Raw genomic sequence first — 144,179 nt, forward strand, 5'->3', positions numbered from 1 at the left:
AAAGCCCAGTGACTACATTCTGAAGCAGAGATTAGAAGGTACTTCACTGCCCTCCAAAGACTAATCACTATGCATAAACTGTCCAAAAAAGCAGGCCTGGTTCCGCAGCTCGAGCATGTAGCCTTTTCACTTAGCCTTTTCTGTGTATGGTTTTATGGGACAGAGACTAGCCTTTCCAAAGGGGACCTGTAATATAATATCTGACTGTAAAACCATTAACAAATACAAGGTTTTTAGAAAACTAAAGTATTAACCACAAATATACCCTTTATTGCATTTGTTCTACTTTGTCATTAATGTATTAGGGTCATGGCTTTAAATTTTCTAATGATCCTTTCAAACTGTATCCAGTTTCTGACTTTTTTAATGAAATACCGAAAATACAGGCACTGTATACTTAGAAAATACAGGCACATCTCTGGTGGTGTTAGAATGATTGAATTAAACTGGGGCTGATTCCTTGATCCAAAAGAAACATAAAAAGCATCTCAAAGAAACCCTGAAGAGCAGCATGACTTTTTATAAATTACTGGGCTTGATAAGATGACTAGTGTTTGGTCCCAGGTTTAAAGCATTGGCTTTACTGTTCAAACTATGTATATTTTAATGGTCAAATCATAGTCAGAGATATGTGGTAAACACTTGAGAAAATTGGGAGATAAAGCAGGATGGAGTACATACATTTTTTTTAAATGTTGAATTCGGCAAGGTATTTATATTAACACATTAATAATTCAGGACCCAATTCTAAAGAGTGTGTGCCCTAGCATCAGTGAAGCACCAGTGCTAGCCCAGTGCTGGCTGGCACTGGGCTAGTGCCAGTGAAGCACTGGACCTCTGCCGCTTGGCGGTCATGTGGACCGCCAGACAGCAGAGAGGTAGGTGGGGGGAGGCAGGGAGGAGGCATTCTGGGGTGGGGGAGGCAGAGGGAGGGTGGGGAGAGGGCAGGGAGGAGATGTGATGGGGCGAGAGGGAGGCGAGGGCGAGAGGGAGGCAGGACTGATGGAGCTTCACTGGATCCTGAGCCTTAGTGTTGGGCTGCCCGCCTGACACAGAGCCTTTCCAGTACAGAGGCTCTTTATTCTGTGCCAACCTTTGGGTCATGGAAGAATCAAGTAGCCCCATTGCAGGCTGCCCAGGGCGTGCTGGGTGCAGTGGCAACCATTTTCGGCACCGCTGCAGCCTCGGCAGCTCAGAATTGGGTTGTCATTCATTTAAAATCCTTTCACCCAAATGTTCCTAAAATATATATTCAACAATATATTCAGGTATTTTGTGCATGTGTGAGAATTAGTAGAGGACTGACAGGGTCAGGCAAGGAAGGATAAAAGGGAACTGCAGAATCATTTTTTGTTGTGGCTGGAGATGAGAACAAAGAGTCAAACTATTTGATACATTCAGGGCTTTTTTTCTAATGGAACGCGGGGGGACGGAGTTCCGGCACGTTTTTGCAAGGGCCCCTCCCCTTTGGAGGCATTCCAGGAGGGGGGGAACAAAATAGAGGCATTCGCTGGGTGGGTGCTGGGGGTGCAGGGTGGGTGGGCGCCTGGCCCCTGCCTGACCGCACAATGACCCCCTCCTGCCCCCATCACCAAGCTCTTGCCTGAGCCCAGCCTGCCTCCCCTCCCCCCACGCTCTGCTTCCCAGCGCAGCTTCCAAGCCGGTGGAGGGTGTGGGGGACATGCGCCAACACCGAGGAGGAGGACGGACAGCCAGCCAGGGAGACAGGCTGCGGCACCCACGGAATGCCCAGGTACTGGCATGGCAGAGGAGGAGGGGAAGGAAGCTGGCTGGTGCAGTCCCCGTGCCAATCTGCAGCACGAGCCTAGGCGTGTCTACTCAGAAGTAAGTCTCATTATGCTCAATGGGGCTTGCTCCTGGGAAAGGGTGCATAGCCTTGCAGCCTGAGAGCCCAAGCATGTCTACTCAGAAGTAAGTTCCATTGTATTCAATGGGGCTTACTCCCAGGAAAGTGTCATAGTCTTGCAGCCTGAGTAGACAGGCAGAGGAAGGGCTCTGAGGTTGCAGTCCTCTCCACACTTTCCTGGGAGGAAGCCCCACTGCCTCTAGTGGGACTGACTTCTGAGTAGACAGGCACAGGATTGGGCCCTTAGGCTGCCATCCTATCCACAGTAAGCCCCATTCAATAAAGTGGACTTCTGAGTTGACATGCATAGGATTGGGCTCTTAGGCTGCAATCCTAGGCACTTTCCTGGGAGTAAGCTCCATTGACTAGAACGAGCCTTACTTCAGAGTAGACATACCTAGGATTGGGCTCTTAATCCTGGCAGAGATATATATCTGCACCTGTTTTCACATGCTAAGGGCAGGTGAAAAGGGATTCTACGTGTGTACAACGTGCTGTCCAGCCTTGCCAGAGATCCTCCTCATCCTTCCCCCACAAGCATGCCTTCAGCCAGCCAGCGTTTGCAGATCCTCTCCAGCAATGCACAGCAGCTGCTCAGGGCAGCAGAGAACATACAATTTCATGCCAAGCGCCTTCCCAAAGACAGAGTATTCTGATACCTAAATTAAACCATATTTAATTGCTTGTTTGCAAACGTAGCTGTTTCTATGTGCACCTAAGGACCCCTCTCGTGTAAGAATTCCTTTTTGGTTCTTACTCCCACAGTTGCTTAGAATAATTTTACTACATGGAACTCATGTAAGCCATTTTTTGGAATCCATTCACTGCTTCCTTTCCTCGAAGTAGTGCCACACTACACGCTACAAGTGCACCTGTACAGTACTTTTCCCCATGTGTAGAAAAAATGGCTAGGAGGAAGGGGATGTGGAGATTGACAGCCCAATCCTATGCATGTCTACTCAGAAGTAAGTTCATCTTTAGGGGAGAAGCACATAAAATTTTTTTTATTTCTCCAATAAAAAATGGTTTAAAAAATAAATAAATAAATAAATAAATAAATAAATAAATAAAAGATTAACAAGTTGTGAGTTCCTGCACCTTTTTATTTACAAAAAAAGCACTGGATACATTCAACAAGTAGTGTGGCATGAGTCTTTTTTTCTTTCTTTAAAAGTAGCCACAGATAGTGTGCCATAAGGACTGAGATCATATAAAGTTTCTCTGGGGAAAGGTATTCCAGCAAACTGGAGACCTGAGAAGGCTCCTCTCAAATATTCCCTTGTCTTGAGAAGGCCTCTGTGATTGCCCACCACCACTACATGTGCAGCACATGGCCCATTGGCATGGATGCAACAGTGCTGCAAAATTGGATAGAAGTGGCCCCATTAACCAAGGACAGTGTGTAAAGAGAATAGAATGGAATTAAGAATAGCATCCTGAACTTCTCCGCGCAGAGGCATTGGACAAGCAACAGGTGGAGGAGAACTAGTTGAAAAAAGAGATGCAGAAGCCTAAGGCATGGAGACAGTCAAGGAGGAAAGTGCTGTATCAGATATACCATCTAGCTTCCTAAGGACTGACACCAGTTTCTTATGAAAAAAGCCAAACTGCTTATTTTCAGTCTAATAATAATTGTGGCCAAGGTCATTCACTGTAGTAACTACAGCAGTTATAAGACTAAGCAGTATTTTCCCAAGCTGCACCTGAAGGCCAAAGGTCTCTCCTCAAATCGTAACTCTGGATTCAGCAAACAGTACAAGTGGGCCTTGGTATCTGTGGGGGGTTCTGTTCTGAAGTCCTTTTTATGCCAGTTCTTCTAGAAAGATTGTCCACTCCAAACATGTCAACCTCTAGCCCAGGGGTGCCCAAGCCCCAGCCCTGGGGCCACTTGTGGCCCTCAAGACCTCTCTATGCGGCTCTTAGGGAGCCCCTAGCCTCCAATGAGCCTCTGGCCCTCTGGAGATTTGTTGGAGCCCACACTGGCCAGATGCAACTGCTCTCAGCGTGAGGGCAACTGTTTGGCCTCTCGAGTGAGCTGTAGGATGAGGGCTCCCTCCACTGCTTGTTGTTTCACGTCTGTGATGCAGTAGCAGCAGCAAAGGAAAGGCCAACCTTGCTTCACAAGGCCTTTTACAGGCCTTGCGCTATTGCAAGACCTTCATTTATTCATATAAGTTCATCTTTAATATATTCATTTATGTAAATTTATTCAAATTTGAAATGTAAATTAATTCAGCCCCCGACATGGTGTCAGAGAGATGATGTGGCCCTCCTGCCAAAAACTTTGGACACCCCTGCTCTAGCCTAAGAGAATCACATCAGGAAAGAGGTTTACACATACACCCTAATTTCTGTTTTATTCTCCCAGGAGGAACTGAGAACTGAGAGAAGGATGCTTGCAGTGCATCAGGGCTTAAATTTTATATGCGTACACAAATGAATATGGTACCTATTTTCCTTTTGACTTAGATTTTTGTGCACAAAATAGTTGGTCAAATGACTGGCAGCATGTCCAAAGAAGAGGGCAGGGGTAGACATGGACTTAGATAAATCCCAGAGTCCCCTTGAGAGCAGCTGAACGGCCAGTCGCATTTTCTCTGAAACGGAGTTGTTGTATAGTAATCTGGTAAGAGAATACAGCCTACTGTTCATTTTTAGATCACTGGAAGCAATCCGAGTCCATCTGTGACTTAGAAATACTGGCACAAGTCCAAGTTGGTCAGAATAATAGAAACAAATTTAGAGCCAGTGGGGCTCACACCAGTGGAATGCTTTGAGAATCAGACTGGAGGTTTTTTAGTCCAAATCGTTTTGTCTGGCTGGAGTTCCTCCCAGGCAAGATAGTGAATGTCTGGCCAGGAATAATCTAAACCCAATAAAGAGGCCTAGTTATAAAGAATGGCAATAGCATTTCACATCTGATTCATCTCTGTCCTGCCCCCAAGTGAACCCAGATGGCTTTTCCAATTTGGTCCTCCTTTCAAAAATACCAAGCACCAGGCATTTGGATCATTGAAGGCCCTCCCTCTGACACCTAGTCCTTGACCTGTAAATAAGGAGCTATTCCCATGCAAACTGAACCTTTGACTTTGTGGCTGTGGAGATTATTGTTGGAGTGTTATGGGGTCATCCCATCAGGGAAAAAGGAAATAATTAAAATGAAGGTGGGAGACCACAGAGGGAAGCCAGAAGCTAAGAATGAATCTCCCTTTCCATAGCTATGCATTTTTCCCTCAAGAGAATTAGCATGTGAGAGGTGAAGCTGTACTCTTTATTTTAAGAGTGTCCCCTTATTTAAATAAAATTTCCTTTTTTACTTTCGGACAATCACCAGTTAATGTAATAGGCTTCACTTTAAAGGAACCAATTCAATAGTTTTCTAGGGAATATGCTCAGCAGTGCCTACTGCATTTATAGTGTTGACACACTTAACAGGTATATAATTAGCAGTTTCCATTATTTAACCTTTATACATTTATTTATTCATTGAAAACCTTCCAGACAGAGAGTGTGTGTATAACATTAAGCTGATACGAAATGCGTATTTAGTATTACTTTTAAATTTTTTTCCTGCCTGTCTATCACAATTCGATATTCAAAGCAAGTAGTTAAGTTCTCAAGGCGTGGTTTTATTGAGATCCACGTTCATTTTTGCAAAATCCCTAAAGAATTAAAGTGCTATAAATGTAGATAATAACACACAAGCTACAAGTGATGTGTAAATCACTGCATACACATGCAGTGAGAAGCTACTGCATAGGCAGCAAAAATTACTCTACATGCAGTGGTAACATGCAATGCTCCTGGGTCTCATTTGAGTTCCCACAATAACAACACCATTCAGGATTCAGCAGTTTCTCAGTGTTCAAAGCACTACAGATACATTATTTCAATAATCCTTACAGTGATGATTCCTATAGCACAGGGTGGTCCAACATATGGCTCAAGGGCCGCAAGTGACCCCCAGGCCCTTTTTGACAGTTGCCAAAAGTCTGGCTGCAGCCCCCCCCCCCACATCCTCCCACTTCAGAAGCTTTTCAGTCTCTTTGCTGTGCCATTCCAGCTTCTCCTTTGGAGAAGAAGCCAGAACGGTTTGGCAGGGAGATTGAAAAACCCTGCCGCACCCACCTCTGCCTCTGCCATCTCCCTTCTGAGCCTGCTGAATCACTTCACAGGCTCAGAACACAGAAGTAATTGGCAGCGATATCATGTTACTACCAATTACTTCCGGGTCGGCCCAGTTGGGGGTCACGCACGGATCATGCACCCCTCCCCAGCTGCCGAAAGTTGGACCGCCCTACTCTAGCATGCTGTGAGAAAACAGCTAGTGCACTGTGAGAAATAAAATTAAACAGATGGATGGGAGATTGGGTTCCTTGGCATCAAAAGCATCCATGTATACTGTAGGGGTGCCCAAACCCCGGCCCTGGGGCCACATGTGGCCCTCGAGGCCTCTCAAAGCAGCACTCAGGGAGCCCCCAGTCTCCAATGAGCCTCTGGAGATTTGTTGGAGCCTGCACTGGCCTGACACAACTGCTCTCAGCATAAGGGTGACTGTTTGACCTCTTGCGTAAGCTGTGGAATGAGGGCTTCCTCCACTGCTTGCTGTTTCACGTCTGTGATGCAGTAGCCGAAGCAAAGGAAAGGCCGGCCTTGCTTTGTGCAAGGCCTTTTATAGGCCTTCAGCTATTGCAAGATCGTCATGCATTCATATAAGTTCATCTTTAATATATTGATTTATGTAAACTTATGTAAATTTATTTAAATTTTAAATGTAAATTAATTCTTTTTTGCCCCCCGACACAGTGTCAGAGAGACAATGTAGCCCTCCTGCCAAAAACTTTGGACACCCCTGATGTATAGAGAAAATTGTCCGTTGCATCCCTGAGTGATGTATTGTTCTGGCCTTGCCACTTTTAGTTCAGCCTCCACCAAGGGTAAACAACTCTGCTGCATCTCAGCACCAGGTATGATTAAGTCAGTCAATCATTCCTGATGCAGAGAGATACTAGAATTACGCACCCTCACGGGATGTTGTCCTTTTTATATCTGTACTAGTCATTGTTCTGTGTTGGCCTCCTTCCAATCAAGAACCATAGACAAATTGCAGATCACACACAACTGTGGGAGTGCAAGAGTGCAGAAGAGTGCAAGAGTGAACTTTCTCCCATTTTGATTTGGAAAAATTGTGCCTCAGCTGTCAGAAGTTAGGAAATAATGTTTTGCAAGAACAATGTTAAGTAGGCCAGCATTACCTTCTCCATTTATGGATGATGGACGAACTGGGGCTGAGAGATCCTGTGTATATCAACTCAGATTTCTGTCCCATAGCATCCAGAGGAGCTTACTCCCTCAGAAGTCTGTTTAGGATTGAGTCAATCTACGTAGTGCATTCATGATAGATGTGAGAACTGACCCAGTGCTCTTGCATGTATCACATTTATATCCTGCTTTCCTCCAAGGATGACTCTGCCCCCCCCCACTTTGTCCTTCAGACAAACTTGGGAGGTAGGTTAAATTGAAATATAATGACTGCCCAAGAGTTTCATGGCAGAGGTGATTTAAAGCCAAGTCTCTCCACTCCCAGTGCACCTATGATACCATTTTGACTTGCCTGGGCTTTTGTGTAGAAATATGTTACTATTTGGTGGAGTCCTGAATGAACATCATAGTGTGGCTTAGGGCTGAATCCTACCCAGCTTTCCAGCACTGATGCAGCCATGCCAATGAGGTGTCCACTATACCCTGCAGCGGCGGCGGGGGGGGGGCAGTCATGGACACCTCCTCAAGGTGAGGGAAAATTTGTTCACTTCCCTTCAGGCTGCATTGTGGCTGCATCCATGCTGGAAAGTTGGATAGGATTGGGCCCTAAGGCTGCTATACTATACCCACTTACCTACGAGTTAGTTCCATTCAACTCAGTGAGGCCTCGTTCTGGGTAACTGTGTGAAAAGCATGTGTGTGATTCTGTATCAGGGCTGTCCCATTCACAAGGCCAACTGCAGCAGTCACCAGGCAGCCCAGTCCTATGTTTCCCTAGTGCTCAGGGCTGCAGCAGTGCCAAAACAGTGACCGCTGCATCCAATGTACCAGGAAAGCAGCACAATGTCTCCTTGGGATAAGGGAACTTATGTTCCCTTACCCCATGTAGCGGCCAGGTGGCCCCAATGGGTCTCCTCAGATCTGCGCCCACTATTGAGCAGGTGCAGAAAGGAGACCCATGCGGGGCTTCCCAGTCCAGGAGGGGGGAGTTAGGATATGGCAGTAGAGCCTGCTGCCATCTCTACCCCCCTTCAAGTTCCATTCCTCCCCTCTCCCGCCCTCCCTCTGCCCAGTTCTGCCCCCTCCCCGCAAAGGCCTGCCACCAGCCATTGGTAGAACTTACTGCCGGGAGTCCTTGCTGCTTGTTCTAGCTGCTCATCCTCTGGTGTCATGGCCTGGAGCCAACTGACACTGGGCCTGGCGCCAGTGGTACACCAGTACTGCTGGCATGGAAGTATCTTACAGCTCTTTTCGCAATAGTTGGACCAGCAGAGCGCCAGTGCTGTGGCCCATAGGATTGGGCCCTCAGGCAGCAGCAGACTGGCCAGAAGGTCTTAGGCTGACCCTGTTTTGTGTTTTACATTCTGGACTGTGGTATCATTACAAAAAAACCAGTCATTTTGCACACTGCAAAAGTGGTGGTGTTGGGCCTGCAAGGCAACTTCAGTATTCAGCTACATGCAGTTTTCTCACAGTGATTCCTTCTTTTCGCTTTGAAGGCAACCCTTTTGTCCAATTGACAGTCAGAAAGAGACACTGAGAGTCGGGAGGATAAAAAGGCTGGGACAAGAACTGACAGCAGCCAAGCCACCATCTAATAAGCCGTGTAGACAGAACCCTCTTTGTTCTCCAAGACCAGTTGTCACAGGCACAAAAGGTGAAAGGCTGGGTAATGATGAACCCAGCTTTGCAGGTCACAGGAAGCAGGAGCGTCCAGCCTTGCTCAGAGGAGCCCAGCTTCTTTCCAGGTAAAGGAGTCGAGTGGTCCTTTCTTTCACCCTTCCTGCCTCGCAATAGCAACAGCGTGCTGGTCCCCATAAGCAGGGTGACCAGACGTTCTCTTTTTCCAGGACATGTCCTCTTTTTTAGCCTCATGTCCTGGAAGAGAACTTCAGTGTCATCCTTTCCCCTGTGAGTGGGCCTCTACAGGCAGCACATAGCCTTCTTGCAATTACAGGTATGCATCGTTTAACAACTGTTTGCTTAATGACGGACCACATATATGACTGTGGTCACAGCACAATAAAGATGCTCTTAATGAGGCCGTCAGGTCTCCCACAGCCTGCCACAGAGTGCGTTTTTGCACAACAGAGAGGCTCTTAATGCAAAGAGGCAATCTATCTCCAGTAGCCTGTGCAGCCTGCTAGTGTCTGCTTACACAGCAGAGGCAACAGACTGGATTGAGTGTTCGCTTAATGACCTAGCCGCATAACACCTGGGCACCCTGCCCGTAAGCGGCGCGCCTTCCTGAACCGGAGTCGGGGCGAGCGCGTCCTACCGACTACCAGCTCTCAGGCCAGCGGGTCTGCGCTGCAGCCAATCACCGGGGACTATGCAAATGAGTTCCTCCGCCTGCCCGCTGCAAGCAAAACAATGAGCTCAGAGGCGCTGGGAGCCGAGGCGGGGGAGGGAGGAAGGCTGCACAGCTCTGCGGTGCGGTCTATTTTCATTTTCGCTTAAGGAGGCGTCCGATGGAGGGTCGCGCCCGCGGGGGCTCCGTGCGCTCCGACTGAGTTCGCAGAGAGCCCTCCGAGCAAGCTGGCGAGGATGAAGTACAAGGTGAGGAAACAAAGTTGCCCTCCGCTTCCCTTCCGAGCGGAAAGGCGCGCGGGGGCCCCTTCGAGCCGCTCCTGGAGCCAGCGGTACGTGGGAGGGGGAGCCCCGACCTGAGCCTGTTGGGCTGAGTTCATTTCCCTTGGCTGTCCCTTCAGTGGGCAGCCAGAAGTTTTCTGCGCCATCTGCAAAGAGCTTCTCCGAGCCTCTGGGGTGCAGAAAAATCCTGCCAGCAGGGGTTGGGGCACCGTTCATCTCCCACCCATTTCTAGGTGGCATCCCCCTAGGTGGCTCCTCCTGCCCTCGCTGAGGGGCAAGATACTTGCACCCACTCCCTGCAAAGACAGCTTCAAGTTGTCCTCCTTCAGTCACCACTTGTAGAGTTGCCTCAGGCTGCAATCCTATCCACCCCTTCCTGGGAGTGAGCACCACTGACTTTAAGGGGACTTACTTCTGAGTACACATGCCTAGGCTTGGGCTCCCAGGCTGCAGTCTTACCTGGGAGTAAGCGCCTTTGACTATCATTCTGAGTATACATGCATAGGATTGGGCTCCCAGGTTGCAATCCTACCCACACTTAGGGGGAGTAAGTGTGGGGGGAGTAAGCCCCACTGACTATAAGGGGACTTACTTCTGAGTAGACAGGCATAGGATTGGGCTGTCATGCAATTCGCTTATGCCAGAGTAATTTTGTTAGCTGCCATTAAGATGACAGCTTGCCACCCTGACCCAAAAGCACAGAGCAAGTCCCTTTTGAAACGTCTGCTGTCTAAGTCAGTGAATTACCTAAAAGTTGGTATGGATTTGTCAAAACCCTGCATGTTTTCATCCTGAAGTGTATATTAATTGGGACAATTTAATCGGTGGTCGGGCAGATGTATGCATTTTCAGTGCATAGCTGAAAGGGGAGGGTGTTCAGGACCCATTAAAAGTGTACACTAATATTTTCAAAAGAAGTTATCACTAGTGTAATCAAGGTCACAGTATCACCTTTCACCTTCAGTGTAACTGTGGAGTAATAGCACCTACAATGAAGATAATCTTTTATTTATTACTTCAAAACCTATAACAACCCAACCAAGATCAGGTCTTCTGGTTAAAAAATACTACAATTGGGTTGTCAAGAGGTGTGGACTTGAATGGACCCAGGATTTAACCTTTAAGTATACACAAATGTATGCAGATGATTTGAAGAGCTTCCCCTCCCCCAAGACCCCAGATAGATATTTCATTGTTCTTAAATAAGGTGGTTTTATAGACTTAATTTTATAGAGGAAGGACTTGAGAATATTGGGTTCAAAGTCTTTCTTAGTCATAATGTACCTTGAGTGACTGTGGTCAGGTGCTATCTTGCAGGCTAATCTACTTCACAGCCTTGTACGGTTGACTGATCTCCTTGTACACCAACATGAACTTCTTGGAGTTAACATTTTATCAAATGAGACAAATTGAAAACTGTAGTCTTTTACAGGGGGTGGGGGGGGGAAGATGGAACTTCTTTTAGGGTAGCTGATGAGTTTTACAGAGATACTGCCCATGGAATCAAATGTGTGCAACTATAGACTTGGACATTTCTCTTACCAAGTTGCTTCTGTTCTGTATTTTATTCTAGTTGTACCAAAATACACTTAATATTGAACATAGTGCTTTAAAAGTACTCTGAGCAAAAAACCTGGATGTATTTGGAAAAAATCACCACCACTGTGATTCTGGATCCCTAGGGTCTAAAAAACTCAGTTTCAAGGAACTCTATAGCGTGTATCAGGAAAGTGCTGAAGCAATCAGTCATAACTGTATGCTGATTAAAAATATCTGTGTAGCATACGGTATTGCCCCTGAGGCATTGGATTAGCAAATACATCTACTGTAATATTGTTGTGCTGGACTCCAAAAGGGAGAGGGAAGGAAAGTTTATTTTCTTGCCAAGGAAAAGGAAACCTGTCAAGGTCAACATGAGACCAGAAGAATTAAGAAAGTTTTTTTTTTTTCCTTTACAAGTTATCTGCAACATTTATAATGCTGTGAGTTCATTTGACCCACAGATGATTTTTGTATTGGACTTTTTGTGCAATATGCAGCTCAATGCTAGTTCCAACCTGTAATTACAGCCTGTGGATGCCAGTGCGAAAACAAATAATAATACAAAATAATAAGACTTCATGCCTAAAGGTCTGTATGTTTCCACTTGTATGATGTACATGTGCCTTGTCAGAATTTCCATAAGCTGTAGGGGAATTTAGATGCAGAAATTAATAATGAGCCAAAACAAAGATTACTTTCAAAGTGAAACAGTTACAGGCTGTTATAGAAAAAAAACTTGAAAGACAGCAAGAACAACCATGAATTTAAGGTGTGTTCACACCAGCTCTTTTCCTGCAGTATATCTTGAGAAAAGGCAGGGCTTCACATTTTTAAGCTGATCTAGTTAGCTGATCTTTCTTTGTGTTTTTCACTAACTCTGCCCTGCCTTGATTCTCTAATATGCATAATTCTCTGGATGTTTGAAGCACAGTAGAAAATCAGACATCAAACTTTCCTCTCTCAAGTTCCAGGCTCAGAAGGGGATGTGGGGTCTGGACTCTGACTTTGCATGATGCTTTGGAGATACCCCAAAAGCGTCCAAAACCAGTCAAGATTCATCCAATCTCTAGGCTCAGTCAGTCTCTGATTTCACATTTGTGCTGAAGTTCTGAGTGCCACTAATCAGATGGAGGGATGCTTGGGGCAGTTATGGTAAGAATGGCCTGGGAGAAAGCTTATGCAATTTGTACTACATCTTGGGCAAAATGACTGATTTCTGGTTCAAGACTTTGTGGAGAGAAAGTGATTTTCTCTTTATGGATATGCTCACTGCTGTTTCCAGTGGCAGACTGCAGTCCTACCTGCTGGCAGATGGTGAGGAAGACCAGCCTGTTGTGTTGCTTCCTGGGATGTATATTCACAAATAATTCTTGTACTGCTTTTTTATAGAGGAGGGACAAAGAGCTAGTTTGTTCTCCCAGAAAGAACTGGGTGGTATGAACACATATTTCAGCTTAGCTAGTGCAGCCTGGTCTCGTTCCATCTCTCTAATCAACCTCAGAAGTGTTGGGGGTTTAACTGTCCTTCAGTTTCTATGACAGGACAGTGTTTTGATTGGATGCTTTTTTATAAATAGCCTGTCATTGCTAGGCCATTAATAGTAAGAACTACACTTTCAAACTCCCTGTTACTGTGACTTACAGTACAGTGCTATATAGTGTACACATTTTCTTGGAAGTAAGCCATACTTATGTAGGACTTTCTCTAAGATAAATGTGCCTCACATTGCAACCTTAGGCCATGATGCTGAACATCCTTACTTGATGAAGCAAGTGCTGCTGAAATAACCATTTCTAAGTCTTGTGTGCTTAAGTCTGGGTGCTAACTTGACAACAGCACACTGATAGTAAATGCTAGAAGCAGGAAACCCGCCAGAGAAGCGGTTGGCCCTCTGGATGGTGAGGGAGGGAAAGGGGAGATAAAAGGAGACTTAGAGATGGCAGAGAAATTAAATGAGTTCTTTGCATCTGTCTTCACGGCAGAAGACCTCGGGCAGATACCGCTGCCCGAACGGCCCCTCCTGACCGAGGAGTTAAGTCAGATACAGGTTAAAAGAGAAGATGTTTCAGACCTCATTGATAAATTAAAGATTAATAAGTCACCGGGCCCGGATGGCATCCACCCAAGAGTTATTAAGGAATTGAAGAATGAAGTTGCAGACCTCTTGACTAAGGTATGCAACTTGTCCCTCAAAACGGCCATGGTGCCAGAAGATTGGAGGATAGCAAATGTCTCGCCTATTTTTAAAAAGGGAAAGAGGGGGGACCCGGGAAACTATAGGCCGGTCAGCCTAACATCCATACCGGGTAAGATGGTGGAATGCCTCATCAAAGATAGGATCTCAAAACACATAGACGAACAGGCCTTGCTGAGGGAGAGTCAGCATGGCTTCTGTAAGGGTAAGTCTTGCCTCAAAAACCTTATAGAATTATTTGAAAAGGTCAACAGGCATGTGGATGCGGGAGAACCCGTGGACATTATATATCTGGACTTTCAGAAGGCGTTTGACATGGTCCCTCACCAAAGACTACTGAAAAATCTCCACAGTCAGGGAATTAGAGGACAGGTCCTCTCATGGATTGAGAGCTGGTTGGAGGCCAGGAAGCAGAGAGTGGGTGTCAATGGGCAATTTTCACAATGGAGAGAAGTGAAAAGCGGTGTGCCCCAAGGATCTGTCCTGGGACTGGTGCTTTTCAACCTCTTCATAAATGACCTGGAGACAGGGTTGAGCAGTGAAGTGGCTAAGTTTGCAGACGACACCAAACTTTTCCGAGTGGTGAAAACCAGAAGTGATTGTGAGGAGCTCCAGAAGGATCTCTCCAGACTGACAGAATGGGCAGCAAAATGGCAGATGCGCTTCAATGTCAGTAAGTGTAAAGTCATGCACATTGGGGCAAAAAATCAACACTTTAGATATAGGCTGATGGGTTCTGAGCTGTCTGTGACATATCAGGAGAGAGATCTTGGGGTGGTGGTGGACAGGTCGATGAAAGTGTCGACCCAATGTGCGGCAGCAGTGAAGAAGGCCAATTCTATGCTTGGGATCATTAGGAAGGGTATTGAGAACAAAATGGCTAGTATTATAATGCCGTTGTACAAATCGATGGTAAGGCCACACCTGGAGTATTGTGTCCAGTTCTGGTCGCCGCATCTCAAAAAAGACATAGTGGAAATGGAAAAGGTGCAAAAGAGAGCGACTAAGCTGATTACGGGGCTGGGGCACCTTCCTTATGAGGAAAGGCTACGGCGTTTGGGCCTCTTCAGCCTAGAAAAGAGACGCCTGAGGGGGGACATGATTGAGACATACAAAATTATGCAGGGGATGGACAGAGTGGATTGGGAGATGCTCTTTACACTCTCACATAATACCAGAACCAGGGGACATCCACTAAAATTGAGTGTTGGGCGGGTTAGGACAGACAAAAGAAAATATTTCTTTACTCAGCATGTGGTCGGTCTGTGGAACTCCTTGCCACAGGATGTGGTGATGGCGTCTAGCCTAGACGCCTTTAAAAGGGGATTGGACAAGTTTCTGGAGGAAAAATCCATTATGGGGTACAAGCCATGATGTGTATGCGCAACCTCCTGATTTTAGAAATGGGTTATGTTAGAATGCCAGATGCAAGGGAGGGCACCAGGATGAGGTCTCTTGTTATCTGGTGTGCTCCCTGGGGCATTTGGTGGGCCGCTGTGAGATACAGGAAGCTGGACTAGATGGGCATATGGCCTGATCCAGTGGGGCTGTTCTTATGTTCTTAAATGGGTGTCTAAGAGGCAGTCATGGTCCATTAGTTTCATAGAATTTATTTCAGGAATTAGGAAATGGGAACACACTAGTCTGGCCTAAATATCCATTGCTTAAACACTAAGCTAAGGCTGTAGTCATATTCAAGTTGGGTATGTGGTATGCTTCCTTGATTGCAAAATAATCATTTTGTGGTTAGGAAGCACCTTGACATTTCAGATTCTTCCTCATTGTCAAGAGCTGATCCTATTTCATATACAGCCTCCATCAGAACACAGAAGCATATGAAATGAATTATTTCAATCAGCAAAAACTTTCCATGTTCTGTAATGCTCTTTCACCTTGTCTAGTTAGAACTAAAACTTTGTTATAGGAGACCATTTTATAACTCTATATGGAGCCAGCTAAACAAAGGAAAAGAGAACCATAAAATCTTCCTACCAGTTCAGTGTGTTTACATTTTCTAGGAAGGCTGAAGTATTTGTTTTAACTGTTTACTCATGGCTAATATTCTTAAGCTGAAGTTCACAAATCATTTGCTCTGGAATAATTCTATTGACTTCAGTCACACTACTCTGAAGTTAATTGTTTGGAATGAACCATTTTTCAAAGCTGATGTAACGTGAGGACCAGCTGTTACAACCTTTCTTAAACCATTTCTGCCCAATGTTGCATATATGCATCAGGGACCAAATGTGTACATCTGTGGGCTGGGCAAAAATGGGTTAAATACATTTAATACAAATGGGTTAGATACCTAGAATACATTATGTATACTCTGTGTTTATGTGTGTGTGTGTGTGTGTGTGTGTGTGTGTTCATACAATTAAATCACCTCCTCTCTGTTCATTACTTATGGCTTTGCTTTGAATGTAAAAGACTCAACCAAGTTCTTACTCTGGCAGGAAGCTCAGGAGGTTGGTTTGGGCCAAGTCACTGCTCTTCAACGCCTAGCTTTTCATTGTAAGCCTATGCATGTCTACTCTGAAGTAAGTTCTGTTGAATTCAGTGGCACTTACTACTTCTTAAGCCTGTGAAGGATTGCAGCTTTAGCCTTTTTCATTAAATTAATTCCTCATAGGAATAGTCAAAGCCATGTTTGAGACACTCATTCCACAAGCAGTGTTCCAGCAGATTTGCCATATTTACATATGCCTTGGATAAATATCCTTATAGTTTGTTGAAAATGTGAAATGCTCATTATTTGGGTAAACAATGTACTGCCTTCCAAATGTAAGCCTTCTAACTGGTTGCTATTAGAAAAAGATGTGGAAGAAGAAATGGTTTGCTTGACCATGAAAGGCCTTTCTTAAAGATTGCACATTACATGGTTTGGCTTGTAATGTGCTACATATTACCTGTTGGCTTGTAAAGTTGGCCATATCAAATTCCTTCAGCAGAGTTATAAATTGCTGTTCATGTGTAAGGTAGATGAAGTATGGGTATGTGAAAGGGATACCAGAGTTGGGGGACGATGACCCATCTTCTACAAGGGATGTTTTAGAAGCCTTTGAGGAAGTTGGGAAGTTCTTAGGGACAGTTTTTTTATGGGTGGATCCAAAACCTTCAAGCACCTGAAACAGTATGTGAAATGCCACCTACTCTTCCATGGTGATATACCTTCTTCTGGATTAGTAGAGAGGACCAGGGCAGAAGTATGGTTGAGAGGAGGGTAGTGAGTACTATAGGTCAGCGTTTCTCAACATTTGTCCTCTGCTGAACCACTTCACATGGTCCATCTTTTCGAAGTACATAAGAACATAAGAACAGCCCCACTGGATCAGGCCATATGCCCATCTAGTCCAGCTTCCTGTATCTCACAGCGGCCCACCAAATGCCCCAGGGAGCACACCAGATAACAAGAGACCTCATTCTGGTGCCCTCCCTTACATCTGACATAGCCATTTCTAAAATCAAGAGGTTGTGCATACACATCTTGGCTTGTACCCCGTAATGGATTTTTCCTCCAGAAACTTGTCCAATCCCCTTTTAAAGGTATCTAGGCCAGACGCCATCATCACATCCTGTGGCAAGGAGTTCCACAGACCAACCACATGCTGAGTATAGGAATATTTTCTTTTGTCTGTCCTAACTCTCCCAACACTCAATTTTAGTGGATGTCCCCTGGTTCTGGTGTTATGTGAGAGTGTAAAGAGCATCACTCTATCCACTCTGTCCATCCCCTGCATAATTTTGTATGTCTCAATCATGTCCCCCCTCAGGCATCTCTTTTCTAGGCTAAAGAGGCCCAAGCGCCGTAGCCTTTCCTCATAAGGAAGGTGCCCCAGCCCAGTAATCATCTTAGTCGCTCTCTTTTGCACCTTTTCCATTTCCACTATGTCTTTTTTGAGATGCGGCGACCAGAACTGGACACAATACTCCAGGTGTGGCCTTACCATAGATTTGTACAACAGCATTATAATATTAGTCGTTTTGTTCTCAATATCTTTTCTAATGATCCCAAGCATAGAATTGGCCTTCTTTACTGCCGCCGCACATTGAGTCAACACTTTCATCGACCTGTCCACCACCCCCCCCAAGATCTCTCTCCTGATATGTCACAGACAGCTTAGAACACATCAGCCTATATGTGAAGTTTTGATTTTTTGCCCAAAGGTGCGTGACTTTACACTTACTGACATTGAAGCGCATCTGCCATTTTGCTGCCCATTCTGTCAGTCTGGAAAGATCCTTCTGGAGCTCCTCACAATCACTTCTGGTTTTCACCACTCGGAAAAGTTTGGTGTCATCCGCAAACTTAGCCACCTCACTGCTCACCCCTGTCTCCAGGTCATTTATGAAGAAGTTGAAAAGCACCAGTCCCAGGACAGATCCTTGGGGCACACCGCTTTTCACTTCTCTCCATTGTGAAAATTGCCCATTGACACCCACTCTCTGTTTCCTGGTCTTCAACCAGTTCTCAATCCATGAGAGGACCTGTCCTCTAATTCCCTGACTGTGGAGATTTTTCAGTAGTCTTTGGTGAGGGACCATGTCAAACGCCTTCTGAAAGTCCAGATATATAATGTCTATGGGTTCTCCCGCATCCACATGCCTGTTGGCCTTTTCAAAGAATTCTATAAGGTTTGTGAGGCAAGACTTACCCTTACAGAAGCCATGCTGATTCTCCCTCAGCAAGGCCTGTTCGTCTATGTGTTTTGAGATCCTATCTTTGATGAGGCATTCCACCATCTTACCCGGTATAGATGTTAGGCTGACTCGCCTATAGTTTCCCGGGTCCCCCCTCTTTCCCTTTTTAAAGATAGGCGTGACATTTGCTATCCTCCAATCTTCTGGCACCGTGGCTGTTTTGAGGGACAAGTTGCATATCTTAGTCAAGAGATCAGCAACTTCATTCTTCAATTCCTTAATAACTCTTGGGTGGATGCCATCAGGGCCCGGTGACTTATTGATCTTTACTTTATCAATGAGGTCTGAAGCATCTTCTCTTTTAACCTCTATCTGACTTAATTCCTTGGTCAGAAGGGGCTGTTTGGGCAGCGGTATCTGCCCGAGGTCTTCTGCCGTGAAGACAGATGCAAAGAACTCATTTAATTTCTCTGCCATCTCTAAGTCTCCTTTTATCTCCCCTTTCCCTCCCTCACCATCCAGAGGGCCAACCGCTTCTCTGGCAGGTTTCCTGCTTCTAATGTATTTGAAGAAGCTTTTATTATTCCCCTTAATGTTGCTGGCCATGCATTCCTCATAGTCTCGCTTGGCCTCCAGTATCACCTTCTTACATTTCTTTTGCCACAGTTTATTCTTTTTATTCTCCTCATTAGGGCAAGACTTCCATTTACGGAAAGAAGCTTCCTTGCCCTTCACAGCCTCTCTAACTTGGCTGGTTAGCCATGCGGGCACCCTCCTGGATTTAGTGGAGCCCTTCTTTCTTTGTGGTATACGCCTCTGCTGGGCCTCTATTACTGTTGTTTTAAGCAGCCTCCATGCACTCTGGAGAGATTGGACTCTTTTTACCTTCCCTTTCAACCTCCTTCTAACCAGCCTCCTCATTTGAGGGAGTATGAGTATAATCACCAGTTACTTTTGGGTTGGAAGGCCAGATGTGATATGATGTGACAAACACTGGTAAGAGGCTCAGGGTAAAGGGGGGGAGGCTTTTTCAAGCACGGAAAGGCATGCTTTGAGCTCTGCGTCTTGAGCACAGCCTCCTTCCACTGTTCGTTGCATCACGTTCCTGGTCTCACTGCTGGGTGGCAGGTGTCCAGGAGTCCCATGAGTATCACCAGACACCACCTCAAGTATCACTGGTTGAGAAACACTGCTCTAGGCGAAACAGTTGCAGTCAGGGCAAGTGCCCCCTGAGGCAGCTACCTCAATTGGCCTTATCAACAGACTAGCCCTATTTTGTAGACATACTGCAAAGCAGCAGCACTATAAGCCTCTGTTCCATTGACCTAGAAGTAAAGTCATTTTCAGGTCTGCAATTACAGGGCTGTTAAGGAACACGTACCATGCCAGAGTTTTGTGAGTGCTCCCACAAGTCATGCCCATGGGGGAAAAGGGTTACATAGGAAAGATTTTATATCGGTTTCTTCTTGCAAGCCTCTCCTATGTTCTGACTTGCCAAAGTCTGATGCGCAGAGGTGTTGGCATATAAATCCTACTCACTCTGTAATTTTTTCTTATGGGAGCGACTTGTGGGTACACTCCCAAGACAGAAAATTGTAACTTGGGAGTATTCTACATTTTGAGATACCATTGTCAGCTGAAAGGGGCATAGTTGGAAGGATCTGGCCAAAGCAGAACAAATTAAGGCACGGCTTGGCCTTGAACTGATACATGTAACAAACTGGATGGGGAGAAATGCTCTGAAATAATTTTCAGTTTAAACAATGTGATTCTAAGGCAAATTTTTTGGGGGGTGCTAGTATCTGCATAGAAAAATGCAGCAATAGGGCAATTCCTTTTGACCTTGGAGAGGTTGGCTGGGTACCGAATTAAGAAAACCACACGTTATTGCACAATCTGAATATTTTCAGATTGTAGGGACGTTTTGACAAGTGCAGTTTGTCAGACAAGGGTGGAAAAGCTTCACCTGTTGAGAGATTTTACTTCTGAGCAGCCCTGAAAGATACTGGAGATCTGCCACTGTGGGCTTAACTTTTCCAGGCTTAGTCAACACGCACACACACAGGTACTACTATACAGATGTGAAATATGTAATACTTGCAGGCTGGAAATGCTGAATACGGCAATTGGCTGCGGAGCCTTCAGAACCATTGTTTTGTGAAATGTCATATTCAGCTTTCCCTCAGATAAGAAAAATGGATGATGGCCATCTATGAAGATGTCATCCAAGAAGACATTTAGCCCAGTATATTTTGGGTGGATGTGGTTCTCTGAGGCCAAAGCCTCCCCCTTCACTCTCAGTTCTGCTACATGAACTTTTTTTAATGATAACCTGGTACCTTCTGCATTTGCAACTGAGTAATGGCCCTCCTGCTTAAGACCTGTATTTTTAGAATTCTTCTTTTTTTTAAAACCTCACTTGAAACATATTTTCTCCATTATTTGCACTTTCAGGTCTAAGCGTAACTGTGGCTTCATGTTTTCTAACTGACAGGTACATAGGTGATGAAGATAAACTTGTGCTACTTGTTGCTTGTACTCAGGGAACTCCAAACATTTTGGCACAAGGGCTGCATCATGTGTCTGACACAATGTTGAGGGCTGGAAAATAAATACATACATACAGGGAGAACCAGTGATTGAATACACTAAGTGGGTGGGGGTGGAAGGCGCAGAGGACAAAATGGACTTGCACAGGAAGAGGGGAATAGATTTTGAAAAAGCATCAAGCAACCTATGATGCAAATCTCAAACATCTTTTGTCTCCGTTTCTGCTCCATTTTAAGTTTAACGAACATTGTATTCCAGGTCTCTTGGCATTGTTTTGTATCTCATTCAGACACTAGAAGTGCTGAATGTGGTATATACCTGGAAGTGCGTCTTTTGAGTTATTTTTAACCCCTGAGAGGATGGGGTACCTTGGGGGCTGGATCAAATCCTCTGGAGGGCTGGGTTTGGTGCCCGGGCCAGGGTTTGGAGACCTCTGCTCGTACTGTCCTGTACAAATGAACCAGCATGTAGGCTGGCTGTGACATATTGGGGCTGAGGGAGTTCTCTGGAAGGAAAGGGCTGTAAGCATTTAACAGTCAGAAACAAAACTGACTAGAGAGGCAGTTCATGTTAAACAGGGCAGGGGTTTTCTGTGTCCGTCACCACTGCAGAAAGTATGTGATACTGATTATCTATTTTTAGGTAATTTGTAGGAAAGGAAGGAACCTAAACCAATTGGTTAGTAATGCCTACCATTTGGGCTGCAGTGGGGCCTTAAATACAAAGTGTGCATGCCAAGGCAAACAAAATAGTGTCACTGGGAAGAATTACTGTATTTCTAACCATAAATACTTGCAAAAAACTGTCTATAACCAAGGCAATGAAAGACCTGAAGCATTTAGCTATGTAAAAGGAAAAAGAATGGCATGTACTTTGCTGACCAGAACTCCACGGTTGTGTTTATTCCTGACATTCCTGGCATTTCCCTATGACTGTCGAGATACAAAGTGTGGTAAATGAGATTTGTAAAACTGCAATAATACTTTTTAAAAGTCCTGCTATCACAAAGCGGTTCTAGCTAGCGACGTTTAGACTTTTCTGGTTGCCTAATATTTAAAGATATCCTGAGTCAAGAGAGGAAAAATAACAAAAGAAGCTCTTGGTCACTGTTTGTAGTAGTCTGTAATAAGTTCGGCACGCTATAGTTCTCCGGTAACAGCATTGCATCCTGATGAAGTGGATGCAAGATGAATGTTCAGCCCATTATGAGGAGTCTGTTTTAGCATGAGTGAACAGAACAAATGCAAACTAAAGAGGATCCCCCCTGCTTTTTAATATCATGATTGATGCCATTATGAGGAAAGCATTTGAGGACAGGAGCGGAGTTCATTATGACGTAAAGAATTTCCTGACCAACTTGATGTTTGCAGATGATAGTGCCATATTTGCCGAGACAGATGCAGACGTCACTGACATCCTTTACCACATTGCCCATATCACCCAATCCTACAGCCCAAGAAGTAATGTGGATAAGACCAAAGTTATGACCACAGATGGATCACAGACCAACATTCACCTTGATGGAGTCCAAATTGAGCAGGTCAAATACCTGGGATTGCTGATACAGGAGAAAAAAGGGGCACCCTCACTGAGGTCTACAGCAGGATTGTCCAGGCAACAGTAGCATTTGCCTTGCCCAAATTGTGCCTCTGGAAGAAGGTCAGTATCTCCATCAAGACCAAAATTTGCCTTTTTTGAACACTGATCCTGCCAATTCTCATGTATGGATTGGAAAAATGGACTCTGCTCAAATCAGACATGAACAAGCTCAAAGTCTTCCAAACGTGATGCTTGAGACAGATCCTGGGTGTCTTTCTTTGTGATCATCATCATCATAACGAGATAATTCAGATAAGGTGTGATCATCAACAATCAGTTGAAGAACAATGCAGAATGAACACCAGTCAGCTGCCACACGAGCTCCTCTGGCGAGAATCCTACTGGAGGATTCAACAGGCAGCACCAAAGAAAACATGGCTGAAACACATTGAAGATCTGAGGAACCAGCAATTGACTGTCGACAAGCCTAGGAATACTGCCAGCTATCGCCAAAAGTGGAAGCATGTCGTGAATGGCACATTAATCCCAGCAGCACCTACAACAATTGGTTACCAGCTAAGGGCTAAAGAAGAAGAAAGATTATAAACTCCTATGAATTTACTTGTATTTTTTGTGTATTATTGAGAGATTTTACCAACTCAGAGAGAACATGAAGCTTATTCTACAGAACAGCTATGATTGATCATATTCACACTATATAAAGAACAATTTTTATTGGATAGAAATCTGCCTAACTTGGTCTGTTATTCTTTTTAAGCCATAGAAATTGCCATCAATATTTTCAAGAATTTAATTATCTATCCCCAGCCTATATCTGCTATAATTTTCAAGTGCGAGAAACTACAGTTAATAAAATTTCAGTTGTGAAACACAGTATGCAGAGGCTGATAAGAGTGAACTTTTTGTCTCCAGGGAAGAGGCCAATTCCTGCTGTTTGAAGTTTGTGTTTTATACCCATTCATTCATTCATTCATTCATTCATACAACCAGGCTGGATTAGCATGCTCCAAAAGTAAAAGAGAACTAAGAATGGATTTAGCCTACATGAATGTAGTCAGCATATTAAGAGACCTTTCTTAAGATGTGCCCCATTGACTGGGAAGTGGAAATTTCAGCGGGAAGCCCTGTGACTCATACAGAGAGACAATAGCCTTTGAGGAATGCTTCAAAATCGTGGGAATAAGTCTAGATTCCCAGTGAATGCTATCTAGCTCACTTGATTTTTTTTTTTAACCATGGAGAATTGGGGACATGTTGCTTAATCCATAGGTTCAAATAAGCCATATATGCAGAAAGAGTTTTAACAGAAAGTAGATTTGTGCCTTCATTCTTTCCCCTGCCTATAAGTTTTCACATAATTGTCTCACTTGACAAGAAGATGCTATGGGGATATTGTTTCCTCTTCTCTGTGTGGAAGTTTAGCACGGTTATGAAATTGTGTGGTGACCCTCTCCATTTCAACTGGTTGCATCAAATTATTATGTTTCACAAAATGAGAACTGGTCTCCCTTGATTATTCAGAGAGTTGGCTGTTTTTGGTGTCTGATAAGACTTTTCTGTAACATTGATTACTACCATGTTGACCATGGTTTACATATTGAAGTTCAGGCCAAACTTATGTGTCAGGACTCAGTCTCAAATTCATTGAGGAAAATACAGTTAAAAGAATAAAAGGGGCTGTTCTTATGTTCTTATGTTCTTATGTAATATAGTTGTTTCAATTCTAGCTAAGATTTATGGTTTTTTCCATTCTGGCTTTACCCAAGGGGTGTCTAGAACATTTTAAATTCTTGACTATATGATGACTTGTGAAGTGCATATTTATGCTCAAAGAAGTCCTGTTGAGTTTATTTCAGTTTACTCCCTAGCAAACGTGCTTAAGGTTGCAGCAATAATGTCTATCAACACTTATGGCTGATTCACTCAGTACTGAATTTTTTTTTCCTCCACGTATGTAATCCTGGCCTTCTGGGGGTATATGAAGCAATGTATGGCGTGAACTTTTCACAGGTTGAGGCATTTCCAAATTTGCTCCTTGTAGTGCCAGCTAATTACTGCTGTACCACTTGTGGCCCCATACAGAATTGCACTATTCCTTCCAAACCACAGAAGTACAGCTTGTTGTAGGGATACGGTATACTAACCCACTTCCTTTTCCAATCCTGTGTCTGTTGTGGCGTCTTTTATCTGGGCAAGAGTGCTACAATGGAACAGTATCGCTAACAGCAGTCCACACCTGTGCTCTCTCTACCGGTGTACCATTATTCTCATTGTTCATGGATTTTTCCCTCATGAATTAAAGCAGTTATTTAACCATGGGGGAAATAGAGATCACAGCAGGTGATTGGTGATGTCTTATGATCCCCCCCCCCCAAAGTGAATGAACAAGGTATGACAATCTTGGACTAAACACACTGCCTGGAAAAGCCCAGAGTCTGCACCCTACCTTGCTGCTACAGACAGGAATACAACCACCACCAGCAAATTAGATAACAAAAGACAAGGATCAAAGAGACAGGTACCAAATGAGTGTCTTTGGGGATAATAGTCCATAACTGAGTGCCACCCTAGAGAAGACCCTATCCCTCATAGCCATCAGAAGGGGGACATCCAGATCAGAATCTCAGTGATAGCCACAGTCTTGTTGGCATCCTTCAGTCTCGGAAGACTATGGTATTGCGCTCTGAATAGTGATCTGGAACAGAGTGTCCTCTCCAGTGCGCGAAGCCTGGGTAAAGTAGATATGGAGGATAGACTGTTACTCATGCAGCAAATCCCCCCCCTCCACGTCGCTGAAATGGTCCAATGGAAAGGCAGAAGCCAGTACGGTTGGTTCCAGCGACATCGCAGGAGTTGCCAGAACGTGACTGTGTTCAGCCATGAACTGCCTCAGGGACTCCAGCTCCGGATTTTGCCTCGAGGTTGTCTCCTGAAGCCTTTTCCATAACTGGATGTAGCCACAAGGCAGTGGAAGTCTGGGATCAGAGTTTTCCTTCTCTCAGATGAGCTGCCTTCCCAGGCTGACAAGTCCCATCTACCCGGTGGCTGTTTAGTCGCCTCTTACGACAAGTACAGCCCCTGGGGGCTGGGGATAAGAATAGGCCCTCAGTTTTGGCTGTAGCCACAGTGAATGGCTGGATTCATAAGGGAGAAGGTGTTTCTCTAGATAGCCTGCTATTGTGTGAGCATTGGTAAGAGGGTTCTTAGCATCTCTTCAACCATATTTGTATTAGTTTCCCCCCATTACTATAGGGTAAGCTTGTGTGAAGTTCATTTTGTACAGAATACCACTTTGGGAAAACATATCTTAAGCCTGGAGGGTTTCAACCCACAAAACAATTCAATGTTGAATTTGCTTTTGTTTCTCTGATCCTCATATTGTTTTTCTAGTCTGCAAGTTTGCCTTGCAGCACCCAGTGTTCAATCTCCTTTCACCAGAAATGTCAGTGATTGCCTGAGGGAATGAAGTTAGGTTTTCCATATGCTTCTGGTTTGGGGTGTGGTAGGGTTTAAATCATAGTGAGATCATACTTGGTTTGCTTTGTTCCCTACCCCGTTACCTCTCTTGTTGGTTGTTTTCCATTACTCAGAATGTACCTGAAGGATGCCTCAATCTTAAAAGAGAGCCCCTTTCACTTTCAGATTTTAAAAACGTAATCCTGAGGAAATGTGTGTAGGGAGACGGCTAACTATATATGGATACAGTTCTGTGAGCTTGTTTGTGGAGTTTCCAAAGGCTAGACTAGTCTGTGCATGGAGGCAGAGAGGGTGTGGTGTGCCCTTCTACAAGGATCTGTAAGGGCACTTCACTACAGCATTGCTAATGTTCCACTGGAAATCTCCATGGAATTCTGGAAATGTGATCAGAGAGCCACAAAAGCCTCATTGCCTGCCCCTTCTGGGTATCTTAACAGGTCCATCTAGAATCCTAGATGGTGTATCTACAATACCATGTGCCTGAGGTTCAGCATCACAGCAAAGGTACATAGAAATCAGTTGTTTAGAAGGTACCAGAAATTCCTCAGATCCTTAGCAAAATCAAGTCCACGTTGGCTGTCTGACACATTAACCCACATAAGGCACAGCATAGTGTGCCAAAAGCAGAGGAAAGGAGCAGACAGCTCCAAACAGCCGATGATGTCTTGGGTAAAAGCAGAGTGTTGTTTATATTATGGCACTTTTCCTCTCCCGCCTTGACATGTGGACCCATTCCCATAGACGAGTGGGATCTCTTAATATGTGGACGGTCAGAGGCGTGGGTGTGGTTAGCGATGCGTGAGGGTCAGGGTATGATGTACTGGTTTTGAAACAACAGTGTGAGAAAACAAAAGAAAACTCCACCCTGAAATCTGTTTTGAGTTTTGAAGTTGTGGTTCACAGGCATTTTAAATGAGTAACAATCCTGTAAGCAAACAAACAAGCCAACATTCCAACCTTTATCCAGACTAGTATAGCTTTTAATGTGTTATTAATTAATGCACAGTTTTCAGACCCGTGATCCTTGTGAGACTTCGTATGGAATGCTAGTAAGGGACTCCACAAAATCTTGGATGTTCATACCCATGAAAGGCTGATTCACACAGATGACTTTCAGAATGATAGCTCTTGAAAAGACATTTGTGCAGGCTGACAAACTGTTCCTGTGAAGTGGCTCCCTGTTCACTTTTCCACCACTCCAATATGACCTCTCTTTTACAGAGTTGTGTTGACATATTTGTTACTGCACATTGGGGAGAGGAGAGATCATAGGAAGCTATCTTATACTGAGTCAGACTCTTGGTCCATCTGGCTCAGTGTCATTGACACTGAATGCTAGTGGCTCTCCAGGGGTTTAGACAGGAATGTTTCTGGGATATGCCAGAGATATGCCAAACCTGGAACATTTTGCATGCAAAGCATGTGCTCTACCACTGTCTCAACCTCTTCCCATGATTATCATTCTTTTCTGGAAAAATGAACCAAATTTGTTCCATTTTCACTTTATTCTGAAATGAATGCTTGCCACAACAATTGGAGGACTCTGAACAAAATGAATGGTAGGTACCATTCACTAAGGGGTAGCTTACTTGCAGCTCAACAGCAGTGCTAGGCTTGCTTTCTTTTTAAACATTTTTTTACACTTTAAACATGTGGCGCTGGGATCAGAGCTCCTTTCCCAGTGGCCACCAATTGTTTTTCCTGCCACAATGTCCTGGACTTTGGGTCAGTGTCACAAAACATGGTGGCTTGCACTGGCAGATGTCAATTATTTTCTGCCACAGTTCTCTGTCTCACACAATGTCCAATACGTTGTAGCTGCAGCAAATTCACAGTTTTCCCCCCACTTCCTAAATGCTTTTCCATGTACACATGCATGCAGGAGGGTAGAAACCGCATGTCATTTTCTTGACTTCTAAAGAGCTAATAAAAAGAAGGAAAGGATAGCAAGACAGAGACTGACGTGGGATAGCAAAGGATATGCCCATGTGAAGCATGGAGCTGTGCCATTAGCAGGAGGGAAATATAACACAGCACCTGTTATTCCAGCAAATGAATATGCTGTGAGGAAATGTATGGGTATTATATCCTTCTCCTATTAAAGGAGATTGACAAAAAGAAGAAGTGTACCTTCAACGTTAAAAATACAGGATATAAGGCAGCAAGATCGCACAACAGTTCCAAAGATGAAGAAAGTATGAAACTGGCTCTAATTCAGTGTTTCTCAACCAGTGGTATGGGTACCACCAGTGCTACTTGAGGTGGTGTCTGGTGGTACTCGCAGGACCCCTGGTCCCCTGCTGCCCGACAGAGAGACCAGGAATGTGACACATGAAACAAAAGAGGCTCAGCTAAGTGGGCAGAGCTCCAAAACATGATTTTCCACGCTTGAAAAAGCCTTCCTGTCCACCCTGAGCCTTTTACTGGTGTTTGTCACATTATATCTGGCCTCCCAACTCAGAAGTAACTAGTTACATCCGATGGTACTTCGAATAGGTGGACCGTGTTAAGTGATACAGTGGAGAACAAACCTTGAGAAACACTGCTCTAATTCATCTCCACATTGACTGCAAAGAAAGCGCATATGTTAAGTAGGAGCCAATGGTCAGCATGCCTTCACAGGATGAGTCCTGAAGTCTGAATCATCTGTGCACCGCATCATCATCTTGAATGGGACTCTGAAACATCTGGAGTCTAATTATTTCGTTGGCTATGTGCCTGCCACACCTTTAAGATTAGACTGACGTTGCCTGGTTAATCTTGGAAATGAATTTCAGACATCATGCCAAGAGAAAAAGTGCAACTGGCAGACTTCTTACTAAAGCAAAGTTAAGTAGATTTTGGGAGGGGGGGTAACAATTCCCAGCAAGAATGTATTCTGCATTTTTTTCTTCTATTGTTTGAGATGAATAACTTCACAATAGGATATTCAGGTCCATAACATATAGTGAAGCAGTGTAGACCGTGTCAGCTCGGGGGAACAGTGACTTGAGATACTTGCTTTTCTCCTACGCAGGCCAAAATTTTTCCACACTCTGTTGCCTCCAGACAGCTTGGCAGTGCTGGTGTACTTTGAGACTGGCAGTCTGTACCCTAGAGATGCACAGGAATGAAGTGGCGGGTTTTCAGGACTCTGTGCCTTCTCATGGTTCCTGCCAAGGCTTGGAAGCCTTCACTTTTTATTTGCATTAAAAACATATCTTTCAGTAGGGTGGGGGAAGGGAAAATGCCATACTTCCAAATCAAGTGCACTACTGGTATTATTTTTGGCAGATGTATTCTGCAAAGGACCTCTCGTTTCAGAAAACCCTTTGACATCTTCTTCTTGTCTCTTTGTTTATTTATATTTATAGAATGTCAGCTAGGAAGAATGACCTTGTGAAGAAATGGCTGTATTTCCACTCAGTATTTGATAGAAATAATGGAGATTTGGCAATACTATACTCTTAGACTGATTATTTGCAAACATCTACACATATTCCTTGTGGCTTTGGATAAATACCATTACGATTATGCCACTTTTTAGAAGCTGCTCATTATCTTCTTTTTGGCCACTGTTTTACTCTATATTTCTATGGCTAAAGTAATTTAGATGACACCTTAACAATATTCTACTGTACATTGGGAAGATCCAGGGTGTTCTCATTGACAAATGACCTTTCCCATTGATGGGGAGTACTGTACTCACATATGCTGAGATAGTTGTCACACAGAGCCAGAATGTGATAATGGTGTGCATCCTTTATAAACACAATCAGAAGAATTCAAAGCCAGTTTGGGGGCTTATAATATTGCTATCTGTATGTTGAGATCTAAACAGTCGTAGTTCTCACAGAGCCTTCTACTTTCAACAGACAGATTTGTTACATGCAGTGCTTCAGTAGCTTTCCTCCTCAAGAGTATAATACAATAGACACTTTATCCCAGGGCTGGGGGATGAGAGAAGTTGAAAGGGGGGGAGGGAAGCTGAAGTTTAAAAAGAACTGACAAAAGCTGCCTGCCAGATCTCAGACTCTAGATGTTCATTGTCAACTGTTCATTGTCACAATACAGCATGACCTTCACTCTGTTTGTCCTCTGAACCTGTTTTACTCCTTGATATTTCTTGGCATTACTTTTAGAACACAGTGCATTTTCACCTTGCTCTTCTCTTTCTCTAGCAAATTTGTTCACACAAGTTAGTAGCCTGTAATGTTTTTTAATTGTTTGCCTGACCATGCATGCCTCTGCTAGTCATTTGTGGTTCACCAAGGACTTGGGGGTTGTATTTAAATACAAACTATATTTTAATGTATAAAAACTTTTCTTTTCCTGCTCACTTGGAGGTGACTTTTGCTTCCGTCACTGATGCTCAGGTGAGTGGCTATTGAAAAGCTTGCTCTCTGGGTTATTTCACACAAATGTTTGTAGCAGATGACTACACATAGAGGCACCTTCCTTGCAGCTGCATGTTTTGTGGAGAAGGCAACCTGTGTATGGATTGCTCATGTAAACTGAATGTTCCCATGTTCTCATAAATTCAGATGGGGCGGGATTGCTTAAATGCACAAGTTCTGTTACCATTAATGTGGGTACCAGCCCTGCATCAGCTAATCTCATGATGGTGATTAGACTTGGACCTTGGAGACTTGGATCGAGATCCTCCTTGGATCAAGATCAGCCACAAATGTGGGTGACCTCTCTGAGTGAAAGTTGACTTGCCTCATAGTATTGTTGTGAGGGGTCAGCAGAGGAAACCGTCTATGGTGCATAGGACATCTTGGAGGAAAAGCAGGATTTTTTTTTTCATGTGTGTGTATATATATCTTTTGCCTGAATGTTCACTGACAAGACATGATTCTGAGGCATATTTCTAATATTATCTTCATTATTGCTCATTGGGGTGGAGTGAAGGACTGATGCTTAAGTGTTGTCTGAGGCCCACTAGTTTGTGGTCAAGGTAAAATTTGACTTTATGGTTTAAGCACAAGATAAACATTCTGTGCCAGAGTATATCAAATTTAAGAAAGTTAGAATGTGTGAAGTGCTGTTGATCTATTTGCATAATTCTGCTTCTGCTCATTATGAAGAGTGCCCCAAAATCCCAATGCTGGGCACTGACTCCACACCCCAAATATATGTAATACTAGTCCCTCATCATAGAGCCCCAACATAGAGTCTCTTGGAGACATCCAAGATCAAAGCACTGGCACCAGCTCGACCTGATCCTCACCAGACGCTCCAGCCTTCCCAGCATCAAGATCACACGCAGTTATCATGGTGCTGCCTGCGACACTGACCACTCCCTGGTGTGCAGCAGAGTGAAACTGCAAACAAAGCGACTGTATCACACGAAAAAGGAAGGAAGACCTCGCATTGATACCAGCAAGACCCGGGATCAGAGAAAAGTGGAGGAATTTGCACAAGCGCTTGAGGAATCTCTTCCAGGCCCGGCCGATGCAAACGCATCCAACAGATGGGAACATTTCAAGAATACCGTTTACAACACCGCCTTGTCCATATTCGGCAAGAAGACCAACAAGGCGGCAGACTGGTTTGAAGCCCACTCTGAGGAGTTGACACCAGTCATTGAGGAAAAGAGGAGAGCTCAAGCAGCATACAAGGCCTGTCCCAGTGAGCACAACCTGCAGGTCCTCCGAACTGCTCGCAGCAAAGTCCAACAGACTGCCAGGAGATGTGCTAACGACTACTGGCTCCAGCTCTGTTCCGAGATACAGATAGCAGCTGACACGGGCAACATCAAGGGGATGTATGATGGTATCAAGCAGGCCCTAGGTCCAACACAGAAGAAAATTGCCCCTCTGAAGTCTGCCACAGGCGAGGTCATCCAGGATCGGGCACAGCAGATGGAACGCTGGGTGCAGCACTACTCTGAGCTATATTCCAGAGAAAATGTAGTCACCGAAGAAGCACTGAACAACATTGAGTGCCTGCCTGTGCTGGAAGAGCTTGACAGTGAACCAACCCTAGAAGAACTTCACGTGGCCCTGGACTCCCTTGCCTTTGGCAAGGCACCTGGAAAAGACAGCATCCCTGCTGAAGTCCTAAAATGCTGCAAAGAAATCATCGTCACTGAGCTGCATGAAATCCTCTGTCTCTGCTGGAGAGAAGGTGGAGTACCTCAAGACATGAGGGATGCAAACATCATCACGCTGTACAAGAACAAAGGTGACAGGGGTGACTGCAACAACTACCGCGGCATCTCTCTCCTTAGCGTTGTAGGAAAGCTGTTTGCCCGAGTTGTACTAAAGAGGCTCCAGGTACTTGCAGAGAGCGTCTATCCAGAATCGCAGTGTGGATTCCGAGCCAACAGGTCCACCACTGATATGGTATTCTCCCTTAGACAACTGCAGGAGAAATGCAGGGAACAACGACAGCCACTCTTTATAGCCTTCATAGATCTCACAAAGGCTTTCGACCTGGTCAGCAGAGACGGCCTCTTCAAGATTCTCCCCAAGATTGGATGTCCACCCAGGCTCCTCAGCATCATCAGATCTTTCCACAAGGACATGAAGGGCACTGTTGTCTTCGATGGCTCCACATCAGACCCTTTTGACATCCGAAGCGGAGTGAAGCAGGGCTGTGTTCTTGCACCAACCTTGTTTGGGATTTTCTTCGCTGTCCTGCTGAAGCAGGCCTTTGGAACTGCAACAGAAGGCATCTATCTCTGGACCAGATCAGACGGAAAGCTCTTCAACCTCTCCAGACTGAGAGCAAAATCCAAAGTCCAGCTGAAATGTCTGCGTGACTTCCTCTTTGCCGACGATGCAGCTGTCACTACCCACTCTGCCAAAGATCTCCAGCAGCTCATGGATCGTTTTAGCAAGGCCTGCCAAGATTTTGGACTGACAATCAGCCTGAAGAAAACACGTCATGGTTCAGGATGTGGACTCACCTCCCTGCATTACAATCTCTGAGCATGAACTGGAGGTTGTCCATGACTTTGTGTACCTTGGCTCAACGATCTCCGACACTCATTCTCTCGATACCGAGCTAAACAAGCGCATCGGTAAAGCAGCTACCACGTTTTCCAGACTCACAAAGAGCGTCTGGTCCAACAAGAAGCTGACGGAACATACCAAGATCCAGGTCTACAGAGCTTGCGTCCTGAGTACACTTCTGTACTGCAGCGAGTCATGGACTCTTCGCTCACAACAGGAGAGGAAACTGAGCGCTTTCCACATGCGCTGCCTCCGACGCATCCTCGGCATCACCTGGCAGGACAAAGTTCCAAACAACACAGTCCTGGAACGTGCTGGAATCCCTAGCATGTATTCACTGCTGAAACAGAGACGTCTGCGTTGGCTTGGTCATGTCGTGAGAATGGATGATGGCCGGATCCCAAAGGATCTCCTCTATGGAGAACTCGTGCAAGGAAAGCGCCCTACAGGTAGACCACAGCTGCGATACAAGGACATCTGCAAGAGGGATCTGAAGGCCTTAGGGATGGACCTCAACAAGTGGGAAACCCTGGCCTCTGAGCGGCCCGCTTGGAGGCAGGCTGTGCAGCATGGCCTTTCCCAGTTTGAAGAGACACTTTGCCAACAGTCTGAGGCTAAGAGGCAAAGAAGGAAGGCCCATAGCCAGGGAGACAGACCAGGGACAGACTGCACTTGCTCCCGGTGTGGAAGGGATTGTCACTCCCGGATTGGCCTTTTCAGCCACACTAGACGCTGTGCCAGAACCACCTTTCAGAGCGCGATACCATAGTCTTTCGAGACTGAAGGTTGCCAATACATGTAGTCCCTCATCTAGCTTTAAAGGTTTCCCCAGACATTGCCTGCATCTGCAGCCATAAGGTCTATAGCTTTGATTCTAAGTGAAAGCTGAGATGGTCAGGATAATGAATGCTGTGCACATTGCTCTGCATTTCCTGTACTTGCACAAATTTGGGGAATGTATATGCTCATAAAACATACTCTTAACCACCACATTATACCAGTTTTCAAACTGAATTATGTTTTGCAGTTTACAGTGGCACCATGCGCACTTTCTTGTAGCAAAAGGCATACAGAAGTGGGAATTGAACAGTATTAAAAAAATGGACAATCTTTTCCACTGATTTAATAATAACAATAATCACCACCATCATCATCTTGTCAAATTACAATCACTTGTGGAAACTTTTGCTTGAGATGCTTACATCATTCATTTTGTTTTACGTTCTCCTCCCTCTCCACCCTTCTCCTTTTTCCTGTTACTGTCTAAATATTACTGTGCGTGTGTGTGAGAGTGACCTGTTTTGTCATTTGCAGGAGCTCATAATGGAAATGAACAGGCGTTTCCCCTTTGCTTGGAGAAGGTGATAGTTTCCTTGGTAGCGATAATGGTAAACTCTAAGTGTGCGTAGGTGGCAGTAAGTGGGGTAGGGGAAGTTAATCATTCTGTTATATGACTCAGTGTACACAAGTGTACGTGCCTGGGAACATTTTTTTTCTTTTTTTCCTAAGTTGTGGCAAGTGATTTTGGGAAAGAATGGATTAAGTCATTTTATTATTATTATAGCCTGGTAGAGATCAAGACAATGAGATGTGATGCAGGTGCAGTCTATCTTTAAAGAAGCCATTGTACTTGATATCATGTTGCATCAGCCATAATTTCTCTGTTTGCTTCAAGGCTGTGTGCCCCTACCACTGTCTAGTTACCTTCCTCATTCTTCCTGTTTACTTTATTTGTCAGAATGGATACTCTCAGCAGCTTCACCCTGGCTCTAACTGGCCTCCTCTGCCTTTGTAATTTTAAAGCTATTGGCTGACATTCCTCCTGAAAGTGCCTTTCATTTCTTTTGCTCTGAATCTGAAAACAACCCACTATTAAAAGTATCTTGTTATCACCTTTGTGGCATAGTGCCCAAATGACTCTGACGTTTCTTGGACAATTATTTTTCTAAGCAGAGTGAAATTTGCACAGTATTTGGCTTGGAAATTGTAGCATATATGTAAAAATACACAGGATTCCAGGAACTGAAATCTGGAGGAGTTCAACAGAGAACAAAGCAGTGTTGAAGAATTAGGCCAGTTAGTGATAATTGCCATCAGAGCCAAGGAAATGACAGAGGGAAAATGATGTGCTATAAGTACACATTTTGTACGCGTATATTCATTCTGAGCTTCTTTGAAGGCTATGAAGAGTGGCTGTCGTTGTTCCCTGCATTTCTCCTGCAGTTGTCTAAGGGAGAATACCATATCAGTGGTGGACCTGTTGGCTCAGAATCCGCACTGCACAGGGAGACAGACCAGGGACAGACTGCACTTGCTCCCAGTGTGGAAGGGATTGTCACTCCCAAATTGGCCTTTTCAGCCACACTAGACGCTGTTCCAGAACCACCATTCAGAGCGCGATACCATAGTCTTTCAAGACTGAAGGTTGCCAACAACTCTGAGCTTCATTAATGTTCATGTAAAAAATGGTTCTGAGCCTTATGGTTGTGATCGAAAAGGCATGGTAAACCAGAGCATAAAGGTAGGATGCATCTGAGTCCTGCAACCAAGACTGGGTTCTCTCTACCTAAGTAATGGGAGAAAGGGAAGCTCTTCTTGATTTATTTTTACTCGCCTTTGTGTTTCTTGTTAGTAGCACCTAAAATTATTGCTGACATTTTTGTCACTTTAATTTTTCTGCTGCTGGATTCAGTTCATTTGTTCCAATTAAATGTTGGAAACCTGAATGGTTCTGCTTGATCACTCAAACTGTCTTTCTGTCTGTTGTCTACGCAGCTGCAAAATAAGGATCTGGCACATTGGGCTGGAGAAGGTCAGAGGTGGTCAGTCTTGGTACTTACAGGTTATATCACTTCCCCATAAAACTGAGGCTACAGAAACTGGTGTGTTCTACCCATATCTAGCCCAAGGACAAGTGAACAAAGTTCTCAAAAGAAGGAATACATTGGCTTAACAGTGGGTTAAAGTGTTAAGTAGAATTGATAGCTTAATTTCTGTTTTCTTTCTAAGACCATTTTTATGTACTGGATGTAAATTTGGTTCGTGGACCAAATCAAGGAGATACTCTAGCAGCAGAAAATTGGCTGTTTCTTATCAACAGTCCAATTCAGGGGGATAATATAAATGATCTGAAATCTCGGAGCTGTTTTGTTGTTGATTCTTGAATTAAATGAGTTAACAAGTTGGAAAATCTTGAAAGAGCTGGGGAAGGAAAATCTTTTGCCTTCTACCCCTTAAATTTTATAACAAAGGGGTTGTGGTGCAATGAGAGAAAATATGTTTTGCAAAAATGAACCTCTAGAGTGATCCATAAAAATTTCAGATGGTCACACTGGTCCACAAGAAAAAAATTCCAAAGCCAGGTTCTCATAGCTCATTGCTCTGAAAAGTACACTGAATCAACACGTTTAATTTACTAATCTTTCTGTATTGATTGTTTTTCACATTTTTATGCCACCCTTCCTCCTTGGAACTCTGGGTGGTGTACATGGTTCCTCTCCTCCTTTTGACATCACAGCAACCCTGTGAAGTAGGTGAGGCTGAGAGATGGTGACTGGCCCAAGGTCGCCCAGGAAAACTTCATGACTGAGTGGGAATTTGAACCTGAATCTTCCAGGTCTAAGTCCGATTCCCAAAAGTGAGGCTGTGTTAAGATGGTTTGAGCTGGTAGGGGGAAAAGACATGGAAATTTTGTAATGTGCTATTGGTGTTTTACTTGAAAAATCAATTGCCATGGTTGTAGCTCACATGTGAAATAAACTGCCAGTTTTTGAAAGACTCAGCAGAAGCCACAGACTAACTTGCTTATGTTTCTATGTGCTGCGTATGTGTATTTCAGCACTTCAAATGCATTTTCCCTCCTAATTTTTGATAGCTTGCAATTCATCTCTAATTATCTGTGCTGTGAATGCCTTTGGTTGCCAGTGTGCTTTGTTGTAATCACCTGAGCCAAGAAATGAAGTGTTCCGGGCCTTTGTGAAGGCTTCCAAGAATGACAGCCTATACAGCTTGTCTGCTTTCCCCTGAACGCCTAGTTTGGCCGACAACCTTAGTACTGAATGTGCCAGACAGCCATGTATACAGAAAAGAGAAAGAAGCAAAGCATGTTTTGTCTGAGAATGGAGACAGCATATTTTTAGAGAAGTATGGGTAGACTTGCCTTACCATTTTATAAGGAGACTGAAAGCCAGAGTGTTCCGTCATGGATGCAAGTCTGGCCTGGTGCTTGCATTACTTTGGGAACATGGAGTTTGCAGCAGTGCTGCTTCTTCCCACTCTGTCTGGTAATATGAGGAGCCTGGGACAACATGGAAAAAATCCATGCTGAGTCCCTCCTTATGTCAGGGCCCACTCATTTCCCTTAGGGTTGACGCTGGCATGGAGAAGAGCCACCATGTGGAGGCCTCCTGTCTGGTCCAGGCCTCTCTTGTTACCATGGTGGCGCAGGAACAAGTAATGTTGCAGTGTCTCCTTTGCTACCAGGATAAAGTGATGACTGAGCCTTAAAGTCACTCTTAAGAGGCAAAGATCTAAAAAACCAAACTCAGATGAATTCTCACTGAGCAGTGAGGGTACATTATACGGCTTATCTTCTCTGTTATTTGTGTTTAAAATGGTGGGGGGCACTGATCCTACTTCTTAATGAGAGATGAATGTATTTCAGTCTAAAAACCTTTTCAGACTTTAGTTTAAGCTGCTTAATGTTTGCCTGTGAAAGTTGCAAAGACCCTTGTTCCCTAGGAGAAATGGCACCACTAATTTTTTTCTCCTCAAGGCAGGAGTGTCAGGCTGTGTGAGGTAGTTGATTTGGACAGCAGATCCAAAGGACATTTTATTTTTCTAGCTCCAGTCCAAAGGTGTACACATGCTCTTCAACTTACAGATGCCTGAGTTACAGATGACTACACAGGAGCTTTCACACACGCACAGTCTGTCCTCTACTGGTGCTTCCATGCAGGAGTGATAATGCTGGACCTGCAAGAACTAGCTGTTCTGACTTAGGTTGGTTTCAAGTTACAAACATATCTCTGAAACCTAACAACTCCATAAGTAGGAAACTTACAGCCCAATCCAGTGGGCTTCAGCCAGCAACGGAACACGCATTCCACTGCTGGAGACTGCTGGAAAGCAGTTGTAAAGTGCCTACTGGTGGCGCATTGCGTAGCGCACTGCCAGGAGGCTGGCAGGAAGGCTGCAACCTTTCAACCTTCATTGCCAGCTCTTCTGCTGAAGCAGGTAAGACATCAGGAGAGGTGGGAGGGGTGGGGGAGGACAGGTCAGGGGTGTGAAGGGGGTGAAACAACATGGGAGGGGACAGAGTGGAGAGGAGAGGGGGGGATCTGGCAGTGGTGGCACACGCTGGATCCTATCCCCCATTTTTGCTGACCCCAGCCCCTTTCTCTCCTTGGACTTGCACTAGCAAAATCACTAGCACACAGATTCTGAGGAGACCCATTGCGGGTCAGGTGACTTATACAGGGGTAAGGGGATTTAAATCTTTCCCTGCAGAAGCTTCCGGATTTCTTCCTCCCCCCAGTGGATACAGTGTGTCCATTTTACAGTGTTTGCACCAGCAGAGGGAAGGGAAGGACAGAATTGGGCTCTTAGTATGTTGGGATAGATAGTGCCATTTTGACTCTCCCTCAGGTGCAAAATGTAGTTTATTTTATCCTTGTTTGTGTAATGGTGCTTCTCCCTCCCTCACTCTCTGTTCATATTCTTTTAAAAGAATCAAGGACTAACTGAATTGAATATATGCTTAGATTTCTCTTCTCTCTGTTTGCTCTACAGAATCTTATGGCAAGAGCCCTCTATGATAATGTCCCAGAGTGTGCAGAGGAGTTGGCCTTCCGCAAAGGTGACATTTTAACAGTGATAGAACAGAATACAGAAGGACTGGAAGGATGGTGGCTCTGCTCTTTGCATGGACGACAAGGCATTGTCCCTGGCAACCGTGTGAAACTTCTGGTAGGCCCTGTTCAAGAGAGTCACTCTAACCAAGATATGCCACATTCAGGATCCGTTCATCAACCCTTGAACCAACAAAAGATCTACCAAGTACCGAGTGCACATGCTTCTCCTCGGGACCCAGTCTACCAAGTGCCACCGTCTTATGTGAATCAGGCAATCTACCAGGTACCTACTGGCCATGGACTTCAGGGTCAAGATATTTACCAAGTGCCTCCATCTGGGCAAAAAACTCTTGGTGGAACTGATAGCTCCCCAATAAATAACAAGGTGGGTACAATTTACATTGAGGTATCTGTTTCCAAACAATTCTCCTGTACTGCACAACAATGGAATAGAGGAAGTAACTGAACTTGGAAGTCTAAATAGTCCACAAGAAACTGATAAAATTTCAGTATGTCCATTTCTTCTAATCATAAATTATCTGTCTGATATATGAATCTATTCTAATGAAAAAATCCTGTTTGGTTATTGACTTTGAGACTAAAAGAAGTGAAAAACCATTGGGGATTATTCTGCAAGACTATTTGTCCTCCGTCTGCAGAGCACAATGGAACTAACTAATGGCTCAACTCCCTGCCTTTATGCACACAAATCAAAATGAGTTCTAGTACCTGAACCAACATCTGATCAATTTAGAATTTGTTCTTATTGACAAATAACCCTTAATGGCCCCAGTAAACCATATTATGCGATATGCATTCCCATCCATGTTAAGGTGCAAGAAGAATCCAATCATCTTTAAATGTATTTTGAGTAAGGATTACACAGATAAGCACTGATTGGTTGCTAGTGTGGCTTCAGACTTTAATTGGTTTAATGAGTAAATTGATCAACTAAATCAGGGGACTCCAAACCTTTTGGCACAAGGGCTGCATTGTGTATCTGACACAATGTTGAGGGCTGGAAAATAAATAAATAATAAATACACAGAGAACGGGTGATTGAATACACTAAGTGAATGGGGGTGGGAGGAGGAGAGGAGCAGAGGACAAAATTGACTTGCACAGGAAGAAGGGAATGGGTTTTGGAAAAGCATCAAGCAACCTGTGACGCAAATCTCAAAGTTTTTTGTCTCAGTTTCTGCTCCATTTTAAGTTTAATGAACATTATATTCCAGGTCTCTCGGCATCATTATGTATCTCATTCAGCCACTAGAGGTGCTGAGTGCAGTATATACCCGGAAGTGTGTCTTTTGAGTTATTTTTAGCCCTGAGAGGTTAGGGAACCTGGATAAAATCCTGTGGAGAGCCGGATTTGGCCCTGTTTGGAGACCCCTGAACTAAATGTTTGTGATGGATCCTGGTAGTGATGTGGCATGTGCTGGTCTTCTGTGCAGTAGCAGTGGCCTGATCCTTGTGTATAGGGATCTTAGATCTCTAGTTTCATACTATTTGTTAGGCAGTGTGCATTTATACCATACCATGCTAGTGTCAACAATATATGAAGTTACCATTTTGTTAAAAGCCTTGACTAGAACGTCATTTTTAAAGAGTGATTCAAGATGTAACAGCAGTGCCCTGCCAGAAAGAACAGGAAGTACAGATAATTCTGATTAAAAAGGTGACTCAAATATAAAACCTAGACTCTCAGTTAATAAAGTGACGACACTTGGCATTCCCCTACAGTCTTACATGCCCATCGCATGAGTCAGGGCAATGGCTTCTTGAAAGTTAGAGGAAGAGCTGCTCTGTACAAATCCTTAGCCTTTCACTTGATATGGGGCAGCTGGAAGGCAAGGCTATCAGTAAATCTCCAGAATATTTAGAGCTTGTTGCTGAACCCTTGCAAATGTGTCTCAGTGACGTACAGCAGACAGGGATACTCAAGCAGGAAGTACATGTCTGGAAGGTGCCATGGTTTAACTTTTCATTACAGTTGATGTTGGCTGAAATTCTGTTTCCTGTTTAGACAAAGTCCATGATCTCTCCAGCTTGTCCTTGATTCATGCCCTCTTCACTTCAAAGTAGTTGGAACCAGCAGATTTTGAGGACCCCTCTTTCACATTCAGGTTCCTTAGGAACAGTTTTCTGGTATTCTGACTGCTGTTTAGGGTTTCCATTCTTTGTGGTAATGAGCAGGTTTTCTCTGTTCGGTCTGTGGAAGAGGTGGGTTTTGTATTGCAGTTTGAACACAGAAAAATAGGTGGTGTCATATAGATGTTCTATGTTGAAGTTCCAGATGGGAAGGACAGCAAAGGTTTTTATTCTGCTTTTCGGGGGCACAGACCTTTTTCATACAGAGTTCACTGCAGGCATGGATCCATTCCATTTCCTGAAGGTTCTTTTAACAGTCTATTAGCATAACCTGTGTAAGTATATTGAAGATGATAAACCTTGCTGTGTCTCCAGCGTAGCTAGAGAAAATTCTGAAAACATAGAAAGCCCATCTCAAATTAAATGTAGAGTGTTTTTCCAGCATACCCTGTGTGTTGTGCTGTTTTAGATTTTTTTCAAAGTCCCTCTATGCTTTCATTTTAAAAATCATCCCTAATTAAAAAGGGATTTTTATCTACTCGGGCTTCCCTCCTCATCTAAACAAGGCAGTCTCTCATCTTAAATCCCCTTCCTCAGGAGATCAGTAAAACAATCTTTAAGTATTTAAGGGAGCCTGGTGTTGTGAACAGTTGAGCTCAAGGTTTCTTTCCTTGACGTCTAAAATGATGAATATCTTTCCTTCAACTGGCAACACCTGTCCCCAGCAGATTAAGTGAGCTGCTGCTGTGCCTGCTTTACCTAATACAGGATCCGCTTGCAAGTATTCTGTGTGTCTTGGCAAGGCTTGGGAGTTAAAAATATTCCATCTACTGTGATCTCAAAGAGTCATATTAATAACAGGGGGTCAAAATATCTGCATGGCTGCAGTCAAGCCCTGAAAATGGCTGACTCTTGCTTTCCAGCTAGACCTTACCATGCCTTTAAAGTTTAAGGCAAGTAAGCATTTATTATTGATCTGTTACGTGCAGGATAGATGCTTTTTTGTTGTGGAGAGTATCTTTCTTTCCCAGCACTGGAGGCACAGTACTGTATTTTAGACCTACGAAAATGCAGTATCTGTCCTACCTAGTGCTGGGATTGCCATGTGGAAGTGTGGTCCAACAATTTTTTTCACAGTGAGAATGGGGATGAGGAAGGTAATTAAATTATGTGATCTGCCCCAAGGCCACTCCCTTATACCAGTGATTCCCAAAGTCCTCTTTAGGAGGAGGGAACCACATAAGTATTTGCTGGGGTGGGGGGAGTACAGCAACGCAATCCCCAGGATTGAGCTGCAGCTGGGGACGGGAGGGTTTTTTTTTCACTTACCTCCAGCCAGTGCAGGAGTCCTGGGAGGTCCAGGGAGCCCTCCACAGGTTTCCCCAGGCCTCTGCAAGTATAGCGAAAACTGGAAGTACCTGTTTTTTTTTCTTTTTTCACACTTACAGAGGCTTGGGGAGCTCTGTGGAGGGCTCCCCAGACCCCCCCCCAGGGGATCCTGGGGATTGAATTGCTGTCTTCCCTGATCCCTGGGGATTGATAAGTGCTTCCCTGGCTGGGGGGTCATGACCCACCAGTTTGGGAACCAGTGCCTTATAGCATTTGAAGTCCATGCTTCAACGCACACATTTCTTCCTTTGCATCCCTGTGCCTGCCAGAAAATTTCCAGTGGTCACAACCATATCCAACTTTTCCAATTGCAAACGAGGAAAAAAAACAACAGTTATGAAAACAGGTTAAATTGGCTCTCTTCACTCTGATTGGTGGATGTTTCCTTTCTTCATTTTCAGCAATTCCTTTTGCCGAAACAACTTTTCCCCATACTGATCAACGCTAAAGAGCAGATATCTATGGGGAGGCCAGTTGGTCAATGAGACTTTTTGAAATGGTGCCTGCAAAGTTTGTGCATCAAGCTGTTTGCAGGCAGCCAATTCCCTTAGTGCAAATATGGTTTTTGCTGCCTCACAGTTTCCATTAAATAAGCACTAAACATCATAAAACTGTGCTAACGCAGCAGTTCCTGCTGGTAGACAGGGCAAGGCAGGTCAAAGAGACGTCTCAAGGCAGGTGATTAGAGTGATGCAATGACCGAGGAATGTTAAGGCCACTGCTGTATCAGCTTCTCTTATGGCACCGAAGCACTGCTCTTAAAAGAAATGGTCTCAAATTGACTGAAATAAGTGATGGATTGCTTGAATAATCCTTCTCTGGAATCCCTCCTTGGAAATGGCAGTTTTTGGTCAGGGATGCAAAATGATCCTGAGGGCTGATTGAAGCCATCAGTGTTTCATCCTCCAGCCATGCATGTTAAGTCCTGCTTCTAGGCATGCAATAATGTCCAACTTTTGTAGAGCAGCACCTGAAACACTTAATCATTACACAGATTTTCCTGGAAGAAGCAATGCCTGATGCATTTATGGGTATTTGTCTTAACTGGGTGGTGGTATTATTATTTCAGTGCAGGAATTTAGTGGGCCCCTATAACTTGAAAGAGATGACTTGTTCCAACACAGAATTCTGTTATGCCATCTCTGACCACCTTGGATGCTTCAGCATTGCTGAGTTTGTGGCCCTTCACCAGTTTGCAGTGCCATGCAAATTCTTGCTCTCTCTCCAGCCTTAGGCTGTCCTCTTTATGTTGCAGCTACAACATTGTGTTTGCTGACATTGTGCTGGTCTTGGAGGTGATGTTGAGGTCCCTTAGGCTTATGGTATTGGGTATATTGAGCTTCCATGCTGAAGCCTATGTAATAGGATTTGAGGATTTTGTGGCTACCATGAGCACATCTGTTGTTGGTTTTTGTTTGCCTGACACATGTGGCAGGTAATATAATCTGTTTTATTGCCTCTGGGTTGAAAGAAAAGGATCTTGGTTTGGGGTATACCCAAATCACAGGTAGACAATTGCCCAGAGAAAGTTAGTTTTGTTTTAATCTTTCTTAACCTCTGTGGTAGGCTAGTTGTTGGCCTGCTCCCATCTGATGGATCCGGACAACCAAGGGTGTGGTCACAGAGCTTAGAGTTATATGTACCACATGTTGCTCATTCAGTGTATGTATAGAAGGCTAATAAAAGCTTTCTGAAAGGGGGTGGTGACCTGGAACCAGAAGATAATCAATGTCTTGATTGAGACATACAAAATTATGCTGGGGATGGACAGAGTGGATAGGGAGATGCTCTTTACACTCTCACATAATACCAGAACCAGGGGACATCCACTAAAATTGAGTGTTGGGCGGGTTAGGACAGACAAAAGAAAATATTTCTTTACTCAGCGTGTGGTCGGTCTGTGGAACTCCTTGCCACAGGATGTGGTGCTGGCGTCTAGCCTGGACGCCTTTAAAAGGGGATTGGACAAGTTTCTGGAGGAAAAATCCATTACGGGGTAAAAGCCATGATGTGTATGCGCAACCTCCTGATTTTGGAGGTGGGCTATGTCAGAATGCCAGATGCAAGGGAGGGCACCAGGATGAGGTCTCTTGTTATCTGGTGTGCTCCCTGGGGTATTTGGTGGGCCGCTGTGAGATACAGGAAGCTGGACTAGATGGGCCTATGGCCTGATCCAGTGGGGCTGTTCTTATGTTCTTATGTCTCTTGAGGGAGTGAAAAATTCCATACATGGTACATTAAAAGAGGTTGTTAGAGTCCAGCTTAAAAACGTCTTCTCTGGACCCTTCTCATTTAAATAATTACAAGCCAATTTCAAACTTCCCTTGTATAAAATGGTGGAAAGGGCAGTGGTGTGCCAGCTTCATAGTCATCTGAATGATACTTATCTTTTTCCCCCCTATGTGGCTTCCAACCAGAGTTTGAAACTGAGACTGGCAGCAAATTTTCCTGCACCAACCAGAGCAGGACTACTTATCAAACTATGACTGGTCTGAACTTGAACAACTTCAGTCACGGATAAAGTTGAACCAGAAATGAAACAGAAAGTGTAATGGTTTGACTCTCTGGTATAGATGTTGCTCTTTCATATGATACTGTTTGGTTCTAGTTACTAATTGACCCAGAATATCTGGAATATTGTACAAGGCTTGCTGACTCCACTAATTTAAATACACCAGAGCAGTGGTTCTCAAATGTTTATCACTGGGACCCACTTTTTAGAATGAGAATCCATTGGGACCCACCGGAAATGATGTCATGACCAAAGTGATATCATCAAGTAGGAAGATTTTTAACAATCCTACCTACACTTACCCAGGAGTAAGTCCCATTGACTATCGTTGTTAAAAGCATATACAGAGTAACCTGTTAAAAGTACAGATCTGTAACATTTCCCCAAATGCAGCCACATATCATGGTAGCATCAGGTCTGATATATTAAAAATAAAATATTGAAATGAATAGGCACCCACCTGAAAGTGGCTCGCAACCCACCTAGTAGGTCCCAACCCATACTTTGAGAAACACTGCACCAGAGAATTATTCTGTGGGTAGCCAGTTACTTTTTTGCTCTTGTACTTACTCTTTCTCACTCTCAATTCTATTGAGTGCAGAGCTTCATTTTGAAAAAAGGTGCAGGCTTCAAGATTGTCTGGAAGTCATGGGTCCTGGAATCCTTTATATTTAATGCCTAGGGTATGGGGACTGCTCATGGTCATTCACTGGCAAGATGTAATGCACTTTGCATGTACCCACAGGCACTTTTATGACTTTGAATATTCCAGGACTGAGACCCATTATTGAAATCAGTTGCAGGCCTCCCATTATATTCTATGGGGCAGATGCTCCGGCTTGAAGCTGTAGGACCCTGAGGAAGCCTCTCTGCGGCTCCCGATGGGGTTGGAAACTGTGTTTCCCGTTTCCCAGAAGCACAGTTTATAGCATCAGGGAACCTCAGAGAGGCTTCCCTAACTCATCCTTAGGTCATGCGAGGCTTTGTGAGGCTCAGGTGAATGGGGGGGATTTGTGTGTGGGGGCGGCGAAAGCCTGTGGGGGGGGTGCCATCGCGGACCTTTGCCCCGGAACACAGGACTGATTGAAATAAACCTCTAGGCTAATAAAGAAGTCTTGGTGAAGAGTAGTTCAAATGAATTGTGCATTCATCAATTCAAGACTTGTTGTTCTTGTTCAGATTTCTTTACAGAATGTTTTCGTTCCATGATACTCAAAATATATTACAGTCTACAAAACAAGACAATAAATCATGATGTGCATAATAAATCATGATAAATTATGATCATGTAAACATGGAATATAAAACAATTTACAAAGCAAACGACTCCCTCTTACAGTTTATATGAAGCTTCCATCTCAACCCAAGCCTGAAATCCTTGGAAAGCAGAATTTCTTCCACCCCTCTAGGGTTGGCAGAGATGTATTGGTGCAGCAGTGAGTCAGTTCACCATGTCACTCAAGTTCCCATGCCCTTCCTTCCAATTAAGCTGCAATCACATACTCATTTGAGAAGCACAACTACAAGTTAGCATGCAAGACTTGTTCCAGAAATATTCTCCCTGGCCCATGATGGTTTTGCTGCTGCTGCTGCTGTTCACATGCTTTCCAAAAGTCAGAGGCTTTGGTTATGGTGGAAGCTCACAAGGCATTCAAACTTCAAACAGCACAGATGTTTTTTCTTCCTTTTGAAGTTTGGTTGTGAACCATTTTTTCCATTTGGGGGACTTTTTTTTTTTAAAGGTTTTTTAAAAAGTGGCCTCATTTCACCCCTGGTCACCAAATGCCACAAGTTCTTCAAATATGTTTTTCAAGTCAAAGTTTTTGGTTTTTTTAAAAAACATACAAATGTCACAGAAGTAGCCTTGTAATTTGTGACTCAGAAAGCTCTCTGTCCTCTCTGAAGAGACAGTGGATCCTCTCTCAATTCAGGAGTGTGCCGTAGAAACTTGTTTATCAAGGAATACAATGGTTTCAAAGAGTGCAAACAGCTTGGGGTCTTGTGGGGCTGGTGCCATGGGCCCACCTGGGATGACTGTTGTGTCATATGCAACAGTTCCTGAAGTAATGCCTTTGACATTTAGGAGAAGAGAAAGAAAGAAGAGCCTGTATAGGCTGTTCCTCCTCCATCTCCAAATGCCATTGGCCTGTATAGGCTGTTCCTCCTCCTATCCCTCTCAAAATGCCATTGGCCACGCTAGGATGCTCCCAATCAGAAGGACTTGGTGTGTGTATATCCTGGCACCTTCCATGAAATGGATATTCAAGCTAATTTCCTTAATTATATTCCTTATCACTGATAAACTGATACAGGTTTATCAGTGCATATAGAGTTCAAATAAACCATTTCTCCCCTCCCCCCCCCCCACACACACACAATTAAGGAAACCAAATTCCTTTGGATTTGAAGGGAGGGGCTGGGAGATGCACATACCAAAAGCATATGCTCTGGATGCAGCCCCTGGAAGCTCTTTACCCAGCCCTGGGCTCTCCCAACACAACTATCAGCTGCTCTCAGTTGCTGAGTTGTACTGGGGTGCCACTGCTGAAAGGGCTGCCCATATCTTGGAAATATGATCAAGTTTATCATATTTTCTGTCATTTGCAGCTAATGAGTGTCTAAGTGAGAAAAAGTGCTTGCTTCTGGTCACTTGCTTAATCACTTCCTGCCTTATGACATCACTTCCAGCCCTCAGCAGGCATCATGAATGCTGTTCAGCCCGCTGTATGAAACAAGTTTGATGCCCCTGTTCTAGATAGATAAATATTTCTGATACTGGCACCATTTTGGCTCTCATGTAAAAAATGTGTGTCTCTAAATACTTGTGAGGTCATGCAAGAACCCATTCTCACATAGTTGCTCCAACAGTGGCCTCAGACCAATGAAGTATTTTTTATCCCCTCCACCTTACATTACTAGGAATTCAAAAGTTTACCAACTGCAAATAAATGGTACCAGCCAGTTTAGACAGGTGCACATGTCTTGTGAAGTAGATGCAGAGTTCATGGTTATGCATGGGTATTCTGCAGCATTTTCCTTTAACCCTTTCCATCATGCAATGTTTATAGCACTCTCTCCCAGTCTCTCCCTTCTTTTTTCCACTCTCCCTTTCCCTTTATTCTTTCCTGTCTTTGGTCAGTACAGGTAGCCAAATTAGGTAGTTAGGTGCGGAGGTGGCTAAATGGACTCCACCACTTCAGTCTGAAAGGTGAGGGAATCACATTTTTAAACGCTCTCTACCTCAAAAACTCCTTGCCAATAGAAATCCTGCACAGCAGCAAAGGGTGGGGCTGGAATCTTTCTGATGTCCTAGTCTTCTAATTGCAGGGAGTCTGTTATACCATGTTTTGAATATCCCCACAACCACCACCTCTCTGTGTTGTGCCAGAATTCCAGGGACCCTAATCAGCCCTTGCTGTAACAATTAGATTTCATTTCAAGACAGCAAATTATTATGATTGTAAAATCACTGATATTCCTTGAGGGAGGACAAAATGCTAAGTTTTTCAGGTGCCTGAATGCCAGTATAAAGTGGCCCCTTCTTCTCGCTTGCAGGGCAGCGAGAGCAAAGCGTTCAGGTGCCTGAAAAACTTAGAACCCCCCACCACCACCAGTGCATAAAATAGAAACCAAACTGTTGGAAACCATTCTTTATAAGAATTAAAGTTACAGTCATTGTGCTCTGTTCATGTATTACCTGCTGGAGCTATACGAATAGGCTGCTTGCACTGCAGACATAGGCCTGGTTCGGATCCATGTTTGAACTGGAGAACACAAGCCGAACAAGTGTTTGCACATACTCCCTCCTTCGCCCCCTCCTCCTCCGCTTGCATGCAAAGGAGTCCTAGTTAGCTAAGCCACAGCTCTGCATGTTGTCTGAACCCAGCAGTTGAGGTTTAGCTGTGGTTTACAAACCACAATAATGAAACCAGAATTTGATATTGATTTCATATCCTTGTTTAAAAGAGTGAAACTGCAGCTCCCATGTTTGGTTAAACCGTGGAATTATGGCTTAATCCAGGATTGTTGTGTTGCAGCTTTGCACCTGATCTGGGCATCGAGAGAGCTCATTAAACTTACATTCCCAGTCCATGAAATGGTTGGATTATCTGAATTGGACCATTGCATTTGCACTACTATTACAATTCTGAATGTTGTGTTCAGTCTGTGATGGTTCCTTGGCACATCCAACTCACCATGACTGCATGTGTTTTGATTATGTGGTTTACTTAATCCCAAGGCTAAAGGAAAGCTCACTAATTCAGTTTGTAAGTGAAATGTATGCACAGAATTCTGGTTGTTCTGTAACAAAAACTAAAGTTCTCATCTGTTACTAACCACACAGCAGGTACCCATTGAGAAGAGTCATGCATCTCAGCCGTTTGCATTTATTTCTATGGTTATTCATAAGCTTTCAGGCTCTCTCAGAAAACCACTAATGAAGTATCTTCCAGCCATAAATATGCAATAGTAAGAAATGAGTCACTGATCATGTGACTGATCACGTGACTGAATAAAGATGATTCTAAGGCAGAACCCATAGTTTTTATAAGATGTCTCTGAGACTAGGGGCACAATCCTAACCAGGTCTGCTCAGAAGTAAGTCCTATTTTGTTCAATGAGGCTTACTCTCAGGAAAGTGTGGTTAGGTTAGTGGCTGCAATCCTATCCTCACTTTCCTGGGAGTAAGTTCCACTGAACACAATAGAACTTACTTCCGAGTAGACAGGTTTAGGATTGTGCCCTAAGTAAATGCATTCATTTCTGCACTGAAGCTGCCAAATGAACATTTGCTGTGTTTGATCTTGATGCTAAGACAAAAAAAGCAGCATGGACATTGCAGGCAATAATTCAATATCATATGCAAATAATGGACACCATCTTTCCTATCCCAAATCCCCTTATTAGTATTCAGATTTTCAGTCACATTTGATATGGGCTCCACAATATGCCCAAAGATCCCATGGCAACAGCTGGTTCACAGTAGCTCACATCCCAGGAACACTTACTTGCAGGTTCCATTTGAAATCACTTGAAATGCATATTTAAAGTTGCTGTGATGGAGACTTGACATCACTGAATTAATTCATGAGACCCAAACCTTGATCATGCACTTTTGTTATTTGTTAGAGAGAATTTTGAAATTGTCCCAATCAGGAATTTTGAAAAGGCTAAAAATGCAGTTGAAAGCATGCTTTGATCACACAGAAAGGTTCCAGGTCTAGGACCTGAACTCATTTTCATCTTAAACCTACCTTTGCCTTGCCATTTTTCTCCTAGTTAAACTGAATTTTTAATTGTGCATTTGTAAGAATTCAGTTAATTTCAAGGCACTGTTAAATTTTCAGATGGGAGGGAAGGAGAGACAAATGAATAAAAAAAATTAAAATAGCAAAATATCAATGGGAACTTAATACAAGCATCTTCAACTACTGCCTCCTTCCTTTCCTTCCCAGCCTCTCACTAAATGTTTGCATCTTCCATTTTTGTAGAAGTGGTTGTTTTTCTTGCAGTTAGCTACTTTGTTTTAGGATTGTTCAGATTTAGTGTTTTCTCCCTGGTGTAATGGCACAACATTGCATTCACCTTTGAATCAAGAAGTTCATTTCTACCGCCATGGTGTGCCTTTCAGACACAATGCACAAAGACTTGCCAATTCTGTCTATTCCAGCAATGGAACTTAGGACACCAACATTATTCATCACACCCCAAATATTTTGTTATATCACTTTCTGGGTGAAAATCTGTTTCAAGTCCTGTGCGCTTGTAGTGAGTCACTTTCATAGTAAAAGGTAATAAAACCCCAATCATGGGGGTTGATGGTGAATTAACTCTTCTGGGAAACACTTTCACACAACGTATTTTATTGTAAATTGGTACATTACAAAAGCAAAACCTACCCTTAGTTTCCAGAAATTATCTGGTTAGTGTGACACACTCCTGTTAAGGCTAGGAAATATTGCAGCTTGCTATAACATGTTTTTCCACACATGCCACAAAACTTGGCTCAAAATTTTTGCAGCAATTGGGAAAAAGATGGAGGGTGGATTCAGATGTGTGGTTGCTTATAAACTTGCTAGAACTGTAATTGAAATAATTTAGGAAACTGGTAGGAAACTTGTCATGTTCAGCCATTCAGTTCGTCAAATTTTTGCCATAGCTCCGCAGCATTCTAAAGCTGGTGCGGTATAGTGGCTAAGGGTCAAATCCTATCTAATTTTCCAGTGCTGGTGCAGCTGTGCCAGTGGGCCACACACTGAATTCTGCAGTGGAGAGACAGTTCCAAAGGTCTCCTCAAGGTATGGAAATAGGAATCCCTAGCATGTATTCACTGCTGAAACAGAGACGCCTGCGTTGGCTTGGTCATGTCGTGAGAATGGATGATGGCCGGATCCCAAAGGATCTCCTCTATGGAGAACTCGTGCAAGGAAAGCGCCCTACAGGTAGACCACAGCTGCGATACAAGGACATCTGCAAGAGGGATCTGAAGGCCTTAGGGATGGACCTCAACAAGTGGGAAACCCTGGCCTCTGAGCGGCCCGCTTGGAGGCAGGCTGTGCAGCATGGCCTTTCCCAGTTTGAAGAGACACTTTGCCAACAGTCTGAGGCTAAGAGGCAAAGAAGGAAGGCCCATAGCCAGGGAGACAGACCAGGGACAGACTGCACTTGCTCCCAGTGTGGAAGGGATTGTCACTCCTGGATTGGCCTTTTCAGCCACACTAGATGCTGTGCCAGAACCACCTTTCAGAGCGCGATACCATAGTCTTTCGAGACTGAAGGTTGCCAATACCAATACCACCTTAGGGCTGCATTGCAGCTGTGCCAGTGCTGGAAAGTTGGATAGGATTGGGCCCTAAGAGAATAAGGGCTTCCCCAATTCAACATTCCCCTCTGTCACGGACTCACTAGGCAGCCTTGGGCAAGCCACTTCCTCTCCATCCTAGCTTCCTGACTATACTCCTATATACATGTTACGTAAGTAGTAGTGGTATATTAGATCTGTAGTGTTGATTTGTCCCAAGTGTGGGCCAGGTTTCCTAGGTTTGAAAAACGAAAGTCAGGGAGCAATTGCCAATATCCAGTCTCCAATTATCTCCATTCTTGATACTTTATCCCACCTCAAAAGTGGTGAATCTTTGCAATGGAGGAGGTGGTTCTGGATGTTAAGCAACACCTCCTAGTTGTTGTTGAAACTGAGTGAAAAAAAAGAAAAATAATACCAGCCCTATACCTTTTTAAGTGGGCAGGATTTTTCGCTTGAGAGTCCAAGCATAAGTACTAGTAGTTCTTGATTTACATTATCTTAACTTGTATGTTTTCAAAATAACACAATTTGCAAATTAAAACTGGAAGTCAAATTATGCTGGCAAATTTTTGAAATAATGCAGACATTTAGTTGGTAATTAGTTGCTAATAAGCACCTTTGGGGGGGGGGGAATCTCTTCTGCAGCCAGGAGATAAGGAGTCAAAGACAATGTGTTCACTCAAGCTGAATGTCTTGTAAAATTCCTTCTGCTTAGTGGCAAGGGCTAGAGTACACACCAGTGCTTGTCACTAAGTGCTGGGGAAGGCAGCAAAGAGAGTCTTCTGAGCAGGACTGTCACTCACTCTGAAAGAGGGAGCAATCCCCTTTGGTTGCCTCTTATAAAGAAAGGATGAAGCAGAAGCAGCAAGTGGGGTGTTTTCTGGAAATAATGTTTCTGCCACGTGGATCAAGACTGACCATGTGCCTCCAGCACTTGTCTGTGGGAACCTGGCCTGCATCTTAGTTTTCCTCATTGCTTTCCCAGTCATTGGCAATTTTAGCCACCAAGGTTGGGAACTCTAGTCAATTGACTCGAGAGATTCATGAAAACACTCATTTTTTGCTAACTCATGTGTACTCAGACACTCGAGTCTGGGGCTACTGACTTGGAAAGCACCATAGATTTGGGTGACTCAAGTCCTCAAGACACAGCTTGGGGGGTGTACTCTGATGTTACACCACTTTCATGTCGCCTGAAAGACCTCGTGCAGTGATCCAGAAGCTGGGCATTCAGATCTGCGCGAGCAGCAGCAACAGGGTACATTATGTTCAGTCAGGAGGCAGAGATGGGCTGGGAGTGGAGGGAAATGGTTAATTTTTTTGGTTTGGTTATCGGGTTGCAGAAGAAACTAATTGCAGAAGGTGCTGCAGGTGTCTAGAACACGGGAGAGGGAGGTGCTTCTTGTCTCTTGTACTATCCTTTAGCCAGAGGATGTGACCTGATTTTCTACCTCTGGGAGAGGGAGAGGAAGAGGAGGAGCCTCATGGACAGGGGAAGGGGGTTTTGGCCATAGGGACAAATGGGTTTTTGCAAGCAAGTAGGAGCGGGAGGAGGGGAGGGGAGGCTTTTATTTAGTGATGGGATGGGCAGGAACTTCAGTGCAGTGTTTCAAGAGAAACACACACACACCCGGGCAGCAGCTCTGTTTTTTTCGGCAGAGCCACAGCGGACTTTTTTTTACCAAAAAGACTCAGGACTTGAGTCTTTTAGCGTTCCCAAGATGCTCTGGGTGATTTGAAAAATCCACCCATTAGGATTCGTTTTCAAGTCAAGTTAAGGGACGTGGAGACTCGTGAGTTGACTCAAATGTGCTGAATTTGCCCATCTCTAGTAGCCAAACCCTCAGAATGATGGCAGCTTTCCAAAACCCTTCCCAGATCTTTTCTGGCCCTGGGGATGTGGGTGGAGCCTAGGACCAAACATGTGCAAAGCATGAGCTGGTCATTCTGCTTAGATGGAGGGGGGGGGAGAAAACTTGGATGAGCTATAAATCAGTCTTGTATTCTGGTTTAGAATGCTTGATTTTCAAGGTCTGAGTCCTTAATGAACTTTGCATTCATGTACCAGGAAGGAAAGCAAACATTAAGGGGGGGGGGGTTCAACTTCAGGTATGTTAATAAAGTGTTGATTCAAGAAAGGCATAGAGACAAGAGGAGAACTAAGAGAGGTATTGTGTATTCACAGCTATGCTGTGAATCAACCTTTGTTGTGTCTGCAGGCAGCACCAAAGGCTGGCTGAGACTGGCCAAAGCAATTGCTTGTTAACACCAAGGTGAGAGCCAAATTGCAATTAAAGAGAAAAGTTATGTTATCCTGACAATTAATTGTCATGCCTTGTCTCATCAAGTGATGTATGGTTGACTTTTGTCAATGTTATTTTTGCAAGTAGCTTTCAGTGCAGGCTAGAATGTGGTTTCCTTCAGTATTACCACTTTTATTTAAAGCTTCATCCTTTTCCATCTGAAATGTATACTCCTGTTAAAATATTGAGTAGCAACAGGTTCATTCTACAAGAAGGGCAGGCCTCTTAGGACCTCATTATGTTTTGTACCTAAAAAATGTGACGTGTGAATGTGACATATGTGTTTTAATGAATATGTGTGGAATGGGTTGTCAAGTGGGATTAATGGTCACTGCACATTGAGTATTCACCAAATAGCAAGCCTGGCTATTGTGTTTTCCTGCATAATGTGGAAATCAGCCCTTAGTTTCTGAGTGCTTTACACTAAAAAGTACTGGTGTGAGACCATAGCTCATATGTGGTACAACATGTGTCTTGCACATAGAAAGTTATAGATTCATCCCCTGGCAGTTCTCACTAAATGGATATTAGAAACAGAGCTGGACCTCTGCCTGGGACTCTGGACTCACTGACAGTCAAGAATATACAGTACTGAACCAAGCTTGATTCAGTAAGGCAGCTTCATAGGTACCGGTAGTTAAAAGTGCAATCCTAGGCATGTTTACTCAGAAGTAAATCCCATTGTGCCCAGTGGGGCTTACTCCCAGGAAAGAGTGTATAAGATTGCAGCCTAAGAGCTGACGCCTACGCTTGTCTACTCAGAAGTAAGCCCTATTATAGTCAAAGGGTCTTACTCTCAGGGAAGTGAGGATAGGATTTGCAGCCTAAGGGCACAATCCTAACCAGGTCTACTCAGAAGTAAGTCCTATTTTGTTCAATGGGGCTTACTCTCAGGAAAGTGTGGTAAGAATTGCAACCTAAGGGCCTAATCCTATCCAACTTTCCAACTCCAGTGTAGCCACAATGCAACCTCATGGTATGGAAACACATGTTCCCATACTTTGAGAAAGTCCCAGTGACTGCCCTTCCATCACAGGATACAGCGCACACCCCACTGGCACAACTACACCAGCACTGGAAAATTGGATAGGATTGGGCTGTAAGTCTCCTGCCCAAAAAGACATCCTATAGGAAGGTCCTTTGAAGGCCAGTTGAGCTTGCTTCATTTTATATGCATGGCATCACAGATTTACTGTACTGTGTTGAAAAATAAATCAGACTTATTTTGCAGAAATAAGCAGAAGCTGGCAATCCTGTGTGAAGAACTGTTATGCAAATCTTGCTCATGACATTATTTTTCATTATTCCTCAGCTCAAAGCAGAAATGTCTAATCTAGCAGGGCACATCTGTGAATCCTTTCAATACTTGATCTCTGTAGGGTTTGTAGATGTTTCCTCATCCTTAGTAGAGCTATCATATCCTGGGCTACTAAATATTTACTGATTCCTTAAAGCCTTGGGTGATCACTTTGTGAAGTAATTTTCTTAATTTCCGCAAGGATCCTTTTTGCTAAGGAATTTTCTTCAAACCTGACTTTTTCCACTTCCATGAACATGGATTCCTAACCTGGATTTGGTGGTTTTTTGTTTCTTTAAAAAAGCTTCACTAGCTACATGTTTCATTGTGACAGCATTTCTGAGAGGCTGGAGTGAACAATGGGATCTTTTGTTAAGAACAATCAGCTTTAATTAGATTCTTTTTATGTGTACATTATCTTCGGAAACTGCCATTCAGTGAGACTTGACTTTGGTCAATTGCTGGAAATAGAAGAGGAGGAGCCCTCTTCAGAAAAATTTTAATCCGGTGCACCTGCCTCTGTCTGTCCTGCTGTAAAGATGGAGGTGGTTAGAGGTCATCCTTGTTAGTCCTCTGATCTGCCCCTCTTGTTAACTCATCATTTCCCTTTGATCTTTAGATATCCATAAAACAGGGTAAAAAAAGGTAAAAAAAAAACATGTAGAAAGGCACAGTCTATCTTTAAAGCATCTGTTTCTCAGGTAATTTCCCAATGCTCTTCCTAAACAAATCCTGTTGTTGGCATCCCTCAGTCTCGGAAGACTCTGGTATTGCGCTCTGAATGGTGGTTCTGGAACAGAGTGTCCTCTCCAGTGTGCGAAGCCTGGGTAAAGTAGATGTGGAGGATAGACTGTTTCCCATGCAGCAAATCCCCCCTCTCCACATTGCTGAAATGGTCCAATGGAAAGGCAGAGGCCAGTACACTTGGTTCCAGCGGCGTCGCAGGAGTTGCCAGAACATGACTGTGTTCAGCCATGAACTGCCTCAGGGACTCCGGCTTCGGATTTTGCCTCAAGGTTGACTCCTGAAGCCTTTTCCATAACTGGATGTAGCCACAAGGCAGTGGAGGTTTGGGATCAGAGTTTTCCTTCTCTCAGATGAGCTGCCTTCCCAGGCTGACGAGTCCCATCTACCCGGTGGCTGTTTAGTCACCTCTTACGACAAGTACAGCCAAACTGAGGGCCTATTCTTATCCCCAGCCCCAACCCACCACTAAACAAATCCAAGTAGCTGTTAATCTAGTGGAAGTAGCTACCAAATAAATAGGAGGGGGGCAGTTGCTGGTGAAGAGTAATGGTGAAGTGTTGACTTTGGGCTGTAGAGAGCCAGATCTGTATCTGTGCGCATCCTGAAAGCACAGGGATTGGGGCAAGTCACGATCTCTCAGTCTAAGGTCCGAACACTGCAATGGGGAGGTTGAGAACAGGGACGCTAGGAAAGAGATCCATATAAAGGAAAAAAGTAGCGCTGCCAAATAATTGGCCTGTGAAGCCCTGTAACTTCTCCCAAAGGAGCAGGTTGACAGGGTGTCAGGTAGGACATTGCAGAGGGAACTAACAAAATTACAGAAATTGGCAGCTGCCTCTTGATATCCTTTATTCAGAGTTTTCTCTTGTACACTCAGTTTGTGAACTCCTTCTGAGTACATCTTCAGGCCCCACCTTGCCACTTGCACTTTGCTTCCGTGTGGTCCCCCCTTTCCTTCCCTCAGAAGGAGTTCCTTTGCCTGAACACACCCCTGCTTGCTTTGGGAATTCTCTGTCGGTCTGCTCAAAGGAACTCCTTCTCAGGGAAGGAAAGTCATGAGGAAGTCTTGAGGGCCTGAAAATTGATGAGGTACCTCTGCCTAATGGATGAGTCACAATCAGCCACAGCCCAAGGACCGGCTGTAACCCTGCAGGAGCTCTCTCCCAAGCCATGTCTATCCTCAAAGTTTTGGGTGACCTTGGCCTCCTGATACCCTTTTCTTTTCTCCTTGTTTGGCTTCCTCCTTTCTCCAGTTGCTCCAATGGCATCACTCCCTCCTCTGTCCTTCTTTCTCTCGCCTCTTCTGGTTTCCTTGATAGCCCTTATCTGCCAGTAACCCCAGCTCTTCCTTGCCCTTTCCTCTCCCCTTGCTGTTCTGTCTCTCCCCCCTTACTCCTCCTCTCCACCTCTGTGTCTTGTTCAGGTACCTCACCCCTTCTTTGTACCCCCATCTTGTCTGTCTGCTCTATTCACCCTTTCTCTACCTCTCTCTCTCTCTCTTCCTCCCCTTCCTTCTTACTTCTACTTCCCTTTCTCCTCTTGTGGTCTCCCTTAAATCTCTCACCCCAGCTCAGCTTTGCCAGTCTTTCTACAGAAAGTTCTCCACACCCAAAGTTCCACACCCAAAGTTCTCCAACCCTTGGCAATGATACTGTCACCAAGCTGCTGAGATGCAGATGCATACTGCTTGCTGGTGCACCTTTCTGGAATGGAACACTGCATCAGCCTTGCTGATCCCCACACTGCCTAAACCCTTTCTTTTGTGTTGTTAACAGTTTAAGGACTTATACTGTACATCTGGTTTTTTTGCTCATTTCTGGTGTGTTGAAGCTCTGTGTAACTTTCAGATTGCTGTAGTATTGTGCAGTGAAGAATATGGGAAGTCTTGAGTGAGATGTCAGCTCTGCTGGAAACTCACTGGGCAGCCTTAATATCTTTCAACACCCCTACACCCCACAATAATAAGAAGAGCTTTGCTGGCTCAAACCAAGGGCCTGTCTAGTTCAGCTAGTCCTGTATCTCAGAGTGGCTCTCCAGGTGCCTCTAGGAACACTCAAGACCACAAGATACTGTATCCTGTCATCACTCCCTTCCATCTGGCATTCACAGATAGGGTGCCTTTAAAGTCCAGAGGTTGCATACAGTCATAATGACTTATAACCCAAGCCATCTTGGATACTCTTAGGGGAAGAGACGTTGGGTAGAAATATGATAAATAACCTGTGGATTGATTTTCCTCCATAAATTTATTTATTTTAGAGAATTATATCCTGCCTTTCTATTCAATTAAGAACACTCAAGGTGGCTTACAATTAAGAACAAATTTAAAAAAAACAGAATATACATATATAGAAGACATTAAAAACAATAACACAGTAAAAACCTGGATCCCAAATTAAAATCCATTTAAAAAGTGCTATGCCCCCTGGTGTCAGCATAAAAGGCCTCCCTAAATAGAAAGGTCTTAAGTCCCCACCAAAAGGACTCTAAAGAAGGAGCTGTTCTCAATTCCAGGGGGAGGGAGTTCCACAAATGGGGAGCCACCACCGAGAAGGCCCTCGTTCTTGCCGCCATCCCCCTCACCTCCGCTAGTGGTGGCACAGTCAGAAAGGCCCCCTCTGATGACTTGAGAGGACGGGTTGGATTGTATAGATTGTATGGAAATTATCCTCTTTTAAAGGCTTCTTGGCCAGGTGCCATCACATCCTATGGCAAAGAGTTTAGATTAGTATTCACCTACTTTACAGAACTGTTGTAAACATTTCTGAGATAATATATGGAAAGCAGATTGAATTTTTAAAAAATTACTATTATAAATGCTTAGGGACAAACTAAAATTTAAAGCGTTCTGGCTTAGTGTTAACACTACCCTACCACCATGGTCCGAAGTTCATTGGCACCAATGGGAGGCCCCCCCCCCCAAATAACAGTCCCCCACAGTTTGGGCCATAAAGATGAGATTAAAACCTCTGACCAAAGTCCCAGTGCAGCAACCTTTGACTGAAGAAAAATCAAGCCCATCAGGAATAAAGATGTCACACTTTAAACATCATGTATAATTTGGATTTAAACATAATATGTAATGTGTAATACCTCTTGGTTATATAGCATTTGCCATATAGACTTCTTAGTAATAAATGGTACCTGATTTTGGAGGAAAATGAATAGATTCTATAATGTCAGATATGAGAAGATGCATGAAAAGCACATCTCAAATTTCAAGTCTCTTAATTCTCATCAACTTACTTTTGTCAAAGTGTGTCTGCACTTTGCAGTAATGATTACTGTTGTGAAGTGTGTGTTTGCACACAATTCAGGAGCAGAATGGAGTGGACCTCTGCTTTACAATGGCAATCCATTCCAAAGACACCATTTTATTGTGAAACTACTGTGAGGTGAACCCAGTAATGCACTGTTTTTTGGTAATTCATTTCTAGTCCTTGAAAATTGAACTTTCTGCCACAGAACTAAGCAGTTTCCCTCTCTAAAAGGTGATTCAAAAGGTGCCTACTGCATTTTCCAGGTGCCACTTTATCAGTTCACACAATGTTGTAATTATAAAACACAAATTACAAGGCTGTATCCTTTAACACACAATCATGATGTTAAAAACACTGCTGCAGGCTGCTACTTAAAACACTTGCATTTGCATCTGCGTTCACATCAGTTACATCCTTCCCTCCAGGCACACAGCCATGTTGTCAAAAACACTGCTACCAGCAGAAACACTGCTTAATTGGTGTTGCTCATGGGCTTATCTAACACCCTCAAGGTCCTGTTGGTGGAAATCTTGAGCCCATCCTAAAGCGAATAACATCATACTGTACAGTAAAACAAGAGTCCGTAGATCACAAAGCAGGCATCCGCTGCATAGCTCTTTATAGTGTTTCTTCAGACTAGGGTTGAAAACAAGGCACTGTCGCTAGCCCCCAAATAATCACCTTGTATAGCATATCTGTGCTGTGTGGGGATGGAGAGAGCTGATGCAGCTGTGCTGATAGTTATTGCATTACCGTAAGGCCTGGGATCAGATTGCAACACCTTTGCATAGGACTCTTATTGAGGTTGAGGTTCTGCCCCCCTGGTTTTTGTCAGCTTATCCTCTGCCACTGTATTTTTTCTCACTAAAATAATTTATTTAAAGTTATCTCTTGCCATAATGTTACCCATATTTTGGGTGAAGAGGCACCTTTCAAAGTGGGGTCCTCTTATATTTAGCAGGGGGAGAGCAAATGTCCCTCTTCACCCCAGCATGGTGTCTTTTGCAGCAGCTGTTGCTGTGTCTCTTCTGCATCTCTTTTTAAACTCTGAGCCCTTTTGGGAGAGGGAACCACTTATTGATTGTTTTTGCTGTGTAAACCACTCTATGAACAGCTTTTTGCTGAAAAGCAATATAATGATAATATTTTTGCAGTGTAACTGGGAATTTTTTTTTGTCTCTCAGCTGCATGAATGCACTTAATATCATGTCATGTAGGATAACAGCCTTTCTCCCTTAATCACACACTCTGGGAGGTCTTGGCATCTAAGAAGTGTTGGTCCCACTCTCCTCCTGCTCTGCGTTGCTTAAATCGGCTATGTCAGATTCTGGCCTCAGTTCCACGGCTAGGATGAAACCACAGCAATAATTCCATTGGAAATCCATTGAAAAAAACACAACCTAAAATAGACAGGACAGAATCACGGGGCTGGGGCAATTTCTTAAAAGAGTCGCCTCCAACTGCAGGAACTACGAACTGGTATTTGGCCATTGTTGAAAGAATGCTGGACCAAATTGACCTTTGGTCTGTCCCAGTCAGGCAGTTCTGATGTGCTTAAACGCTCTCCTGTTTTTCCTATGTTAGGTAACAAGCAGGAAGGATTTTTCCCCCTTTTGTGTAAGGAAAAAGGATTTAATGAACCACAGAGTTGGAAGCTTGACAGAGTACATGCACATTCAGCATTTTTCTTGGTAAAAGAACACACAGTTGGCATAGCGAAGACCCAAGTCACTACTCTGGAAGGAGTAAGAACTCTGTCAGATTTTAACTTTTGTTCTTTTTTTTAGTGCATTTATTAAATATTGCAGGTTTAACATGTTTATTTCATGAGAGCCACTAACCCCACCCCCTTTCCCAGTTAGCTTTCTTGCATGGAAGAAATAGTCACAGTGTTTGGCAATTGTCAGAGAGGGAGAGAAAGAGATTGTGGCAGCACCATCTGGTTCTGATAATGCGTAAACAAGTAAAAAATTCTGGTTTCAGCTGTAGGTTTTTAAAGAACCAGATAACCACATACATTCTTTCAAAAGAAAGGGAGAGGGAGAAATGACAGCCTGCAGTTCACTGACATTTCTCAGGAAGCAAATTCCTGCATACCAGAAGTCAGCAGAAGAGAGGGTAAAGAAGGGGCTGAGAAGGGAATATTTTTCCCCTTGCCTATTGTTTCCTTCTTTTGGAAGTTCATTATTTAAACATTAAATTACAAAGTGTGACTTTTGGGCATTGTTTCCTTGAATGTATAGCCTATTCTGTTCTGAAGGTTCAGGTGCTGGAGGAGGAAAAATAATATTAGACATTGGACCAGAACATAACATATACTGAAGATCCCTCGGTAGATAATCTCAGCCCAGGTACCAGAAGTTGTCATAAGAACATAAGAACAGCCCCGCTGGATCAGGCCATAGGCCCATCTAGTCCAGCTTCCTGTATGTCACAGCGGCCCACCAAATGCCCCAGGGAGCACACCAGATAACAAGAGACCTCATTCTGGTGCCCTCCCTTGCATCTGGCATTGTCCAACTAGAACCTCAGGTCCTTCTGAACTTTAAGCTCTCACTTAGCGTGTATTCATATGTTAGCAGAGCTACATCTAAGTGGCTGGATCTCACACTGCTTTCATTGTTGGGTGAATGATATGTTGGGTGAATAGGTGACTTCCCACACCATTGATGTCCAAACGCCAGGGAGAGACAGAACTGGCATGGGAAGGAACCATGTCAGTTACCCAACCCACACAGTTCCTTCCCGCAGATTCAGTTCACTGCCTAGCCATGAATTAGTGGTTCCTATGCTGCTCTAGTAAAGTGTGACTTGCCCTGGTGAATCTTGGAGGAAATGAGTTTGAAAACTGAGGGTACCCACTGAACATTGTTCTGCAACCTTGCTGCAGAACCAGCTCTCTTTGGGGAGAGGGGCTTGGCAGGGGTGCCTTCTCCTAAGGCATTGGGCCCCTTTCCCTTCCCCTGCCAGTCAGTAGATATTTCATTTGATGTTGCAGTCCTAGAAGTAGAATCAGTACTGTTTTTACCTGCAGATGCATCATGCCCTACATTTTTCTTCCCCCAATGCCTTCTTGATAAACTCACCAAGCTGCCAAGATAATAGAAGGGGGAGGCGGCTAACCAGCCAAGCGTCCTCTCAGGGAGACAAGGGCCAGTGTTTGGGGTCCCCAGTAATAATGGGCCCTCATTGGGTGTCGGGGGGGTACCACCTTGTCAAACTGGCCCTGTCTTGTTTTATGAAAAGGATGCATGAATTGTATAACTAAAAAAGTTCTGTTTGTTGATCCTAGGAGACATAAGAGGTATGGAAGTTTCAGTATCTTTCAGGGCAGGTTCGTATACAAAGCTAGACCTGGAGGATGATTTCCTGAAGTGAGTAGCTATGATTGAAGGCATGAGTGAGTGCAAGATCAGAAGATCTTCTAGAATTTGTAGCAAGTTTGGCCAGTCCAAAGACTTCATACTGCCTGCCAATTCAGGGACTGATGTTGCACATCCCTGGGTGAATGATACGGCAAATGAATTAGTGCCTAAAGTGGGTTCTTACACACACACACACACACACACACACACACACACACACACACACACACACACACACCATCTTAACTCCATAGACTGTGTTCCAGCCTCAAATGCTGAAGTTCCTGGTTCAAGCCCCAGAGTCTCTGATAGTGAAGGATATGACAGTGTTTTTTGTGTTTTGTTTTTTGTACTTGAAAGGGGTATAAAAGAAGTTCAGTCTGATACTTCTTTCTCTTAAGAAACAATGAAGTAGTCAGATTTGGGCTTTGGATACATCCTTCTGTGAAATTTAGAGACAACAAAGGTTATTCTGTTCATAATAAATACCTTGCAGGACAAGAGTCATTAGAGTGATATGTAACAATTATGAGTCACTTCAAAAATATGATGGTAAAAGTGAAATTAGAAGCAAACTTCATGCCCACAAGGTATAGCAATTGTACTAGTGTCTGAACAACTTCTCAATTTGGAAAGCATCCACTGTCAAATACACAGTCCAATCTTAACCAGCTTTCCAGTGCTGATTCAGCTGCAATGCTTGAGGCCTCTATGACTACCCCCACCACTGCAGGGTGCAGCTCGTGCCTTGTTGGCATAGCTGCATCAGTGCTGGAAAGTTACTTAGTGTTGGGCTATTAATGAGGCTATCATGTGGATCATTTGCAGTAATACTGGGTGATTTTAGTGCCAGTTGATGTCAAGTAGGCTGACAAATTCTTTGCTCCCCTCTAGACAGGGATTGAAAGAACCAGTTATGTACTCAACAGAGCTTCTCTGTACCCAGTCTTTTTTTCCCTAGCATTTTGAAGCTTACTTCTACTGAGTGAGTCCATTGATCCATGTAGCTCTCCAGGGTTTCAGGGACGTCTCTTTTCCAGCACTACTGGGAGGTGCCAGAGATTGAACCTGGGACCTTCTGCATGCAAAGCAAGTGCTCTGCCACTGAGCTACAACCAGTGTTCCCTGTAAGAATCCCCACCATTGTGTGGAGCTCTTCCACGGCTGGTGGTGATGGGGCAGGGCCTCCAGATCTTTGGTGATGACATCATACATCATCACCAACTTTTGGGTAGCCATGCGTCAAACTGTGTGACTGCACAGCTTAGGGAAGCAGTGACTACAATCTCTCCCCAGCAGAATGTTTGAAGAAGGTCCTTGTGCCAGATCACAAGTTGCTTCTGAACCTTATTTCTGTTTCAAAAGCCACTTGCTATGCAATATGGGAAGAAGAGGCTGTGAAAGAAAAATAACTGCAGGGTACCCTTGCTCATGTGGTGTGCTTTGGATTCTAGACCATGTCTTTGGGGTCAGCTTTCACTCAGACTCACGACTGTGTTTGCAGTCCTCATAACTGTAAACAGGCTAGCACAAATGCTACAGTTATGGCCACATCACATTTCATAGGCACTCCTTCTGCAAAAATAGGCATCAAATTTCTCAGTCAGCTTCCAAGGGGAAGTTCCCTTGCTTTAAATGCAGCATGGAAAAAGTTATATTTATGCCCAAAAATTATTGCTTGCATGCTAAATTGATGGCATTGAATGCAGTGTAAACATACCTCTGATGGATGCTGTGAATTGATGACCTGATCCTATATTATAAGATACTGTTTGTGCTAAGCAGGTCATATGGCTTGATTCTAAGTGCATTGTATCCTTCAGAGGTATATTTTTGGTGTACAGCAAATGGCCATTTGTCTTTTCTGCAGAAGACAACTCATCCCCTTACATAAGCACTAAGAAGTTATACTAGCTCAGCAGCTGTGCCTCTGTCTAAGCTACTCAGAAGTCATTGCACTTCTCTGGAAGGGGAGGGCAAGCTTTCCTCTTGCCACACTGTATGACATGGTATGGGACAACTTAGTCCCTACTTGCCAAAAAGGCCACCATAAAGCTGCTTTAGTCACGACTAGCATAGGATGTGGCCGGAATTCAAAAGAGCCATGCAACTTGTTCTGCATTCCTAATAAGACTTTGGGCTTATGGTTATCAGATAGCAACTCCCCATGGCATGTGGCCACTGAGGGGCCTTTCAAAAGCTATGTGTAATGTGACAAAGAAGACTGTGGCTCAAAGGACAAAGACAAAAAATTGTACTAGGCATGCCTAAATTACGTCCTAATCCTGTGGGCACATCAAGCCGGCAGAATGCTATTTATGACATTTGCAAATGCAACTATGCCATCGAGCATGGTCTGGCCACTAATACAAGTGATGAGCAACCAGGTCCATGCTGCTGTTGACCAGGTATACCTGCTGGTGCAGGTAAGACTGTGTAGGAGGTGGAATGGGGAGGAGATGGGGGCAGGTTAGAGGGTGAATCAAGCCGGGGGGGGTGGAGGGGATTAGGTGGCAGCACTGCTTACCATCTCTTAATCCCCTTCCTGGGCCTGATCTGCCTTCAAAGATCAGTGCAGACTTGAGCCAGCAATATTGCTGGTACCCATGGCAGCTGCAAGTTCGTGAAAATGGACACCCCAGTCCAGTCAATGCAACAAATGCATGATCTTTGACACAAGAGTTTGGAAGGGGATGCACATTATTGTCAGTATTGCAACAAGTACAGCACATCCAAATCTAGTCTATCTGCATGGTTCTGAATCCAGCAAAATGTAAAAGCCTTCTTCTACCTGTGGATCTCCCATGCTAGTTTGGGACAATACCTTTATGCAAAATTGACCAACTCAACAAGCTGCTGAACTCAAAAAGGTATATAGGTCCACCCTATTTATACATGGATTTTTTATACATGGATTTGACTCAACATGAATGGCCCCTGCAAATGAGAAGGACTGTGCTGATCCCTGGAGAAGGGGAAATATGCATCCCTTTAAAATCAGTTTAAAAAACTGAACAGTCCTTTAACAATGGCCTCCTTAATATGAGGGGGGGGGGCAGCTGGCTGACAATCCATCAATCCTCCTCTCTCTCACTGACCCCTCCCTTCCCTTCTGCTGACCCCCCCCCTTTGGGGGGAATCATTTTTGCTCTAAATAAAAGATTATATGATCTTTTATATGAGTATGATTATATGATCTAAGATTATATGAAAGAAAGGTGATCATTTTGCATTGGTGAAGGGAGGGGCTGAGTGAAGTGCTGATGGATTGTCTTCTTAATGACTCTTATCTTACATCACAAAGGTCAGCAAGGCTGTTTTAAATCACCAAAGAAAAGAAACTTTGTTTTTTAAATTGATTTGCTGTAGTTTTTTACCATCCACTTGAGTGCTTGGAACTGAACCCACGCAAATAATTAGTCTCAACCTGTTCTAGTAGAAGATTTCAGATTCAGCTCTTTTTCAAGAAATTAACTCATAGCATGTTTACTACTACGAACTGGTCTTCCTCTTACACCACATACTGCTATTACAGCGTGTTAGGATTCCTCTGAGACGACACCCCTCTCTCACTATGGCTACCACTACACTGAACTCCTGAGCTTCAACAGCGCTGAAAAAGAGGTTGAACGAAGAACCAAATATGCATCCCTTTAAAATCAGTTTTAAAAACTGAACAGTCCTTTAACAATAGCCTCCTTAATGAGAGGGGGGTAGCTGGCTGACAATCCATCAATCCTCCTCTCTCCAGGCAACCCCTCCCTTCCCCCTGAGCAAGACACTTTGCATTGGTGAAGGGAGGGGTCAGAGTGAAGCCTTTCTAAGCACCTTGAGAGAGATTGATTGTTGGATTGTCATCTTAATGACTCTATCTTAACATCACAAAGGTCAGCAAGGCTGTTTTTAAGTCACTGGAGCAAAGAAACTTTGTTTTCTAAATTGATTTGCTATAGTGTGTTTTTTGAGTGCTTGGAACCCACAGGAATAATTAATCTCAACCTTTATTTATGTGGCTGGTTTGTAAATTTTTCTTTGATACCTGTTAATAAAAAAGGTCATGTTTGTTGCTGTAAATAAGTTGTTGAAGAACTAGTTTTCCCAAACTAGCATGGGAGATCCACAGGTAGAAGATGCTGCTGGAGTCTGGGGCTTTTTAATTTATTGCACTGTTTTATAGTTACTGTTTTCTTTCTGGGAATCCACTTTCAGGAAGATCCACTTTGGGATCTTCTTGACTGGAAAGTGTTGGGTATTAAATAAATGAGCGGAAGGAAATCGCAACAAATTATTATGTATCTGAATACTAATTAGCAGAATTTAGTGAGCCATATGTTTGTTTTTCTAGGATTTGAAGTAAACAATATAAACATAAATAAATATTCAAATCTGCCTGTGGAGGCAAATCTGTGTGTTCAAGGGCCCATGTAGACAAGAGGGGGAAAACAGGCAGCCCATGTGAAGCAGAAGCTTCTTCATCCCCTGCCTCCTACTGTATTGCAGTGCAGAAATCAGTAAAGGGGGGAACCAAGACTAAATTCTGAGGAATTTAACATACCATTTATGTATGTGGTTTATATACAGAGAATCTGTCTAATAAAGGTTTCTGGATCCTTTGGCCAGGTTCCAGAGTAGCACATTTCAGCATAGCTGTGATTGAACATTTTCTCCATAACTCATGGAAGAAGTCTGACGCCAAAGTTTTTACGTTAGAGAAAGGATTAAAGTTTAAGGCTGCCTGGGGAAGAGGCTTTTGTTTCTAATTTGGCATATCTGTTCTCCTGAAGAATAGTTTGTAATGCCATAGGGACTTGTTATTTATGTAAAACAGAATCACGGCAAATTAAGAGCCTGTGGGGAATTTCTAGTAAAGTATGGTGTGTACGTTAAGTTATTTTGTTCCAAAGTATTTCTGCTACAAGTATGCTTAGTACTAACTATTATAGGTCAGGCTAATAATAAACTTGTCACTGAAAGATCTGGCACAGAAAGTTTGCAGATTTTTCAGTCTTAGGAAAAACATTTTTTCAAAACCATTTGTCTGCTCAAGGGAGAACAGAAGGCTGAGACAGCTTGTTGGGCTTGACATAGCTTTCTGTGAATTTAAAATTCATGTGCGTGCACATGCATGAGTCCTTGCTGTTGTAGTTTACACGCACAATAACACACATGGTATATGAAAAAGAGATAAGAAACCATATTTGTAAAGCTGTTCTGTCTTGCAGTTTTTTAGGAGGTTGGGCATTTGATAGCTCTGATGTAGTAATTGCGTGGTACATTTTGGCTATGTATCTTTTGGTCAGAATGGTTTAACTAAGAAAGGTTTGGGCAAAGTCTTTCCCATTGTCTCACTTTCCCAGGCAGCTATTGCCACTTAGGAGCAAAAGATGCCCATGAGCATGACTGGTGACAGATCAGAGCTACCCTTTTTGCATCACGTGGTTTGAGTGTTGGGTCCAAGTCTTTGGGTCTACTTTCATATGGGCTCATGATTTCTTATTTAAATCATTCCTAGCACATGATATACAGCCAAACCATGTACTGTGTGATAATGAGGTTTCTTGTATGGGAAGTCATTTAAGCTGATAATGACTGTATACCTGTCTATCATGATAGGAGAGGAGAAAAGAAATTTAGAGCCCAATCCTAAGGGCTCTAGCGCTGGTGGTATGCTTGAACCACTGGCACTGAGTTTCACAAATGTGCCATAAATCATATTTGTGGCACCTTCCAAATACACAGGAGGCCTGAGGAGGCCTGAGGCCGCAGGAGGCCTGAGCCACCCCACTGGCACTCCACCTGCTGGTGCTAAGAAGGTGAGTGCTGAGCAGCACATATGGGGAGGGTGGCAGGAGGGCAGGGGAGGGTGGGAGAGACCAGCCCGGGGGAGGGGCTGGGACTGGCAGAGGCCTGCTCCACTGGATCCTGTGACAGGCTTGGAAGCCCAAGATGGAGCTTCTCCAGTCTGTGCCAGTGATTTGGTGCAGACGTGAGAAGCCCCATTGCAGAGGCTGGGGGGCTTTACTTGGGGAAAGGGGGCGAATGTCCCCTTCCCCAGAGGAGAGCTCCGAAGGCTTCCCTGGCCCTGCAGGCTATTTCAGCACTGCTGCAGCCCACAGCACTGGGAAGGTTAGGATCGGACTGCCCAGGAAAATAGCCTCAAAATGTGACTAGCACTGTTTGCAAAGAAATTCGACAAATCTCTCCCCTGACCTAAACACGTCGTTTAAGCTTCACATTTTTTTTTTTTTGCTGACATTTATTGAGAAAATTAAAAAGAAATTCTCATCTGAAATTCTCTTCAGTTACACTAAGCAACACTTTTTCTCAGCCCACTCTGTGGCATCTGTCAGTTATGAGTCTGAGCTTTAAAAATTCTGAAGCTAAATAACATTTAGAGTTTTGGGAATATCAATGTCCTCTATAAACTCTGTTTGTGGATAGTTTTATAATAATTTTTTTAGAGACATGCTAAACTGAAAGTTTGCCATACAGATGTTCCTTCCAGATGTAAAACTTTGTTAACCCAGAATCATTTGAAATTAAAATGACAGTTGGTTAGAAAATATTAAAACTGAGGTAGGTTGAAAACATCAAGACTGAGAAACTGGGGTGAGTTTTTTGTGTGTGTGTCTTCTTTCACAACTTAATATAAGTGAAAAAGTTAGATGTCCATAGAATGCACCCTTGATAGAAATATTCCATCCTGGCTTTCTGATGAGAACACCTGGATGATACATATTCCCAAACACTTGCTCATCTGCTTTGTACAATGCTTTTTAGGTTTACATTTCAATTAAACTGTGTGAGTTGGATCATAATTAGCACATGGTAGGATACCCCATTCAAACACTAGGAGGATAAAATCCATGAGCATGTTTTAACTGTGTAGTCAGCTCAGCTGAGTGGGTTCATCTGATCCCCTCACTAATATAGGCATAAAAATTTAATATTCTGAGAGTCAGTGTGGCATAGTGGTTAGACTGTTGCATTAAAAACTAGGATTCCAAGGTTCAGATTCTCATTCAACCACAAAGCTCAGTTGGAGCTAGTCACTCTTTCTGAGCCTGACCTGCTTTGCAGAGTTCTTGTGAGAAGAGTCTTGTATGCTGCCATGAGCTCTCTGGAGGAAAGGGAGGATGGAAATGTAAATAATAATGGCTAGAGATAAGTTCAGTAATAGCAAAATGATAACAAAGATAAATTTAATCAACTAATTTGGGAGTAATATTTTTACTACCAAAAATTGTGCTTGTTCGGATTTTTCACTAGCAAATTGCCAAATAAAGTGCATCCATTAGTAAAATAAATGCTGGTAAAATGCCTTGGTATTTATGTTTTCCTGTCTTTATCTTTTAACCCATAGGTAGTAACTCCAGTCAGGTCAGGACAAGGTTATGTTTACGAGTTCCCTACCAAATACCAGAAGGATACCTACGATATCCCACCAGTTCGTCCTCTCCAAGGGGTATGTACTCATAAAACTGTCAACACTGGACACTGGAATTAATCTACACAAGAGGTCTTGACATTTTATCTGTTTTCTAAGTGTAGATCAGGTACTCTCATTTCAAATCAAAAATGTGGTGTGTGTTTTTCCCAGTCTGACAAGTTGGCCCTTTCTACTCTCTTATTTGCTAGAGAGTTAAAAAAATTCACAAGGTGGTAAAAGACTCAAAAATATAACATCTACATCTGGTCATGTAGAATACCTGAAGGCACCTCCTATACAGATCTTTCCTCATTCCCCCCCCCCATTCTATTTCTCATTTCAAAAGTTTTCTCTGTAGAAGAAAAAAGGAGTCCTTAGGATGTTTATGCTTCAAATAGCCATTTGGACTCTCATATATTCTGGCTGGAAAAAGGATTTATATGAAGGCTGACTTGGGTTTTTTTTGTTACCCTGAGCAGGGATCCCTGAGTGAAGGGATCCTGGAACAAAGTGCATTCCAGGGCTCCCTGTGACATCACAGAGGGTTCTGGAAAATGTCCTAAGTTGGTCATGTCAGATGTCGAAGGTAGCTTTCTCCATGGCTTCTAACATTTCAGGTGCCCTTTGAATTGAACTGTACTCCAGGCAGCCTATATGACAGGGCTATTCTTGCTTGTATACTGCATGTACGTGTGGTGTTCTCTATGCATGAATGAAAGCAATACTTTTTCCCTTTGGTGCATGCCATGAGTTGCTACAATTGGCTTGAGCTTCTATGCATGCCATCTTTACTTGTTAAAGGGAGAAAAAGACAAGCATGACTGTGGCTCCTGCATGTAACAGGGACAGTACAGAAAATGCACAGGCACCTACTTGTTAATTTCTGAAATGGATGATGCAGGCCTAAGACGGAGGAGCTGGTCTTCTGCTTCTCGTTGGCTAAGAGGTCAACAGCATCAGACTTGGGGCACAATCCCAACCAGGTCTACTCAGAAGTAAGTCCTATTTTGTTCAATGGGACTTACTCTCAGGAAAGTGTGGTTAGGATTGTAGCCTTGGGCATTAATTCTGAACTTCATAATGCACCCTGCTTTCATCTGTCATTCTTGAAGCTTTTTTCATAGAGAGCACTGCAAAAAACGCAGCAACCTACAACTCCCCCGCCCCCACCAAAGAAAAATACCCAACCAACCCAAGATGTTACACATCTAGGATCCAGGGGACTGGAAATGGGGTACATATGTGCTGATCTCAGTGGAACAGAGTGAGGATGATAGTGGGGTGGGGGACTTAATTCACACCTCATGAAAATTGTTAGAGATTAGGCATCAATTACCATCAGCAGCTGTGCTCATACTTCAGTGGAAATGGGGCGGGAGGCCACTCTGAGATAAATCACAAGTGTCAACAGAAGTGTCTTGGTAGGATCAAGTCCTGTGTCAGATGAAGTCCTTTTGTTTAGATTTCTTGGGTGAACTCGGTCAAGCTAAGTGCAATATATCCTTTTGGGTGAAATATATCCTTTTCTCCTTTCACCCTCATGACAAGGTCCAAGAGGTAGTTTTAACCAAGAGCCCAAGTGACACATGACGTTTAAAGGCTTATTAGCCCTGACAGGCTTTGTTTTTCTTTAGTCAGCTGTAACCAGATCAGGGACCTCCATGGGTCAGGACTGCAGTGGGGGGTAGAGAGGCTTTAACCCTACCTTGGGATCCATGGGGACCCCAATACTGGCTTCTGCTTTCCTGGAAAAAGCCTTCTGTTGGCATGAATGGTGTTTTTGCCAGAATAAATAGCAATGGAATGGGGGGAGGGGCTGAAGAACAGAACCGTGGGAAGGGGGATATGGTTAAATTTCCCTTCCACTCACTTGGTTCCAATCTGATGGATATTAACTCTTCATTGTTGTTTGTTATATTTAACAAGAAGATTTTTAAAAAAAGCTTACATAGCAAAACAAATAAAAAGAGAATTCCTTGTCTCCAAAGGAGCTGCAATCTAAAATGCAAAAGAGACACTGGCAAACAGCCCCTAGAAGTGACACTGCACAGTTGCTTCCCTGTTGTTATATATAAGAGAACTATCACTTAACCCAGTTAGCAGAAGCTAACAAAAACAGAAAAAACAAAGCCTACCAGAACTAACAAGATCTTAAGTCTCATGTAACTTGGTCCAAACTTAACCAAAACCTCACTATCCAGGGAGTTTCATAGTTGAGAAGGGTTTGAATCTCTCATTGCATCTGTGCTATTTAAGGAGTACCTCATGTGGTCCTTTTTTTGATGTAAATCTAAGATGACTTTTTATGTCTATACCCATCAGTGTGAAGGAGGTAACAAACATGTGCCTCACACAGGTGCCCTCATCAGAAAGCCAGGATTAGCTGCAGCCCTCTGTTGAATGTACACAGTGGGAAACTTGGGTTTGCCTCTTCAAAATGTGTGAAATGGCCCTCAAGGGTATTCCAAAGCAATACAGTTCTGCTGTACTTTCCTTAGAAAATATCTGAGAATTTCCAGGCCCAGAGGGCAACATTACTATTGCACCTAGGATAACTGGGGAACATATTGGTAAAAGCACCAAGGCAATGGGAAGCTACTGTTTGCTTAGTGCAGTAGTAAGCAAATGGGACTTATTCACTCTGCAAAGCAACCTTTCTGTGACCTGCTTCTGACACATCAGAAGCCGGAAAACCACTCAGGGACCTCAAGAGTGTCAAAGACTTACTGACATGATTAGGGCCATTGCAGAGATGTGAAATGAATGGTGTTGCATTTGTCTTCACTGATGTTGGACTGATACCAACCACGCGTGATTGTGCTCAGATGTTAAATAGCTGACCTAACAAAAATACACATCACTAAAAGTGGGGAGAGAAGTTCTGATGAGTATTGGGAAATCTGGGTTTCCAAATCTTACTGGAAACAGGGTACTAGACTGGATGGATGCTGGTGTAATCCAGCAGGGCTCTTCTTGCGTTCACTTCCAACATCTGCAAATGCATGTCCTGAAATGTGTTATGCACATAAAACCTCCTTGCTCGCCACTGCTTGATCCCTGTTCAAATAATTCATAATATTAGAGGAGTGAAAGTAGAGGAATACAAGGTCCGGGCCTATACATCTTTCTTACGAAAGTAACACAGTGGTCTGGCAACCTCTCATTGTGTGAATGTGTGTGTTTGTGTTTTAAAAAGCTAAGCAACAGAAGTAAAACCCCAAACCTCATCCTGTTTGTAACAGAAATAACCAAGTGCATGCATGCCAATAGTCAAACGAAGGAGGCAGGGAGGAGAGGAGAGATTAATTTGAATTGGCAATGATCACAATGCTTATATTTTGTGTAACACAGCATTTCTCTACCCAGATATATGATGTCCCTCCTGCATCTTTTAAAAGTCCCACACAAGCAGCACAAATGGGTGAAGCAAAATCTCAAGGGGTGTATGATGTTCCTCCTGCCAAAGGGGTAAGTATATTGCTGTTCCATTTCAAGCAAACATGTAATTTCATGCTGGATTGAAGGCATGTTTAAACAAAAAGTACACTTTGCACTAAAAAGAAGGTGGGGGAAAGAGTATGCAGTGCTTTGAACTCTAGCCCTTCAAACATTCCCCTCTAGCTTGTAGCTAATTTATTTTTTTTAACTGTTATAAAGATAAACATTGGAGCTTAATTACTAGCCATATGAAAGATATTCTTGTAATTAGAGCTAAAAACTACAAGTATGCAATGCACTGATTATGTTTGTCTGCTTCACCTGAGAGGAGTTCATCAATGTTGCTTCATTAACCATGCGTAAACTGTAATTTTTCAGAGATCTGGCTGCATGACTGCAAGCCCTTCTGTCACTTTTACAGTGTGAGAAGTAGGGTTTTGCTTTGGGTCACCTTAAGCCACCCTGCTCCTGATTTTGTAGGCTCGACCACTCCTGATCTTCCTTCCAGTTTGGTGCTGTGGCTTTCGGGGATGCAGTTGACTGCCAAAGAGCTTTAGAATTTGTAGCTGAAGTCGAGCTGCCGCTTCAAACAACCAGATTTGACTGTCAAGACATTCCTAATATAGATCCATAAACTAGGGGCGCGAGTTGTCCTTTGAAGCATATGAACTTATGCACCATGGGTTTATCCACAGTGACTGGCAGTGACTTTCCAAGGTTTCGGGCAAGAATCTTTCCCATTCCTAACTGGGATTGAATGTAAGACCTTCTGGATGCAAAACATTTGCTTTACCACTGATCTATGGCCCTTCCCATGCAATGGCCAGCCTCCTCAAATTCAAAGTTAGTTTCTCTCTGGCTAATGTGTTCAGAAGCCAGAGCCTCAGCCTATGATGTTATTGTGTATCTGAGATGGTGATTGGGTCACACAAATGAAGACCACCACTGGCATACATCCATCACTGCATCAAGGAGATGATGCTCCTGTTCTGTCATTTTGCACAGGCTAGAATCAATGTTTTGTGTGTTGTGTTAGACCTTGATAACACCACATTGCAGGGAACTTTGCTTCCGTGTGGTTAAGAGTTTATGGTGCACGAATTACGTTTGATGTTAGAGGAACCATGTGGAATAGATGGATTATATAAGCCGCCTTGAGTCCCTTCGGGGAGAAAGGCAGGGTAAAAATAAAGTTGTTGTTGTTGTTATTGTTATATAATTGATTCTTTCCCATGTCAGCATCAGCTGTCAAGGCGCACTAGAAAATAATCATATCATATGCCCAGCCCACATGATTTTTGTATATAGGTATTAACTGTTACCCTGCACATGCCTGATCTCGGAAGCTAAGCAGCGTCAGGCCTGGTTAGTACTTGGATGGGAGACCGCTTGGGAATACCGGGTGCTGTAGGCTTATACCATAGTTTTTCGAGACTGAAGGTTGCCAACCAACCATTACTGGTATGGCATGGAACGTGACCACAGTGAATCAGAGATCACAGCACAATAATAATGTATGGATTTACTCTTTGTGCAACACTCATGTGGGTGAATTTGTCAGTGTTCTGGTTGTCTTTATTAATATGGGAACACTGCCCATTTGTGGCTCATTGCTTTGCACTTTATCTTTCAGATCTATGCCATTCCCCCTTCTGCATGCAGAGAAGACACAGATCCCAGGGAACGCTTACCTGACTTGGCTCCTTGCATAAAGTATGAGACTAGACTGGAAGGTGTGTACGATGTTCCTCCTTCCACAGTCAAAGCAGCTGCAAAAGAAGCTGGGCAGAAATGCCTTTGCAGCCCTTCTTCTTCTGATCCAGCATCACACCACCAAGGCTTGTACGATGTCCCAGTAAGCCATCAAACTCAGTTTGTTGGGCAGCAAACGGCTCCACAGACAGATGTCTATGACACTCCCCGAGGAGTCCCATTCCCTGGTCAGCACTTAGGATTCAGTGACAGTCTAAATCCTGAAGGAAAAGAGGGTGTATATGATGTACCTCCACAAGTCACACAGGACACTAAAAGATTGCAGGATGTGACTGATGGGATGAACAGGTTGTCTTTTTCCAGCACAGGGAGCACCAGGAGTAACATGTCTACATCTTCCACGACATCAAAGGAATCTTCTATTTCAGCCTCTCTTTCTCAGGACAAAAGACTAGTGCTGGATCCTGACACAGCCATAGAAAGACTTTACTGGCATCAGAACACAGTGGAGAGCTCTGTCTCCAGTTTAATGGCCTTTGTCAACCCTGAGTGGAGGTCTTATGAGTACATGGAGAAACACATCAACGAAATCCACACTGCTGTTGACAAGGTGGAGCAGTCATTGGTTGACTACCTTCATTTTGCCAAGGGAGCCACGATCAATGCTTCCTTCCTCTCAGAGCTCAGTCTCTACAACAAAATGAAGAGGGAGCTGCAGAGGCTGGAGGATTCTCATCAGATTTTAACCCAGACTAGTCAAGATCTCAGTAACTGCAGCTGGTCCTTGAATGTCCTGACTATTAACAAGCCCCAGAACAAATGCAATGACCTGGATCGATTTGTTATGGTAGCACGGACTATCCCGGATGATGCTAAACAGCTGACTACCAGCATCATTGTCAATGCAGAGGTGCTTTTCAGACAAGCACCTTGCCACTCACTTATAAAGAATGCCCCAGAAAGCATTATGCCTGCTCCAGATTGTGTATATGACAGCCCTCAGACCTCTGCTTTGCACACTGGAGACAAAGGCCAGGATCTTTGCACTTCTTTGCCACCACTGCTTTCCAAAGACCAACATTACCAATGCAACATCAGCGATGGTTCAGAAAAGAGCTGGATGGATGATTACGATTATGTACACTTACAGGTGAGCATCTGCATTCTTGCCTTGCTAGTTGAACCAAATCCAGTATGAAACATGCTCAACCATGGCCACCCAGAAGCTTCTGGCAAGCTGAAAAGCCGGGCATGAAGGCAATAGTCCTCCCCCTGTCGTTTTTCCCTAGCATCTGACCTTTTGAGAGATTACTACCTCTGCACAGGGATGTTCTGGTTAGCATTCATGGCTAGGAACCAAAACCACCTAGGCCAGTGGCACCACCACATCTTCTGGTAGTGAATTTAATCAGTTAATTGTATATTATGTTGTGCTTCCTTCTGAAGGACCTGAACCTTCTGCCAAATGAATTATTTGAGTGATCCCAAGATCTGATATTGTGAGGGAGGAGATTATCCCTCTAATCAGTTCTCTTCACACCATTTATATTTGCAAGAGCCTCTATCATGTCTCCTCATTTCCTAGAAGGTAGTCACCAACATTCACTGTAAGAATCCTCATTGCTGCACGGAGCCCTTTTGTAGTTACAAAGGGGCAATGCAGGGTAGCCAGACATTTGGCAATGGTATCACATGTCATTGCTGAACTTCCAGGTAGCCGAGCTCTGAGCTGTATGAAGCTCAGCTGCAGTGTGCACTGCCACACACTTTAGGGGAATTGGCAGTAATCACTGTCCTTTCCTTGTCCTTCCAACTGCTCCCCATATCTGCTTCAGAGGAAGGCAGAAATCCAGCAACAGTAACCCCCCCTTTTTGGATTACAGTTCCTTGGTGCATGACCTAGCAGACACAAGCTATTTTTCCTGTCCTCATCTCCTGCTGATTTCCTCAGTGGGAAGGGAAGCCTCCAAACACATGGCTAGATCCCCTGGTTTTCTTTCGCTCTTCTTTTCTGGTTAGCTTATTGGTGACATAAGGCTTGTTATGCAGTTGCCTTTATTAGGATCCTGTCAAACTGTGAACTCCGTGTTCTCTCATACTTTGCCTGATCAGTAATAAAACCAGAGCTGGAACATAATGAAACCTGCCGCATAATGGCTAATTTATTGGTTGGTAGTTACCTCCAGAGAGGTATTTGTGTGATGTGACTTTTTGTTTCCTAAATGTCCCATCAGGGGAAGGAAGAGTTTGAAAGACAACAAAAGGAACTTCTTGAAAAAGAAAATATAATTAAACAGAACAAGATGCAGCTGGAACATCATCAGGTGAGAGTCAAAGGGACAGTACCAAAAATGGCAGGAAAACAAGAGTGGCAAACTACTTTTTTTTTCCATTCAGCATTAGTTTGGACTGACAAAAATGTTCAGTGTGTCTCTTTGGAGAACCACAGCCCAGAGAGAACACAATTGGAGAACAGATAGATATATTGACCTAGAAGAAGGCAAAGTGTGTTTGTTATTACAGGAAAGTCTGATGCATGATTTCTGGAATTAAGGCTCATTGTGTTCAGTAGGGGAAAGTTATGCTTTGGATTGGAACTTAGTCATCCAGTCAGCACCAATTTGAGATTCACACCTCTTTAACTTTCCAAAAACATGATTTATGTTTGTGTTTATGACCTGTCTTCTCATGAGGTAAGGTGGAGCAGTCACCTCAAGCAGGGGGTTGGAAGATGCATTAGACTGGTGGGGGGGGGGGTCCCCTGCACAATACACGCGTGCCCACCTGGGAAGCAAAGGAAGAAGTGATGGGTGATCCTAACTGGGCTGTTGCAATTTTTCCCAGAATTCCTTGTGGGAAATGATACATAAGGATTACACAATGTTTTTCCTATAGGGAATTCTGGGGGTGGGGGGTGGGAATAACAGCTGCTGGGAGAACTAACACCACAAATCTGATGGAGATAGCCTAAAGTGGGAAGCCATTGGGAAAGGGAATGCAATTCTCCCCTCTCCCATGTCTCCAAAACTTCATGCCAAAAGTTCGCCTGAGAACTTTCAGCTCAGCCCTCAAATTGATTATCTGCTTGAATGCCTTGTTGTACCCTGATAGTACTTATTAGTGTCTCTCATATTTGTCTTTCAGCTGAATCAGTTTCAGTGGCTCGAACAAGAGATCACAAAGCCAGTGGAAAATGACATTTCAAAATGGAAGCCACCTCAAGGCCTTCACTTTGTGAACAGCCTGATAGCTTCCCAAGAGAGACAACTGCTTCTGTTCTACTCAGACCAGTGTGAGACGCATTTCATTTCCCTGTTGAATGCCACTGATGCCTTCTTCAGCTGCATTAGTGCTGCTCAGCCACCAAGGATCTTTGTGGCTCACAGCAAGTTTGTTATCTTAAGCGCTCACAAACTGGTGTACATCGGGGACACCCTGACTAGGCAGTTGACTACTCAGGAAATACGCAGCCGTGTTATGAACTCCAGCAACCAGCTTTGCGAATTGCTGAAAAGCATCGTTATGGCCACCAAGATGGCTGCCTTGAATTATCCCTGCACTGCATCCTTGCAGGAAATGGTGAACCGAGTGACAGAACTCTCCCACTACGCACAGTTGTTTAAATGCTCTTTGGTACACATGGCATCTTACTGAGAGGCACAAAGTGGACTCAGACCAACAAAGAAGAATGCTTAGAAAAGAACTGGAAATATTTTCTATGTTATGTATATAATAGTAAAACCTGATCATTTATTTTTGGTAGATGTTTTATATTAAATATTTTAAATTCATTTTATGGATTAGAAATTATAAAGGTTTTCATCAATCTCAGTCTATCATTTTAAATATATATACATAAATGTAAAATGATATTCTGCTTATATGTATATGTTGCAACATTCCATAAAGTCCATTATGTAAGCACCTTAACAAAAGCTTCCATCCATTTTGTATTGTATATGATGTGGCCTGGTTTTCTTCACAGTATCTATTAATCAGATACTTCTCTTGCCTTGGGGGGGCATAATGTGTATTTTATTTCAACTTAATTGTGTCATAGAGACAATGCTGTAAAGGCTCTGGCAGTTCCTGAAGGAAAGTGTCATAGCTTTAGTCCTAATCACCTCCTCTTAAACAATCCCTACTTGGCACATACATTGCTACAAAGTAAACCATACCTTCTTACATTGCAGTCTTGAGCAGTTATTGAGAAGCATGCCTCATTTATTTCCATCACGTTCTCTTCAAAATGAGCCTTCTTAAAATCTTTCATTCTCCTTTGCATTCTAGAGGCAGCTGTTTCAAATGGTATAAATTCTTTAACGAGAATGGGGTAGTGAACAAGATGGGGGCAGTGTTGGTGGTGAAGCATGTATCCTGAGAAACAGAACTTTTAATGTACTAAAGGAGATTGACTGTATTTAAGAGGAACTGTCTGTCATGCCTCAGAACTGATTGATTTTCCCCAACAATATACATGTATTCGTCTTTAGTCACTTTTGCAAGCCATCATCATAGACTAGGGCAGCTTGAACTGGCATGCCACCACTGCTGCTACTTCAGCCATGGTCTGTAAAATTTAAAAAAAAACAACCAAAAAAACCCCTCCTTATCATGCTCTTCTCAGTTGCTTTCCTCAAACCTGGAAGAGTGAAACTTCTGGTTTTATTTAAAGACACGGTGCACACTGTCCCTGTAAATAAGCTGGAAGTCTTGCACTTCTGGCTTTAAGGAAACTGCACGGGGAGCAAGGTAAGAAGGGGATGATCCGCTTCACACTCAGGCAAAAAGAAAATGGAGCATTACAGCTTGAGTCAGCACCAGACGGACGAGGGGGGCAGCAGTGGATGCAGGGCTTTCAAGTCCACCTTTGAATCCCTCAGAATCTGCTGCTGATGCAACCCTTTTAATTACTCTTTGCCTCACCTCATTGTTAGGTTGGCAGTGATGGGCTGACAGTGATAGTTAATAAATGGCAAAAGGTTCTTAGTAGCCTTGGGGCACTTGTTCAAAGTGTCATTGAATGCCTGTGGCTCAAAGAGATGTATCCAGTATATAAGTTTGTGCTAAATTGTAGAGAAGTTCATAGCCCTCCCCTTCATCAACAAATATTTTATAGATATGTCTGGATCATACCTAAAAAGAACTGTATGAAATGTTCATTCTTACATGCTTGCAAATCTCTTTCCACGCATACAAGTTTCCTTGGATTGTAGCCAAAAAGGACTATTTCCGGGGGGGGGGGGGGAAGAGACTACTTCTGAATTGTCCATATTAAAAATGGGTCTCTTAGGCATCTCTAGTAATCAACTGAAGAAGCATCTATAATGAGATGTACAATCCAATGAGAACAATTTTGGAAATTACAGGAGTGCTGCCAACAGGGCCCAAGTCAGCCTGAATTTTCAGAAACCCATTTGTTTCCAAGTTTCAATTAGATTTTCATTGCCTATATAGGAAGCATTGAAAGCTAAGTTTCAGGAAGAAAAGTTACAAGTGGATGGGGGGGGGGGTAGGATAATGAATTGGGATCATCCAGTTGGGTCTTGTGGAACAAAAACTTTGGACCCGAATGTGTTCAAAATGTAACAAAAGGGAACCTTAAAAATGAATGGTGCTCCCAAATAAAATGCTTTGAGTTCTGACAGCTAATGGCTACATAATTGCTCAACCTGAGATGATCTAACACATTCAGTAGAATATGTTGGAAAAGTCCTCAAGTGCTAAAGTGAAATGTACTACAGACTACAAATGGGGGTACCATGTGGGTTTTTTGGGGGGGGTCAGGAATGCTCCTCTATGTGAGTGGAACTTCAGAGAGAGTGCGATGCTAAACCTTTGTCTTTGGTGTGGTCGTTTTTTTCTTGCACAGTTTCTTTGTAAGGGAGGCAACCTTCAAAAATCTAGATTCCCCCACCTACAGTCTGCTTTACCATCTTGTTTCACTCAGCGTGTGGAAGATGCCTGAAAAGGTAGGGAGCGACTGAAGTATGTATTCTCTGTCCACATCATCATCAAACTGAAGTTCCATACTTAAGTGCAGGTTAGATTCCAGGAATCTGTACTGAAGTCAAAACATACATTAAACCATCTGGTTCTTGCTGGCCCAGCACTATAGCTGCCGCGATGAAAACACTACCAAAGGATGTACAGCGCCTTTGTGAAAGCACCAACACAGCCTTCTGCAACTCAGGGAGGTTTCTGAGTGTGCAAAGCTCTTTGCATGCATTATTTAGACCGGTTTTTCTCAAACTAATTTTTTTTTCAGTGTGCCAGGGACTGGTACTATATCTGTGCCATGTTATTACTGTTGCTTCTTTCCTGGAAATTTACCTCTGACCAGCAGCCGATAGCTAGAAGACCAGTACCTGTCTTTGGGCCACCACTCTGAGTACCACTAATCCAAATGTAACTTTCAATCAACCCTGGAAGGCAAGTTTAATTACTTCTGTAGTGCATCTAACTTAAAGGGAGTCACTGTGATGATTGAATTCCCCTTGCGCCTCTTGTTTCCCATCTTTTCCTCTTAGGGGAAGCCTTGATAAAAGATTCAATAGGAAAGAGGCTTCACTGAGACACTTTGAAATAGTTGCCTTAACAGAAGGAAAGACTGCATGGGTGGGTAGACAGGTTGCTTTGTGGATAAGCCATCCTCTGAATCCAGCAAGCGTAATAGGTCTGAGCTCATACACAATTGAGCATCCAAGCCCACCACAATGGATGGTTGGAGAATGGTTAAAAAAATCAGAGGGCAAAGACCTAATCACAGCTAGATCGCCTAAACTGGAGTCCAAGGATGCTCAAGCGTGTTCTGACTTGGTTCCCTCAGAGTTTGTCTGTGAGTGGTTAGTTCCACCTTCCTCCCTCGGTTTGGAAAAGTATAATGGAGTCTGGAAGTTTATGCCAACGTACAGTACATTAGACACATAATGGAATTATTTGCATTTAAGTGGTTACCTGTAATTACCTTCTTGTATTTTTGCTAAGATCTGCCCCATGGCACTTCCAACACCCACACCATTTTGTATACCTGCTTCTTAGTGCTTTGATTTTCCCATGTATTATTTCTTCCCCAATAAAGATTGTTTAGATTCTTCTTCTGCCCATCTTCAGCTGAACTCAACCAGGGTATTTCCCTAGCCCTGAACTTAGGCTATACTGGACACTATTGCATAGGCCAGCCATTTTCATTCACTGTGCCATGGCACATATGGGTGCTGCGAATGGTCCCCAGGTGTGTTGTGGAAATTTGGGAAAGGGTCATTTATTAGTAGGACCACTGGGGCATGTGAGCCCCCCCCCCCCCACTGGCAGCACCGTGTGCCTTGTCAATTGTCCAAAAACTGATGGTGTGTGCCTTGATCATTTTAGTGCCTTGCCAGTTTGCCGTAAGATGAAAAAGATTGAAAATCACTGGCATAGGCTTTGCAGGATCCTCTCCGCAACTGGGAGGGAGGCTGCTGAAGACCGCCTCTTTTTGAGTACCATTTATCTTTGTGTGCCAGCATTGACCTAACAGTTGACTCTGAGCTTAGGGCACAGGTGAGGGCAGGAAGGAGGCCCTAGCACCAGGGTTTTTCTGCTCCTGATCACCACTTGCCTAAGACCATCTCATTGGTTCATGGCAGAGACAATGTTTTAATATTCAGCACAATCTCTTAGCCACTAACCCACACTAGCTCTCAAATGGTTAAGACTTTCAGCACACACCACCACTTCTCTGGATGTTGAATGGGGGGCAATGCTGGATTTGCCCCTTTGGCTGAGGCTGCAAATGACCACTGCCATTCAATGACCATTCATTGGCAGCACATGGTCATCTGCAAAGCAACTACTGCATGGTTCCTAACTCCTCCCCTCGAAGTGCTTTGAAGACATGGCTATGTGATACAGAAGCCATGATACAGAAGCCATCCGTGGCAAGCACATGTTTTGCATGTAGAAGATCCTGGGTTCAGTCCATGGCATCAAGCTCTCAGATGGAAGAGCTGGGGGGGGGGGAGCAGCCTGGCAAGGGCCTACCAGTCAGCCATCCGCATGTCTCACTGGTCTGCTTTGAGCTGATGCCTTCTCACCTTGAGAAATGCACCACCTTGGCTTGATAAGGTAACAGAGCGCAGCAATTCCTGGCTGAAGCCACAAGATCACTCCTTAATGCAAGAATCTAAGATTTTCTTATGAAATGTTTCCACTTGACTGGAGGCTATTCTTTTATGTGTTTCCCAAACTTCTATTTGCTTAAATAGCTCCCAGAGCCTCCACCATTATTCTGTGAAAAGAAGGATGAGACCATAACTACAGATGGATGAGCTCCACCTCCCCACACTCATGTTGAAATAAACTGAAGAATCTCTTTATTTCCAAAGCTCTCTGAACTTGCCACATCGCCACCATCCTTGGCCTCCAACGACCATCACCCCAGTCTCCATATCCACTCCCTCCCCTTGAAAGCACCCCAGGAGCTAGAAAGATAAGGGAGGTGGAAAAAAAAAACCTTCTCCCTTCACCCACTGCTGCCAGATTGGTCCCCACCACAGCTGCTGCCCTGTCTGAGCTGGTCAAGCATTGTTGAAAGAGAAGAGCAGCTTTGAGAACAGTGAGTCTTTGGTAAACTGGGATTTTTTTTCTCTGCCATGGGTTTCAATCCAAGTTGGAGAGGAATTCAGGGTTTCAAATGGCCCCTTTGAGGCAAACATTACAAACCATATCCAGGCCCAAGTCTGGCAAGCTTCACCAGCATCTCTAGCTAGAACCAACTCTTATTCTAAACAGTCTTGCCATTGCTGTTAATATCTTGAAGAGTAGAGTCAGGAGCGGGGGGGGGGGGGAAGAGTTAAAAGCTACCTGTGAAGAAACTGGCCAGTTGCACATGGAGGTTGACTGAAGTCTGTCTGCTCTGCTTTGTGATCATTGGGGCTAAGTTGTCAGATGCCCTGCAATATACTTGCCTTGTCTGCTTAGGCAGCAGGTTCTTGCTAACGAAATATGAGTGCCTGTGATCTCTAATCAACTTAAATGAGGCCTTTTTCTGCAGTGCAGCATGCTTGGCACTTCTGCAGTCACTGTTTGAACATGTTTGCTGGTGCTAACTGGCATGGACCTTCTGCCTCTGAGACTGCTCCTCTTCTGTATCAGACTATGAGATCCATGGAGAGAATTCATGGCTAGACACAAGTCCCAGTCAAACCATCTGGGTTGCATTTCAGTGGACAAGAACAAGCACATTTTGGGTGCTTTTCATACAGCCCAACCATATGTGCTCTGAAGTAAATCCCATTATTAGTTGATGGGGCTTACTCCCAGTGGATAGGATTGCAGCCATATACTGTGTTTTAAGAGTTCACCTTCTATGTCATACCATTTAACTCAAAGTCAAAGAGTTATATCTTTATTGATATCTTTATTAGGATAATCTAAATATATAAATCTTAGAAAATTCTAGTTTTATACTATTGTGAAATTTTTTAAAAGTATTATAATGTAGTAACTGTTTTCAAAACAGTTCTGAAAACTTGAGTTCTGGAGAGGCCTAGAAGCCTAAATAAATTAATAAAACAGCAGGCATCTTCCTAAAACATATTTGTCTTGGAGAGCAAAAAGTATTTGAACATGGAACATGATATATTCTGAGCTTCTGTAGATAATTGCCCTCTGAGGATCTTGAGCTCCTATTAATTTGGGGAGCGGGGGGTGTTCCCCAGGACTAGCTCCTGACCCCAAAGCTGTATCTGACAAAAGCACTGAGAACTCTGTTCCACAAAATGAACTGGGTTCATCTCCTGTTACCAGTGAGTACATAAATCAAAAGAAAAACAAAACCAGTGTTTTTATCCCTTTGATGCCAATGCCACAGTAGCTCCTGGAGGGGGGTGGGGGTGCTGTGTGACCCTCATGGCATGTGGTTGAGTCTGTGGATAGGGTTCTTGGATCTCCTCAAGGTTGGCAGCGGTGCCCGTTGCTGCATTGCCCATTTGTAGGAGCTGATGGGGCATCCCCTAGCAATGGCCACTCATTGGCCCTGCCCCTTCCCCCACCCCCTCTTGGCTCAGCCTGGTGGTACTTCTCTGTCTGCTAGCCTGGGACTGATTGGATACAGTGATTGGCTCCTTGGACATTGCATGGATGATGCACTAATGTCAGGATTCTGCACCATGGATGATAGGCTGTATCAGAGCTTTCACAGATGCTGTTAGCTGGGAAGGGCCATGCTGGTGTGACATTACCTGGGCAGGCTTAGGATATGACATCAGTATGCCATTGGCACAGTGTCTTAAAAGGGCTGGGCCTTAAGTTCCATACATTTCAGTGGGACTGCTCATTACTGACTTTCTCTGAATACATTAGACCAGCAGTTCTCAAACTTTTTAGCCCAGGACCCATTTTTTTAGAATGACAATTTGTTGGGACCCACTGGAAATGTTATCATTAACCTGGAAGTGATGTCAGAGCCAGAAGCGACATTATCAAGTCCTAGGCTGCAATCCTATCCACACTTACCCAGGAATAAGCCCCACTGACTATCATTGTTAAAAGCATATACATTGTAGCCTGTTAAAAGTACAGATCTCCCCAAATACAGTCACATACCATGTTGGCATCAAGTCTAATATACTAAAATATTGAAATGAATGGGGACCCACCTGAAATTGGCTTGCAACCCACCTAGTGGGTCCTGACCCACAGTTTGAGAAACAGTGCACTAGACACAGTTTCTTAGTAAACATGGGAAATGTGAACAGTTGTGTACCTGTAGCTCCTCATGGTCCACTAGAGCTCTGCATGTGGCAGATCAGCAAGAAGCACAGGAGGCTTTTGTGGAGGCGAGATAAGGTCTGGAGGGCATGGAGTGAGCCCACAGCCAGAGTGGTGCTGATAAGAACCTTGGGTAGGTCAATTCTAAACCTTCATTACCAGATTCCATTTTCTGGCACCCAACCCTGATGTGTTAAAAGATGGCGTTATCTGTTAAAAGGCTTGAAAGTTCCTAGGCAACAGAATTAAGTTTCTAAACATATTTAAACTCAGTTCATGATTCTTTCAGGCACATAATATATTCCCCCAAGTTCACCAGATCCAGCTTTTCTGTTTTTAACATTTTAGTTGGGACTGCAGCAGAGCATTTGGGGGGAAAAAAGCATTCACAGAGAAAACGCTGGAAGAAAAAAAAAGTTGGTATTTTGTATGCCATAAAGTGGGGTCAGGAATGATGTTGTTGCAGCTTGCAAGTTCTGGATAATCTATTCTGGGCTCTTTTCAGACTCAAAGTTGAAACCTCTGCCTCCAGCTATGTAGAAATGGAAAAACCCAGGAGGATGAGTGGATGGGGACATGAAAGAAGAGGATGGATTTTCACTGTCTTTTCATCCTGCTAGACTTTGTTTCTTTTTGAAAGATGATAAAATTCCTAAGAGCAGTCTCTATACTAATGCTTTTATCTCTTAGGCAGATTGAGCTGGCTATCAATAGCTGTAATTAATGTGCCTTCAAATGGGAATTAAAAATAACCTATGTGGTTTGTTTTGGGTTAGCTTTTAAAGGAAACAGGACAGCTCTTAGGAAAACAAATAGGCTGGCTGCCTGATCTATGAACTCTAATTCTCAAATTCTCCACTCTGCTGCAGTGGCAGGGCTTGTGCTTGGGGTTCTTGGACCTTGGAGTACCTTGTACCTTTTGGGAAGCACAGTGTTTGCAGAAAAACTTTCTTGCTAAAAGGTTGCCAGCTTTAATAGCTGCATCTTAGGCAACAACCCAACAGGTTGAACATCCCCCTTCATGACATCTCCATGATAAGGAAAGCTCCACCTGTTGAATGCAGGACTGGCCTAAGACTCCAGATGCCTGAGGCAACATGCCACCCCGTACCTGATAACCTGCCAGCCTCTGCTCTCCCACTTTCCAATGTTCTCACTCAGCCCTCTCCTCCACATTGCCTCTCCCTCCCTGTCCCCCTCTTCCTTTACTAATTCAGAGTGTGGAAGGAGAACAGTGGAGGCAAACACATGAACAGAGATGGGCAACCCATCCTAATCTGCTGCCTGAGGCAACCACTTCATTTGGCCTCATGGATGGGCCAGCTCTAGTCAAATGTGAGGGTTCAGTAAGTTTCAATGTAGAGATAAGTGACAGGAAAAGAAAATATTCTAGTAAAGAAATCTCAGATTGAATTTTTTTTAATTGTATAGAACAATGCAGTGGTTCCCGGACATTTTAGAAGCCCTAGAGGCTGCTGCCTGATTTATGAATGTCAAGAAGGGTAGCCATAATGGTGATTAGTGCTCCATTAATAGTGCTCCCCCCAAGTAGTGTTCCCCCCAAGAGATATAGTGCTCCCTCCAAGTAGTAGCTTATTTAACCCTTGATGCACATGGCCTAATCTGCCCTGTTAGTTTCACGAACCACTAAAAATTGGGTCACAACCCAGTGGTGAGTCCTGGATCCACAATTTGAGAACTGCTAGATTAGTGAGATGTGGCTATCAGGTGTATTACCTGATGGGTAGCCCAATCCTATCCCGGGTGGCACTGCGGCACCAAAATGGCTACAATTGTACCCAGCAGCCATGCTAGGGCTTTCACTCCCTTTCCCTGGGGGAAGCCCCATGCCCCACAATGGGGCTTCTCAAGTCTGTACTGGCTATTTTGGTGGTGCAAACAAGAGAACCTTCATGTTGGGCTTTTCAGTTGGGCTCCACCGGTCCCTCCTCCCCCCCCCCCCGTCCCACAAACCCTGCACTGGCACCTGGTGGGCAAACATACCACCATCGGCACTGCAGAATCATCAGTGCGGTGCTGAGGCCCAGCGCTGACTGGGGTTGGTCCAGTCCAGGTAGCTCCTCTTCTCCTGATGTCATGAACATACCTTCTGGCACGTTTGCAACACTCAGTGCCAACACTGGAGCTCAGCACCAGTGCTGGAGGCCCATAGGTTTAGGTCCTAATTTCTGCACATACAAATTTACCACTCTGCCGCTGTATGGCACGCACACTTGTCACCTCTGTGCTGCTAATATGCTATTTTAGGCTTTGCTAGAAGGCTGATCATCCTAATAAACAACAAAGAGGGGCTGGGGTTTGGTACCTTTAAGATCTCAGAAGAAAGAGATTTCACAGCACCAGCTTCTCCTAACCCTGTGTTGCACTGATGCAACAGCTGAATACCGACCTGCTTCCATGCCCTTAAAGAGACAGAAAGCCCTGTCCCAGATGGAAGATGGCAATGCTGAGGATTTGCTGCTACTTGGCAGCTGCCAGCCTATGACTGATGGCTTGCAAGCACAGAAGTGAAAATAGCAAGCATGAGACAGACTGGTTCAGGGTATCATCGAGCAGCCACTTCCTCCCTAGGTCAATAATAGTTTCGTACTCTTAAGCCATTTGATTTTTGACTTTGCTGTGGTGACACTGGATACAAAACTCAGGCTGTGGCATTTTCAAGATGGGCTGCAGGGTTGTAGCAAGTCTAGACGAATCAGAGTGATACTGCTTCATTTCAGTGCAGTTTCTTTTAAAACAAGATTTTTTTTAAAGTATTAAATGGCTAAGAAAGTTTGAACTACCTAATATATTTAGAGATGCTTTCCAAAAGTTTGGAAGCATGCCCACTAACCTGCATTCTGATCTCTCCATCTTCCAGGGAGATACCACATTTAATAGTATTGCATGTACTTCTGATGGGAGAGAAAGAGACTGAGCTGGCATGTCAACTTAGAATTGTGACCTGCACAGGTGTAACAAGTTCCATTCTGGCATCTCCATGGAGTTACTGCACTACAAACTGCTGACAGCCCAGTCCTGAGCTGCCCGACTCCCAGGACTGCAGCAACACCAAAAATGGCTGTCCCTGTATCCTGCACACTCAGCAGACAGTGCTGGCAACTCTTTGGGAGAAGAGGACTTGTGTCCCCTTCCCCCAGATAAGGCAAGTAGCCCCACAATGAGGCTACTCAATTCTATGGCTACCCAAGGGTTGCCGTAGAATTAAGAGCCTCCGTGTCGGGCTGGCAGCCAAACACACTTTGCTCTACCAGTCCCACTCCCCTCCTGACCTGCTCCCTCCCCCCACCCTCTCTCTGCCCTCCCCCCACCCCGGAACGCCTGGCGGTCCATACAACTGCCAAGCAGCAAAGCACACATGCTCCACTCGTGCTGGCCCAGTGCCGGTTGGCACTGAGCTAGCACCAGCGCTCTAGCAGCACTGAGGGCTGCAAATTTGCCTTATGGCACATTAGCGACAGTGTGCACTAGTGGTGAGCCAGCACGTACTGCATAAGATTGGGCCCTCAGTTTACTGCAAGCTGGTTTAGCCTGTATATACTTCTACAAAATACAAAGGTGTCTTACATTTTATATAAATGCGACTTTTTTGGTTGTGAAGATGAGAGTTGAAATTATGCAATCCCTGCTCCCGCTGCATTGGGACTTGGTGATTCCTCCAGTATCTAGCAGGAAAGGAGTAATACTATTCCCTGATGTTTGAATGTTAAAATACAACAGACTTCTGACATTCCCCTTGGGTGAATGTTAAGCGTTTTTTTAAAAACATGGGCAAGTTTTTGTTCGTATGAAAGCCCCCAAATGTCTTCAAAATACAGCGTGTCATAGCATTTCAAGTCTAATGAGTGAAAGGGGAATAAATTTTAAAGAAGCGTAAGGTTGATATTTTGGGGTGAGAACTGAAGAACTGTTTTTTATTGTTCTCTCTGTGTCTCAAGTGAAACCAATTCCTCTGCTCATTTCCATGGTATACACTGAAATACTTGAACAATAAAGAACACTGGGAACATTCCAAACACACAGCACTTGAACTGTCCATGTGGCCAACTGAGGCAGTCATGCCATACAGTGGGATGCCTCCATCCACAGGTGTCTTTCATTCTTCCTTCTCCTTCCTGGATTCAAATAGAAAGAACGGAAGATAGTGAAAGAAGACATGGTGGGCTAGAGCAGGGGTGTCCAAAGTTTTTGGCAGGAGGGTCACATCATCTCTCTGACATTGTGTTGGGGGCCGAGGAAAAAAAGAATTAATTTAAATTTAAAATTTGAATAAATTTACATAAGTTTACATAAATGAATATATTAAAGATGAACTTATACGAATGAATGAAGGTCTTGAAATAGCTCAAGGCCTATTAAGGCCTTGCACAACACAAGGCTGGCCTTTCCTTTGCTGCTGCTACTGCATCACAGACCTGAAACAGCAAGTAGTGGAGGAAGCCCTCATCCCGCAGCTCACGCGAGAGGTCAAAAAGTCGTCCTCACACTGAGAGCAGTTGCATCCGGCCAGTGAGGGCTCCAACAAATTTCCAGAGGGCCAAAGGCTCATTGGAGACTGGGGGCTCCCTGAGGGCCACATTGAGAGGCCTCAAGGCCCACATGTGGCCCCAGGGCTGGGGTTTGGGCACCCCTGGGCTTCAGCATCAGCATCCATAACACATGCACAAAACTTCTTGTTTCCCAAAGATTTCCACATGCCCATACTGATTTATGTTGCATGAGAAAGTAAGAACATCACTTTTTGTCTAGCTTACCATCATAGTCAATTGGAGGTCATTTTTTTCCTCATTCTAGGCAACCAGTTGAGTACTTGTTTACAAGTTCCTTGCAACTTTGAAGAGAACAGTGGGATCTGCCTGCTGCTTTTGTCACCTACAGTCCCTGCTGAGGGGGCAAAGCCAAAATTTGACCCCACTGGCTACAGTTATAAACCCAGTATTTCCCTCAGATGCATACATTTCCCAGTCTTGAGTACTTATGTGATCAAGAGAGCCTTGTACTTACTGTACCGAGCTTATGGGCAAACCCAAGGGGGAAAAGCGGGGTTCTATCCTTCTTCTGAGGGTTTTAATAATCCCTCATAGCATTTTCTCCATTGAAGTCATCACTAGAGGCATGCCAAATATAATGTAAGCCACTTCATGTGGTCCAGAGCTGCAGGATGCCTTATGGCAATGGGGGAACAGATGCAGTAGATTGCCACAATTATACAGCAGAATAGCTCCTCTTCCCAACATAAGGAACCCAAATGCTTGTCCTTACAACCACGAGCCTGCTCAACACAAAGTGATCAGCTTTACCTATTTTACATTCTCGGATACCAGCACAGTAACAACCTTTTAGACTTTAGATCAAAGTCACAGAAGAACAAAGAGTAGCAGCCACTTTTGGAACTTGCTCTTTCTAGTGATGTCCTAGGTTCACCCAACTACAGATTAAGCAGCATGAGAGGGGGTAGAAAATGGTAGGGGACATAACTGCTTCTAGCCCCAATGAAAGATTGAAAAAGCAGGTGGGGAGAGGCTGCTTATGAGGTTGGTTATGAACCAGCAGCATACCCAGAGACTGAACAAATCATGGGGTTACTTCTTTGGTAGAAGACCTTTTTGAAGTGGTATAGCTCTTTCACGCAACTCAGGGTAGTGTTGGGGTTGGCCAGGGGGCCCACCTTGCTGGGCTGATGCCAGCACTATTTATACAAATATGGAGCAAGGTGCCAAGGGAAATCCAGGGCAGGGTATTGCCCCAAGGCTCCCAACAACCAGATGAAGGCATGATAGAACTACATTCCCTCATATTTCACATACTAAGGGGCACTTGTTTGAAAACAGTTTCCTGTCAAAATGTTGTTCTGTGCAGAAAGTTTGTGCGTCAGACAAAAGCTTTCCAAACAGGCCTTCTCCATTCTGAACAGCTATACACAGGTGGTGCAATTTTTAATACAGGCACTTTCTAACAAAATAATCTTCCCTCTCCCAAACACAGTAACTCATGACAACTGAAGTGGTGCAATCACAAGGCACAGCTATGACAATTTGGATAAAGTTGCATCTAAGTTGCACATACCCTTTGCTGCTATGCAACCTGCAGGATGTGGGCGGCTGTACCACCACAGCAGGTAGATCTTTGCAGCAGCTTCGGTTAATAGAGGGAGCAAAGCAGTGAAGGAAAGACAAGTGCACCAAAGTGGTACAGTTTTGAAAAAGCTGGCACTGCTTTGGGGGTGGTTTTCTTTCTTGCACAAACAGCGAGAAAAGAATGCCTGCTCTGCTTCAGAAAAATGCTCTTTTAACCACAAAAGCTGGAGAGTTGCCTCTTCAGTGCTTCAAGTAGCCAAAGGCCTTGTGGCTAAAAGAGAACACAGTGCTCAAATTCCAGGTCCTAGCACGGCTTGGTCATTTGTCCCACTAGTCAAATCAAGGTACGGCAAGCACCCTATGCTTAGTACAGTTTGTTTTTTAAAATTACTCCCATTTCATTTCCTTATTGTCAGGCTACCAAAAAATCCAGTGGTTTTCACAACTCACTTCAGTTTCAATATTATTAGAGCTGGTTGAGAGGTGCCACCTTGTGGTGAACCACTAGGTAAAACTCACGTTGAATTGCAGGAATTTTGTTGACATAGCTGCACCAAAGGAAGGCCAACAAGTCAGAGAACAGGTCTTCTTCCTCACAGGAGTTCCATGAATCTATCAGCAGTCTTATCTACTTCCTCAAATTCTTGTTAACTTAGCAGGACTATCGAAATTCACCTTGAATGGTGCTTTGTGCAAAATTCAGTGGCACCTTTTATAGTATGCTGTAGTGTGTCATTTGATATCTACCATCTTTATATCTTTTTACCATTTCTATACTATGTACTTATGCTTAAACTGTCTACAGTTTCCGATCTAGTCAAACCATGCCCTTTTATCTTTGCCTCTCATTGTAATCAGAACTAGTAAAAATATTCTACATTATGCACCTTAATTCAGTACCAGAGATATCCAACTTTTTTCCCCCACAAACATCCATTGTATGAAAAATTGTGCTTTCAAAATTAACAGTGTGATGAAATTCATTTTTACGTGGAATAAGATCCCATGGAGCGCAATGTGTGTGTGTGGGGGAGGGGGGGGTCCACTTTTTTTCCCCTTCTACCTATCTGAAACACTGAACTATTCAAGTCACAGACATTTGTAAAAAAGTGGAACTCTCAAGATCTGTCATCATCCCTAAGATAATTTCAGTTACAAGCCATCAAGGATTGCCAACAATATAGAATATTGCTTCTTAGATTAAAACCTGAGAAAGGACTAGTAAAAGATTGCCGATTCAGCTGTTTTCAACAAATTAACTCATAGGATGTTTACTACTACAAACTGGTCTTCCTCTTACACCACATACTGCTATTACAGTATGTTAGGAATCCGCTGAGAAGACACCCCTCTCTCACTATGGCTACCACTACACTGAACTCCTGAGGTTCAACAGCGCTGAAAAAGAGGTTGAAGGAAGAACCAAATCTTAGAATATAACTGACATTACTTGTGCTGGAACTGAATGTCGAGTTCTCTCAAAAAAGGTTTCCATGGAAATCTACTTGGCTATAGATTTCATCACCATAAACTGAAGCCAAAATTATATACAACTACTTATTTATTGGATTTAACTCCCAGAGTTAAGGGACTTGGTTTTAAAATGCACATACCCATCTCCTGGCACTTGAGATCTCCTCTCTTGTTTGCTTGATAAAACTGCAGACCCTATGAAAATTCTGCTGCTATTTTATTTTGAGACTGGCTTAAAATTCAAGCCTGAACTTCTTCTGGAAGTGTTGAAAGATCTATTTCTTTGTACTGATTTCTAAGGTTCAGGCTTACAAGTCAATAGTGATGAACTGTTACACTTTTTATGGAACTTTTATGGGCTCTTAATGCTACTGACATTTAACTGGCTTGGCTAAGAGAGCTTTTGTTACCCCCACCCTCAGGCCCTTGAAATTAAGCAAGTAATAAAGTATACCAAAACTCCACAAGTCAGAAGTTTGGGCATCCATAACAAGTTGGGTCATTTACAGTCCATTTGTCATATTATTGGTGCAGTCAGTTCAAGGAAAGAAAAAAGGGAATAGTTAACATGATGGGGACAAAACATATCAGAAGCATTTAATATAGTGTTGGATTTTCCTAGTCCAATGAACATGGAAGAACAGTTGGCCACATTCGCTACAGTTGTCATCCTAAATACAAAGCTGGGCATGACTGAAGTTGGAACATATACAGGTATGAATTAGCTTAGGCAAAATTCCACCTCATCAGTTGTGATACAGTGTTTGACATTTCCTGAAAACCAGATGCTCTGCGACTGGACCAGTTTGAACGTGCTATTGATCTGAACCTTGAGATTTCAGCCATGTTGCTGACATTGAAGAGAGTAACAGTTGCATTGCAGCAGAGATAGAGGAGCCTTTTGAAGGCAAGTGGACCTAATGTGCGATTCAAGCTTACAGCTATCTGAATTCTCCTAACTGCAACTAGCAGCCCAATCCTACCAAGTTTCCAGCACTGATGCAGCAGCAATGCTGTCCCAAGGTAAGGAAACAAACATTCTCTTACCTTGAGGAGGTCTCCGTAATTGCTTTGTACAAGGTGAATGCAGTGCGCACCCCTTTGGCACAGCTGCATTGGTGCTGGAAAGTTGGTTAGGACTGGGCTGTGATTCACTTTAAAATCTTCAAGCAAGCTATGTGCTAGTTTTGTCACCAGTGGTATTTCTTCTTATTTCACATACATGTCTGCATGCCCAGGGTAGCATCCATCCTTTTCCTTTTTCTGGAGTAAAGATTCTTCCTCTGGGGAAAGGAAAACTGTAGGTATTAACTTCAATGCTTTACTCAGCCATACCTACAGTAGTGATATGCATATTTAGAGTTATTAGATAAAACTATTAAATCCCATAATCATTAAAATGGTTGCAGTATCAAAAGCCCCCTCCCCCTGCCACAGAAGATAAAATCCCAACTCTCTACAAATATTAAAGTCAAGAGCTTGGCATCAGCTAAACTATTTTAGCTACATGGTTTGTTTGTGGGTTCTTATTTTAAAGAATTTGAAAAGAAAACAGTTTGAGGTTTAGTTGAGACATGGGACCAAAAGCCATTTCAATCATGTCATTTTTACACACAAAGCAGACAAACCTGTATGTAGATCCAATGTGTGTAGTGACTGCACACACGTCTTCCACTACTCACAGATTAAGAACATGCGATTGCCATTGCTGCATGCAACACTCAGCGCATAGATTGAACGCCATTTCTTACATGAAAGCATCTTTCATGTAGGGTCACATTAGTATTGACCTGAAGTCATATGCTTTCAGAGAAGTACAGCCTTGAGGTGTCACTTGCTGTAAGAGATTCCTAGATGCTTATTACATCACCTGTGATGTCCTTTAAGCTATAACATCTTTTACATGACAGATCAGATCCCAAACAGGTCAATTTCAATTAACCACTTAATAGGACAAGTAGTGGACAAATCTGGACCAATTTACTTGGTCAATTCCACTTTTCAACGTAAGCTGTGGCACATAATGTACAGATGGGTGTTAGCAGCACATTTAAGGGGGGGGGAATCATTTTTTCTCTAGATGAAAGATTACATTAAAGAGAAACTGCCTTGATCTGCAACAAATTAACAAATTTTTTACCAACTTGGCACAAGGGTGACCAAATGGCCTCTCCTCAACTGACCATTGCTATGAGCTCCACCTCTTGGCTTAGGGTTACAGCCAAAGAATGTACAATCCAGGAATCTTCCTCTGCTATCCTGCCCTTTCAAGAATTCTGAATGATATCAAGATTCATTTATTTAGCCATCCATTAAATGTATATGTTGCTTCTGCTACTTGCACAGGGTTACAACAAACCTTTCACCATGACCAGACATGGAGGCAGGGGTGAACATAAATAAGAAGTAATGAAGAGAGTTCTCCATCTATAACAGGTTGGATTCTAATCCAAAACCCTCTTGGAGTTGGACCAATGTGCAAACATAGCTATCAGTGCATTGCTGATATTGGCAGGTGCACAGTTAGTGGTACCAAAGTTACAGCAAAAACATTGTATATGGAGCAGTGTTGGCTTCTTACCCCACTACTGTCAGGAAGAAAAAATGCAGGCCTTCCTTTCAAAGAGCAGTTACTTGAACAAAGAGATGAACCTGGATGGAACAGCCTTAAGTAAAGAAGCTCTCCAAGAGTCTTCCATCCACATTAATGAATGCTACATCAAAAATGACCTCCAGACTCAAGAGGTCCACTGAGGTTTTCCCCACGTCCTCACTCATTTGATTTCAAGCCACTGCCTTGAAGGTTACCTCAATACATCACTGTAGTGCAGTAATTTCATATTTTTCTTTACACTGCTTTGGAAATTGGCCTGTGGTTTTATCCACTACTTCCTTCAGTGGTGACAGATAATTAGTAGTCACTTTCTAGCTGCACAGGTATGTGCTATGGGCTTTTCCCCCAAGCTGCAGCAGGTGTGCACATAGTTATAGCAAGCCTCTCATCTCCTGAAATATTTCTATGTGTTCTCAATATAAAACCTTCCAGAATATCTATCAAGGCGGAAAACCACCATGTTTAGAAATGGGGTTAGTGTCCCAAGCATCAGGAGGTACAATGCAAGAGTCCTTGGTGGAGGAGGGATTTATCATTGACTTTCACAAACACAGATTGCATCTAACCAAGTTTCAAGTTGCAAAAGAGGCTAATGCTATCAAGCAGATTATTATATAAATCATATAAAGGCAAATATGGGGTGGTGGTGAAGTAAGATTAATGAATTAAGAGGCTGATGTGTCTGAAACTTAGCATTACTTTTTAACTGTGTCTAAGGTCATCTTCGCCTGCAAAAAGACTGTAATAGAAATCTTATCACTAGACTGGATTGTTCATATTTAGAGACTAAGGGCTGCTTTCACACATTCCTTTTTTAGGGGAACAAACCTAGGTTTGTTGCTGCATCATTCATGAAACAGTCCTAAATGCCACAGCCACTACAATGCACCAAAATACATTAAGACATAGTACAAAATGTAACTTTTAAGGAAAGGTTAGGTCAGCCATTGTATGCTTGAACACTAAAACTTGAGGAAAAGTGGAGTAATATTTCAGTCTGTGAATACAGTCATCTTCAAATCCCAAGACTCACTTATTCTTTTCAAAATATTCACAAACAACTTGGAAAGGTGGGGGACAGGGGAGAGCCCTTCTCCCATGTGCAAGACTCCAAAGCTTATGCAAAGTCACAGTTCACAAGAGCTGGTCTGCTGATTTAGTCATTGGGAGGGCTTGCTTAGCTGCTATGAAGCATTAAGACACTTTTCTGTAGTCCTTGCTGAGCAGAACTGCAAGGCAGAGAGCTGGACTAGAAAAAGGTCCAGACAACTCTACAAGATCGATCCTGGAGTTCAAGCAGAAGTCAGTCACAATTGCCCATGGAGGTGTTGTCAGTATTTCTCATCTACCTCTAGTTCAAAGTCAGCATCTTCCATGACAGTTTCAGTTGTGAGTTTGCTGTTACTTTCAGTATGGTTTGATGCATACATCCAGTTGAGGTTACTGTTCACCAGAAGGCAAAAATTGTAGTATTGGCTAAACTGACAGTTAAACTAGGAAGGAAGTCCCAGTCACACCACTTAGCAATATGGTAAGACTATCATAAAAAGAATCCCCAGAGCTTTGTCAAAACTATGTAACTCGTTTCAATTAGTTTTTGGTACAAAAAAAAAAGAAACCATTTCCATTTTAAAGTCAACTATTCACATGTTTTAAGTTCCTTTCAAAATAGTGTTCATAACAGATGCCCCTTTCCTCTCCATTAGGAAAAACAAAGGATTTGATGAGACACACACAACACTCTGGCAAAATGTTTGGGATTCTTTTATAGAAAAAACCTGAAAATTGTCATGCATTAAAATCAAAATGTCAGGTTTCATTACCCTGTTATAAGTCAGTTGCTACAGTTAGTTGCTAAATTCTCCATATGAGTCTAACATGGATTTTTCTCCAATAAGTGATGGTGGAGTAAACCCATTTTGAGACCATTTTCCACAGCAGAATATCCTTGCATTCAAAGTAAGGCTCGAGGAATATGCATATTCCTACATATGTGTTATAAATGAAGAATTGCACTGAAGGCAAACTGCAATCGGTTGCAGTATCATAAAAAGTCAGTAACCATTTCAAATCTAATCACATTCACACTGGTGCAAAAAGCTAGGCTCTAACCACCAAGGAACAGATATAGTAGTATGATTTCTGCCACCCTAGAAAAGATGGAAGCTGTTTCTTTGGGCTGCCCCTTCTTTTCCTAGTTCCACTTTGTTCTTAAAATCTTGGTAGAATCTCTTCTGAATTACTGTACAATTAAATTCCAAGATGGGAACAAAAAAGAATGGTTTTGCTCATTCAGCACAGCAGTAGAACCAAAGCACTGCATCTCAAAAGCATTCACCAATAGCTAGAGGACTGTCCAGCAACCCCAAGGACCACCTTAAGTTGCATCTTCTGTGGGTGCCCGTCGCTGCCGTGCCGATTTCTGCCTGCTCCTCTGGGAAGTGAGAGTCACATCCTGTTCAGCTTCCGGCTCAGCAAGTTCATTATCCCCCTGTTGGGATCCGGTGTCTCCTATCAGCTCTCGTAAGAACTTGAATTTGGATAAGAACAGATGCCAGACAACATACCAACCTACAGATGGACCAAAAGAAAAAGTGTGAGTATAAACTGTGTACCCTGGATTACAAAGATGCACAGCTCAATCACAAACCCAGAAAACAGGAAAAAGAAGACAACCTCATAAATAAGACAAGCAATGTGTTGATCCAGTTTCCTGATGAAGTTACAACGTTATGGTGCAATCCTAACTGCATCCTAGGCCGGCGCAAGTCCCTTGTGTCAGCCCAGAAGGGTCACAAACATGCCGTAAAGTACATTTGCGCCTCCTCAGGAGTTGGCTGGGCCGGCATCCAGCCTCCACACTGACTTGGGGAGGGAGGATTGCATCGGCTGAGCTCAGCTGACACAAGGGTCTGGGGAGGGTGGGGAGGAGGTGGGCGGGAGTTATTCCGGGGCGGGTGGAGGGTGGTCCCGGGGGCAGGTGGGAGGGTGGGGAGCAGGCTGGGACCTGGTTGTTATGCCGGATCCCAAACCTGTTCCCCAAGCAGTGTGGAGCGACTTGAAGCTGCTCTGTTCTCCTCAGACATGTGCCACCTCCTGAAGTAGAGCAAATCCGAGGAGACCCATTGCAGCCGCAGTGGCTTACCCGGGGGTAAGGGGAAGAGTTTCCCCTTGCTTCTGGCTGAGCCACTTCTGGCCCCAAACTTGCGCTGTATAAAATGCAGGCCTCCTAGCCTGCCTGTTCCAGCGCAAGATAGGATTGCGCTGTAAGATGAAGATAACAAATATTAAGAGCATGATCCAACCAAAGTTCTTTTTTTAAGTCTTACCAGTTTCAGTGGGAGAATCAAAAGCAGGTACATCACTTCCACTGAAAACATAAGGCTTAAAGGTGCTCAACTTTGGCTGTATTATGTTCCACTGCATTGCTTTAAAATACCTTCCTCAATGAAAGTCCTCACTCGAGTTGTTTGCATACTTTGTGACTGTATTTCAGTGACTGATTCCATAAAAATGTACCAATTTTTTCTTTGTTAAGTGGAACTATACAATTACATAAATCAAATATATAAATCAGAATTTTTTAAACTATAAATTAAAAGAGCAACTCAAATATAAATCAATCTACCAATAGCCCATTTAAGTGTCACTTGCTAAAAAGGTCAGCCTTGCTTAATACCAACATAATAACAGTAAAAGTGAGCAAACATGAAGGTTTGTTAAGTAATTTCAGGTGCTTCAACACCTGCCAGTCAAAGGTTTTTGTTAATTTTTGCAGTTGCTCAATCTCCTATTTTACATGCATTCAGTTTCATCTCCCTATTCCTCCATGAAAAGTTCATGATACAGATCCTTGTTTCTGAGAGGTGAGATGTTATCAACTGTTCAAAGGATATAATGGAAAGATGAATGGTCAGCCCCGCCTTACCCCATATCACTTAAAGATTTCAGAATCTTTAAAAGAAACAGATGTGCTGTACTGTAGCTGCCAAAAGCCTTCTTGGCACAAACAGTTGCTTTTGTGAAATACATTGTTTGCCAGAAAGAATTCAGAACACCTCATCTCAGCAGCTGGAGATGACCAGCTGGATTAATCTTGAACCCAGTAGAACTTGAGCAATGGGGAAGAGAGTACAAGCACGCTGAAACAGACCTATTAACATTTTGGCTTAGGCAACCCCACTGCTGTTAACTTGAGGACAACAGACAGGCCAATTTAAGGATCCAACTGCATGGGTCCAACTGCATCTCTAGCCCATATTGCACCAAAGTTTGATAGCAGCTAGACTGCAGAAGGCCTCCATCCATTCTGCAGTAACACAATTGCTACAGTGCACAGCTAGAACCCTGTACTCACTTGCTGAGCTTGATATTAGTTCAGTGGTTTCCAAACTGTACACAGGGTGCCCTAGGGCACTGTGGCAAACTCACAGAGGTTCCATGGGAGGTCCACAGTGGCCTCACCTTCCTGGTGGCAGCACCATGGCCAGATCAAGATCTCGCCCTATTCTGGCGGGATCTTGGGGGAGTGCAGCACAGCAATACTGGGGAAGAAGGACACTGTGACCATGGCACGTTTGGGACCACCTAGGTTTGTTTATATGTTCAGCAGAATCCAGTGATAAAAACTTCTGGATTGCACTACTTTAGGCTGCAGTTGGAATCTAATGTTGGAATATTCCCAACCTTTAAACCAGGATTTTCTAAACCCCAGCCCAGGGGACGGACCCGTGAGTTGGAGCTTAGCCTTTCCACCTCCGTGCTGCACGACTGCCATGTAGATCTGGGCACAGGGACGTCATGGGCAGTTGCGTTTGCCTAGACATCTTATTGCACAACCTTCTGGGATGCCAGGAAACAGATGCAGCTGCCCAGAACATCCCAGTGCACATATCTACATGGCAATCACTTGGTGCAGAGGTGGAACAGTAAGCTCCGGTGTCAACGGGGACCGGTTTTGCAGGGCACAGTGGTTGCAAATTTGGCAACCACTGTTTTAAACAACAACAAAACATATCCTTACCACTACAAGTAGTAGTATTATGCCCACACTGCAGTTGGGGTGCTGGGCCAGAGAGCTGTGGCGAGATTTGCACCAGGGAAGTTCCCTTTTGCATCTCTGTCTCTTAGCCACTAAAATACACCAACTCTTTTTTAAGCAACAGCCATACCTGAAGGTAACTTGGTCACCACGTTCCTATGTAGCAATGTCTACACCATTGCTTAAGCACTTATTGCTGCCTTGGTTGGCATTCTTCCTCCCACAAAGAAAAGTGGAAAGGACAATCTGGTCGCTCCTAAGCCACCCCTACAGTGTCGCTCAGAACTGTTGACTATTATTTCCAAGAAGTTCAAGTGTCTTCAGAAAGAACAATGCAAGGCTTAAATCAAACAGCAAATTTCCCAATCTTCAACCTGTGGTTTGGAGGTCAGGAATTTTCCACAGAGATGTACCTCCTCCTGTCTCTCTCCCTGGTCTCTTCTTGCGCAGATTTTCTACTTTCTCATGGTTTGCCATATCCACAGTTTGCCAATGTGCCTGAATCAGAGTTCACACTAATCAGGATTTCCCAAAACCATGGTTTGCAAAAATCACTACAAAACATGGTTTGGAGCCATTCCTAGCTGGTGCTGACCAAGGCTAGCTAGCTTTAAGTTAGGCAAAATGGCAAAGATATGATTAAGGAATCCCCAAAAGACAGAGGGAGAAGAGGGACATGCACAAACGTGTGCCACATTCCCAATCACCATAGTCTAAACTGGACCAGAGCGGGGCAAAAAAAATGATCACGAATAAAGGACAAAGGGGGGGGGAATGAGAAGAAAAAGAGCAAGAAAATTTAAAGGGTGTCCTCCCTTAAAAAAAAAAAACACCTTCAAGATCTTAACAGTGCTTAATATATCTACATGCTCAGTTTGCCAAGACACCAGGTCCCCTAGATATGAGTTCTAAATGTAATCCAGGTGCCAAGAGAGAGATGTCTGTAGTTTTATGTTCACAGCAGATCCCCCTAAAAATGAAGGGAACTGTGGATGTTCACAGAAATCACATGAAAGTTGTATTGTTTTGAGAAGAAAAAGACACTGAAAGGTTTAGGCTGAGGGAACTCTCTCTGGGTTGGTGCTTAGAGCAGGTAGATATCTGAGGTTTAGAAGGGTGCACAGCAGGGAATAGCCCCATGGCTGAAGCGGAATCTGCAGCAGGAGAAACAGGAAATTTGTATCTCCAACCTGTAGCTCCTTCTTGTCCAAGCTTGCTTCCTCCATCTACCACTACATTTCATGTTCTGTGTGGACACAGTGGGTTCCCTTGCTGAGCAGGAGGCAGCAATCTGATGCATTTCTGCGGTTCAGTTCTATCAGCCACCGGGTAGATGGGACTCGTCAGCCTGGGAAGGCAGCTTATCTGAGAAAAGGAAAACTCTGATCCCAAACCTCCACTGCCTTGTGGCTACATCCAGTTATGGAAAAGGCTTCAGGAGTCAACCTCGAGGCAAAATCTGGAGCCGGAGTCCCTGAGGCAGTTCATGGCTGAACACAGTCACGTTCTGGCAACTCCTGCGACGCCGCTGGAACCAACCATATTGGCCTCTGCCTTTCCATTGGACCATTTCAGCGATGGGGAGAGGGGGGATTTGCTGCATGGGTAACAGCCTATCCTCCATACCTACTTTACCCAGGCTTTGCGCACTGGAGAGGACACTTTGTTCCAGAACCACCATTCAGAGCGTGACACCATAGTCTTCCGAGACTGAAGGATGCCAACAACAGTTCTATCATAATGATTATTCAACAAATGGATTATCCCATGCTACTGCATCAAGTGCTTACACAGCAAATGATACATGAAATAGCTCAAATCCTAAATAACAGTTCAATTTCTAAATTAAGGAAAGATCCTGTTAGACCACTTGACACAGTTCCCTCAATGCTGCAGGTAATGGGGCAAGTTAGTGCTGCAGATTTTGTTCCATGGGGGAAAAAAATCACTTCCAAGTGTGAGAACATAAACATTACTACAATGTGGTCAAGCACCTCCAAATGTGGAAGTCACTTTGCTGAATCAAATGTTTTGACATTAATATAAATGTCCTCTGAAGGACCTGCAGCCACATGACATCAAAACTCCCTGAACCAGCAGTTCTCAAACTTTGTCACTGAAACTCCTGAAAAATAATGTATAAATTTACACAAATTCCTACCATATTCCAGCTAGTTGCAACCAACACTTTGAGAACCTCTGGGATAAGAAAACTGATCCATCTAGCTCCATACTGAACATATTTCCTGGTAGCAACTTTCTGGGTTTCCAACAGGTGTCTTCTCCGACTGTACCTGATGATTCCAGGGACTGATCTTAGTTGTTCAGTTTTGTGAGCCCCTTGGGGGCACAACCCACTCTTTGAGGACCCCTGGCCTAAGCTCTGTGAAGTTGGGTATAACAGAGATTGCAAACTGAAAGCAATAGCAATAGTAAAGGTATTTATCATGCAATAAGGGTCAATACTGTATTCTTTATTTTAAAAAAATAAATTTTAAGGTTATACTTATTGTAATTATTTAATTTATTTAAATTTGATATTGTTATCTGGGCGAAGTGTTATAAATTTTTGTGCTCCAGAGTGCCAGATGCCACTGTTCACACATAAGCAGCAGCGAGGGGGGAGGCAGAGATGATCACCTGCTCTCACTAGGCCTGACCATAGGCCAACTTGCCAGGCCTTTGCATGAAACTGCTAGAACTCACTGTTAGAGGGGATTGCTTTCCTGACCCTCTCAAGAACGGAATCAATTTCCAACAAGCACCCCCCCATTCACAGTTTCAATCTGCTTTGCAGATTTGGAAGTGAGTTCTAGAGTGTATGCAGAGTGCCAAACACCTTGTTGGGTCTTCCTGCTTATCAGGAACAAGTGCTCACTCTAGAACTCTGCTAGACCTAGTTGTAGACAAACTGTTTTTCAAAGAAGCTGCTCTCTTCTTACTGATCTCCTCAATCACAAGAAGTGGGGAGAGGCTATACAGGAAAGAACTACAGTTCAGTGAAATAGAGAATACTGTATGAGCACAGGTTGAGACTAATTATTCGCATGGATGGCAAAGAACACACTATAGCAAATCAATTTAAAAAACAAAGTATCTTTGCTCCTGTGATTTAAAAACAGCCTTGCTGACCCTTGTGATGTAAGATAAGAGTCATTAACAACACAATCCATCAATTAGTCCTCCTCCAAGAGCTTACAAAGAGCTGAGAGCTTACATTCAGCCCCTCCCTTCAACAATGCAAAAGTGCTCAGGGGGAAGGGAGGGGCCTCTGGAGAGAGAAGGACTGATGGATTGTCAGCCAGCTGCCCCCCCCCATTGCTATTGTTAAAGGACTGTTCAGTTTTTAAAACTGGTTTTAAAGGTTTGCATTTTTCATCTTCTCCAGCGATCAGCACTTTCCTTCTCATTTGCAGTGGCCATTCCTGTTGAGTCAAATCCATGTATAAGAAATCCGTGTATAAATAGGCTGGACCTGCATATGACTGCATCCATGGTGGTAAAGCTTCCACTTTCCCATGCAATTATTTGTAGGGGGGACAAAGGTCTCTAGACTATGTCTTCTTGTCCTCAAATCATGAGTAGCATATACATAATAATGTTGGAGGCACTCAGCAAGGAAGGATCGTGGCCCATGGTGCACACATTCACATCATTATCATCTGAGTGAAACAGGTTTGCCAGTGCTTCATAATTTTTCTTAACCTGCTTGTCCAGAGGCAATTACAGGATAAAACAAATGAGTGCATGCATCATTGGGCAATAATGATTGTGACCTACCACCTTCAGTTCTCCTAAGAGCTCTCTTTTGTTTCCAGTTCAAGACCTTAAGAGTTAATTAGCCACAGGACACACCAGGCGCTCAGGGGCAATATAGGACTTTCCAGTTGACTTCTCAGGCCAACTGAGAAGAGCAGTTCTTTTGTTCTACTGTGTTATGACTGAAAGCTACTACTTGAACACCTACATTGGATTCTAGCTGATGTACTTCACACCTCAAGTAGACTTAGCCCTCTGTCCCTTGAAAAGAAACCTAGACAATATGTGATACTGTCTCATCACATATTCTCATGAATCCAAGAGCCTCTTTACACCTCCCCCCCATTTTGGGGGGGACGGACAGCAACAGGTTTAAAACATTCTCATTTATAGTCCAAACCTGTTTACTCAGAAGTAAGTCCCTCTGAGTTCAATAGGGTTTTTACTCCCAGGTATAGCATAGTATAGAACAGTGTTTCTCAAGATTTGTCCTCCACCATAGGTCCACCTATTCAAAGTACCACGGATGGTGATGACATCATCATCAGTTACTTCTGGGTTGGGAGGCAGGCCAGATATGCAACAAACACCTGTAAGAGACTCAGAGTGGATGGGAGGGCTTTTCTGAGCATGGAAAAGCATGCTTTGGAGCTCTGCCCGCCAAGCCAAGCCTCCTTCTGCTGTTTGTTATGTCACGTTCCTGGTCTTGCTGCTGGGCAGCAGGTGTCCAGGGGGCATATGAACCTCAAGTACCACCTCAAGTACTTCTGGTGGTACCCATACTGTTTGGGAAATACTGGTATAGAGGTCTGACAGACCTCTTTCTTGGAACAATCATGCCTAAAAATCACACACAGTCCAACTAGCAAAAAAAAAAAAGTAAAAACAAAATCACAACTTTAAAATCAACACCAAAGATCAACAAAGGAGAAATTAGCAAAAATACAGAAAACTAGAATGATTTCAGAACATGGTGTCCCTTTTGGCAGAACACAGGGAGGATCTTTTAAAGCCCATTTCTGCCCAGCCCACAGGTGTACACATTTGATCTCTGTTGCATATATGCAACGTTGGACAGAAATGGTTTAAAACAATACAAAAATTCAGTGACAAGACACTGAAACAGTGTTGTGCTTGGAGATGGATGGACCTGCAGCATTACTCACCACAGAGCATGAAGAGCAGGACGCAGGCCAGCGTGGCCACGATTGCCAGGAGTGTCAGGCCGATGCTTTGCCACATTTTGGCTGTTAAGAGCTGGGCCGGTTTTGGTTTTCACGGTGCCACTGAGTTGTCCACAGGGCGGAGGGCAGAGGCGACCGCAACATCACTACTACCCATGACCTGGGGAGTGTGCGGGAAGAGGATTTCAGCCTGCTTAGTGGTGGTTGGGATGGGAGAGGCGTCTGCTTTCCTTCCTTCTCTCTTTCCAGTCTTCAAGCAAGCAATCATGAGGAGGGGAGTTCCGCAGGAGAATGACATGAGCCGAAGGGAATAGAAAGCAAAGCGAGCAAAACAAGAAGATCAAAGGAGGGGGCAAGAAGCAGCCTGCTTAACGGTGGTGGGGACGGGAGGGGCTGCTTCCCCTTCTCTCTCTCCTCCTCAAGCTGGCAATCATGAGGCGGGGAGTTCCGCAGGAGCATGAAATGAACAAGGGGTTAAAAGAGAAAGCGAGCGAGCAGATCAAGGGCGGGGGAATCCAATCAGGGCCCCGGGAGGCTCCGGAGGAAGGAGGCGGGCTGCAGCCGACGACCCCGCGCTACCTTCTCCCAGTCCCGAGCCCAGGCGCTGGCAGGTCCATCACTCCCCGCACGGGAGGGGGAAGAAGGCGAGACTCTCCCCGCGGAAGCCCCAGAGTGGTTTCTCCTCTCCTCACCCGGACGCGGCTCTTCCCCCACCAGCTCAACGGCCGCGAAAGGGCCTACGGGAAGTGTGGCTGCAAGTGGAGGATCCGCCTGGCAAGCGCTAGAGACTGGCATGGCGGGGACTTCAACCCCCGTCATGCTTTGCGCGCGCACAGCCGGGCTAGCTGCTCCCTGCTGGCTGAGGGGGAGGGGATTCCAAATCAGTGTGGCGGTTCCCTGAGGCGCAGGGCATTTGAGCTGCGGTGGGGGAGGGGAGGCGTCTCGCTCCGTCCGCAGTGCGCATGCAGAGCTCACTTCGGCTGAGGCTGCACTCCTGTCACCCCTTCCTGGGAGGAAGCCCCATTGACTCTGATGGGACTGACTTCTGAGGAGACCTGCAGAGGAGGGGCTCTGAGGCTGCAGTCCCATCCACACTTTCCTGGGACTGACTGTTTCATTGACTCTGATGGGACTGACTTCTGAGGAGACATGCAGAGGATTAGGCTCTTAATTGCACATTGCGTTCAATGCAAGTGAATGGTGCACAGTGGGGTGGGGGAGGGAGAGAGCCTTAACTCCAGCCAGTATGTGTGCATCACTGGTTCCCAGTCTGGTCCGCAGACCACAGATGATCCGTGGGACCCTGAGAAGTGGTCCATGTGGTCTGGGGGTGGGGGGGAAGATGCCTTTGATCACTTCCACTGAGTGAGCACTTCCCCACAGACCACCAGACAGGGCAGAGAATGGACTACCTGCAGCCACAGCCGGCACAAAAGCAGCAACCTAACATCTTCCCCATAAATAATAAACTCAATAAATCTTATCAAATTATTACAAATTTAATTGCATTTTTTTTGTGCAGGGTGGTGGGCAGTGGCAGACTTACCCCTCACCGCTCCCTGGGCAAAAGTCAGCTATGCTGTACCCCCCCCCCCATTATCTTCAAAGCTTGGTGATCACTCAGTCAAATTGATTGTTAGTAGACATGTATGAAAATGATCTGATTTTGTTGTTGTTGTTAAGCGAATGCCATGCATTTGTGCATGTTCATTAGGAAGGTCAAGGATTATACTGGGAGAAGGCAAGCAGGCCCAGGGAGTAGATTCTTAACTGGGGGAGGTCATCCAGGGATTTGGAGTGAGGTGTCCCCAGTATGCAGATGGCATCCAGTTCTATCTCTCCTTTCCACCTGTTTCTAAGGAGGCTGTCTGGAAGCAGTTAGGGTCAGGATGAGGGCTAATAGGCTAAAATTAGACCTGGACAAGACAAGATGGGTTTTCTTGTTCTGGAAGACTGTGATGCAGATATTCAATCAGCAACTTGCTGTGGCTGGGGTAGCACTCTCTCTGAAAGAGCAGGTGCACAGCCTGGGTCATCAGGTGGCAGATGTGGCCAGGGAGCCCTTTTCCCAGCTTCAGCTAGTGCACCACCTGTGACTGTTGTATGAGACCTTTGGATCTGGCTATGGTGGTGCATGCCCTAGTGCCTCCTCGTTTAGACTACTGTAATGCACTGTATGTGAGGCTGCCCTTGAAGATGGTCTGGAAGTTGCAATTAGTGCAGAATGCAGTGACTCCTGTGATCACTGGAGCTCAGCTGTTTGATTTTGCCATGCTGCTGCTCCAGCATCTGTACTGGTTGCCCAATTCAATGCTGAGCACAATTCAGGATGCTGATGATTACCTTAAAAACCCTATATGGCAGTGTTTCTCAAATTGTGGATCAGGACCCGCTAGGTGGGTCGCAAACCAATTTCAGGTGAGGCCCCCATTCATTTCAATATTTTATTTTTAATATATTACAGCCCAATCCTATGCATTACACAGAAGTAAGTCCCATTATAGTCAATGGGGCTTACTCCCAGGGAAGTGTGGATAGGATTGGGCTGTTAGTCTTGATGCTGCTAGGTATGTGACTAAGAACATAAGAACAGTCCCACTGGATCAGGCCATAGGCCCATCTTGTCCAGCTTCCTGTATCTCACAGCGGCCCCACCAAATGCCCCAGGGAGCACACCTGATAACAAGAGAGATAACAAGATATAACAAGCTATTATATAGCTTGATATAACAAGCTTGATATAACAAGATATAATACCTGATAACAAGAGATAACAAGACTACATTTGAGGAAATGTTACAGATCTGTACATTGTACATGTATATACTTTTAACAATGATAGTAAATGGGACTTACTCCTGGGTAAGTGTGAGTAGAATTGCAGCCTAGGATTGTTAAAAATTTTCCTGTTCGATCATGCCACTTCCGGTCATGACATCACCTCTGGTGAGTAATGACAGATTCTCATTCTAAAAAGTGGGTCCTGGTGCTAAAAATCTGAGAAGCGCTGTGTATGGCATGGGACCTAGATATCTGAAGGTCTGCTTTCTCCCACTCAATCCTTTCTTTCCCCTAAGATCATCAGGTAGGCCCTGCTTAGGATATGGCTGCCATCAGAGGCTAAGCGACTGGCAACAAAATTACAGGGCCTTACCTGCTGTTGCACCACATCTATGGGATGAGTTTCCACAAGATCTCAGAACAACCCCCTCTTTATTTAGTTTCTGCTGGGATTTAAGACTGCATCTATTTCATTTAGCCTTTTAGGAGGGATGATCCCCTGGGTGGTCTTTTTAAATCACTGTTCATTTTAATTATGCTTTTTACTTTTTCATTTATCCTCTTGCATGATCTTGTTGTCTTGGTTTTAAAGTACCTGATTGTTGTTATGTTATGAATTGTTTTTTATCTAGTTTTTAATATTTTAAATAATGTTTTATAATGTTATATGTAGCTTTGAGCTATAGAAAAGAAGCATAAAAATATTTTAAATAAATAAAATAAATAAGTAGTCATGATTCACGACTGGACTACATGAGCAGACACTGAATTCTGGAGCGGTGACCATATTAGTCTTATATTAAAACAAACATGTCTGTGACATTAAAGACTATCATGTTTACTGCAGTATATGCTTTCGTTATGCATCACAAGTATGATGTGTTATCATCAGTTGGTGAGTATATATACACAGGTAAACAGTAGACAAGTTTGTAAACCACAGAACTAAAAGGTCATAAAATGTGAAAAATACAGTACGATGTTAAATTGCAGAAGAAAAAATGCAAAGAAGAAGTAGCAGGTGGACAGGTGTTTATGTAGGTTACATGAGTTCATTTTCAGTTACCATCTTTATGCTGATTAGTGGGTAATGCCTCATTCCTCTTTGTTATTTCTGCAGTTCATACTGGGAGCATTTCAGTACAGCAGCAACAACCTTGACTCTGATTAATGATTTCCCACTGGTTATTGTCCTTAGCCACCTTGGCCTGTGTTTGTTTATTATGTAACATGGCAGCAGGTTCAAACTAACCCAGTGTGACCTCAAGCTTGTCTTTTTGTGCTGAGGGAACCAGAATTCAGGTGATGTGATCTCAGCTGATGGAGGGCTCTTGAAAAAGTATTGCTTTCTCTAAGCAGCCACCTTATGAGTGCCATTTTAAATTGCTTTGTGGGAGGGGCACCTCAGGCTATCATCTGAACAGCCTTGAAAAGAAGTACATAAGAACATAAGAACAGCCCCACTGGATTAGGCCATAGGCCCATCTAGTCCAGCTTCCTGTAACTCACAGTGGCCCACCAAATGCCCCAGGGAGCACACCAGATAACAAGAGACCTCATCCTGGTGCCCTCCCTTGCATCTGGCATTCTGACATAACCCATTTCTAAAATCAGGAGGTTGCGCATACACATTATGGCTTGTACCCCGTAATGGATTTTTCCTCCAGAAACTTGTCCAATCCCCTTTTAAAGGCGTCTAGGCTAGGCGCCAGCACCACATCCTGTGGCAAGGAGTTCCACAGACCGACCACACGCTGAGTAAAGAAATATTTTCTTTTGTCTGTCCTAACCCGCCCAACACTCAATTTTAGTGGATGTCCCCTGGTTCTGGTATTATGTGAGAGTGTAAAGAGCATCTCCCTATCCACTCTGTCCATCCCCTGCATAATTTTGTATGTCTCAATCATGTCCCCCCTCAGGCGTCTCTTTTCTAGGCTGAAGAGGCCCAAATGCCGTAGCCTTTCCTCATAAGGAAAGTGCCCCAGCCCCGTAATCATCTTAGTCGCTCTCTTTTGCACCTTTTCCATTTCCACTATGTCTTTTTTGAGATGCGGCGACCAGAACTGGACACAATACTCCAGGTGTGGCCTTACCATAGATTTGTACAATGGCATTATAATATTAGCTGTTTTGTTCTCAATACCCTTCCTAATGATTGTCTCATTGCTAATGTTTGAAAATGGTGTTTAAAAATGAATTTTTTAAAATTGTTGAATAAAAAATGCAAAATGAGGTGTTGTGTTTTTATTCAAATACATTTTAATTAAAAATAATAATACCAGGTTCCTGGAAAAGTAATCAGTTTTAACCAGATGTAGTCAACAACCAACAGAATGTTGGTAATTTGGTTCCAACTCTGGAAATCTGAATTATATATACAATTTGACACTTTGCTCACATGGTAGCAAGGTGAGGTCAGGAGCTATGTGATGAGGGGGGAGGGGCCAGAGGCAACTGAATGGCTGTGTTTTTCTGAGCTCTTGAAAGCTCTTGGGAAAGCATGCTATTTCCTCCCAAAAAACTGTGGGTCTGAGGAAATCCAAGGATCTGTGATCAGGAGAGATTCGATCCTCCAGATGGTGTATGGTTTTGGAGAAGAAGGGTCTAGCCAGGGGCTGTTTTTCTCCAAGGGAACCCAGCCATCAATGTGGGTGTGAGAATTCATCTTGAAACTAAACTGAAGGCCCCAGGCAGGGAAAGACTGAAAGAACTGAGTGTAATTCTGCTGTGTGTGTCTGGCATTGATTAATTGACTGCCTGATTAAGCTTTTGCCTGAGGGAAGAAAAAGGAGGGGCAGATTTTCCCCCTCTGTGAAGCGGAAAGAGGGGGGGAGGCTTTCTCCATTCACTTGTTTGCTTGAGTGAGAAGAAGCTTTGGAGGAGATTTGCCGAGCTTGTTATGGAAATATGAGAGCATAACTCTTAACTTTACAAATCTAAAACTCTTTGGATTACAAGTTAATTGTTTGGGATATAAACTCTGCTTTGGAAGATATAAGCTCAGTTTCGTTTTCCTGTGGAGATCTTGGAGTGCCTGTGGAGAGGGCTGGAGATCTGTATTTCTTTGTTTTGCAAAAGTGGTTTATTCTTTTGAATTCTTCTCATTATCTCCTGGAATGGAATGTGGTTGATATAGCAACAAAGGTAAGCAATAGAGTCAAAACAACAGAATAAGAAGAATAGAACATCGGGGACATCTAGTGGAGTTAAAAAGACATTGCAAGGACAAGAACAGGACTTGACAAGTGAAGTAAGGTGGACAATACGCTGAGGACATCTAGTGGCATTAAAAATTTTGCAAGGCAAAGGTTTATTTGACTTAAAATTTCTTTGTGTTGGTTTTTATGGGTGAACAGTTGATTTCTTGATGATTTGATGTGATATATGGGTAACTGATATTGATTTATGTGATAACAGACATTTGAGTTTTACAGGAAATAAGACATAAGGAAGAAAAAGGATGACAGGAAAAGGAGTGAACGTTAGGGGCTCTCCCGCCCTGGAGTCATGCTTGGGAAAACTAACCCAAGAGGAACCGAAAGGGAAAGATTGGAAGCAGGCAATACAAGACAATATAGAAAAATTAGTGGTGATGGGACAGCAGCACACAAATCAATTTCTGCAGGTTCAAGCTAGTCTGGATGTTTTAACTGCACAACTAAATGATCTCAGTGTACAACTGAAAGCTGTTAAAGGCCAAGCAGATGAGAATACTCAAAAGATTAGAAAATTAGAAGAAAAGACAACAAAAGATCAATCTAGAATACTGGAGATAGAACAGAACCAATATGATGGAGAGCCAACTTTAATGGAAATTCAGATGGAGAGTGCAGCTCGAGTGGTGAGAATACAAAATGTACCAGAACAGAAAGGGGAAGATACACAATGTCTGATTGGTGATTTAATATCACAGTGGATGGACATGCCAACAGATACTCATGGATCTGGATTCAGCGAGAAGAGTGAGCACTTTTTATCTAAGAAAACATGAACTACCAAGAGAAATCCATGTGAAATTCATCAGAACTTTTTACAGAGATAAAATATTGAAGATCTCACAGGAAAAGGAATGGTGGAGGATAGCAAAGTGAAAATTCTGAGATGTCCCATGGAGAGTGAGAAAGAAGAGAAAAGAATATGAAGAGCTAGCAAAATTCTTAAGAGGAAAGCAAATACCATATAGATGGCTTCTCCCGGAAGGTATTTTTTTTCAATTCCAGTCACAGAGATATAAATTCAACTTTGAAAGCAGAAAATTTTTTGAGTATAGTGATGAAAGATGAGACAAGAAATGAAAAAACCGAGGAAGAGGAACTGAGAAGAAAAGAACTAGAAAGTGTAGAAATGGAGCTGGAAGAAAAAAAATCAGAGGATTCAGAGATAACTGAGGAATCAGAGAAGGAAGAAACTAGAGGGGCAAGGAGGCATTCACCGATAGCAACAAGAAGAAGACAAAAAGAGAAGGTGAATAGTAAAAAGAAACATGATGATGGGGAGGATGGAGTATTTACTCTGTCAACATAAATGGCTTAAATTTACCTCAAAAATGGAAGTCTTCCTTCAATTGTAAAAGTTAAATATGGATAGGTCATAATATTACGTTAGAGCAATGGGAATAGATTTGGAAATATAATATAAAATTTACTAGAGCAGCAAATTTTAAAGAAAATGTATATAAAATGTTTTATAGATGGTACATGACACCAGTAAAACTGGTAAAAATGAATCAGAACATATCAAAAAATTGTTGGAAGTGTAAATGTGTAGAAGGGACGTTTTATCATGTGTGGTGGACATGTAAAAAAATGCAAGTATATTGGAAAATGGTAAGGAATCCAATACAAGAGATCGTTGGATTTACGATATTGCTGAAACCAGTTATTTTTGCTTAATATTACCTTAGATATTATAGATAAAGAAAATGATGTGTATTTAGTTATTATGATATTAACTGCTGCAAGGATTTTGTATGTTAGATACTGAAAGATATTAAAATTCCAATGAAAGATGAATTAATAGAGAAAATAATGAATGTGGTGGAAATGGATAGGCTTGCAGAGATTTTGGATCAATAGCACAAACCGACACAGATAGAGCAAGGGAGACCATTTTATGCTTGGTTGAAAATGAAGTTGTAATGTATAAAATAGGGCATTTAGATGAATATATTGTATACATGATATATTATACAGGATATGATATGATAGATAAATGATATTAAGAGGCTAAACTAGAAGAGGAACAAGATTAGAAGGTATGTATTGATTGATTAGATATATTGATATATGATTGCTTGCACCCTCCAATGGTGTGTTTCTGTGTGTTTTTGTGTGTGTTGTGTATTGAGTTTGTGTTTGTTATGTGTTTGTTTATATTTGTTGTTTTTATTTTGGAAAATAATAAAAAAAATTTAAAAAGGAACTATGTGATGGAGCCTGAAGAGTTGGACCTAAGCTTGCTGGCCTCAAGTCATTCTTGCTGACATGGGGTAGTGGCAGGGTGAGGCATCTGCAACCTTCCGGGTATGGCTGAGGTTGGATGTTGCCACTGTGGCATTGGAAGAGTTCTGTTTATGCTTGCTTCAGGCCTGAACTGGATGTTGCTCCTTCTGTGACCTCGCAGGCCTGTTCTTATTGGCATGGCATGGTGATGGGGAGAGAAAGGCTTTCCAGTTCAGACCAAGGCCGGAAGCTGCCCCTGCAGCCTGCGCCTGCCTGCAGAGTCATCCCCCACCAGGCCTTGTGCCACCTGAGCCAAAAGAAAGCATGTGGATGAGGCTGAGGAATGGCCGTTCAGAGAAGGGTGAAATTGGTGATATTTAGCAATATAAAAAATAGCTTTATTTCACTTTATTGACTAAAATTGGTTTTATTTCATTTTATTTCGCAAATACCTATGTGTGTGCAGGTAAGTCAGTGGGGCAGGCCGAGTGGTAGGAGGAACAGGGAGGGGAGGTGGAGGCAGGTGGAAGGATGAATGGGGGAGGAAAGGGTGGATCCTGGCAACATCAGCCTTCGCTAGGATCCTAACCCTGTTCTTTCTCCTGTCCCGTCTCTTACATTGCATTATGCCAATACAGGTATCTGAGATTTTGACAAATATCTTAATATCCAGAGATCTAGACAACACTGGACATCAAAATGCACCAAGGAGAATGCTGAGGAGGAGAATATTGGGAAGAGAAATGATACAGGGGCATGCGTTCCTGTGCTGCCTTTGCACTTTGGACTACAAAACCCTGAAAATTCCTGTAACAGGAGAAGTGTTAGTGGGCAGGTCATCTTGCTGCTGATGTACTGTCATGTTTTAAGTAGTGTGAAAGGCCTGCGCTGGGGTTAAAAAAAGATACACTTGTTTTTGTCCAGCAGAGGGCACCAAACCACAAACTGGTACAGTACTATACATAGAAAAGGTTTAAGCATTCTGCAAAATTGTGTTCCCTTGGTATAAAGGTGACTGCAGTCTGAAGAATTATTAAAGTACAGTACTCTTTAAGAAGTCCCTCTAAGTGAAGAATATTATTCTAGAATGTGTGATTCACAGATTGCAGCCTCGTTCTCACAGAATTCAAGCTAACTAGACTGGGGCCAATGTGACTGTAATGTGGAGGGGAGAAACTTGGGGCCACTCCTATCTGTGGAACACAGACTGGACCTGAATAGGATTGGTCCACACAAAAAAACTTCACTTTAGGCTCAAGTCAACTGCCTGTTGTTGAATTTTCTTGCCACCCTGCCACACATATAAATGAAACTTCTATATGAAGGCACAAGCAAGCACAAGGAAATTTATTAACAGGGGTGAGTTTAGGTTGGAAAATCATTCAAGATTTTTAAAAAGACTGGCTGTGGATCTCAGATTTAGGTTACTCTTAAGTTTCCTCACCAAGATCACAGGTGTGTGTGTGATTCTTTTTTCTACAAACTTGAGAAAAAAAAGAAGAAACTACAAAGTGTTGGAAGGGTTTTTAAAAAAAAAAAAATGTTGTAAAATGCTCTGATAGAAATATTCAGTGTCTGGCTCATTCTGAGCTAATAAGACTTCTTCAGTGCCAAAGTTAAACAATTTTGTCAAAAAACTTAGGAAAAAAACATTTATTACTGAAGTCAAATGCACTTCTAATTTCTACTACATTGATACAATTCTTTCTAGTCTATGTAAATGCACTAAAAATTACTTTATTTTGCCCCTAAGGAAGAGCTTATCAGCTTGAAATACGTACATGAAATACATACATGGAATACATTTACAGCCCAATTCTATCCCCTGCCATTCAATGGAGTGTTCTCTACATGCTGTGGTAGAGGGGAGAGGCCAACAAGAGCTGAGGAAAACACTTTTTACTTACTCCTTGATAAGCCTTCTGGCAGCCTACGGATCTTTTCAGATCCATGCTGGCTATTTCCTTCTATAGGAAAGAGAAATAAAAAACTATGTCCCACCCAAGTATTCCACATATTAGAGTTAGAATTTTGGAACTTTATGTCTTGAGATTTCCTTCAAATTTCCCAAACTGGAGCTTGTTAGTAAAATGTTTGCAAAGATTAAGTCTGCCAAGCGATTAATCTAAAAATGAAATAATTATTCTAAATACCCCATCTTTGAGGACTGTAGATTTCATAAGTTTCTGGGAAAACTATCTTTGCCGCTATACTTTGTGTGTTGGCAACCTTCAGTCTCGAAAGACTATGGTATCGCGCTCTGAATGGTGGTTCTGGAACTAGTGTGGCTGAAAAGGCCAATTCGGGAGTGACAATCCCTTCCACACAGGGAGCAAGTGCATCTGTCCCTGGTCTGTCTCCCTGGCTATGGGCCTTCCTTCTTTGCCTCTTTGCCAGCAGTCTGAGACACTTTGCCTCTTTGCCAGCAAAGTGTCGCTTCAAACTGGGAAAGGCCATGCTGCACAGCCTGCCTCCGAGCGGGCCGCTCAGAGGCCAGGGTTTCCCACTTGTTGAGGTCCATCCCTAAGGCCTTCAGATCTCTCTTGCAGATGTCCTTGTATTGCAGCTGTGGTCTACCTGTAGGGGGCTTTCCTTGCACGAGTTCTCCATAGAGGAGATCTTTTGGGATCCGGCCATCATCCATTCTCACAACATGACCGAGCCAACGCAGGCGTCTCAGCAGTGAATACATGCTAGGGATTCCAGCACGTTTCAGGACTGTGTTGTTAGGAACTTTGTCCTGCCAGGTGATGCTGAGAATACGCCGGAGGCAGCGCATGTGGAAAGCGTTCAGTTTCCTCTCCTGTTGTGAGCGAAGAGTCCATGACTCGCTGCAGTACAGAAGTGTACTCAGGACGCAAGCTCTGTAGACCTGGATCTTGGTATGTTCTGTCAGCTTCTTGTTGGACCAGAATCTCTTTGTGAGTCTGAAAAACGTGGTAGCTGCTTTACCGATGTGTTTGTTTAGCTCGGTATCGAGAGAAAGAGTGTCGGAGATCATTGAACCAAGGTACACAAAGTCATGGACAACCTCCAGTTCATGCGCAGAGATTGTAATGCAGAGAGGTGAGTCCACATCCTGAACCATGACCTGTGTTTTCTTCAGGCTGATCGTCAGTCCAAAATCTTGGCAGGCCTTGCTAAAACGGTCCATGAGCTGCTGGAGATCTTTGGCAGAGTGGGTAGTGACAGCTGCATCGTCAGCAAAGAGGAAGTCACACAGACATTTCAGCTGGACTTTGGACTTTGCTCTCAGTCTGGAGAGGTTGAAGAGCTTTCCGTCTGATCTGGTCCGGAGATTAAATCCTGATCTGATCCTCTGATTAAAGTTCATTGCTGTTATAAAACAGGTTCATTGCTATTATGAAAAAGATAGAGGAGGTTAGGGGAAAGTCCATATGAACAGCAAATAGATGCCTGCCAGTGATGTTGACAGGACCATGTCCATTGAGTACATGGGACCCTTTAACGTTAAATGAATATGAGATACCATAAGTAGGTCAATGCACCAGATCAGAAATTCAGTTTTAATAGGAATTGCTGCCAACATTTTGGCTAACATGAAAAGTCAAGGCAATTTGGAGGCTCCTGTTCAGACAAGTCTTGGGGGGAGCAGTTGTGGCTCAATGGTAGGGCACCTGCTTTAGATGCAGAAGACCAGAGTTTCAGTTTCTAGCATCTCTTGAATAAGCCTGGAGGAAAACCCTGTTTGACATTCTGGAGAGCTGCTGCCAGTCTGTGTAGACCAGGAATGTCAAATTCATTTCATACAGATGGCTAAAGTCAGCTTTCATGGTGCCTGCTGAGGACTGGAAGTGACATTATTAAGCAGGAAATGACATCAATAAGCAGATGATTGCCAGAAATAAGCACTTTGTTCTCACATTGAAACTTATGAGCTGCAATGACAGAAGAGAAAATGTGCAAATCTTGTTCATATTTTCAAGATATGATAGACCCCAATTATCAAGTTGGGAGAGCTCAATTATATGGGAGGGGGGTGGTGGAAAAATTGCTTCCAGGGGCTGCATTTGGCCTGTGGGCCTTATGTTTGACTCCCTTGATGTAGACAGTTCTGAGCAGGATGGACTGGAGGCCTGGAAGATGAAAGCCAAATCAGGTCTCTAAATATGAGGCACAAGAGACCAACAACATTTCCTGAGCCAGAATTTTTGCAAGTTCTGAAACCTTTTTTGCTTTCCAGAGTCCAGCACACTCCTCAGTTGCCACCAAGTTTCAGCTGAGTCTGAAGCGAGCTTGAAGCTTTCTGCTTGAGTGAAAACCATGAGGAATGTCAAGGGAAACATTTTTATAAAAGTTGCAACATTTCTCAGAGATGTCTGACATCTATTAATGGCTGTAGGAAGAGATAACATGCAAGTTACATTTTTGTAGCTTCAAGCTCTAGTTACTGTACTTTCTAAAAAGAAGTGTCAGGCCTCAAGACATTGCGGCAGGTGCAGGTACAACCTCTGGCTAGGAAACTCCACAATTACAGTATTGCCCAGCAAGGAAGGAGGGGCAAACTTTACTGATAACTATATGTCTTCTAGGACTGTTTGCTAGTAATGAAAACAACTTGAACCCTAATTCTGATTCAGCCTGCTTCCCCTTCATGTAGCAACAACCAATGATGGATATGTCAGCATGATATGCTGGTGTGTGTCATTATTAACCCATATCTGCCCAGCCCACAGGTGTACACATTTGATCCCTCTTGCAATGATCCCTATATGCAATGTTGGGCAGAAATGGCTTTTAAAAGGCAATGCTTTATGAGATCCAGCATTTGCCATAGGGATACACAAACCTGCCAGGTTCTGTTTATGTCCAGCAAGCAAACGTGAAAAAGGCAGAGACAGGCTAAGAGTGAATGAATTCAGGTCTGATTTTGCAAACCAGCTACAGGCTACATCAACTATAGCCTTGGACCTTGCTTTGCTGATGTGTACTGAGTTTTATCTGACAGAGTGACCCTTATTCATGGAGAAACACAGCAGACATCCTCAAATGCTCATTATCAGTTCCACTGTCAGCTTGAAGGTTGTAGACTTGCAAAAGTTCCACTATCTGCATGCTGTTATCACCCTCATTTTTTCTCCCAGTTATTTTCTCCCTCCACACATCTGGTAGGTTTTTATATTCTTTAGTGAATTATGACTAGCCATACCTAAGGGTAAAACTAGCAGTTTTTGAGGAAGAGGAGTCATACACAAATATTTGGTTTTTTCTTTCAGTCAGGTCCCTAAATTACATTATAAACACAGAACATGTAACTGCAGATTTAAAATCTTTCTGCTGGTGTTCAGCTGTTTGTTAAGTACTAATCATTATTGGGTTGGTCCCTTTCTCACACAAACTCCTCCAGACCTTCTGCCATGCTGTTTCACTGCCTGGAACAAGTTCTCTTTAGACATCAAACTTTCTCTTTTTCCTCCTTGCAATCCCTTCTCAACATTTATTCCACAGCCTTGCCTGCTTTCTCCTTCTTCAGTCCAAACAAGAGGCATGGTGAAGTGACCACCGTTGGCTGCCATTAAGTGTGCGACAGACAGAGTTGACCAACTGGGGCACAAGTTATTATGCACTGTACAAAGAGAATTCAAATGAACAGGACATACACAAGAGCCCCTATTGGATCACAGCAACACTAGATGGAAGTAGGGAAGGAGTGATACCATTATATTACATAGAAGTCTCACCTCGTTCCTCAGCAGTTGTATAGCAAAAATCCTCAGGATAGCTTACAGTGCTAGCATCATACTCCAGCTTTGTCCTCCCACTACTCACAAAACTGACCCACGTGATTGTTCTGTAGGTGAGCTGATCACTGGCTGTAATACTCTCACAGGTTAGCTACCCACATGACTATGCACTATAGAAAGTGTAATGGCCAGAAGGATAAAGGTGCCCTTGCTATAGAAGTAGCATTCATACAGCATTCCTTTTTTCTGTTATCTCCCTCAGACTAGCATGCCAGTGTAACATTCAACTGCAGCTTTGAAAATTATCACTGTACATGTAGTTTATTCTCCCTGCACATTATTAATAAAACAATTATGTTATTTTATAATATTACTAAATAGTATGATATTATAGTCTTGAATATTAAATTGCTATTATTAAATATTATTAAATATTAAACTATTATTAAAATAATTTACTTGTTAAATACATTGCTTTTAATGTGTTATACATTCCTCTTTCCACCCTACTTTTCCATGTTAAAATAAGCTCAAAGCGGCTTTCAGTGGACAGCCAAACACTAAACCGTGCCAGAAAACACAATAAAACCAGTTGAAAAGCAACAGCAAAATACAGTAAAAGCATTACAGTATAACAAAATTGCTAACATTGCAGCAGTACTTCTGGACTTTGTGGAACAGAGAGCAGTTGCAGAGAGTTCACAAAGTCATTTGTGAACTTTACAAACAGCCCTACCTGCTTGGTGATGCAATGGTGCTAACGCAGTTTCCACTGTATCCCATGGGGGAGTTTTGGCATGTTGAGACCTCCTCAGAGTAAGAGAACATAGGCCTCAGTAACTGCTATGGATCAACTTGGACCTGCACCAGGTCTATAGCTGGCACAAGTCCGTGTTGACCTGTGAAGGCAGATCAAGCCTGGGAAGGAGGTTAGGATTCTGCAGGCATCACTACCACTGAACCTACCTCAGGCCCAATCCATCCATCTCCCTCTCCCGTCTCCTCCCCATTCAGCTCACCCTCTGCCCTGTTCTACCCCTTCCCACCTTCCTCCTAACCCCATGCTGCCATTCCTACTCTGATAGACATCTGGTGTGCATTCTCACATGGATCTAGTTGCTTGCCACTTGCAGCAGCATTGGCACTATCAGAGCTGCAACAGCTGTAAAGCTGTTTACACCAGCAGAATACATGTTCTACTGTCGTAAATGGCCAATAGGACTGGGCCAAAAGTTCTTTTCATTTGTGCTTCCACAAATGAAGTATTCTCTCTCTCTCTCTCTCTCTCTCTCTCTCTCTCATGTGGTTAACCTATTTTTGTCTGGCCCACAGATGTACACATTTGGTCCCTGTTCCGTATATACAACATTGGGCAGAAATGGTTAAGGGACCCTACAGCCCAATCCTATCCACACTTTCCTGTGAATAAGCCCTATTGACTCTAATGGGACTTACTTCTGAATAGACATGTATAGAATTGGGCTGTTAGCTTCTTTGCCATACAGCAGGAGTGGGCAAACCCGGCCCAGAGCCCATTTGCAGCCCTCAGGGACCCCCAATCCGGCCCACAGGGAGCTCCCAGTCTCCAATGAAGCTCTGGTCCATTGGAGACTGTTGGAGCCTGTGCTGGCCCACGACTGCCCATCCCATGAGCTGCAGGCTGAGTTAGAGCAAGGGCTTTGATAATCTCCATGTGTTTCTCTACTTTCCCCTGGACATTATTTTAACTCCCCACCCCCCACTGTCTCTCAAAAAGTTATGTCTCCATGTGTTTCTGGCTTGCTCTGTATGTTTTCACTGTGCAAGAGGTGTGTGGCAAATAGTTCATAGTTCTTACAGTTTATACATAAGCTCAGAAAAATTCATTCATTCATACAAGTTCCACCTCTAATGTATTCATTTATGTAAATGTATGTAAATTTATTCAATTTGAAATGTAAACGAATTCTTTGTTTTCCTGGTGCCCTACACAGTATCAGAGGGATGATGAGGCCCTCCTGCAGAAAGAAAGAAAGAAAGAAAGAAAGAAAGAAAGAAAGAAAGAAAGAAAGAAAGAAAGAAAGAAAGAAAGAAAGAAAGAAAGAAAGAAAGAAAGAATAAACATGTATAGATTACACTGTGACTTCCTTTAATATGAGTCCTTTCCAAGTGCTAAATAAACAATACAACTCAGATGCTATTGTCCCAACTTCTGTTACTATAGATCCTATGTGCAATCCTAACCAACTTTCCAGCACTGATCTAGCCACAATGCAACCCCAAGGTAAGGTAACAAACATGTCCTTACCTTGAGGAGGCATCCTTGACTGCCTCCCCACTGCAGGACACAGTGCACACCACATTGACACAACTATGTCAGTGCTGGACAGTTGGTTAGGATTGTGCCCATAGGATTGTGCCCATGCAAAGACAACAATGCAGATGTCTCAGGTTCTGATAGCTAAAACATATTTTTCTGAATTAAAAACAGAGGCCCATTTCACTTATATCCCAAACTGTGTATGAAAATTAATCTGCATAAATTAATTACTGATCTGGAATGCCTTCTGGCTGGAGGGTGTAACGCAAGAGGTGCATATATGTATCACCTCTTGCATTACATACAAATGCAAGAGGTGATACATATAAAGATAAGGAATATGCTTTTCTCAGGGTGCAACTCTTTTGTGCAATGACTCCCCAAAATAAATAATTAAAGTATGAGACTGGGAACCCACTGTGATCCCACCTCCCTCCAGGAACCCAAACCTCTCGCTCTGATTTCCCCTACATTCTTGGGTCTTCACAACAACCCTGTGAGGTAGCAGTCTGAGCAGGGCCAGCCTTAGGAGATGTAGAGCAAGGCAGCGAGAAGAGGCCATGCAGAATTATATCAAGAACTCAGTTTTGATAAGGCAGAACTGTTATTGGATTGGGTCCAAGCCCTCTCTTGCAAAGGCTTTGAAAGGTTGGCACGACCCCCCCCAATGAGGCTTCACGGCTTCATTGGGGTCATGACCTACAGGTTGAAGAACACGTTCCAACCAATGTAGTGACATAGCAGAATTAGCCAGCTCTGGCTGAGGCTGACAGGAAAGAGCAAGGGCCAGAGCAGTAAATCATACTGATAGGGCTAGCAGATCTCCTCTCTTGTGGATTGTGGGTGATTTTAGTTTATGGGTACCTTTGCTTCTTGAATGTATTCCTTGTGGCATTGTAGAAGGTCTGCCACAGGATGCTAGTGTGAAACATCTGTCAGTCGGAGAATGCCTGAGATGTGAGATTATTTGGGTTTGGAGGATTCTATCCTTTATTAAGACCAAGAACTGGCCTACAGCAGTGTTTCTCAACCAGTTGTATGGGTACCACCAGTGGTACTTGAGGTGCTGTCTGATGGTACTTGCAGGACCCCTGGACACCTGCCACCTGGCAGCAAGGCCAGGAACATGATGCAACCAACAGCCATAGGAGGCTCAGCTCAGCAAACAGTGCTCCAAAGCAGGGATGTGTGGTAGGTGGGGAGGCAGGTGAGGCAGAGCCTCCCCACCAGAGTCCTTCAAAAAGTGCCACTGCCACCGTATGAGGTGCCCAAGCACCCACAACCCACGCACTTTGCACTTGGAGCATGGGTTTGTGGGTGCCTGGGCTTCTCACACTTGAAGGACTCTGGTGGAGAGACTCTGCTTCACCTGCCACCCACTGCACAGCCCTGTTCCAAAGCATGCTTTTCCATGCCCAAAAAAAGCCCCCCTGTCCACCCTGAGCCTCTTACTGGTGTTTGTCACTTGTATGTGGCCTCCCAGCCCAGAAGTGACTGGCGATAGTGTCATCACCAGTTGCTTCTGGTGGGACTTCTGGTAGCGCGGAGGACCAACCCTGAGAAACCCTGGACTACGGCATCTCATGCTTGTTTGGGACCAGGCTTGGAGCAACCCCAGGGGACTCTGTCTAAACACAGACAGGTTGTTGAGGAATGTTGACATTTCTGACCTGCCCCTGAAAGTTGGACTCTGCGACCTCCAAGCAGCAGCCAGCCAGCCAGCCAGGCTATTCGCCACCAGCTCTGCTTCCACCTGAAACATTCAGGTTCTTGAGCACCCCCTAAACCTGGGAAGAAAAAAGCGCCATTCTCCCCTCCCCCTTTCTGGGGATCCCGAAGGGGCTTGCTGTTCCCATGGGGGGGGGGTGATGCTTGGCAGCCACCTGCCTGGGAGAGAGGGCAGCAGACAGGCCAGCAGCAGCCCCGGAGCAAGGAGGGCACCCTCGGGCCCCCCACTGGGAGCAAGCCCCACTGAAGAGAAGGGGACGTCTGCCCAGGACTGGGCCGTCAGTGGACCCCCCTCCCTCGGAGCAGCACCTCTGGCGACCTGCCCCCACCCCCGCAGCCCGCCCGCCAGCCAGCCCTCGCCCCGCCTCCCTCTGAAGTCACCGCGGGCTCCTCGCCGTGCGGGGAGAGGGGGCGGGGAGCGGAGCATGGGGAGGCTGGCCGCGGCTCTGCTTAAGCCGCAGAAAGGGGGCCGGCGGCGGAGGGAGAGCAGGCGAGTCGCGCGCCCGCTGCCAGCTCCAGCGCCTGCTGCGGGCAGCGGGGATACCCTGGACAGCGCCCCGCCTCGCCTCGCCGCCACTCCCCCCGGAGCAGCGCGCCTCGCCCTCCCAGCGACCCCTGGCCGGCACCATGGTGAGTGGAGGGCAGCCTGCTTCTGGCCGGGACCCGCTTTCCTTCCCGCTGCAGGCGCTCAGTCCCTCCGAGGAGCAGGAGCGGCAGGGAGGGGCGGGGCAGGGCAGGGCAGGGCAGGGGGGCGGCGGCCTCTCTGCTCCTCGCAGGCACCCCCAGCCCGCACCGCGCAGCCTGGGTTCTGCGGGGGCTCGCGCGCCACCCCCACTCAGCCCCTTTCCTGCACGCCTCTCAGGCTGAGGATGCTCCACCTCGCTCGGGCGCCCGCGCGCCATCTCTCGCGCCCCACGCGCTTCGCTCCTGCACCCCACACTCACTGCGCTCACAGGGCTCCCTTGCTCGCTCTCTCTCTCACACACACAGCCACACACACACACCACACTCATTCCCCTCGCTCTCTCTCTCTCTCAGACACACACACAGCCACACACACACACCGCACTCATTCCCCTTCACAGTGCTCTCTCTCACACACACACAGCTACACACACACCCCACACTCATTCCCCTTCGCAGTGCTCGCTCTCTCTCTCTCACACACACAGCTACACACACACCCCACACTCATTCCCCTTCGCAGTGCTCGCTCTCTCTCTCACACACACACAGCCACACACACACCCCCCACACTCATTCCTCTTCGCAGTGCTCGCTCTCTCTCACACACACACACAGCTACACACACACCCCACAATCATTCCCCTTCACAGTGCTCTCTCTCTCTCTCTCACACACACACACACACAGCTACACACACGTCCCATTCATTCCCCTTCACAGTGCTCTCTCTCTCTCTCTCTCACACACACACACACACAGCTACACACACGTCCCACTCATTCCCCTTCACAGTGCTCTCTCTCTCACATACACACACAGCTACACACACCCCCCACACTCATTCCCCTTTGCAGTGCTCGCTCTCTCTCACACACACACAGCTACACACACACCCCACAATCATTCCCCTTCACAGTGCTCTCTCTCTCTCACACACACACACACACACAGCTACACACACGTCCCACTCATTCCCCTTCACAGTGCTCTCTCTCTCTCTCACACACACACACAGCTACACACACACCCCACACTCATTCCCCTTCACAGTGCTCTCTCTCTCTCTCTCTCTCTCTCACACACACACAGCTACACACTCACCCCACACTCATTCCCTTTTGCAGTGCTCTCTCTCTCTCTCTCTCTCACGCACACAGAGGCACACACACTGCCACTCACTTGCTGGCATTCACAACTACCACACATTCTCTCTCTTTCACACACTTCTGTGAAAGGCCTGCTGCATTACACACAGTCCTGACCTCTTCCCTCTCCCTCTCCGATACACTGCATTCTTTTTCCACACTTTAACATGCTACCTCTCTTGTTCTCTTCCACACACAGATGCCACCTGTTCTTTCTTTTATGTACACACATATGCTAGATAATGCATGTATGCACAGCATGTATGCCCACCATTCTCACAAATACACCCACACAATATTACGTGCTGTCTCCCTCTTTCACACACAGATACTGCACCATCCTTTTCCCTCACACACAGTAGTGGTTCAGGCCATTTAATCCCTCACCCTCTTGAAAAGCAAGGTCCCTCACACAGAAATGCACACCGTATTCTCAGCACACAGAAAAGGATTCTCCATTATTTCTTTCTCATTCTCTGACCTGTTCACAAAGACACATTCAGAATCTCACAGTTGGCATTTTTCCTCTAAAAGACACAGAGTCCTCTCCTTCCCCTTCCCATTTTTCAACATTTGGAAAATCATCTCACTAGAGATCAGGATCCAGTATCCGCTGACATTCTGAGACAAAACACAATCCTTCCTCACCCCCAGGCACACTTAATTCCTTTCATTGTCTTCCCTTGCAAAGGTCTCACCAAAACATAAATTTATCAATAAAAATCATTTATGATACAAACATACATCCATAGTTAGGATGCAAAGATAGCAAACTTCATTTTGCTCTGAGGATATGAGTCACATTCAATTTATACTATCCTGTAGTCACAAAATGGCCCTGAAACAGGGTCTCTGAGAGGAACTTTATCAGGGGGTACAAAGTTGCTTTTCAGCCTTATATCAGTACTGGCGAGTCCAGGTAAGATCAGAAAATGCAAGATCCCAGGAAATTTCTGGGGGCCCCCCTTTGGATTCTGGGCCCCCTTTTTGACCCTGGGCCCAGGTACAAATTACCCCCTTTACCCCTCTCTCCTAGGCCCTGTATTTGAGTGTTCAGATTGTACATGAAATTGCTGTTGTGGACAATGGTTTTTATACAGAAATGGAAAACACAAGAGAACATATCAGTCTTTGTGCCTCAGGGATGCAGCTCGTAAATCAAAATGAGACAAAAGGAACAAATTGGACACATTGAGGTCTCTTGTGAAAAATGTGTGTTAGTGTGGGGGAAAGTTCTTTATTACTATTTGGAATGTCAGTTATCAGCCCAAAGCAGCTTTGTAGCTAGAAGACACATGTTTAGCTTTTTACCTTTGAGCTTAAATTTGATTTAGCTTTATTACCTTGCCATCTAAGAGTACTCTAAATGGCACATAATGAGGGAGAAACAAATTAAAATAAATACTTGTAGACCTATTTTTCACAAAGAACTAAATCACTTCTACTGTCACATCATAGAACAACTGCAATAAGAATAGAGAGAGAAGGGGGGAAATAACATTGTTCTTCATTCCTAATAGATGTTGTTCTTTAGATATAGCGAAATATTTCAAAAGGGAACCAGTAGGCTTTGGAGCTTCCTTGAAGGTTATTACATACATTTTTACCATATTGATTGACGTTTGGAAAGAAAGAACCCCCCCCCCCCATTCTGTGTCATATTCATTTTAAGCAGTTACTCTCCAGGAATCAAATCATTGGTTATTCCTGGAGGTAGATTCTTAGAAGTGGCAGCTACTGCATTAATAACAAACATACAACCTTGTTGAACGTTTTTGTTTTTGCTTGCAGTCATCACTTGTTTTTGCATGTAGTCATCAAGCATACATGTTTGAAATATAAGCACACACCGAAACAAACATGAGCAAGTGAAACACAAAAGGGAGCCACATTCCAGTGTAACTTCTCATGCCATGTTTGAAAGTACTGAGTGTACTCTCCCAAGTTACATCTAGATCATTGTTTCTCAACCAGTGATATGGGTACCACCAGTGGTATCTGAGGTAGTGTCTGGTGTTACTCATGGGACCCCTGGACCCCTGCTGCCTAGCAGCGAGACCAGGAACTTGACACAACAAACAGCAGTAGGAGGCTTGATTTGGCAGGCTGAGTTCCAAAGCATGCTTTTCTGTGCTCATAAAAGCTCTCCCGTCCACCCTTTGCCTCTTACTTCTGTTGTTCATGTCACATCTGGACTCCCATCCCAGAAGTAACTGGCAATTATGTCATCACCAGTTACTTCCAGTGGTACTTTGAACAGGTGGACCATGTGAAGTGGTACATCAGAGGACCAACATTGAGAAACACTGTTCTAGATCTCAAGTGGGAAAGAATGTGACACACATGGAAGTTCTGAGTGTATATCATCTAAAGCAGAGGTTCTCAAACTGTGGGTCATGACCCACTTGGTGGGTTGCCACCCAATTTTGAGTGGGTCACAAAAAACTGAGCGTATATCAGTTCTGAGTGTATATCATCTAAAGCGAACACTTTACTGAGAACTGAGAGCTCAATCCTATGCATGTAAGTAGATGTACGTCCTATTATAGTCAATGGGGCTTGCTCTCATGTCAGTGTGGATAGGATTGCAGCCTAAGGGCCCAATCCTATTGCAGCCTAAGGGCCCAATCCTATCCAACTTTCTAGCACCGGTTCAGCTACCTTGCAGCTCCGAGGTAAGGAAGCAAGTGTTCCCATAACTTGAGGAGGTCTCTGTGACTGCTTCCCCACCACAGGATGCAGTGCACACCCCATTGGCAGGGCTGCACCAGCACTGGAAAATTGGATAGCATTAGGCCCTAAGTCTGCTGTTGAACCACCTTGTACATCTCTCTCTCTCTCTCTCTCTCTCTCTCTCTCTCTGTCTCTCTCTGAATGTGTGCTTGTACTAGAAACAAAGCCAATATTCATATAATTTTATAGTAATTTACATTTAATATAGCAATGCAACTTCAGCCACAGGTGATGTATTGCCTCTGTATCTTTAAAAAGCTTTGGGAGGAAGTAGCTAACTCCAAATAAAGGGCAAGGTACTGAGTGCAAGGCATAAATCTGAAGTTCTTTCAGAGGCGCAGCTAGGTCATTTGACACCCAGGGCCCATAAGTTTTTGTCACCCCATATGAATCAATCAATGAATTAAATTGTTTAATTAATTAATTCACTTTTTATACCACCCTCCTCCAAGCAGCTCAGGGTGGTGTACATGGTTCCTCCCCTTATTTTGTCCTCACAACAACCATGTGTGGTAGGTGAGACAGAGATAGTAATAGTCATGACATGGAATTGATAATAATAATGGCCAGAAAAATAAATGCAGCGAATATTTCCCCACAAGCAATGGATGAAATTCTGCATCAAATGGTATATAACAGAATGCTATTTTTCCTAAAAGCCACGATTTCCAGAATTTTGGTTACTAGGGTGTAACCCCCCCCCAGTTGTCTCATTGGCCTGTTTTGAGTTAAGGCAGTGGTTCTCAAACTTTTAACACTGGGACCCACTTTTTAGAATGACAGTCTGTCCAGGACCCACCAGAAGTGATGTCATGGCTAGAAGTGACATCATCAAGCAAAATAATTATAAATAATTAAATTAAAGAAAAACAGATAAATAAGGGGAAGCCAGCCCTGTTTCACCAAGTGAATTTTCTCTGTAGCCTGCCTGCAATAACATTCCCCCCCCACAGATAAAACAGTGAGATTTTCAGCCCTCCCCAGTGCCTACCTTACCAACTCAAGCCTCTGTTTTATTCTTTTTGGGGGGTTGCTGCCTGCAATAACACCCCCCCCCCCACACACACACACATAAAACAGTGAGATTTTCAGCCCTCCCCAGTGCCCACCTCACCAGCTCAAGCCTCTGGTTTATTCTTTGGGGGGGGGGGACTGCCTTCTGGAGCATTTGTTGAGCTCCACTTTCAGTAGGTGGGGACCATGCAGCTAGCCTTGCATTCCTCTTTGCCTGACTTGACCAGGAGCCAAGGCACATTTGCTTACTCGCAAGTAAACGCAACCATGTGGCTTACTTTCGCTTTCCATATGGCTCAATACATTCGTCTGCTTGGAGGGAGGGACTTCCTTCTTGGTTGTTTTTTGGGGGCTGCCTTCATTGGATAGGAACCATTCTAGTAACAATGGATTCCTCTCAGCCTGCCCTTTCCAATGCACAATGGCAAGTTCACCTACTCGCAAGTAAATGCGCGATATGGCTTGGTTTCATTTTCCATAGGGTTCAATGCATTTTTTTGTTTTGGTTTTTCGGCCATAACTTTAGATGGAAAGGAGATATTTCAACCCGGTTTTTTGCATTGCATTCTGCTGGAAATTCCACATCCAACAGTATATGGCATGATGGGGTTACTCCTAACCTTCGCGATGTTAGCGATGTTGGGGCATTTGTGGTGTAACACCCCCCCAAGGGGTGTACCAGGGCGGACCGCCTTCGCCCCCCACTAGCTATGCCACTGGTTCTTTTAATGAACTCTTGTAATGTTCATGTAAGCCCAGATGCAGCATCTGAAGTGCAAGATAATTCAATGGCAGGCTTGGGGCCCAAGCCTATCCAACTTTCCAGCATCAGTGCAGCTGCAATGCAGATCCAAAGTAAGAGAACAAATGTTCTCTTACCTTGAGGAGACCTGTGACCGCCTCCCCACTACAGGATGTAGAACATGCCCCATTCGCATGGCTGCACTGGCACTGGAAAATTGAATAGGATTGGGCCTCAGTTTTCAGTAATGTGTTCACTTCAAATATTATGCTAGTTCTTACAAGTGAGCCTTTGTCCCATAGGATTCTGAACCAATAGAAATGCAGAGTTAATGATGTATCATATAATTAATAACTAGATGTGTATACTCAAGTCACATTACTGCTAAAGTGCTCTTATTAAGCCAAACACAAAATCTGTGACTTGAACCATTTAGAAGTTTTCTTTATGCTGCTTTCCCCACATACCTGCCAAGCAACCCAGATGCTCTTTGGGAATTACATTTTGAGCAATATTCCATGTATGCCATACTTGTGATCTGTTTTGAAAGCATAATGTTATAGTCTGAATATCAGATGCACATTTGAATATGTCAGTGTTTATTTAGATACTTGGTTAAAAATGAAATTCAAATTTTCCACATTAAAAAAAAAATTCAAATAAAGGCTGAAATCCTGTACACACTTAGCAAGGAATAAACCCCATTGACATCACTGAATCACTGAAGTTATGAGTAAGCATACATGAGATTGTGAATTAAAATATCTAAAAACCTACCTGTTTTTATACAATTCAAATTCTTATGGCAAAGTTCAGGTCATGCCCCTTGTTTGTATCACTGGTGTTGACACATAGTTGAGGAGTAAAATTATAATCGTGAATCTAGCTATTGAATCACCTGGCACTTCAGTGTGTGTGTGCACCCCATAAATACCACATATGTGTTTCAGAGACTCATGTTTAGGAATTCTGCTGTGTTATATATGAAATTTAATGTGTATCTGAAATTTGTCTTGAGCTGTAACATTAAAATTTTTTCATCTGAAGTATGTCCTTAAATGGCAGCATTTGGGGGGGGGGGTGTCTGGAAATTTTGATGCTAATTTTGATTCTAATCAATGATCCAGTTCAGGAACATTAGTTCAGGAAGGAAGATGGACTCATTTTTTTACACTAATAAACTTCATCTAATTAAACTACAATAAAATTGTTTCTTCATTAAAACATTAATGAGTTCATTAAAAGAAACAAATGGGACTGTAAGGAATAGCACTTCTGTGACAGATACTCTAGTATCACAGAGCGTAAATCTATAAATATGGGATAACAAATAAAAGTGAATTGCTCTTGGCAGTCTTGCACACCGATCCTAAACCTGTTCCACTGGAGCAAATGGCATTGATTAAAAGGAAAGTTGATTGGTTGGCAACCTTCAGTCTCAAAAGACTATGGTATAAGCCTACAGCACCCAGTATTCCCAGGCAGTCTCCCATCCAAGTACTAACCAGGCCTGACCCTGCTTAGCTTCTGAGATCATGGCAGAAGCCTACATTATGTTCCAGTAATTCTTGTTGCATCAAGATGCTAGTGATTTGTATTCTTTAGGAAAGGTTTAGAAAGTTGTATGTACAGTCGTTTCCATACTGAGTATATGTGACATATATGGATTGCACTGTAATGTATTCAGTAGGAATAGTAATTCTTTTACACAATTTATCTTTCAATATAACAATGCAAGGAACTTGCGAGGATTAGACTATAATGTTTGTCCCAGCCCCATCCAGGGAGATCATTTCAAATGAACAAGATTTATTTTTTTTTTTGCTGTATTTTGCAGAATATACTACCCCTTGATAATCAGAGTTCTCAGCTGTAGATGAATTGTTTATTCTGAGTTCCTCAAATATTGAAGATGTTTATCTTATCTTCTAATCCCTGGAGCTCAGCTCTGACCCTGGCAGTCAGAAGTCTAATTTTGCAAGCTTTACTCATTTGGCTCATTTTTATAACTTAGCAAGTGATTTACAAGACTAGCATTCTGTATTTTACTTATCTGGTGGTTCCAAAAATAATTACAAAATGGCTATTATCCTATAGAAGAAACCTGCAACATTTCTTTTCTGATTGGTTTATTTTCAGACAACCATTCTGTCTTTTGAAAATTTTTGAAGCAAATGGGATCAGTCTATGATGTATGCGTTTAACCTGAAGGGAAAACCTATCACTATTCACACCCACTTCTTGTGTGATAGTAATCTTTCCTAAGACTGAGAAGTTATAAAGCAATTGAGCTTCCATGTTTTCTATCTAGAGATAAAATATTGCATTTTACTTTTAGATGCCCTCTTTTGTGTTCTGGACTGTTTTCTATTTTAATTTCAGGGCTCAGCTTGCATAGCCTGGATGAGCTACATGTTCCTGTTGAGGCTTACATGTTGCATTTGCCCTACAACAAATAACATCTTCACATATACACTGTGGAACTCCTGTGGGAAGTGTAACAAACTCTGGTATTACATTAAATAGATAATATTTAATTTTGTGGCAATCATATTTAGACATAGCATTTTAAATATAACAGGCAGCCCAACCTTGTCCTATGTTCCACAGAGGGATAGAGCGGCTCTGAAATGGCCTCCGCTGTATCCTGTGTGGGAAAGGAGGTCACTGGCAGGCACCACAAGTTAAGGAAATCTTTGTTCCCTTGCCTCAGGTAAGGCTCAGCACCTGCAGTGGGGCTAGCTGGGCTTGCACCAATAGCTGGCGCATATTTGAACAGCCCCATGTCTGGAAATCAGATCTGGGAAGGGGATATGATATGGTGGAGCCTCTGTTGCTGTTCCCACATCCCTCCTAGGACTGATCCACCCTTCCCAACCATCACACCCTCCCCACCTCTGTTCCACCCTCCCTCCACCCATCTGCTGGTCCGTGGAGACCTCACCTTCCCCAGCAGGTCTTCGACTGGTGACAGTAGGCTGAGGCAGGCCTTTGCACAGGCACTACAAGCCTCCTTACAGCATGTTTGCGACAGCGTGCATGCTCATCCTGCTGGCAGAGGCCAGCATTGTGCCATAAGTTGGTGAGCACATCCAAGGTTCAATCTCTCTTTAAACAGATCTCAGGTAGACTGTGTTTGAGATCTGCGAGAACCATTTCCAGTTGAAGCAGACAGTACTAGGCCAGATGCACCAGTATATAAAGCAGTTTCATAGGCTCTACCTCACTCAGGGACTCACTTGGTTGCCTTGGATACATATGCCAGCCTCAACTTCTGTGTCACCGAAATGGAAATATTAATACTTCACATAGTTAGTAGGATAAAGCCCGTAAAGATTTTTGCACATTAATAATAAACAGCTCTACCAATGATTAACAGCCCAATCTTATCTAAATCCCCACACAGTGATGCAGCAGCCCTAGTGCAGCTACCATTCTATCCCACAGGGAATTTTTGGCTGCTAGAGGTCTCCTCAGGGCAAGAAGACATTTGTCCTCTTGCCTTGGGGTAAGCCCCAACTTGCAATACCTGCAGTACCATTGGTCAAGCCCATGTTGGTCCATGCAGTTATGACACATGCCAGCACCACCAATCCTGTCCCTTCCTGGGGCCTGATACACCCACCCCACCCCATTTCCTCCCTGTTCCACTTCCTCCTGCCACCCCTTGCTGCACTTACCTGTTCTGGCGGGCGTCCCAACAGCCGCCAGTATGTGGGGGAAAGTTTTGACTTTCCAGCTGGCTTACTGACTACTAGTTCTGTTGCAAAGCGCTTTATGGCACTTTGTGAAAGTGCATGCTGGAGGAACACATGATCTGCCCGCAGACCACTTAGATAGGATTGGGCCAGAAGCAATAAAAGAAACTTATTTCTCTTTGTTCCCTGTTCCTTTTCAACAGTCTTCATTAGGTCAGTTTTCAAATTTATTCATTGAATTAAATCCGAATGTTCACCTTTAACAGCTTAACTGCACAAATATAGATTTTGGCAATGTACTTGGGCTCTCCTTAACTGATGAAGAAAAGATTATTTCTCCAGTATTCATTACATCTCCTCAGGTGGCCCTCATGGTGTCATATTCTGCTGCTTCCTCTGCCTTCCTTACACATGCATTTTTTACAGCCAGCTCAGAGTGGATAGAACTACTTTGTTCCCTACTACAATCTCTGCTGCCAGTGAATAGCATCTTTCCAAAGAGCAATTTATTGGCAGAGAGTGAATGACTGGCACAAGTCTGAAAAAGGGGGTGAGCAAAAGACTGTCAAGGAATTGGCATTCCCTACATCAGGATACAAGTTCCAAATCATGGCACCCACACCAATTTTGCTTTTCAGTTACTAGTGTAGTGATTTGATTGGTAGCCTATATAGGAAGTCAATGAAATTATGCTGATAGGTTAAGGGCTGAATATCTGTTTCTTTGTTGGTGCCAAGGACATTTTATTTGGCAGTATAGTTTGAGCAAGATAGAGTATTTAGAAGTTTAAAAAGGATAGCCAGACTATAATTCTGACTGCATTTACTTCACCACTGTTCCAGTGATGTTAATGGATTTTCAGATTTAGATACAGCTAGGGTTGTAACCTGGGGCAGTAGTTTATAACCCATGAATTAAAGTCATTGGGACAGCTCATGATTATGTGTGTGAAGCTTTAAGCCTCTAATGCTTACTGACATTTCAGCTTTTTAAACTTCCACTCATATAACTAATTATCCTAGAGTGAGTCCACTGAAGTCCATAGAAAAGAATTACTCCAGGATATGTAATCTGAAAATTGCAGCCTAAATGCCACATTCACTCCTGCAATAAACCCTCCCCTCATGCAGAGACAATGCTTCTGTTGTCTCCTCTCTCTCCTGGAACAACAATTAAAATGTAAGCGCTTTCGGGCAGAGTCTTCTCATTTGTTCTAATTCTTCAAACCTTCATGTACACCAAAAGCACTCTCTAAACCACAAGAAGAAAACTGTATTCAGAAACTAGGAAAATCAACAAGGTAAACTGAAATTCTGGTCACATTAACAAGACTGGCATATTGAAAAGGACTAAGAACAGGCAGCCCCAATCCTAACTAGTGCTCGAGCAGGCAGGCCGCATTAGAGCCCAATCCTGTGCTCGGTGGCATGGCTCCGTGCCGCCGAGCACTGTTGCAAACATGCTGTAAGGCAGCCCTTCTCGGTGCCACCAAGCCTGGGCGTCCTGGGCAGCTCAGGATTGGGCTGTTAGTTGGGAGCCGGCTGAAGGTCTCCTCAGGGTAAGAGGACATTTTTCCCATTTTCCTGAGTAATGCCCCAGACTGCACTATGGGGCTACTCAGATCTCTACCAGCTATTTCACTTGTGAAAGTTCAAGTGGCCCTGTGTAATGTGGGCAAGCCCAGAAGGAGTTTAGGATATGGTAGAGCCCTGCTCTGCTGATCCCAATCCCCTCCCAGGCCTTATCCACTTCTGTTCTTCACCCACCCAAAATCTCCCCATCCCTGCCTCCAGTCCATCCTCCTGTTGCCCCTCACGTCCAGTGGCTGCCCTAGGTCCGAATGCAGTGCTGAAGGGTCGGTGCAAGTCTTTCTGCGGGTGCTGCCTACACTAAAGTAGTCGCAAGAACGCCTTATAGCATGTTTGTGATACTTTAGGGTAGTCAAATGGCTGCTGCTCTTGTGGATTGGTAAGTCTGGACTGCGCTCACCATTATTTTATATGCACGCGCAGCATGTGAGTGCTGAGTTTGAATCCTGGCTTACCCATTTAGTCTGCTGGTTGCCTTGTTCAGGTCCTGGTCTCAATCTAACTGACAGAGCTCTTCATGGTGCAGTGAAAAATCTTTCCAAGGGTGCACAGGTTTCTAGGGCAGCTTGCCAGGCAGTGTGAAAGCTGATGGAAGTAGGGGATTAAGGGCCCAATCCTATCCAATTTTCCAGTGCCAGTGCAGCTGTGCCAATGGGGCATGCACTGCATGTGGGGCTTCCTTAAGGTATGGGAACATTTGTTCCCTTACCTTGGGGCTGCATTGCGTTTGCACCGGTGCTGGAAAATTTGATAGAATTGGGCCCTAAAGCTCCTCTTTGGACACAAATGTAATGAGGGAGGTCCTGGTTTTGGATTATTGGTCCATTTGAGATGACACAGTTTAGCCCAATGTTTGCACTAGTTAGCAAGGAAATAAATATATTTGTACACAAATATAAAACTCTTTAAGGTGACACTACTGTATGAATGTGTGGTAAAAATCCTTTATGATCCTTTTCAGCAGTAACAAGGGAGCAGTCCTTTATATAATAATCCCAGTCTGGGGACAAAGTATAACATTGCAGGCAGCTGGGATAGCAACCAAGAAACCTAGTTCTTAAACATAGAGCATTCTTTGTCTTAAGTTCAGTCTGGGAGCTGTTGAAAGACTGAATGCATTCCTTTCCCCTTCTTTCCAAGTCCTGTGCACAAGCTGTGCATGTAGTATCTGAAATGTGTTAAAATGGGGTGGAGGGAAAGCCTCACTAGATTTTCCCTCTGTATTCATTCTCCAACAGAAGTCCAAATTGCAATAGAAGCACTTTCTGTTTCCGATAGGTTACCAATCAAATAGATAAATCTTCCCCATTCTTGTGCCTCTATCCAGGAAAAAGTTATCAAAAGTCATAACTAGCATTCTGAAATAAGCATGTATGCAGAACATTATGAATATGTCAAGATCATTCATAACTTTTCTGCACATTTAGAGAAAAATTTGCATTGCTTTAATAAATATCTATATATGCATTTTAACACATTTCTATCCCACCTTTCTTGTCTATCAAAGAAACCCCAGGTGGCTTAAGATAAAGCAAAAGCTTCACTGCCAAACACCAAACCACCACACCAAACATTACCCATTCCAAAACCTGAACAGAAAAGCCGGGTCTTAACATATCATTTGAAGGAATGTAAAGACAGGGCCAATGGGCCTCTATAGGGTGAGTGTTTCCTAAGGCTGGCTTCTTCACCTATAAGGCCTTGCTCCTAGTGGATGCTAGGAGCATTTGCATAGCATTTTAGAGCTTATGTTACCTCAGTCATCCTTATAGCATGTCTATAAGTCTCATTATTACCCCCAAAGTTCACCTAAGTGTTATAGTGACTTGCTTAAGGGCTAAATCTCAAATTACATCAGATGCACATGCTGGGCCTGCATTCTTCCCCCAAATTAAACAGCCTTGGGGAGGTGAGCTATCAGGATCTGAACCATGGCTTATGAGGAGGATGTGTTACATCCTTTTTCCCTGCACACTCCAATGAAATCGCCCTACCCTGAAGTTGTTTTTAGCCAATGGAACCCAATGATGGTTTCCTCCTGATGATAGCAGAGTTTCAAGACAGACCACTTTTATTGGGACTGCAGTGTGAGAGGAAAGGGTTAAATACCCCCTGCATGCCAGGGTCCCAATCCTGATTATCCTGTGCCTGCTATTTACATTTTTGAAAAACACATAGGGCCAAACTCCATATAACCAAACTAAGGTACAGGTTTGGCCCTAAGGTCACTAGCAACTATTGAGTGCATTACTAAGACAGATTTTCAAATGGACATTTCCTAGATCACAATTCACTATTTAGGCATTAATCGGGATGCAAATGAATGTATGGTGAGGGGGAGTTGTGGTCTCACCTGGTGGCCCCATCTCTGGCTTCCACATGTTCATTGTTTCAAATTTCACAAGCCTATGCATATACTGTACACACAAACACATGTCGGCTCTGATACACAAATCTAGAACCCTCCATCTTACAGTGTATTGGATTTGTGCATGCAGAAGCTTACATATGTTCTGTTCATGAATGTAGTCTGTCCTAATGTGACCTCTGAACCTGTGGTGGTCAGGGACAATGGGTATCCCCTCCATGTGCTCATTGAAGTCCCAGCTACAATGCTAAGCATACCACACTTACTAGAAAATGTCTCACTAATTTTATGTCTTAATTTTAAAAGTGCTTAAGATCATGTGCACTTCTTGAAACATAAATTTTTTAAAGAAATTGTTCCCACTCCACCTGCAAAGGTAAACAAGCCACTTTTAGGCACTGATAGAACAGTGAGAAAGTTTGCACCCAAACTTGCAAAATGATAGCTTTAGCCCTGGTTGCATCATCTTGTAACACAGTCATGTTGTACAATATGGGTAGAATTTCCACCAAAAGAGAAAGGAGATATAAAATGCTTAATATAAAACCCTACTCATGTTGTATGGATGTGTTGGAATTTGAATGCAATGCTGCCTTCAGGACTCTAGAGGGCAGTATACTGTCCAGGCACCTGAGACCCTTTACATGCTCTTAGTGATCCTAGTAGAAGGTGTGGTCCTTAATAATATTTCCTCCTTGTTCTTCCTCCATGCCTCTCCCCCTTCTCATCAGAGGAGAATGATGCAAACTGACCAAACTCTGTCTCCATAATGGTGGACAGCAGTGGCGGAGCTAGGTCATTTGACACCCAGGGACCATAAATTTTTGTCACCCCACACAACATTATTATTATTATTATTATTAACAGTATTTATATACTGCTTTTCAACAAAAAGTTCACAAAGCGGTTTACAGAAAAAAAATCAAATAATTTATACCACCCCTCCCCTTATTTTGTCCTCACAACAACCCTGTGAAGTAGGTGAGACTGAGAGATAGTAATAGTCATGACATGAAATGACTAATAATAATGGCCAGAAAATAAATGCAGGGAATATTTCCCCACAAGCAAAGGATGAAATTCTGTATCAAATGGTATATAACATGATGGTATTATTTCTAAAAGCCAAGATTTCCAAAATTTTGGTCACTAGGGTGTCATCCCCCTCGAGGATGTCTCACTGGTCTGCTTTGAGTTAAGGCAGTGGTTTTCAAACTTCTAACAATGGGACCCACTTTTTAGAATGACAGTCTGTCTGGGACCCACCGGAAGTGATGTCATGGCTGGAAGTGACATCATCAAGCAAAATAAAATAAATAATTATAAATAATTAAATTAAAGAAAAACAAACAATTAAATAAGGAGAAGCCAGCCCATTTTCACCAAGTGAATTTTCTCTGTATCCTGCCTGCAATATCCTGCCTGCAAGAACACCCCCCACAAAAATATCAGTGAGATTTTCAGCTCTCCTGAGTGCCCAGTTCAGTGTAAATTCATATATTTCAAGCTTAGCACTATCAGGACCCACCTGGCTTTACAAGTCAAAAAACAAATAAAGTGGACCTTACCAGCTGAAGCCTGTTTTATTCTTTGGGGGGGGGGGCTGCCTTCTGGAGCATTTGTTGAGCTCCACCTTTATCAGATTGGGACTGTGCAGCTAGCCTTGCATTCCCCTTTGCTGACTTGACCAGGAGTCAAGGCATGTTTGCTTACTCACAAGTAAACGTGACCATGTGGCTTACTTTCACTTTCCATAGGGCTCAATATATTCATCAGCTTGGAGGGAGGGACTTCCTTCTTGGGTGTTATTTGGGGACTGCTTTCATTGGATAGGAACTATTCTAATGTCACTGAATTCCTCTCAGCCTGCCATTTCTGCCAGACTTAGGCACATTCGCCTACTCGCGAGTAAACACGCTATATGGCTCGGTTTCATTTTCCATAGGTCTCCACTCAGTTTTTTGTTTTCTGTTTTTTGGCCATAACTTTTGATGGAAAGGGGATATTTTATCCTGGTTTCTTTGCATTGCATTCTTCTAGAAATTCCACATCCAACGGTATATAGCATGCTGGGGTTATTCGTAACCTCCGCGATGTTAGCAATGTTGGATCATTTGTGGTTTTAACCCCCCAAGGCTGGTACCTGGGGCGAACCGCCCCCACCTCTTGCTAGCTACGCCACTGGAACAGACATTATGAGCAGCATCCCCACACATCCATACCAGAAAAACAGCTCTGTTCTCTGTTCCAAAATAGGAGGAACCCCTGATACTTCAGAAGATGTATATACAATTATGAAAGTGTGAGTAAAGACTTTCCTTCCAAACCTTAACCAGTCTCTGCTCCTGTGTATACAGGTTGAGCCTCATTATTTGCTTGGATGGCAAAAAATAGCAAATCCATTTAAAAAACAAAGTTTCTTTGCTCTGCTGATTTAAAAACAGCCTTGCTGACCTTTGTGATGTAAGATAAGAGTCATTAATAAGACAATCCATCAATCAGTCATCCTCCAAGCTAGCCCCTCCCTGCACCAATGCAAAGTGATCACCTTTCTTTCACATGCTCAGGGAAGGGAGGGGAGGGAGGGGTCCACTGGAGAGAGAAGGATTGATGGATTGTCAGCCAGCTGCCCTCTCTCTCTCTCATTAAGGAGGCTATTGTTAAAGGACTGTTCAGTTTTTTAAACTGATTTTAAAGGGATGCATTTTTCCCCTTCTCCAGGGATCAGCACATTCCTTCTCATTTGCAGGGGCCTTTTATGTTGAGTCAAATCCATGTATAAAAAATCCGTGCATAAATAGGCTGGACCTGTATTCAATTGACAGCAGCAGCTTAACCAGGTGGTAGATTTTAGGAATGGGGGTCCTTCTGCAGATTGTTTTGCTTCCCTCCCCCCTTTGTCCAACAATGATTGCATGATCAGTGGTGTCACTAGAATTTGCGTCACCCGGTGCAGGAGGCCTGTGCGTCACCCCATGCAGTGGGCGGGGCAACACCCCAGGTGGTGGTGTGGTGATGTATCATCGCCCTGCTCCGACTGTTTTTTTGGCTGTACCTTTTGACAGAACACAGATATTTCAATGTGGGTTGTTTCATTGCATTCTGCATGAAATTACACATTGATGGATATATAATATGATAGTATTATTCCTCCAAACTCTGTTTTTAGTGATTTTGAAAACTTGTAGAGTCTCACACACGCCCCGTGTCAACTTACTAACACCTTATTGCAGCTGTTCTCAATCTTTTAGCACCGGGACCCACTTTTTAGAATGACAATCCATCCAGGACCCATTGGAAGTGATGTCATGACCAGAAGTGACATCCTCAAGCAAATTAAAATAAATAATTATAAATAATTAAATTAAATTAAAATAAATAATTAAATAAGGGGGAGCCAGTCCTGTTCCACCAAGTGAATTTTCTCTGTCGTCTGCCTGCAATAACAACCCCCCAAAAAGAATCAGTGAGATTTCCATCCCTCCCCAGTGCCCAGTTTAAAGTTCTTCTATTTCAAGCATATCAAGATAAAGACCCACCTGGCTTTACAAGTGCAAAATAGAAAACATTCCCCTTACCAGTTGAAGCCTCTTTTTTTTTGTCCTTTTTTTTGGGGGGGGAGGCTGCCTTCTGGAGCATTTGTTGCGCTCCAGCTCCATTGGATCGGGACTACTCTGGTGTCCTCACATTCCCCTTTGACTGGCCTGATAACAAGTCAAGGCACGTCTGCCTACTCATGAGTAAAGGTGATTGTGAGGCTGTTTTGCTTTCCATAGGGCTCAATACATTCACAGCTGGGAGGGAGGACCTCCTCGGGTGTTTTGGGGGACTGCCTTCTGGAGCATTTGTTGTGCTCCAGTTCCATCAGACCATTCTGGTGTCCTCACATACCCCTTTGCCTTGCCTGGTCTGATCACAAGCCAAGGCATGTCTGCCTACTCACAAGTAAACGCAACTGTGAGGCTGCTTCACTTTCCATAGGGCTCAATACATTCACAGCTGGGAGGGAGGGACCTCCTTCTCAGGTGTTTTGGGGGGCTGCATTCATTGGATCCAGACCATTCTGATGTTGTTGGATTCTTCTCTGCCTGCCCTTTCCGACGGACTAAGGCAAGTTCACCTACTCGCGAGTAAACATGGCCACATGGCTTCGTTTCACTTTCCATAGGGCTCAATACACTCGCAGCTGGGAGGGAGAGACCTCCTTCTTGGGTGTTTTTTTTGCTGCACTCATTGGATAGGGACCATTCTGGTGTCGTTGGATTCCTCTCAGGCAGCAACTGTTACCCTGCACATGACCGATCTCGTCTGATCTCGGAAGCTCAGCAGGGTCAGGCCCTGGTTAGTACTTGGATGGGAGACCGCCTGGGTGCTGTAGGCTTATACCATAGTCTTTTGAGACTGAAGGTTGCCAACCACCATTCCTCTCAGCCTGCCCTTTCTGACAGACTATGGCAACTATGCCTACTTGTGAGTAAACTCGCAATACAGCTCAGTTTCACTTTCCATAGGGCTCCATGCAGTTTTTTCTTTCCAGTGTTTTGGCCATAACTTTTGAAGAAAAGGAGCTATTTCAATTCAATTTTTTGCATTGCATTCCGCTGGAAATTCCACATCAGACGGTGTATGGCATGATGGGGTTGCTCCTAAAACAACGATTTTAGCGCATCACCCCCCGAGCGCATCACCCCCCCGCACGTCACCCGGTGCGGCCCGCACCCCCCGCATCCCCTAGCGATGCCACTGTGCATGATATTCTGCCATTGACTTATGGATGTTCTTTCCCCCTGAGGTGTAATTGCTGATTTGTCATGCAACACAGGCAAATTTCTCACAAAAAAGTGTGAAGTAAAAAGAAGTAAAGGCATACAATGGCATTGAATTTGTACCATCAACTATTTTTTAAAAATAAAGGGCACAATCCTCACCCACTTTCCAGCACCAACATAAAGGCAATTAAGCTCCGAGGTAAGGGAACAAACATTCCCTTACTTTGAGAAGGACTCCATGTGTGCCTTCTAACTGCAGGATGCAGCAATTGTCCCATTGGCACAGCTATGCCAGTGCTGGAAAGTGGGTTCGAATTTGGACCAAAATTAGCCCAAATTAGCAGAGCCACTTCTGTCAAAGCTCTGGGAGGGACAGATGGAAAGAGGCCTCAGAAGGCAAGGAACACTATCAGGGAAGGGGCATTTTTCATTGGTCAAAAGGGGTGAGAGAGGGAGATTTTGCTGGAAGAGTTCAGCATCTCACAGACCACGCTTTTAGCAGTGCCACTTCTGCTGAAGTGTTACCTTACAGAGCAACTCTCAGCTGCTGAGCTGGAAAGTGACACCTCAGCAGAAGCAGAATGGCTAAAAGGGTGGCCCACATGATAAATAGACTCTCTCATATCTTGAGAAAAATGATTAAGATTTGCATATTTTCTCTTCTGTTGTTTGCAGTTAGAGTTCCTACATGAGAACAAAATGTTTATTTCTGGCCATCATCTGCTTAATGACCTCAGTTCCACCTTAATGTCACTTCAGGCCCTCAGCTCACACCATGAATGCTATTATATTTGGCCTGTCTGAAACAAGTTTGACACCCCTGCCCTAACCCAAAGCCTTAAAGAGGGTCTTCACTACCCATTGAAAGCAAACAGAGATCAAATCAGGTGGTATTTCCTTGGAAAGCTGTTACAATCATGGCACAGTGACTGCAAAAGCTCTGCCTTGGTTACCCACATGACTTATATTGGGGGGGGGGGTACAGAGCAGGATCTCTGTTGTTGACCTGCAGGCATATGTAGGATGATGAAAAATTCCTGTAAGTATAGTTTGCCTTTCCCTGGCTTCTGAAGCAGATTACCAAGCTATCAGTTTCCTTTATAAAAGAATTGTTTATTCACACAGTAGGTTTGACTGCATTTGTAGAATAGGCTGTGATGTGAAGTGAATTGTATTGCATAAGTCTCTAATGCAGTTATATATGTAGATGGATAGGTGGATATACAGTTGCGTGCTGCACATTGGAGCCATTTGCTAAAAAGATCCGGTCTAGTGTAGAAAAGTTTATAGTGAATTGGCAGCAAAATTCCTACTGTCCCCAATTCAGTATCATAGCAAGGGTAAGGACAATTCCCTCAGATGCTACTTGGGCTTTTGGTGAGGCATACCCATTTCCCCCTTTAGTCCTTAAGATCCTGCAGCTTTTTGAAAAGTATGCTGAGTAGCACTTACCAGCTGCTAAGTGGCAAAGGAAGGGCAGGAGCCCTAATGCTGAGCAGTTAGCAAGCTCTGATGCAGCATTGTATAGAATCTAGAACCTTGTAATCTTGTTGAAAATAATTCCCCTTTTGCACATTCTTCTTCATTCCGTCAACTGGTGACATTCTTTTTTGTATCATTTAGATAACCCACTTGGATGATGGTCAGTGTTTGCTCACAAAGCATCTCAACCATTTTGTGTGTCCTTCTACTAAACATGACTATTAAAGGGCAGGTTTTCCTATGTTCCAAA

At 43.8% G+C, this 144,179-nt stretch overlaps 2 protein-coding genes across 2 annotated transcripts; one reads left to right on the forward strand and one right to left on the reverse strand.

Moving 5' to 3' along the window:
• Window positions 1–9,528: 9,528 nt before the first annotated feature.
• NEDD9 (neural precursor cell expressed, developmentally down-regulated 9) lies at window positions 9,529–79,012 on the forward strand. Its single transcript, XM_066623964.1, has 7 exons — window positions 9,529–9,688; window positions 38,417–38,863; window positions 69,611–69,712; window positions 73,043–73,144; window positions 74,748–75,977; window positions 77,062–77,151; window positions 77,972–79,012. Exons 1-7 carry the CDS (start codon window positions 9,677–9,679, stop codon window positions 78,479–78,481), a joined length of 2,493 nt encoding a protein of 830 aa, XP_066480061.1. The 5' UTR covers window positions 9,529–9,676; the 3' UTR covers window positions 78,482–79,012.
• Window positions 79,013–95,767: 16,755 nt separating this feature from the next.
• On the reverse strand, window positions 95,768–106,425 carry SMIM13 (small integral membrane protein 13). The gene is made up of 2 exons (XM_066625497.1): window positions 105,731–106,425; window positions 95,768–98,335 (listed from the first exon to the last, which is right to left on the reverse strand). Exons 1-2 carry the CDS (start codon window positions 105,804–105,806, stop codon window positions 98,142–98,144), a joined length of 270 nt encoding a protein of 89 aa, XP_066481594.1. The 5' UTR covers window positions 105,807–106,425; the 3' UTR covers window positions 95,768–98,141.
• Between the last annotated feature and the right edge of the window lie 37,754 nt (window positions 106,426–144,179).

The sequence above is a fragment of the Tiliqua scincoides genome, chromosome 4 (genome assembly GCF_035046505.1).
Source record: "Tiliqua scincoides isolate rTilSci1 chromosome 4, rTilSci1.hap2, whole genome shotgun sequence".
NCBI classification, from domain to species: domain Eukaryota; kingdom Metazoa; phylum Chordata; class Lepidosauria; order Squamata; family Scincidae; genus Tiliqua; species Tiliqua scincoides.

Bases quoted from the DNA above. Each gene is read 5' to 3' on its own strand.
- NEDD9 (XM_066623964.1), top strand. The intron at 75,978-77,061 runs GTGAGCATCTGC...ATGTCCCATCAG, and splicing joins ACGATTATGTACACTTACAG to GGGAAGGAAGAGTTTGAAAG. The intron at 77,152-77,971 runs GTGAGAGTCAAA...TTTGTCTTTCAG, and splicing joins TGCAGCTGGAACATCATCAG to CTGAATCAGTTTCAGTGGCT.
- SMIM13 (XM_066625497.1), bottom strand. From the start codon at position 105,806: ATGTGGCAAAGCATCGGCCTGACACTCCTGGCAATCGTGGCCACGCTG. The intron at 98,336-105,730 runs GTGAGTAATGCT...GTCCATCTGTAG, and splicing joins CCTGCTCTTCATGCTCTGTG to GTTGGTATGTTGTCTGGCAT.